Below are 141,420 nucleotides of genomic sequence, written 5' to 3' on the forward strand. Positions count from 1 at the left end.
GTCCTTTGGTTGGTTACATGGTAGATGTTGCGCTTTTAAGTAATAAGGACGCCTATTTTACCTTTATTTTTTCCACTTTTATCAGTTGTTATTTTACGTATACTGAACAATAAAATGTTTATTCTTACGTACGTTCAGAATCCTACATATGTCCGTTCAGAATCCTACATATGTACGTATTTCCATTTGGTCTTCATTATCTACGTACTCATCGCTATACAGCATATGCGATGCGGCAGTTATTTGCTCAGCGCTAATAAGGTTCAATTCCGATGCACATGCGGGATTCGTTGAAGGGACGAGATTGATTTCTGGCTGCAAATCGAGCCAATATCAGCGTGTTTATTTAACGCTTCCGTGCGTTTACCTATCCACCTTCACTGAGGGGGATTTCAGTTAAACAGTGGAATGAAAGCTCGGATAATAGATTATCAAATATCGAGGATTTAAAAAACCCGACTTAATTGTTCAATACATGATGATAGGTATACTATTAACCAGTCTATTTCATTAAGTATTGAGTTTATAATTCAAACAATCACTTATTTAAAGCAGGCCCATTTTATAGGCATTATTAAAACGTCAAGTCTGTAAGTTTGTTGTACTGGTTCAGAAGACAGATGCTACTAGGAAGAAGCAGACACGAAACTCTAGGTCTTTTTAACCTCCGACGCAAAAAAGGACGAGGTGTTATGAGTTTGACGTGTATTTGTGTGTGTGGCGCATCGTAGCGTCCGAACGGATGAACCGATTACAATTTAGTGTGTTGTTTTAATGGTGAATAAGAAGTGGGTGTTCTTAGCTATGATTAATACAAATTGGTCCAAGATGGCCGCCGTTACAAAATGGCGGTATATGCCGCCATTTTGTATCTCTGTCTGTCTATACCATTTGTATCTCACAACTCCCTCAATATGTGTACCTATCATATCAATACTATACACTATGACAATTTTCAAATCCAAAATGGCCGTCACCACAAAATGGTGAATAAGGTACTTTTTTTTTTCTATTCTCAAAAACTGGATGAGTCCGCGCTAGCTAAAGTCATATGCCGTAACTTAATAACTTTTCTCAATAAATGTGCTAGGTGAAAAATGGTACTGGGACTTGGTTCATTGTAATATTAGTTTAAATAAAAGTATATACTTTTATTGCTTGTATACATTAGGCTAGTATAATATCAACTAGGTCAGATAACCCCTTTAAAAGCAGTAATGACGACATTGAATTCAGACTATAAATGAAGCCAATATTGACGTGCCCGTTTAGCGCTTCTACGCCGATCCACCCTCGAGAGTCATTTCCATTTTATTCGAGACACGTCCGTTTATGTAAATACGGTCGACATCGGCTATTGCCTAGCGCCGAGCCAGCCCGGTGCCGGGTTCACACGCTACACCTGCGCAGCACTCTCTGTACGAGCTTTTACATAAAAACCGACACGGAAACATGAGAACTTCTTGTCACTCTAAAATAACACAGCATTTGAAGAATTAAGAATTTTATCTGTTAACTCTTTTTTAGTAATCATAACTAAACTGAATGCTTATGTTTTCATTTGTGACACGTCCGGTGCCCACTTAGTGCAAATTAAACGAGCCTATACCAACATAAAAGCCGAAACTTATGCACTCTTCTTGAAAAATAACTCTTCCTTTCTAAATACAACTAATTTGAAGATTACGTGTTGTATTGGTAAATTCAAAGTAAAAAGGCAGATTATGTAAATGCACATATCTACATTTTAGGTATGTAAATATTAAAGTTGTTACACGCGACAATTCCGCAGCACTCATTAAACATTACACAGAGATTATAACTTCGTTTCCTTTTTTATGTTATCATAACGAAACTAAATGGTATCATCATTTTTATTTGCGACGCGCCCGGTACTGTTGCTAAGGTCGGGATCGCAAAAATATATCTAAATATAAAAGAAAATTTGACTGCAATAATTTGAAAATTAGGAGCAAAAATAAACTTCTTATAAAGGTCAAAGTTAAATGTAAGCTTGTAGAAAGTCCTATATAGTAATATAGTGGTTAAGGACTACGTCAACGATAAAAATGCTTGGATGTAAATTATAGGTCATATTTTACATGTACCTAAAGTACTTACGCATCAAAAGTGCCTTTGACTTTGATCAGCTATTGCGTCCCGCCTAGCCCGTCGCCGCTACCCGCGGGATTCTCAATAAAATAATTTTACCTAAAAACCGACACGGACACATACATTTCCACTCTTTGGTCACGCTGGAAACCAATTCCTTAATTCATAAGCTGAGAGGAAGGAACAACACCACTAAAATGCATGGACTTACATAAACTTTTATTGACGACCTCCCTGGCGCAACGGTGATGAACGCTGTGAAATTAAGGAGGAGGTTCCGGGTTAAATTCCCAGCACGGGCAATTTTGGAATATATAATTTCAGATTTTTTTCTGGTCTGGTCTGGTGGGAGGATTAAGCGGTGTCTAGTCGACAAAGACGTGTCGTTAAGCGATTTAGAGTTCCGGTACAATTTCGCGTTAAAACCGATTATGGGGTATGACTACCATACTCCCGACACGGACACACTAACCTGTTAAGGTTAGCCTGCTAGACTCTTAGACTGCATCATAACTTACCACGAGGTTAGATTGCAGTCAAGGGCTAACTTGTAGTGGAATAAAAAAAACTAAGACCTCATCTCGCTCGGTCAGTAAAATCAATATATCTGATAATAGACAATTTGAAGCTATATCCCGTCCCACGTTTACAAATTCGTAGGTTATAGATAGCATGTAGTTACATAAACGAGCATTTGTATTGAACGTTTCGTAGTGTGCGTATAGTAAATAATGACTTTGTAGCCGAAAATGGCGTAATATTGTTAATTAATTGGTCCAATGCCAACAGAAGCTTTGAATTTGCTCAATAGAGGGTCTAACCAATGATAATCGTTATGTCGCAGTTTTGGGTTTAACTTTTGGCATGTATTTTGACGATCTAACCATTTTCGAAGTAAACGTATTATTCGCATTCCATTCGCGGTTCTGAGAGATTGATTAAATAAAATTTTCAAATCATACATATACCCGTAGTAGAAATGTGATTATTAAGTTTTGTGAAGCGTCGGTATATAGTGATTTTAATAAATTCAGGTTTGAGAAATTAACAGTTTTTCTATTCTGTTCAAAAATCAAGGAGATAAAAATTTCGAATCCCCACTAATTATATAAGTGCGGAAGTTTCTGTTGATTTGTCCTTTTTCAGGCAAAAATAGAGCGCGTGATATTTTTACAGTTTATGGGTCAGGCTACTTCTTATCCCAGAAAAACGTACGATGCCTGTGGAAAAGATCTAATCGTCCGATATTTAAGGTACCTCTTTATGCTGAACGGTTTTCAAATTTAAATTTTATTTATTTTTAAGGAACGGCGGTAAGTTTAGTGATCGGTGATAACCAAACTTACCGCCTTGGTGATGGCCAGTCGGTAGGACTTCGACTTCACTTTTGGGGGGCAGAGTTCGAATCGTTTTAAACAATTAAAATATCACTTGCTTCAGCGGTGAAGAAAAACATCGCGAGGAAACCTGAATGCCGTACAGTTTTCCATACTGTTCTCAAAGGCGTGTGGAGTCCACGAATCCGCAACTGGGACATCGTGGTGGATTACGGCCCGCTCATTGTTGGCGGAGACACGTGCGTAGTAGGTCGGCAATGTGTTGATATGATGATGATGATTTTGATACGCTTACTAAATATATAAGCGCTTTTGAAGATATAATATAATCTTATAAGGTAGGTACATTGTCTTTCACGAAACTATTCTTGGTTTACCTCTTATGCCAAAAATACTAATATTACACCTTAATACGAAAGTGGGTTTGATCATGCCGTGTCAACTGTCAAGTTTATAACATTAGCAGGGAAACAGTACAAGCCGCAACAGAATAAGAACACGCCGGAAAATCGCGGGCAGAGCTAGAAAAAACAACTAAAAATACATTTTCGCTCAAACTTCTGCAAAACTTAATAATAATGTAACGTTCAGCACTATCATAATCACATCAACTAGCTTTCCTAAATAAATTACTCTGCAGCCGTAAACGCTGTTAATTAATCGGTTCAAAGGCGGTGGCAGCTTTCAGAGTGCCCAATGGAGTACGAAACCATAGATAATGGATATCAAGCGGTGATAGCTAAAATAGGTAGGTTGGTATTATTATTGTACCTAAAGGGCGCAAAGTAATGCATTCGGAACGAAACTAAATTTTAATCCTATTAACTTATATGATAAATAATAGCACACATGGTTTTTGAATTGAAATGATAAACGATTATTTTGTTTAAGCAAATTAACCAAGATATTAGGTATTTATTGGAAAGATTTTTTTTTTAATTTATGTACAAGGTCATAATGAAGTAGGTACCTGTACCTACTAGGAACACATAAAATAACTAATACTGCATTTGGAGACTTGATTGTTTTGTACTGAGTTACAAATTCTGTTTTACTAAAGTCGACGTATACAAATAATAAATATCACATTCAGCGTCAATTTTATCCAATCTAATGTCAGCATGTTCCTGGAATTATGATTGAACATACGTACTCCAGGAAATAGCGGACGGAAGAAGTATTCTTTTGAAGTAATAAAAGCAAATTACTGAGAGTACGTCCGGAATAGCAAAGCGAAGTTCCCGTTTACCTCATCGGCGTCTCTAATGCGCTCTCGGCTTAATTAAATTACTGCCCGAGCAATCGAGAAGTGCACGGTTTCTCTCAAAGGATTGCGACGTGAAAATGCTGAAACATATAACTCTAATATTACATGATGCTAAAAGAGCGCAAATAATCGACGAATAAAATGTTTTTTTTTTCATTGATTTTTTTAATTCCACCACAAGTTAACCCTTGACTGCAATCTCACTTGGTGGTAAGATACGATACAGTGTTGGATAGGGATAACCTGCTGGGCGTGTGGGAGGTTTATTAAACTCAAACGTTTTAATGCGACATCGTGTTGAAACGCTAAATTATTTAGCGGCACATTTACTTATTATACTTCACAGCTAACAGAACAGTAAGAGCTAAAACGCTGTTGAAGCTATTATAATCTTGAATAAATTGTAGTAGGTAGGTACGCAAGCGCTATAGCTGTTGCAAAGCTCTGATAGAGTTTAATTCTTATTCTTACAATATTTAATTTTGTAGCAATAGATTCTGTACCCCTATATCTCCAGCTACTGTGGCTTCAGCGATATGCCAACTGAGCCACTGAACTCCTCCGATGCTTCAATTAAGATAAGCATTTTATCAGTCCCAAAGCGACTAAGTGCCACCTAGAAGGAAAAAATCCCATGTATCTACATATTTTAATGAAAGACTTTTATGACACTGCCGGTCCTAACACGCAACAAAATATTTAATATTTTGCCCAAATGTCGGTAAAAGCTTTTAAGTTTTTGATCTACACCTAATTCACGTACGTTCTTTTTGAAATGTAAATCATCATCGTATCAACACATTACCGGCATGCAAGTTTCCCCGCGATGATTCACAGTTTTAACAAGTCATAATATAATTACTTAAAACGCACATAACTCATAAAAGTTAGAGGTGCGTGCTGGGCTTACAACCCGGCCCATCGAAAGTGAAGGGAAGTCCTAATCACTGGGCTATCACCGCTTCTGCAATTTTAGTAAAAATAAACAGCTGGATAAACATCTACACCGCCATACAAGGTAAAACTGTAATAAGTAATACTGCAGAAACCACAAACCTCTATTTCACCTTGTATTGTGGGTTGTATCTACTTGCTCTGAAAGCATGGGAGTACAATATAACACGTACATTAGAGAAAGGCTTTGTGACATAATGTTGCAACTGTCTTACGAGTGTATTAGCAATCTTGCTGATGGAGCCGACACCTTTTGACACACAACGCTGTAGACCACCTTTGGCGTTCGTTTTACGTGATTGTGAGACTTCGGCTGGTATTATATACTTCCTTTACAATACGATTGATGAGTTTCTTTATGGCAGGGATGCTTCAAAGCATCTCATAGGATAGAAAAATGTTGCTATTCACTGAGATTCTTGGCGGTTTCTCGTTTGTATCTTCTTTTTGGCCGAGTGGTCACTAAAAACAAACAAACTTACACGTATCAAAAGTGCATAAATTTTGAATTTGAACAATGTAACTCAAAAAAAACATCTCAGAAAAAGTAGGTATATGATTACAAACCTGGATAAACCTTTATGTTTAGATTGGTATATTTTATATTTTTTATAGTGAGTAGTTGGTAGGTGTAGTACATTGTACACCCACCCCGTTTCAAAGCAAGGGAGAGTCTGTCGTGTGCCTGTAAATGCTTTGTGCCACGTTTCTACCACGTAACTAGCGTATCAGCAATCTTGTTGATGGAACCAGCTCGCCTGTCTGCTGGCATAAGTAGTTATGTTAGGACATTTTTAGGGTTTAGGTTAGGTTTTTTGGCAAAAGTGATATCTTTTATCTATGACTGTATACACTTTTATTGTACACAACTAAAAAAACGTAAAACATAAAAACAATTTAAACACAACGTAATCAATTAAGCGTCGTTATCGCTACATCAATATCATATCAACTCCTCCCGCAATGAGAAGGGTTTTTTGGCCGTACTCCACCAGCGTGGTGGAGCCTGGCTGGCGGGCCTGGTTTAGTTTGGTGTACTCAGGCATGTAGGTTTTTTCACGAAGTTTTCCTTTACCGTTGAAGTATTTGATATTTTTATTACTTAAAACGCACATTACTTTGAAAAGATAAAGGTGAGCAGAATTGCTAAGTACATAGCGATTTCTTATTCACCATGATAGACAAAAGTGATATCACATTCTATTTTTTTTAATTAATTTTCTTAAACGCATTGTTTTCATTCCGACACATATTTTGTTCTATAATCCTTTTTTTTTATTTAAAATTGATTATGTTTTGATTCTAATGGTATGATCCATAAATCCATATGAAGATAGATGGACGACGGAACTGTTTAATTGGAAAGCTGCAAGTCACTCACAACCCTAAAAATTTGTTTACCAACATAAAAATTAGGTAAAAGATCGATAGGTTTAAATCATAACAGTTGTAGTAAATAGGTATACAATATCTGATCACGATTTTGGAAGTGAAATAAAGGTATTTTTAGATTTGTAAAATGTTGAAAAGCAATAATCATCTCCATTAGGATATACATTTCAGACGCGATTCGTTAATTTCTAAAAATAGATAGCATAGCTTTTTGTGCTAAAAGTAGAATAATTTTCTTTTCGAAATGTTTCGAATACATTCATTACAAACAACTATTGTCAATTCTACATAAAGGTAAAAAAGAATTCAGATCTTGTTTCAAATGTTATTTTGTGTTTCTATAAAGAAATATGAATAAAACCTAATGGATTTCTTTGGCGAATGTTAAATTATGTATCTATTATAATAATTTTTTGCAATTATGTTTGATTTCAGTTTATTTGTCATAAATTTCCGAACTACCTAGCTAAAAAAGCTTGTAGCTACGAGTATTTAAGTAAAACTGATAGAGTGTGGTAGAATTTGAAATTTAAATTATTATTTTTTAGTAAAAAGCTTAGTAAGATACATTTTATTAAAAACCCCACCCTTAGAAGCGTGAAACTTTTGATCAATTATATCGAAAAATGCCTAAGAAACGGCTATGAGTACTTGTAGTATTAAGTACTTTATTATATTTTCGGTCGGTCGATTAATTCTTAAGACATATCTTTATAATCCTGTTCACAATTTCATTCTCCATCATTACCTTCGTTAATGCATAGTAAAAAAATCTTACCTATTTATAATCTGTTAAGGTAGAGTGAAAGTCACATGTATAGTCCATATTTTCTAACCAAAGTTATGACTTTAACTATAATATACTTGTCTTTGCTTTTTATGTAGAATACGTTTTTAATATAATATTAAAAACACACGATACATAGATAGGTAGGTACTTAAAAAAATATGTTTCATATTATTTTTTTAATTATTAGAACGCTCTTCATTTTCTCTTTTTAAAACACACTGCTCTAAAAACTAATGATATCATTATATCATAATAGATACCTACCTATACCTCGTATAACATTGAATTGTAATCTCAAGTTAATATCACATTAAAACTTCATAAAACGCTATCTTCTATGAGTGACGTTACGAAGCTTAAGTAGGTTGCTTTTAAATACCATACTTCATCACGTAGCAAGATAAGTCTTGGGCGACAAGCATTTTACCTAAGCCTTTCATACAACCCCGTGATAAATTCGCCTTATGGTAACGAGATGAAAGGGGAAGCTGCCGGGATTATATAGCTGAGTTTAATTCAAAGAATTTATGTAAACTGCAGATGTTTTTGTGAAAAAATGTTCATATTCAGTTTTGTGATTGCGAAAATTATGAAAGCTCCAGGGTGTCTTTATTATTACTATATTTTTACGACGTCTACTTAAACAGCTGCAAGTAATGGTTAAAGTTTATTTTCTGCGAAATAATACCAATGGGCATGTTTTGATTTATATAATACTTATGCATTTTTGTATCTGTAGGTAGGCACTCCAATGGCTTCGAAATTTTTTGGCGAAATTGCGTGAGTCTTCGTTTCATTCGATACGGAAATCTTTTGATTTTGAACTATTTTATTAAATAAACAGAGTACCTATTAGTTTTTTTGGAGAACTTTTAGTAGCATTCTCTCCCGATTAGCCCGTAACCATAACAGGCAATTGCTTGGTCGTCACGCCCGGGGGCATCACAAATATCAGCTAAATAATGTTTGGTGGCACATGACAGGAAAGGCTGCCTGTTTTCATTGTTAGTAACGTATCTTTTTCATCTTTGTACAAACTCTAAGACACTCTTAGACCGTTACTACCTTACTAGTGAGTAGGGAGCATTGCTTAGAACATCCAGTAGTCTTCATCCGGTACTAAGAAGCATGCATACGGTTTGTTAAAATGGCCAGAATATGTATGGAAGTTTTTAGGTGAGAGTATGTTTTGATGCGTATATGTACGCCACTAAAAATAAGCCAAACAAATACAGGAATTTTCCATAAGCAAAATTTAATACGAGCAACCTACGATTCCGTTATTTTTTATAAAAATATCGTTTTGTTGTATGTTGCTAGGAACCGTTTTTTAGCGTATGGGTGTCGTTAATGCTATCCAATCATTAGTATTTAACACTTACCATAAAAACGGCACATTACACCTGCCTTCGGCTTTTGAACAAGTGGATTCCATTCGAATTTATTTCGAACTCTTTTATAATAGAAGTATTTTATACATCGGCATGTGATCATAGTAAATGTTTTGAATTATCATGTTCTTATGCATAGGAACCTGTTATATTGTATTATGTACAGTGAGCTACAGATATCCGTATCTGCTAGCGGCCGGTAAAATAATAGTTAGACTAGGAATTATCTACTTGTATGAACACGAACATTTGGTAAAATAATAAGTAAGTATATAGAAATAGCCACAAGGTGAGAATAGTAGTGCAACAACTAAGTTTAACTATTCGAAAATAAGGGTGATAGGTTTGTGTTTCTAAAAACCACGTTGATAATGTGTCATCAAGTAATTTTTGTCGATTGACCTCTATTATACTTAGTATTCCCCCCAATTTCGATAACCTGTCTTCAATCGTCTTTTAATGAATCTTACGGTAGCAATACATACCTACCCATATCAAAATCAATCACCCAATCCGACCCGACCAGCAACGTGTTTCAGCCGTGCACGTGGCACAACACCTGATGCTGAACTCCGCCTAAACTGAACACAGACACGTGGCTTCGAGTGTAGTTGGATCGCATAGTTGAAGGATCACGTTGGGCTTGGTAAATACTGTGTTTCTCGGCAAACAAAATTTCAAAGTAATATGGAAAGAAATAAAAATTTCACGCCACGTGTATCTACTATGCACGTGGCACATCTATGCACTCGGCCTTAACCGAATACCAGACATGTTGCTTCGAGTGTATCTAGATATATAATTTACACCCAGTTGGAAATTACAAAATACCAAGAAAATGTATCTATTCAATTAAGCCAATTACAGAATTTATCTGTTCGCGTTCGTATTACCTATTTCGCAGTTATGGTGATGGCTACATTCTTTACGTTAAGCGCCCTGCAGGGCTAGCACAGGCAGGAGACAAAAATTATATCCCCCGATTATACCCCCTGACAAGGGATATAATTAACGCGTGCACTTGCTAAAGCCCGTGAACAGGCTAGCAGGGCGTGGCAGGGAATAGGAGAAGTTTACCCCCGTTTATAATTGCACATATATTATTTGGATATTATTTCTACTCGTGCGCCAGTGCTGTGAGAGTTGATAAAGCTGAGAACATTTTTTATTCTTTCCCCGGGGAGATAATTGTCTCCTGCCCATGCTAGCCGTGCTGGTCTACAAAGGAGCCCCTAAAATACTGAGCCGGGACTAGCTTACACATCAAATTAATAAATGTTATGATATGTGTGTCAGCACGCGTTGCGTCTCTTGTGTTTAATGACTGGTAATGATTTATTTAATAAGTTTCTAACACTACGCATACTTTTAGTGCTCTACGGGCTCATTTTTCCTATTCTTCAAGCAAAATGAAAAAAAAAAGCTTTTACACTTATTTTATTTCAATCTATACAGATTTTAAATGCTCCTTCTTTAATTATATCTGAATTTTATACAGTCTTTCAACCCCGTTTCCCCAGTTTTCACATTACAAACAGATACTTGCATACTACAAATCTCGTATACCTATATATGTATCCTTTCTGTTTCATATTTGTTTAGGTTAATGTTTTGTTTTGATACTTTCAATAAATTGCTAAAAAAATGTAGAGTTTTTATTCTTATGCATTTCGTTTCTGGGACCGCGTGTACTCGGACCTCGTAGATCGACTCCCCGCTGAGAATACGGCGCGTGCGCAGCAGGTCTTCGCGTTACTTACTGCAATTGGTCACGTTTACAATTTTTCGGAACAAATAAATACCTATTCAAAATAACATGACAGTAAATTATTCTTGTACAGTTGGGCTGGGAGTATAATTAAGTATTACAGGTATATGGTATGTAAATGGCCTGTGCTAAAATTAAATCTTAGCAAAAAAAATAAGCATAAGAAACGGGTACGTTCTATTTAATCTAATACTTTGCTACTACCGTACTATAACGTACCTAAGTTAGGTTAGGTTGACTCTAGAATGCAAACTTAAAAAAAAAAACCTACATAAAAATTGCAGCCCCAATCTTTATTTTTGTAGGGATAAATTTGGGAGCACTACTTTCGTCTAAATCCACTACAAACACCTGTCATCGAATTTCAAGAATAACTATTAAAACTATCAATGTCGCCAATACAAACATTTACGAAGTATATGTATCAGGTTTTCTTCTCTTGAATGACCAAATATGGGTTTAGTATATTAAAACTAAAACTTAATATTATTGGACGATTACAAACTAAAAGTGATAACATCATTTAGTACCATAAAACGTCCCCTACCTGGGTTTTAAACAGTAGAATTAAAATAAACAGAAAAGCTCTTAATTACATTGTTGAACGTAAAGTGAGCTCACTTCCAACAGTAAATAACGCAACAATGATATAATGTTAACTCTAGCGTAAAATTATCAGAGACTGCAATACATTAAAACACTGCTTATGTTGTATCCTTTGCTTGTATCATTCGTTGTCACAATTTCCAGCTATAGGTTTTATATACTGAATGGTCGTTGTTCGTTAAAAGATAAACGTTCAAAAAATTTATCAGGAGTAATATAGGATAAATAAAAAATACATCAAAAAATTATCCATTTAGGTGCCTATAAAATGTATTTATATTTTCGAGAAGAGAAAGAAAAAAAAGAGAAAGAAAGGTTGAAATATTTAATATTTATATTTATATATTTTATTGAATATTTAAAGGATTTTACGAATATTCATCCCTCAAAAAGTGAAAAGAGCTTGGAAAACTGAATGAAAGGTCTGTATTGAAAATTAAATTAGTAAGTGCAGTCGCTTTGTGCAGTTAGATTATCAGTTTTAAATACTGTTGTAACGCGAGCATAACTACTGTTTAAAAAAAATACCTAAAGACAGCAAAATGAGAACATTGGCACATTATAACGCATCGCACATCATGCCGTTGAGAGAGCAAATCTTACTCTGTTATACTGCTTTGATATAAAATGATATAAAAACTAAAAGTTATATCAGTCCGCATAACATTAGGTACTTAGAGATTTAGACCAATAACAGATTCCATAAAAATTCAATTGGGTATTTCATTTTCTTTCAGCTAGCTTCAACGTTTCTTGTCTGTAAATTTATGTACTTAGGAAAAATTCTGGCACAGTGAACTAGCAGGCTTCAGTTTGATTTGCATTTTTCTACCCACAAAGGTCCGGAGGTCGGTTACAAAACCTCTCTTTCCTAACTAATCTTATTTCCATCCCTCTGCAGTAAAATCTCGTGATGGTAAATCGATTTTATCGAGGTCCACTTTTAGAATAGAATGTCTTCGGATATTTTATATTTCTGTGTAAATGTTCCTTCCTCATAGTTTTGTGTAGACTTAGCAAGACTTTAATATTAATAGTAAGTGTATTTATTTAAGCTGTAACAGATCTTCGGCAATATACCCTCTACGCACGTTTCGCTCCGAAACCGAAATCGAAATCCTCAGGAGATGTTGACTTTACAATTAACAATTATTCATTGTAAAGTCAACATCTCCTGAGGATGTATTGCGTAGCGTAGAGGGTACATTGCCGAAGATCTGTTTGGTGTGGAGTATAAGGATTGAAGAAATTATAAATTACACCACACAAATTCTCCTGCTTTTCGCGGAGTATAGCAAATTAAGCTTCATTTTGATAATATTAGCATTCTAATTAAAGTCCCAGTGTTGGACATAGCTACCGATCTCGTACGGCTACCACTTCTAGAGATACACCTCAACTCAAACAATGGCTTGTATGTTTAAAAAAACAAAAATACAGATAAAATACCAATGTAAGCTAACAAATATTTATGTAAGAAGTATCTACTGTCAGCGTTATCAAATGCGTGCTCCACGGCTAGGTAGGGATACAAAAATAAAACAATATTTCATGCTTTATCGCGATTAGCCATTCTTTTGTACTTCTTTTAATACATTGTCATTGTTTCTCTACAAGACGTAAATGTCAAGAGGCTTGCCGCAATGTTATTCATTTCCATATTACCTATTTAATGTACCTATTCGCATTTGCCTGTGTGGTTTCACCTGTCTCATAAAACTTTTCTATGTCCCATATTATGTAACCCGTCGATTAAAACTAATAAAAAATACTTACATGTACTTATAAAAACTGAATAAAACCCGACAACCTATACTTCATGATTTATAAAGCCGAGTTGTAATGTGAATACCAACAGGGTTAATTGGCGTGCTTGAAGTAAGTAATTGTAGTCAGTAGTTGGTTGAAAATTTCACGATATCATTTTCCATATTTAATCAGGGAAAGGCCTACCGTCAATTACAGCTATGTAGCTATGAATCAAGTAAGTAAACCTTCCAAATCCTTACACCGCAACGAAACAAATGAGGGGTGCGAACACAAAGATCAAGGGGCGTTCTACTCCATTTGCATTTAGATGAGTGAGACAAGATATTGTTGAGCACGACAATTCGCAGGGAAGGCGCTCTTGTCGCCACACAATCGCCCTTCAACGTCCCGACTAATTGCGGACACTAACAATCTGCTAGAAATTTCCACCGCAATGAAAAGTCCTTGTAGCCTGGAAGACTGTTCAGACATTCCGACACTTGCTAGTTTGTTCACTCATTGCATAATAAGTACTTAACTACACATTAACCTAATGATAATAAACAGTTCTGAGGATTACCATAACCAGTAAACTTTCACAACTCTCGAGCGATGATCAAACAGAATAGATGTAGCACATCATATACAAACAGGTGTAGTAGTAAATCTTTGTCATCACACGCCAGATAAAGGCATACCGTTATAAAGGTACGTACAGGCGGCGAAGAAGCTCGGACAAGGGCCTACGCACGTATTAACTATGCAAAGGAAAGCGAATACATCAAGTACTGCACGCTCACATGGCATTCTAAGACGGATTTGTGGTGTGAATAAGACAGGAATGTGCGGGGGCGATTCATCTCGGCGGAATGGATGCACAACGATTAACTACGCCGATTCTAATTAACCCTAATCCATTCTAAGATATTGCAAGAGAGCTAAGCAAGCTTAATTAACTAGTTAGTTAACGATTATATTTGTAATTCTTATTAGTTCTATCGTTGATCTGACTTCTATTGACTTCAAGCCTTCATAAATATTAAGTAAGCATACACACAAAACATTTAGCTACACTTACGGTACTGTATAATGGCACTTTTGATGTCTTCACGCTTATGAAGTTCCTCATATATTTTCTGTTACATGTAAAAGAACAATTACTCACTTCACAAAATGAGTCGACTCGAGCCTGCTTGGGTCGAATCTCTCTCTCTCTATTCGCCTTTAAGTATATAAATAGAGTGCCTCTTGATATAAATGGGCTTTGTCTGTTGTTATTTCTCTTTTATCTCTATTACTTTTACCACTAACCAACGTATCATTCTAGCAGGAAACCTCTTTTAAGCTACATAAATCTAAAGCGGTAAAAATGATTTTATTTTTAGCTTACAATAAGCTAAAGAAAGACATCTAGGAAATATAACAAAGAAACTTCTAGGAAAAGTTATACTTCAATCTAATATAAAATATTGCAGCAAAGCCTCATACTTGTGAGTACGTAGGTTCTTCAAATTTCACGTCTTCGTCGTTCCAACGGTGATATATAAATCAACTGCGAGAAATGTATTGCGTAACGAGACTTCATAGGAGTGCTCTCAACTCAAGTGTGCGAGAGGTTAACGTATAAAGTGCGCTTCGAGAGCTGACGCTCGCGACATTTCTAACTATCTAAATACTTAGTACCTACGTCCCTATTTTGTTACTTTTATAATTATGTTAGTTTTGTTCTATAAACATCTGCTTAACGTTAAAATAATAAATTTGTGTTACAATTGAATTACACTAAACGTAATCAACGCAGAAGTGTTTGTTTGTTTGTTCATCACTCCCACAGGAACAGAGCAACGTATTGACGTGATATTTTAGCATACTTTATAGGACAGAAATTAGCTTTTTGTTCTTATTATATCTAACAATGCAATGGGAACGTCCAGTGGCCAGCACGTTGCAAATTAACTGGTAAACATCGTTTGTCATAGCGCGGAGCTGTCATAATATGAATTTACTTACTTTCCGCACTTGCATCAAAATGCAGGTACATATTATGAAATTATTATTTTAGCCACCCACAAACCCGTATTTGAGCAGCGTGGGTTGGTCTATACTCTAAACTGTCTCTACAATGAGAGGCCTGTACCCAGCAGTGGGATGCGGTTGACATGACGATATTCAAAGAACGGACGCTTTCCATAAGTCCCATCTTTCTATTCTGAAATGTTTCTATTTCAGAATAGAAAGATGGGACTTATGAAAAGCGTAATAGAAGTATGTGCAAATTAAATAAATATTCTACAACAATACACACTTCGCCATCTAGCCGCAAAGTAAGCGTAGCTTTTTTTATGAGTAGTGGGTACTAAGATGACTGATGAATAATTTTATGAACAATATACACAAATACGTATAATAAACAGATAAACACCCAGCCACTGAAAAAAATTCATGTTCATCACACAAACATTTTTCAGTTGTGGGTATCAAACCCACCGCCTTGGACTAGGAATGCAGAGTCGCTGCAAACTGCGCTAATTGGTAGTCGTCCATCCGCCGTCGGTAGATTTAGACATGATTTTGATTTCTCTGCCGTTTTTCAGATTTGCGTCATCTTTTCATTCGGTAGATCAAACTCTAAATAAATGTGACTCTTGTGCACGAATTGTTGCAGCTATTGTCAATGACAGACACTACGGCTTCGGTGACAGCTGCTATTGCAGGTGCTACTTGCGACCTGTCATCTCATACATGACCATCTTCTTGACAGGCAATTGGATATGTCAATGACAAGAGACCATTGTATACAATAACCTCCGCTGGGCCATATTATCAACAACATTTATTTAATCGTAACACATTCTCATGAACTATACAATACACATGAGACGTAAAAATTTAAAGTCCATGCAAAATGAATTTTATTGACATTCAATGCCTTGATTGGACGAAGGCGACCTCTCCGGAGCAGTGTGGTCTTATAAGCTGAAGGTCCCGGGATCGATCTACGACAGGGGCTATTTGGGGATTTATGTTTTCTGGTAGGACGTAACGTGCCGCCAAGCAATTATACATACTCCTTAAAGTTTAGCATCTTAGACTGCATAATTACTTACAATAAAAAGGGCCTTGAATATATGGACTGCAGCAATACAATCACGCTTGAAATACTAACATTGTTATAAGATATATACTCCGTGGCGTGCATAGAGGGTATGCACAGGGTATGCAGATGTTATAAAATGAAGAAAATCTCCAGTACGTGCTATAAAAAACTTAAGGATAACCATTGTAAGAGTTATAAAAAGCCTACCCTTAAGTATTTATAATGTGTTCATTTTATATCATCTACATACCCTGTGCATACCCTCTATATATACTATGTCATATCTTGTTTCAAAGTGTATCATATGGACCTTTGAAAAGTACTAGTAGATCGAAACTACAATGATTCCTAATAGATGGCGCAACAGTCGCTGTAAGACTAATAAAAATACATATCTAATTTCGGAATCGGCAGTCAAAGCGCTCAGGCTGTTTGCCATGGAATCGCAGGTTCAAATCCTGTCGGTTCCGTTTTTTATATGCATTTTAAATTTATAAAATAGATAGATTCGGTGTGGGTAGGTTGAATAGTAAACATCTAAAGTATTAGTGTCCTCTGTTTTTAAGCATTTTTAAGTATTTTTACAGTAATTAAACACTTATTTCACCTCTAAATGCTTTAATAATTACCTGCATCATTCGGCACAATTATTTCCCCTCACTTTTAACATCAAATAACAACAATAATGGATTTACATAGTCAACTAGCAAAAGGCATGGATGACATTGCAAAAATGGTTGAAGAGAGAATGAACCGTTTTGACAAAGCACTAGCACAACAATCTGGAGCAAAACCCACTGGTAATGTGAACAATTTCAATGATCTTGCTTCATTGGCCGCCGACTATGCTGATTTTAAGTCCATGGTATGCAACTCTCTATCAATGCTGCAACAGCAATTGAAGCTCCTTCTGCTGGGGTTTGACAACCATGAAGCGGACTCACGCAGAAAGATTCTTCTATTTCATGGCATCCCTGAAGACAACAGCGAGCAGTTGGATAACAAGATAATCTCTATACTCAGAGACCAATTAAAGTTAACCAGTGTGGATCACATGTGTGTTGATGTTTGTCATCGTTTAGGCATGAAGAAAGATAAGCCCAGGCCCATTCTTGTTCGATTTACTGGTTTAAAGAGCAGAAATGCTGTGTGGATCTCTAAGACGGCTCTTAAGGGTTCAGGTATAACGATTTCAGAGTTTCTAACTAAGCCGAGGCAAGAAGTATTCATCTCTGCCAGGAAACACTTCGGCTTGAGAAGTTGCTGGACTGCTGATGGCACCATCATTATAGCGTTGCCAGATAAAACTCGGGCGAAAATCGTTTCCATGTCGGAGCTGGACTTGCTGAGAGTTAAATATCCCTCTGTTCTGCAATCTTCACAGGAACAGAAGACCACAAGAGTGCGTCGTAATGTTAAAACATTGGCTAAGTGAAGTTTTTGCCTGTGATTGTTAGTGATATTTTAACTCAGCCGGGTTATCGCCACTAGGCATCGGCATCCACTTTTTTGTATTGACTATGATTTTGACGGTATTTTAATTATTAATAGTGTTAGTTTAATTGTTGTTGCCACTTTTATAAAAATAGTTTACTCTGACATTGTTCCACAATTGGTTGTCAGTGTCGCTGTCGCGAATCGTCTGTCATCTGTCAGTTATTTAATAATATTGTCAAGCAGTGTTCAGCATGTTTTCCAATGAGGATATAAACACTGATGATTCTTACATGTTGCGTTACGGATTGTTACTTGCTGTGTTAGTTGTAATTAAAAGTATTATTGTTTTCCTTGATGATCTCCTTCTAAATGTGCCAGTGAATGTGGGTAAGTTGTTTTTGATAAAGTTTGTTTTATTATTATTGTATTTATTTTTGATATTAACTGGTTTACCTATAATTATATTTTTTATTAGAGTATTTTGATAATAATATATATCTTTATATATTTATTTTTATTATTAATATTATTATTACTTTTCTTTTATTTAGCATCATACTATGTGTGATATACTGTCGGCCTATGATGACGAATATTTTTCATGCTCTTCCTCTGATGAGTTCCAAAGTGTCACGAGCAGTTTATCTTCTGATGATAGCTTCTCCCTTGATCGTAAACTAAACTCAATTTTTATTTCTGATTCACGCTGTCTTAATTTTGTTCATATAAATGCACAAAGCATTCCAGCTCATTACTCTGATTTTCTGGCATCTTTTAGCGGCGTCCTGGTTGATGGCATTCTCGTCTCGGAGTCCTGGTTGAAACCATCTCTTTCCTCTGAACTTTTTACTCTACCCGATTTTACACTGATACGCAACGATCGAACTGGCAAAGGAGGTGGCGGTGTTTGCATCTATCTCCGAAACAATCTACCTTTTAAAGTTATTAGTCGATCCCCATCTGCTTACTCTGGTAGTCTAGAGCATCTTTTTCTCGAAATCTGTGTTCATAACTCAAATCTTCTTCTAGGTGTGGTATATATCCCTTCTTCTACTATCAACTATTTCGTTTCGTTTGAACAGCTCCTAGAAAATCTTACTCCTTCGTACACTGACATTATCATAATGGGTGACTTTAATACGTGTCTCCTAAAGAATGATAGTAGGTCTCAAAAATTAAGATCGTTAGTGTCTTCTATCAACTTAGATATCCTTCCTCTCTCAGAAACTCACTTCCCACCTAACTTTGATCCCTCTCTTCTTGATCTGATAATTAGCTCCAACCCTCAGAAGGTTCTTGCACACGGACAGCTCACCGCACCTTTCTCCTATCATGATCTTCTGTTTCTTCGCTATAATTTGCGTTCTCCAAAACGAAAGCATAAGGTTATTTTGCAGCGTAATTTCAAGAAAATCAATATTGAACAGCTAAATAAAGATGCGTCGAATATTGATTGGACTAGTGTATACGAGGCTACAGATATCAATGTCAAAGTCAAACTTTTTGCTTCAATTCTTATCGGTTTATTTGACAGTCATGCTCCAGTTAGACCTGTTACTATTAAGCACTTACCAGCACCCTGGCTCACTGACACAATCAAGAAGTTGATGGCTAAGCGTAATAAAGCTAAGGCAAAATGCAAGAAAGATCCGACGGTTGATAACGTTGCTTCCTATAAAAGGTTGCGTAATCTATGCAACAGGATGTGTAGAGATGCAAAGCGCCGCTATATTCACTCTGCAATTGAAAACTCTTCTACTACTGAGAAATGGAGATTTCTTAAGTCCTTAGGTGTGGGTAAATTTCGAAACACGTCTAATATTCCATTTGACCTAAATGCACTAAATACTCATTTTTCTACTCCTCCTGTTACGCTTTCTGATTCAAAAAAAAATTTAACTCTACAGAAATTATCCAATTTCACCCCATCTTTGTGCGAATCTTTTAGTTTCCATGAAATCACAGAGAGCGTCGTTAAGAAGAGCATTCTTTCTATCTCTACTAAAGCTATTGGAAGCGATGGCCTGAGCCGTGACATGTTAGTTCTTGTGGTGGATCATATAGTGCCTATAATCTCCCACATTCTAAATTTCTCCCTGGCCTATGAGATCTTCCCTACTGACTGGAAAATGGCTCATGTCATTCCTTTACCAAAATCTCCTAATCCAAATTCTTTTTCACAGTTTCGGCCTATTTCAATTCTACCTATACTTTCAAAAGTCATTGAGAATGCTGTATTTATACAACTGTCTTCTTTCCTTTTCACTAATAATCTTTTAAGTCCCTTTCAATCAGGTTTCCGTCCTTCCCATAGTACAGTTACTGCACTACTTAAAGTCACTGACGACATTCGGTTTGCTATGGACAACAAACAGCTTACTGTTATTACGTTGTTGGATTTTAGTAATGCGTTTAACTCAGTGGACTTTGATATACTCCTTGGTATTCTTCGCTCTCTTAACATATCGCCTTCTGTGATTAACTGGTTTCACTCTTATCTTCATGGACGCCAGCAGAGAATTCGCACGGAAGAGGCATCTTCTGACTGGGCTGACCTCTCCGCTGGTGTTCCTCAAGGTGGCGTGCTTTCTCCTCTTCTTTTCACAGTCTTCATTAACGAAATTACAAAAATTCTTACTTCTCACTACCATCTTTACGCTGATGATTTGCAGCTTTATAGGCATGCAACTTTAACGGATCTGGACGCTGCAATTTTTGCTATTAACGAGGATCTGAATGCAATTAAAGACTGGGCCGAATCGTTCGGCCTACTAGTTAACCCTAATAAGTCACAGGCTATGATCATTGGTAGTAGACAGCTAAGGAGTCGTGTGACTTTTAATGATTTGCCTCCGATTTCTTATAACGGTATACCAATTGTGTATTCGTGCACTTCAAAAAATCTAGGACTTATAATGGACAGTAATTTAACTTGGTCAGCTCATATAAACCAGGTAAGTAAACGTATGCACTATGTCGTTCACTCATTGAGGAGGCTGCAGAATTTTCTTCCGCTTCATACCAAAATTATGTTGGCCCAATCTTTATTGCTACCAATACTTGATTACGCCGACGTCTGCTATTTGGATGCCACTGAAGAGCTACTTGACAAACTTGAAAGACTTCAGAATTTGTGCATTCGCTTTATCTTCGGATTGCGCAAATTCGATCACGTTTCTGATTTTCGTCGTCAATTAAAGTGGCTGCCAATTCGTTTTCGCCGGAATGTGCATATTTTAACTGTCCTTTACAACATCCTATATAATTCTTCTTCTCCTGGATATTTGTGTGAGCGTATAAAGCTATGTCTTCCGCCTACGAGACCCTTGCGGTCTTGCGTGTCAAAAAATCCTCTTGATGTCCCTTCATATAATACTATTTTCTTCCAGAAATCTTTCTCCGTCCACGCTACACACCTTTGGAACTTACTACCAGAACATATTAGACACTGCCGATCGGTGCACTCTTTTAAACACAATGTAAAGGAGCATTATCTATCGTTGTCATAGTATATTTATAGTATATTTATCACTGTTTACTTATTATAGATATATATTTATATTTATATTATATAAATATTTATTATATTATTTTTATGTATTTTGTATATATAGTATATTCGAATGTTATTGTATTAGTATGTAGAATTTTGTTATTATCTAGATATATTAAATATACTTAGTAGTTATGAAATATATTGTACCTTTATTTGACCTATACCACAATTAAATCATCTTACTCACATCCTGGGGTAGCTGGAAGAGATCTCTTATAGAGATAAGCTTTCCTTTGTACACTTCATGTATCTTATGTTCACAATCACAATTTATGGTACATAAATAATAAATAAATAAATAAATAAATATATTCTGTTTAAATATCCTTATCGATATCGAATGCATTGTAATCTTCAAATTAAAAATGTACAAGTGGTTCTATTTAAAGAGTAAGTAATATAAGCTCATGACCATATGAGTCACTACAACATTGTTCCAAGAGCAGTCCTATCGATAACCACATGGTTCAATCTCCCCATCTTAAGTGGGTGTGCACTGTACGCGGCTCTCTTTCATCTTTCATTTACAAGAGGGAGACAGGTAATGATTGTAATCAATTAACTTGTGACGATGTCCAGAGTTAATCTTAACTTTTTACCGCAAAACCTGTATTCAATCTGGTTGTATCTATTCTGAGAATGCAGTTTCGTATTTTTTATTGCCAGGCATTTCCAGGCCTTGTTTAGGTACTCTTGTTTACAAAGCTATTATTAAAAAGATGGGAATATACGTGCATTATCAACAGTAGATATTTAGCATATCATTTGTATTTATGTTAACAATGTGTATTTATCGTGGTATTAAAGATTATGTAAGCATAAAAATGATTTTTTAATAAGATAATCTTAACTTCTATTAACTTAAAATCGTAAAATGAATTACAGTTCATAGTTTATTTAATAACAGCCTATTACTTTTAGAGGAAAAAAATATGTATGTCCGTTATTATTTAGCTTATAATTAAGTATAACACAGTTATTTAAATTAGTTTAGTTATATCATTATATTCTATGGGTTTATTTTTATTTGTAAAGAAAATTATCAATTATGACGGATCTACTTTTTTTATTATTCCAATAGTAAGCTCTTGACCGCAATCTCACCTGCTGGTAAGTGATGATGCAGATTAAGATGGTAACGAGCTAAACTAGGTATGGCAGTTATATTAAACCCATACCCTAAACGGTCTCTACGCGACATCGTACCGGAACGCTAAATCGCTTAGCGGTACGTCTTCATTGGGCAGGGTGGTAACTAGCCACGGCGGAAGCGTCCCACCAGACTAGAACAGAGAAAATTCAGAATTATAAATTCTCAAATTTCTTCTCCCGGGAATAGAACCCTGGAGCTCCCATTTAAATCCACAGCGCTCACCGCTGCGCCACAGAGGTCGTCAAAACTATCTTAACCTACTTAATGAAGATATGAGAAAAATACCTACTATTTACGTTTTGATTAGTCCTTCGATAGGTGTGTGATCCAAATATCTATAATATACATATCCCTATCCCTACTAATATTATAAATGTGAATGTAAGTTTGTTTGTTACGCTTTCACGCAAAAACTACTGAACCGATCGTCATGAAACTTTGGAAACATATTCTTGGGAGTAATAGAAGTAATATAGGATAATTTTTATCCCGAAATTAACCTCAGTTCCTTTGGGAGAGGTAATGAAAAAGTTTGACCATTTTACACAAAGACTATTTAAAAAAGACGGCCGACTGGCGCAGTGGGCAGCGACCCTGCTTTCTGAGTCCAAGGCCGTGGGTTCGATTCCCACAACTGGAAAGTGTTTTTGTGATGAGCATTAAGTGTTTTTCAGTGTCTGGGTGTTTATATGTATTTTCTAAGTATTTATGTATATATAATTCATAAAAATATTCATCAGTCATCTTAGTACCCATAACACAAGCTACTTTGGGGCTAGGTGGCGATGTGTGTATTGTCGTAGTATATTTATAAAAAAAAAAAAAAAAATGTTAGAAATGTTAACCTTTAGCATATAGTATATCGAGACTAACAATGCGATTTCGATTCGTCCTATAACGATTACTATTTTTTGTAAGTGATAGGATGAGCTGAGACTGGTCAGGCAGTTCTTTTCAGATATTGTTTATGCGAATAGATTTTTTTTTTATATAAGAATACACAACTTATAAATTTTAGTACAACTACACCTAAATTTAATGTCCATGTGTCCTCAAAAACAAAAACAAACGCAGAAGAAGTCGCGGGCAACAGCTAGTATGTAATATATATAGTAATTTTAACTGCTAATATAATATAATTGCTTAAAATAAAAACGCTCATTACTCCAAAAAGTTAGAGGAGCGGCACCTGGGATCGAACTTGGTGTCTTCGAAAGTAAGGCAGCTAGAAGCTGCATTAGCAGGATGTTTTAATGTTATATACATATCTCAAACTTGTGAACTAGCAAAAAGTTGTGTGTTGTTGGATTTAGTTCATACTTCAACTATTTATATGATTACTTATTTATTTTGTCTTCCCATGTAAGCATTTCGGTCTGCGAAAACTTTTAATTGGTCTTACTTAACTTTCTTCTATATGTCATATAAGTTTAGCATGCTTAGTAAAATAAAGAAACATCGAATGCAAATGATATGACAACTTTTTACAGTCTACAATATTTTTGCTATGTACATTTTTTATTTGAATAGAGAAAGGATCATCAACGGCCAGTCATCATTATAAACAACTACAAAAAAGCTTTTATACGCAAAAAGCCCGTTCAACCTTTTAACCATAAAGGGGGAACTGATGTTTTATCGCTACATTGTATCACACTGTTATATATAAAAGCACTGTAAAATGGGTTGAAAAGGAAAACATTTAGGCCACCGATATCTATTATAATTTTTATATGCTTTAGAAACTGAAAGGACGGTTAATTTTTCCTAAATAAACTCTTTTTGTTTTATGTCTTACTTGCAAAACGGTACCTAGTTATATATTTTATGATTTATTAATAACCGACCTACTACTGTATACTTATATGCCTACTTTTGTTTTTATAATAAGTACATTTATTGGCATAAAAATAAGATTCAAATGCTGCTTTAAGCGATTGTCCAGTTAATTATAGAATAACGCTTTACATCTTTACCATATAAAACGTTACTAATACAGGTACCTTTACAGTGCAGAATAAAAAAACATTTTTCTTTAAAGTTTTTCGAACAAACGGTAGTCACTTCATACCATTTAGCAGTTGACAGTTATTATTTTACCTCTAATGATATAAGCGTTAACCATAAAATGGGAAAATGAAGAAAAAATTGTCACCTAGCAACATTCTGCGGGTGTAAAGTGAGACATGCGCGGGGCGTTTTAACTGTTTTTGGACACAATGCACTGCCTATGTACAATAATGGCTGAATTAAAGATTTAGTGAGTTCTTAATTCAATGGTTTTTCACTGACCATAAGATCATCTGCTTGGTCCACCAATTCCGTCAAAAATCTTTAACTAAGCACTTTTAAAACGTCAAATCTGTCTGTGTGTAGTGACTTTACCACCGGTTCGGAAGGCAGATTCTACCGAGAAGAAGCCGGCAAGAAACTCAGCAGTTGTTCATTTCCAACATAAACATTTTACATTTTAACAAAAGTCAGCAGAGCAAAGACGCAGCTAGCCCATACATTGCACATCACACTCGAAATAAAAATTGCACTTCGACCAGCGATGAAACATTGTTGTCACTTTTCCTACGTATAAATCTTAGTTGCGAAATATCGCTCGATGCCGAAATATTTCCAATTCAATGCACAGAAATATGCAGCGGTTGTGGCTACGTTTTCTGAAATTGAAAAAGGCAAACAATTTATTTAGTAGCCTCACCCTTGCCGTACAAGCGAGGACCATTATTTTTTACGTTCCATTCTCTTACCTCAATTTTCCCGTTTTATTGGCGTTTTATACAATTTGGGTGCGTCAGTTCAGTTCAATTTAACGCGCATTGTTTTATAATATTCGCCCAAAATCCCGAATAACATAACCGTTATAATATGGTTTGTTTGTATCATAATCATTATCAGCAGATTACCAGCCCACTACAGAGCACAGGTCACAGAGCACAGAGCACAGATTAAGGAGGTTTTAGGCCGTAAAGTATATTGCACCAAATTGTACGAATTGGTAGACTTTAAATGCTCTTAAGAGTTCCTATTATAAAGTAATTTAAGTCAAGCAGGTTTTCTTAAAACGTATTCCTTCACTCGTCGAGCAAGCTATATTTAAGTGCTTAAAACTTACATAACTCCGAAAAGTTACAAGTGGGAATCGAATTTGGTCCCCACCAAAAGGAAGCCGAAGCCTTACCCAGGCTATTAAGTATCTTAAAGACTAGCAACGTTTTAAGCAATTCGTCAGTAAAATTTGGCAATTCTACCCATTCCAAATTTTATTACGGAAAACTTTTTGCACGTTGCGTTGAGTACCGAAATGTAATTTACTGTCTTTCCCAGCTGCGAATTTCCTAAAGCTCCGAAAACAAGGGTGGTATTTTGTAGGGTTTGAGGCAGTTTATTTGTGTGCGTGAATGCTGAATAGGTATACGGACTGGTTTTACAAGTAAAATGTAAATAGTAAGTGTGTAATTTGTAGTCTTTAGGATGATCGTGATAACTATTAGTTGAGTCATATTCATTATTAAATTCAGTTGATGGTGGGAGGCTTAACCATGGCTAGTTACCATCTTACTGATAAAGATGTGCCGCCAAGCGATTTAGCGTTCCGGTACGTTGATGCTTAAATACCGATTAGGCCGTTACCATATTACATCATAAATAACAACCAAGTGAGATTGCATTCAAGGGCTAACTAAAAAAATAGTTGGATTAATATCCGTCTGGTGGGCTTATGTTTCCTTTCTCGTAGCAAAGAGGAATTAGGAGCTTCTTCCCTCCACGCTACCCAAGTGCGGAATAACTGACTTCACCGATTAATATTTTTGCATCATCATCATCATCAACTCATTACAGCCCACTGCAGAGCACGGGTCTGTCCTCTCAGAAGGAGATAGGTTTATGCCATAGTCCACCACGCTGGCCAAGTGCACATTGGACTTTATACGCCCTGGAGAACATTATGAATTTCAGGCATGCAGGTTTCCTCACGGCGTTTTCCTTCAACGTTAAAGGACGTGATATTTAATTGCTTAAATTAAATATCACGTCCTTTAACGTTGAAGTTTGTATTAACTCCGGACAGTGTGAGGTGCGTGCCAGGGTTGAATTCGGTCACCAAGCCGAAGCCTTCATCACATCAATCCATTTCCGCCCACTACAGGGCTCGGGTATCTTCCCACAATGAGAAGGGGTTAAGGCAGTAGCGCTAGCCCGGTGCGGATTGGTGGACTCCACACACCTTTTAGAACATTATGTAGAAATTTCAGACATATAGGTTTCCTCACGTTTTCCGTCACCGTTAAAGCAAGTGATATTTTAATTACTTTAAACGCACATAACTTAGAAAATTAACGGTTGCGTCGTGGGATCCGAACTCATCCCCCCGAAAGTGAAGTCGAGCTCGTACCTACTGGGCTATCATCACTTCATTATTATTTATAAGTTGATGACAACCAGGAGAGGCGAAGGCTTTACGTGCTGTCGGTAAAACGGAAGTGGGCCACTTAATTTCTTCAAGGGATGCCTTTATTTCGGTATAGTACTACTGACCGTTTCTTGACAGTAAACTCAATACCATATACCTACCTAAAAAAATTTGACCTAGAAATCGAAAACATTACTTCGTCATCCGTAGTCGAACATGCTTACTAGATCAACGATTATTCGGTTCTCGATAGGTAGTTTATTGACTCAATTATGACCAAGACTTCGAATTTTTACTTATGACTACTGACATTTAGTTTTGCATAGATTAAATAATCTAAAGAATCAGCTAGAAATGCAATACCCAGGTCTATTATGTATTTAAGCGGCTCCAGTCTAAATCGATACACTATTTCGATATGAGCTCAAGATAAAGTTCCATAGCACTACGCCTAACCATTCCTAGCTGTGAAATGTATTTTCGGCGAGTACGATTCTCGACTACGGTTTAATTTCCTCTGCACCGCTATCCTAAAAAGAGAATTTCAGCGAGTTGATATCGCTCGATAAATGGCGAACATAGGGGAAGGCGGGCGAAGTCCCAGTAATAACTGCCTCACGACTAATCCTAGATAGGCACGCGTTGTCTTTATCTGATACACTCGCCTTTATCGGGATAACCTTATGGAGGCCAAAGTATATTGATCTTTTTGCAGTGGTAAAAACGGTTTTGATTTATTAAAAAAGGCTATCATCTTAGGCTCCATCATCACTTACAACAAGGTGATATTGGAGTCAATGGCTAACTTGTCTAGCGGTCTTGGCTAGCGGTTTATGTCAGGCAACGATTACGAAACAAATAGATAACCATTACTGCGTATTTTTATGACAGCCGGTTGGCGCATTTGGGAGCGACCCCGCTTTCTGAGTCCAAGGCCGTGGGTTCGATTCCCACAACTGGAAAATGTTTGTAAATTGTTTGATGAACATGGATGTTTTTCAGTGTCTGGGTGTTTATCTGTATGTTATAAATATTTATTTTTATTATATTCATAAAAAAAAAAAATATCAGCTATCTTAGTACCCATAACACAAGCTACGCTTACTGTGGGGCTAGATAGCGATGTGTATTGTCGTAGTATATTATTATTATTATTATTATAATAATGGAGCAAACCATTCTGGTGACAGTGTTTTTGAAATCTATCTGAAATCTATCGCAGTTCGCATTATTCACGAAACAATTCTGTCACGAGCAAAATATTGGATATTCGATTTTCCGTACAAACTGTTCTGTTTGCGAACAAATGTGATAAACATTCACGCAACGTTTGCTCGTATCCGAAAGTTTGCGAAGCGAATGCTCCCGCCAAGTAGGTACCAGGTTCCTTAATTTTTTTTTTACCTTCCAACACTAAGTGTATTTTTCGATAAAATACGGTCAACTCCCCCTAAGTGGTGTCATTTTCCATTAAAGCGTTTCATTTAGTAGAAAGCTTTTATGAAAACTGAATATGAAACGGGAAGACTTCTATAGATTCCTATATGATTGCTGATAGTGTTTCAATATAGGGGAACAAAATGAATGCGGTAATGTGTCGGACTCCATTACCGGGCAAATATTTGTTCATTAATCGCGGACCTTTCAACTATTGCCGTGACGTCAGACTATACTTATTTGCCATTAGCTTTAACAAATGTAACCCCTTAGGTTTTTTTGTGACATCTAGTTTCCAACAATCTTTGAGCGGGAAATTTGTTTTGGGTAAAAAGGTATACATTTTATCAAACTAACCTACTGATTCATCCGCCGCTTATCAACGTCCCACAGGTGGGTACAGGCCTCCTCTCTCATAGGAGAGATGGTTTTAGGACGTAGACCCACCAAGCTGCTCCAATGCGGGTTGGTGCTCTTTAACGACTAATGTTACAAGTCAATGGTAATAACCGGGACGGACTACGACTTACTGTGCTCCGTGCTACGGACTCATGCGCTGAAAACTTAATGTATTTTAGGATGTTGAAAAATAAATCAATAAGTATAATTATAAACAAACGGTCAAGTGTGAGTAGGACATTTAGAGGGATTCGTGTCAAGTATTCATACATGTTCCACATAATATGGTATGTATAGTTGTTGTATTTTAAACTTTGCTTAGTACCTACTTACTAAGAATTAACAGTTAAATTTCGTGTACAAATTTTCATACCTTGTGCTCTACAAGCATAAGGGTTAATCATCGAGAAGTACCACTGATGATCTCATGTTGACATGACATGATATGAATAATAAATTGAGAAACTTGGTAGTTTTATTGAAGTATGCGGCTGTAGATTTAAATATTAACTTAATTGTTCGATGCTTGTTAAATAAAAGGCAACCTGACAAATGTAGGTCAAAATGAACCCTGAGGTGTGTGACCCACAAAAAAAATATATACGGAGATGAAATGAAACGAATCTTGAAGTATTTTCTCGACAACAGTGTAATATAAGGATCATATCTCTTGGAGGGATTGAAAGCTTTGCAAGTGTACTTTGTTGTAAGAGCGTCACGTGCTGGAGCTTTTTTATTATCTTACTCTGTCCCACGTAAGAGCGACGCGTGTTCAGGGAAGTCGTTTTCTTCTAAATGAAGCAGCTTGCTGGAAACTTCGCTATTAACTGCATACTTACATTTGTTTGTTTTTTATAAACATATACAAGTAGCAGTGATAGTCTAGTGCAGTGGCGTGCATTGGGTTTCTTACCAGTGTATGATACACCAGGAAAATTGCATAAAACGGCACAAATTCTCCTCCCATTCGATTTATATATCAATGTTAGGGTATGCAGTGCATTTGTGCTTGTATGGAGTGCACGCCACTGGTCTAGTGGTAAGGGCTTCGGTTTCACGTTCGGGGTGCCTAGTTCGAAACCCAGCACGCATTTCTAACTTTTTTCCAAGTAATCTGCGTTTTAAGCAATCAAAATATCACTTGCTTCAACGGTGAATGTTTTCCATCATCTTGAGGAAACCTGTATGCCTGGGAGTTCTGCATAATGTTCTCAAAGGCGTGTGGAGTCCACAAATCCGCACTGTGCCAGCGTGGTGGACTACGGCTTAACCCATTCTCATTGTGTGACCCGTGACCCGTAATGGCCGCCAATGGGTTGATGATGATGACTCTATCTCACATAAGAGCGACGCGTATTCAGGGAAGTCGAAGTCTCGTAAATAAAGTGCCTTGCAGTTTGTGTGGTTTAAAAAAAACATCTGCAGACTAATTTCTTCCCACTACAGTCACAGGTATCCTGTCATATATGACATGAGATTTTCGAGCGTATAATGATGTAGGGACCCTCCAATGCAGTTTTGCGGGCTTTAAAGTGAGTATAGTATCAAAAGTTAGTAATAATAGTTAGCAGGTAAACCTTATGCCTAAAAATGTTTGCCGCACCCCGATCTTAACTAAACTAAACTGAATAAACAGTTCTAAAAGTGCTATTCTATCTGACAGGGAAATTATTCAGTTAAGTTTATTTTTTTTTGTTCAATGACACTAGTTCCGATACATATAAACGTACTTAGCAAATCCCAGAAAATAGCGTTGAACCAATCCGCATGTTTAGAGCTTGGATGAACCTTACAAAAATACGAAACAAGTAATTTGCGGAAATACGGCTCTTATTATTTCCTCTCTTATTACGGCTCTTATTATGCCTACAACTATTTCCATTCAAGAAATAAATTAATTAATATCAGTTCAAAATGCTGTTGAGATAATTATATTTACTGTGTATACCAAGGAACGCTTCAGAGGCCGGGTCGCATTTTAAACAGACAGCAGCGTAATGAATTCCATGAAGGGCGCTTAACAGTCATGCACAGGGAATGTGACACGAATCCCCGCAATAACCGAGACGAATGACGGGAGCGTGTCTAACGCCTGTCTGACGATGCACTCGTCAAAGAGAATTTAAGCTGCTCTTCCAATTACACTTGTTAGCGCTATTTCTGATTCGATAGGACGTTAAAGTAGAATGTTTTCGATATATTATGTAACACTCTAGTTAAAAATTCACGTTTCAAAATAATTCTGCACCTATTTGTAAACAATAAATGAACATTCCAATTCGGGAAACGAATGCAGTTGGATCCGCGCCAGTATTTGACTGCCCTTTTATCTGTTGTCACCTAACAAAATAAAATGGTTGCGTCGTTCTGTTGCGTTTACTATTTATTACGTCGATTTTACAACTGTTGTTTTCGTTTACAGGTGTCGTGTTTGCTGTGGAAGTGCACTTCGAGAATAAGGACAGTGGTTTTTTCCTGAAACACACGGCTAGATGGAATGGCGCCGGTCCACCGCCCGAGCCGATGGGTACAGCTCTACCAGGAGCTTTGTTATCACTCGACCGTTTTACAGTTTTACAAGGTTCCGCGCCCGCTTCGGTTAGAGCAACCTACGGACCCTTTTCCACGAAACAAACAGTACCAGCACGATATGCTGTACCCGATCCTCTCGAGCCGCCTAGACGTAACGCCAGTTTAGTAGAATTACAAGATGCTACAGCTCATAGGCTTGACGTATCAGCTCATTTGGTATTCCGGGAATTGCCTAAAGATGCACCGGTACTGAGAGTTTTGTTTCATACGGGTGGTGAAGGAGGTGCGAGACGCGCGGCTGCGAGGCCACGTCGCGTCTGTATAACTTTACATGCCAGCATTGGTAATAAAATATTGACTGCAACGTGCGGACCTGAAGGCGAAGAGGGAGCCTGTTTAGCAGAACTTACAGTTCCTGCTGCATGGTGGCCTGCGGATGGAAAAGGGAAACGACCACCAAGGACTATGAAATTAGCTTATAGTGCAGCAGAAGCTAGCAGTGGTGAGACAGGAGAAGGGGTGTGCGGAAAAGTTTCCGTCCAACCAGCATGGCCGTTGGGCATTGTGACCCTAGCGGGACCACGAGCAGGATATAGAGAAGCGCGAGCTGGTGACACCGCTCTTCTACTCCCACGGGCACCATTATATCCTCATTTCAGATTACATCTGCCTTTCGTTGTGCGCCGTGATGCTAGTCATACGATTGGACATGTTGTCATAAGGTGAGCTATTTTTAACTTATTACTCAGAAATGCGTAGGGTACCTATCGAAACATATTGCGTTTTCATAATAAATAAATAATCGCCGTTGATAGATGGACATAAGTGTGCTAGACTGAGCCGACATTACAAATGGCTGTCACTACCGAAGGTACTTGACATGGAAATCTCGATGCCATCGACATCAACAATTTGTTTATCACTGTGAAATGTACGCGAACAATTCGAATGTTATATAAATAAAATTAACATTGTAGATTTTCCAACATAAGTAAGTATGTGTGTCCAAGCGAGGTTTGTTTTTTTTGTTGACACATACACTATACAGTAAAATTTTACATACGCTTTCATTAAAATTCTCATAAACGCCTATTTATGAGAATTTTCACAGAAACATACCGCACCACGAATAGGTAGACTCATGCATTAAATGTACTGAGAAAGACTAATAAATTTAATTTCGCCAAGCCATAGCGTGCAACTGTGAAAATCTGGTACTAATTAAGTGAACTGAAATTTAAAGAAAATTCAGCCATTTACGTAAACTAAAAGTATTTTTGTCCTTTTATCCACCCATGCATGCAGGTTTTTAAAAACTGCTATTAAAAACAAATAGAAGTATAACGAAATTAATAGATTTGTTTAAATGAATCCATAAGTTTTTATGTTCTTTAAGTACAGTAAACTTCTACTGTCTAGACAGTATTTTAACTGCATAAAAACTGCATATTTGCAGCCCAATGTTGCCCTCTTTATAAACCCTTAAAGTAGAAACTGGTCAAAACATAACTTAGATTCATATTTGCCTAAATAAAGCGTAACATTAAAAAAAATCTCCACTATAAAGAAAGGAAAAATGTAATTTCACATTATATTCTAAGTTTGAACAGCACCTGCTCTGAAACTTCAGCAAATATATCTGTTCCTACTTTTGAGTTACGAGGCGTAGGGTCGCTCGGGACTAGCAGTGCGCTCGAAACTAAAATTTATAACCACTTCAGTTTTACATAACGCTTACATTTCAAAGAGAACAGTTGAAGTTTTATTTCTGAAAGAGAGTTTAATATTTTAAGCGTTTTATGACGTGGGAAATACTACCTATAACGTAAATAATAATACATATAATAAATACTATACTATACTACTATACTATATTAAAGTAAATAATAATACATATACGCCTTTTTAAACATAAACGTTAAAGGTATAACTTAATAAATATTTTATGTTTATGTAATTAATAAGAAATGTAAAAGGTCGAAATGCGAATCTCCTTCTTGTTTAAAGTCGATTTAGGTTCGGTATGCTGTGTCTACCGAACCTTAGCATACCGAACCTCAGCAACTGATAGAAGAATTACTTGTTTGGGATCATTACAATAGTTTGAATAAGTAGGTTTCATCAAGATTATGATTGAAGCCACATAGTAGAGCAGTAGTGCACTCCACGTTTGCGAACGTAGACATCCTATTGTTAGTATCACTAACATTGCGGTAGTCAAAGCCAATCCGTATTCGAGATGTATAGAGGGTCAAACTGTTCTAAGTCCCAATTAAAATATAGCAGGTGCATAAATCATCATATGAACCGATGGACTTTCTAGGGAGTTTTAAACTCCAGTCTTGTGCCGCTTGCATCCAGCAGTAGTATAAAGACCTTATTAGGGGGTCTCGACCTAGGCAGATAGAAAAGCTGACTGTAGCGAGCTCTTCATCGCATGATGATTCTGTACCTTATTACGAGACCCATAGATAGCGACCACGTTACTGAACCCTATTAGGATAATGATCTAATATGTCTTAACAGGATGAAGGTGAAATCTGGGTTGAGATTGGTGAGCGTCACAGCGGCGAATTCTCATTGGGCAGTGACGGCAGAAGTTAAACCGAGGGCTGCCACCGTTACCGCGACGCGGCTCGAACAGCCTCTGAGGGATGATGACAACCTTGATACGTAAGTCTATTTGAAGTTTAAAGTAAATGCTACTTTTATCATGTGTGAAAACAAAAAGTATCTGGGCAGTTAAAGGAGGTTTTGCAAGGATTATGACTACATGACAGATTAATGACCTGAGTTTTTAGTTTTCATCGAGGTATCTTACATTATATGAATATTTTAAATTTAGTAAAAAAAACCGACTTTAGTTGTATTTTATCTTTTGAAAATAAATATACCGTTTTTGCTCTGATTTCATGTAGTAATCTCTTGCATCTCGATAGATTTTCTATCTTTCAGGTAGTGTAACGCACGTACATATAAATAAACTGCCTACTTAGGTAAGAGTAGGTACCTGCAATTTTTAAGAGCTCACACCTGCCTAGTTCCAACAGTTTAATTTTGTGCTTTCAGCAGATATTACATGGTCAGACAAAAAAAAAAAATATTTAGGTCAAAGTTTTTAGAATTTAAAGGGTGTGATATAAAAGAACCCAGAGTACGTAGGCCAAGGAAGAAACAAACAACTAGGCTTGGGTTCTCAAGGGTGACGTTTAACCCAAACTTAGGAGTCGATATCATGATGGACAGTAGAACTCCAAATACATTCGTGAGTGGTAATGAAAATATAAAGCTAGGTATACCTTATGTATCGTATATAATATTATAAGCAGTGGCGTGCATAGAGGGTATGCACAGGGTATGCAAAATGAAGAAAATCTCTAGTACGATTTATAAATTCTTAAGCGTAGGCTTTTTATAACTGTTACAATGCCTATCCTTTATTTTTTTTATTTTATTATTCCTTTAGTTTTTTTATAGATTATAAGGTACCGTCCTTGTAGATCACGAAGACCGTTTTATGTCTCGGTTGGATTAGTTTGGAACACCAACCAATTTCACTAGCTTTGTGTAAACCTTGAATCGTACATGTCAATTCAGCAGTTTAAGGTTACTACATGTACCCGCTTAGTACTCTGTTAATGCTTAGCACAAATGAATCATTGCCATTATGCTTGTTGAATGACCTTGTCCATACGCAGTAGGTAATATAATAAGTACGTGGTTAGTTGTGTGTACCAGGTTTTTGACCAGGGTACGCATGAAGCAGGAAGATGGCATAAAAAGGAAAGTCCTTCAACACAATGAAAATAAACAAATTGGGTAGGCAGAGCCAAATTGGGAAATTGGGCATGTATGAAATGCACTCCACTGTCTTTTGATATAACGTAGATCGTTTTAGCCTCGCTTGCTGGTATGATTTTATTATAACGACACGTGTATTTGCGTGCGTTAAAATAAGTAGTATACATCTGATAATTTAACAATAGATCCCGAGCTTATGTACACTTAAACGATGTTGCATATGCAGACACACCGACAAACAGAGCTAAACTGTATTATATCATGGGGTCTATCGATTTTAAAGAACTAAATAAAAGATATCTTATTTACAATACCAGACAGACTTTTCTGAAGTAAATTATTATTTAGTTATTTGGAATAGGATAGCAAATCTAACATAAACATTGAAAGCCAGGGAATACGTTACAGAGATTGTAATTTTACTTTGCTATCGTTGTTTATACTTTATCGCATCGCAAGGTTGACTCTATCGTGTGGATTGCAGCGCGGATATAACAGATTCCGTTCAATTTCAATTTTGTCAACCCTGACATGGGCGCTATTCGCGTTCACTATTATAAGTGGGTCGGCAGTCTCTGCAAAACGAAAAGTTTAACTAAACTGGGAAATACCCAGTTAAACTTCTAAATTGAGCGAGTACATTGGGAATCGAACACTTTGTACTCGTTTTAAAGTTTCACATTCCAGATCGATTCGTCTGCTGAAACTAGATAAAATGGGTTTTTGATTTTTTTATTAGCTATAGGTATATGTATCTACGAGTATAATGTTTGCATATAAATACTTGACAATTGATATTTAATTACTTAAACCTTGCACGCCTAGATTCGAAATCGGCCCCCCGAAACTGAAGCTGGTCGTATCCACAAGGCTATAACCGCTTTTGAATAAAAACATAAGTATCTCAAACTATATATCTAAAAATATAAGAAATTATTTAGGAAATAACTACGTAGGTACGTAAAGTCACCAACCCGTCAGCACGGCTAGCATGGGCAGGAGACAATTATGTCCCCGGGGAAAGGATATAAATTTGTCTTCGCCCACAGCTTTATCAACTCTCAGAGCACTGGCGCACTAGTGGAAATAATATTCAGATAATATATGTGTATTAATAAACGGGGGTAAACTTCTCCTATTCCACGTCCACGTAAGTGATTTAGCAGGTGGGGAGGTTAATTATATCCCTTATCGATATATATATATAATCGTGGGATATAATATTTATCTCCTGCCCGTGCTAGCCCTTGCAGCCCAGCATGGTGATAATGGGCAAACCTGTTGGCAGAGGCTTTTAGTCCAGCAGTGGATTATGATAGATATTGATAATGATTATTTATGTTAACGTAAATAATGATACAAGTTATAGGTAACTTACTAACTATTTTATGTTTATTTTATTAATACGAATTCTTAATTTTTTTCGGTTGAATATTTTCACAGTTCTGTTGGCTAAAAGCACGTTGCTCTTACAGAGCAGCAAATTGGCAAAGCGCCTGTGTCGCTAAATGAAACTTAACATTTTGAATTTCAAAGTTAAAGTTGGTAGAGTGGCTTTTGGCCCAGAATCAAAAATTGCTAACGGCACGAATGTGTTTAGTTATTAACAGTTGACTAACTAGATTAAGAATACTGATTAAAATAAATTCGTCATATATCTACCTTTTTTCCTACTATTCATACGAAAACTTAAATTTAAAAAAATGTGTGCGTGTACTTGTGTACACACGTAAAAAGTGAAACTTCTTAAAAACCTTATTTTTCGAAAAATGATCTACTGCAACTTTACAGAAACTGGTTAAATAAAGTTAAATTAGATAAAGTTTAACAAAAGGCTTTTATTATCATGGACATGAATACAAATAATACAATTATGTCATTTTACTTCATTACTACTAAGGTTATTACAGCTTTAATTTAATTGTAATATTATTATTATTATGGCTTATGGTAACTGAAATATGAAATATAAATATAAATAAATAAATATACTACGACAATACACACATCGCCATCTAGCCCTAAAGTATGCTTGTGTTATGCGTACTAAGATGACTGAAGAATATTTTTATGAATAGGTAATATAAATAAAATACTTATAATATACATATAAACACCCAGACACTGAAAAACACTTATGTTTATCACACAAACATTTTCCCGTTGTGGGAATCGAACCCACGGCCTTGGACTCAGAAAGCAGGGTCGCTGCCCACTGCGCCAGTCGGCCGTCAAATATTGTTTACATTCCATAAAAACTCCAGCAATTTTAGTGCCGAATCTTGTTGTTAATGTTTGAGGACTTTTTTTTAATAAAATATAAAATTCAAATAATCTTTCGAAAATTCAACTAGCTTCAAAGATTTTTCTGATGCAGATCGGTTTTTTATCATTATTGCAACCGAGTAAAGAGGCACGAAGAGGGAGGAGGAAGAAAAAAATTAATAATATTGTCCAACTTCTGATTTGGAGATATATAAAGTGCAACACTCAAAATATTCATCCTATTTTCCATTTGGCATTGAGCCATACATAAGTCAGGAGAAAGAACAGAAAAATCTATCGATGAAGTTACAATGTTAACAATATCATTAGTATTATGATATATGCTTACGTCTTCAGCCGTTTAAATTTTTCAATGCATTTGAAGTTCGAATAAACTCGAATCAACCGTGGTTGGGACAAGAAAAGGACGGCGCGTATCGAAAAATGTGACGCGTAACTGAAAAATGTTACACTAAATTTTTTTCCAACCCCGATAAAGAAGTTTCACTTCAAAAAATCAGTTAACATTTCAACTATCCCTGCTAATATTATAAATGTGAATGTAAGTATGTTTGTTACGCTTTCACGCAAAAACTACTTAAACGATCCTCATGAAACATTGTGCACATATTCTTGGAAGTGTTAGAAGTAATATAGGATACTTTTTATCCCGACATTAAGCTCGGTCCCTTTGGGAGAGGGGATGAGTGTTTGACGATTTTACACCATAACTCCGACAAGCTCGATCCCCGGCAATTTATATCTTCTGAAATTTCTCTGTCCACCTGTCTTCAGAGGATTCTCGAGGAATTCGGTCACATTGCCAGAAGAGATGGAGACAATCTAGAAAATATGTGGTCACTGGCAAAGTGGAAGGAAAGAGACCTCGAGGACGGAGCCCGATTCGTTGGTCGGATCAAATCCGCACCGCTCTCAACACCAAAGCGCATATTGCTTTACACGTTGCTAAAACCCGTGTCAAATAGCACAAAATCGTCCGAAACATTGTATGTGGAAGGGGTCACGAGTAACACGACGTAAAGAGAGATTTTTCTCTGGTCTCGTCGGTTGGGAGGCTTCTGCCGTGGCTAGTTACCACCCTACCGACAAAGATGTACCGCTAAGCGAATTAGCGTTCCCGTATAGGTCTATATAACTGCTCCCACATAACAGGTTATCCCGTTACTATCTCAGACTGCATAATCACTTACCATACAGGTGAGATTGCAGTCAAGGGCTATCTTGTCGTGGATGCTCAAAAAAAAAGCTCGGTAGACGGGTTGATAATCGCAGTAGATAAAAGTAGTACCTAGTACAGAGGACGATTCTGTCCGTTCTCTGTTATATTCCCTCAGTGGCCTCGTACGACACCTGCGTAAGGAGGTGTGATTGCAACTGTATTTTGTAACAGCCGTCACCACGCCGTAAAGCTTGCAGGTATAAAGAACTATATTAAAAAACGTAACTCTATTCTTGAGAGCATAATATATGCAAGAGTGGTAGGTTTGAGAGATACAAAAAAAAACAATATAAAACATAATGTTCAAAAGCTTGCGTCCTCCGCGCACACAAGAACCCTTTTCAATACTTTTATGGAAGACTAGCAGTCCCTCGCCTCTTCGTCCGCGTATAAGTCAACCTTAAAATATAGAAATATGCTGTGCCGGACTTTTGTTTAGAACTTTTAAAGAGGCATTACTTTGTCATACATGATTATATCGAAATTATAACCGTTTACGCAGCGCACGCAACGGAAGCTCTCAAAAGGAAAAAAACCCTCCGATTTTAAACATTCTTCATTGGTGCTATATTCGTATTGGTCTTAACGCTATATAGCGTATAGTCTTCCTTGATAAATGGGCTATCCAATACTAAAATAGTTTTCCAAATCAGACCAGTAGTTCGTGTGATCATCGCGTTCAGGTCAGCTTTATATACTATTTTTTTTACTTTTACGGTATTTTTATATGTTTATTTATAACTAATTTCATTAAGTAAATTGTATATTTCCGGAATTTACAAAAACTATCTTTTGTGGAAAATGACCTTAGACTTTATTACAAACTTGCATTCGTCGAAAAATGGGCTATTAAATAAATCACGATAAGCGCGTTTCAACAAATAGTTATAGCCAAATCGATCGATTGATTTATCAAAATGACCCCGATGTCTGTACTATAGGGGTAAATCTAATACTCGGGACAACTAATATAATAAACTGTTAAATACATTACCTTGCCTCATAACAAGAATATTACTTTTGTTTTTATGCTTTCCTTACATAAGTATAAAAGTTGCTCAATAACCATAAAAACTGGGTCAAGGATTTACTGAGGACGAACCTGTCCGGAATCGGGAAAGTATTGTCATCCCTACAAAGACTGAATTTGTGTACAACGTTAATGGATTTTCAGTACCGTACTGAAAATGTCATGGAGCATAAAATGTTGAATTTATATTCTTTATCGGATTGAAATGGAATTGAGTGAAACAGCAATGTGGCACCTACTACATTAGGTTTCGATATAAGTTTATTTGTATCTACCTACGTATTTTGTTTCTCGTGTATTTTATTTATAGCAATAATGTATGGACCAACCATACATTATTACTGTACAGATGTCCCACCTGAGCTAGGAATGCTATGAACACCCTGATGTGTACATCAACCCAAGCTGTGAATGTAAACTCCCTGTAAACTATATAGAATCTCGGGCACATAGTTACTCCCTTCATATTGTGAAGGGATATACAACACGATCAACCAGGTGCCAAAAGGCGGACCACCATATATAGTTAACTCATTTACTAAGGCGACAATTTTATTTACCTTACTTTATTTTATAAGAAATATATCCTTATTATACATTATACTGCAACACGTTTAGGCTAGCTACCTAGAAATTAAAAAAAAAAAAAAAATTTAAGAGTGTTTAGTGTCTCAATAACTCAGAGCCCAATGCTTCCAGGTAACAATCATTTAAAAAAAATGCTCTAATCTAAATCTAATCTTTGAGCCGTTAGAACCTTTTGCCCAAAAAAGGGAGGTACTGTTAAGGTAACCAAAACTTCTAAGTATCTTATCTTTTCATAATTTTTATTAGTGTTTTTACCTACACTTGGATGCTTTTTTATAAAAAAGCAATGTGTCATCTCTTGTTTCAAACGTGTCTCATTGTAATATGGACCTTTGAAAAAGTAGATCGAAACTGCAACGTTTCCTACTAGATGACGCTACAGTGTGAAAGGCATATACTAATTTCGGCATCGATGGTAGGAGAGCCGTAGCTTAATTGGTGAAAGCGGTCAGGCCGCGATTGCCCGAGAGTCGCAGGTTCAAATTCTGTGGGTTCCGAAATTTTTTATATGCATTTTAAATTTATAAAATTCTATCTTATCTTATATAAATTATTATTAGGTATTATAAAAATACAAAAATCTCATTGTTTTTTGGTCATATACAGAAACGTCGAAGAGAGTAGCGGAGCTGGAGGACCAGGCTGGGAAGAGATTCTTACCTGGTTAGTTGAAGTCGGAGCCGAGGGCGAGGGAGACGCGGAAGGGTCAGAAGGGGAATCAGGTCGAGGCACAGCCCGCATTAGCTGGTCAGCAAAGGTGTCTTCGTCACCCAGTGCCACATCTACTACTGAAGAAACACCCCACGAACACCGCGTTAACACGCGACTCGACATCGAAAAGGACGACATTCAAGCTGTACTTCCAATATCTAAGGTGCGTTTAACTATCATATAGCAAATCATTATTAACTTTAGAGCAACGTAGAATATTTAGTGCCTCAGGTAGCTTTGTATAGTCTATCGTAACTAAAATAGGAAATGTTCTTCCGATCAGAAAGCGTAAGTAGCAATAAGTCTAGTTCATCTAAGGAGCAAATCTTCAGATTCTCAAATGGTGAACACTTACGCCCGTTTTCAAACGGGGAAACGCTTAAATCGGATGCCTAATCATTTGGGTGTAAAGTAGAGAAAAAAAACGTTTCACTAACTCTTACGTGATGACTAACGACGTTAAGCGCCATCAAAAGTAACGACAAGGGAACTCGTAAACTTACACAGCTGAAAGAAATACAAATTCTTTTTTTACACCTTAAATCCATATGAAAAATTAAAAATAAGATGAAACACACAAAATACCAAATCTAAGAAAGCAAGAAAGAATCATAGACAATTTAGGTTAGTAATGTATTTTTATTTATTTATTTTTATTTAATTGTGAACAACAACATAACTTAACCGCTAATGAATGAAACGATGATCACTGTAAAAGTATGAAACTGCGTAACAGTGATAACGACCACCTCGAAAACTTAAAATTTACCACTGTTCACTGGATATTTATCAAGAAATCTAAAAACATTCAAAAATATTAATTAAAGTAAAATAAGATAAAAAAAGGTTAGGTTGTTAGATTATAAATAAATACTATTAATATTAACACCGAGACTGGGCCGCCCGCGCTCTAGTACACTACTACAGTCGCCGTCCTTTCCGTATTTTACACGAATTTATTACAAAAACTTAAACGCTGTAGTAAAAGTGATAGCCTGGTTCAGGACTAGGTTAGAATTTCAGTCCTCAGTGCCCAAGTTTTGTCTGCTCCACGCACTTCTCAACTTTCAAATTATGCGCGTTTAAAGCAATGGAATAAACGCGACATAACGTGTGGTGACGTCAGATAAGAATACACATAATTTGGGAACATTATAGAGAATATGGGGACAATATAAACACGCCCCTAATTATCTATGTAAAGCCTTTTGTGGTATATCTACTGATTTATCAAATGCTTATATGATGAGATCGACAAAGAAGTTTAGCTTCGTTATACCTTTTTCATTAAAATTTGCAATCCCACATTTTTTCTAACCGGATGGTTACTAACCATGGGATGTTGAAAGAAATGCTGGTGGTCCCGCCAAGCTTCAAAATGGAGCTCCATTCAAAGAATGGATACAAACAAATCATTGAAAAACCTGCAGGGCATTGGCACCAGCCAAAATTAACAATTGTTTTCCAAATATACATGGGAAGTGGTACAGGTTGATTTCGCTTGCCTAGTTTTTGGTCATATTAGGACATAAAAAATCTAAAATACTTGAAGTTATTCTCCGAGGAACCTCGCACGCTCTGCCACTCCTTCCTTCCCTTGATAGAACGTGTAACTTCCTTCCGTTCGGAAAAATTTACTATTCTTCGCTACTGTACAGATAAAAAACTGAAAATACCTACATGTAGCCGATAACAATTCTATGGTAACTCAGTTATGGTTAAGTGTGTCAAACTCTGAAATAGCTTCCCAAAGGAAATCAGGCAATCTAAATCGCTCAATATTTCCTAAACTCGTTTGGTAACTCAATTGATCGTTGTATGTAGTTTGAAATAACTGCCTCGTATTTTTTTTTATCCACTACCAGTTCCCCCTTGACTGCAATCTCACCTGATGGTAAGTGATGGTGCAGTCTAAGACGGTAGCGGGCTAAACACTACCCAAACAAAAATTTTGAAAGTTTTTACGAGTGTGTTTTGATTAGGCATCTTAGGCATTAGGAATCTTTGGTTCTACTAAACAAACGTTGTAGAGACTTTCAAACGCACCTAAGTAGATTACTTTACAAATAATAATCTTGGATTATATATGCTGCAGGAAAGACTGCAAATTTCGTCGGAGCCGTACTCTGTAGAAAATAATGCAGCTTTTTGCAGAACTTACTGGTAAAACAAAACCTTAAAAATGTCTTCTTAGTTTTCCTTATTTTGATTACCTACTCGTATTATATTATATCTAGTAATTAGGTACTTACAAATACTTATTTCCGAAAGTTATATCGTTGTTAATGGAGCGGACAGAGCTTCTATTATTGCAATAATGGCGTCGTTATTAGGGTTTGGAGAGGTAGGCTCCAGGAAATTACGTCGTAAACGACACGGAATTAATTAAAAAACAAGTCATACCTACTGATATTATGAATGCTGCAATTTGCTTGGATATGATAACGTAGAAAAAAGTTATGCGTCTTCTTAAACAACGTGTAAGTGAAAACCGAAATATTTATTCACATTGTACATGGTGAGGTACATTAATTACTGTCTCTGAGATTAATCTGTGAAACCAAAACGCTAATAGTTCTTGATTATAGCACTGTCATAGTTTTTACTGAAAGAAATCAGATACAGCCCGAACATCATATTCAAAATTAAAATCAATTGACTCCTGTGACTTCTTTGATCTTCAATAGAGTTGTCACAAGTAAACACTTAGAATGAATGAATGAATGAATACACTTTTATTGTACACCAAAGAAAAAAAAGAGATATAATACAAAGCAAGAGAGTACAATTTGGTGGTCTTATCGCTACATAGCGATTTCTACCAGGCAACTGAAGGCGTAAAAGGAAAAAACATAGAATGATATGAATTACTTTGTATGGAAAAATAAATATGCTTCTTTTCATTTAAAATTTTTACAGGTTGATTCGTCATGAAATATACCTACCTATTTATGCACCCTTGAATAGTATTTCGTAATTCGGTTACACGTTGTATAAAAACACTCGAAAATCATCTGTCTCAATACTTTATGCGAGCTATTCTTATATAATCATGTTTGCCTGATATTATGAAAATTGAGCTTAATTTGCTATACTCCGCGAACAGCAGGAGAATCTGTATGGTGTAATTTATAATTACTTCAATCCGTATACTCCACACCAAACAGATCCTCGGCAATGTACCCTCTACGCACGTTTCGCTCCAAAACCGGAGATGGATGGATAATATGGATTTCCACAGGCGCAAAGTAACGCCTGCTTCTATCCAATGTGTTTGTCAGACTTAAATGACTGAATTATTGTCCCGCAGTTGGACTCAAGCTCTTATTTGAAACGTCGGATTATAATGTAAAGTGAACCTAATCCGATTGATTGATTGATGCTCCTCAGCGGTTAGGCGTGAAATTCGTTTTAGGTACATGTTAACTATTAAGTGCCTACGGCTTTGCCTGCGATTGTTTCGGTTAGCAGAAAACTCTGGGGGACGATTTAGTATTCTCAAATTCAAATTCGTATATTCATGTAGGCCTAGCATAGGCACTTATGAAGCGTTCATACGTGTATTATGTTTATATAATTGTGAGGTATATATTGTGAGGTGATAAAAAGTATCGAGATAAAAAGTATGTAGTTCTAACGTTTGTCATTTTCGAAGATGCCTGCCTGTGCCAAATTTCATAAAGATAGGTGCAAAAGTTGAGCCATAAATAGGTTACCAAAAAATAAATAAACAAACACACTTTCTCATTTATAACGTTACTGTGGATTCAGTTTTTCGGAAACGTTTTTGATTATCATTAAGTGTTAGAATGAAATAAATTTGTGTTCCACTTTCCGATTTCATCTAGCTAGAAAAAAGAGCAGTACTCATTCCATGAGGATCTCCTCCTTGTTTGAAGTGTGTTACAAATGGCAATAACAATCAACGGAAATAGCTTTAAACAAAACCATTGACGTGGGGTGTTGGTTCTAAAATTCCTGTTACTGTCCAAATTTAGACTCAGTAACGAAGAACCATAAACCATCGGTAGCTATCGATACTGTAGCAAAAACATACAGACTGGATATGTGGTTCAAATAAAACAAAATGTGATTGAAATAATCCTAGAAAACTAACTTTGCAAAATTTTAAGTTTATCTTGAGATTCCTCTGAGTGTTATTTGACTAGCATAAATGAATCCAGAAGTCAAACAGTTATGCTTATCGGTTGTACACACATCATAAAGTAAACAAAATTGACTAAATGATTCAAACTTCACATTTTTTTGTAATTACCTACCTACTAAAAATTCATCAAACATTCTTTGTTAAGTTTTGTGGCGCCAATTTACATGATGATCCAATACAAAATGTATTTCCTTTTGGTTTAAAATTTCCCTATCAGTACCAGTTTGTTGCAGACTTGTAGCATCCATATATGATTAAGATAGATTTAAGTATAAAACAGAATCAGCGTTAAATCTCGACAACTTAGTCATAAATTGATATACAGACAAAACTAGGAGATATTTGGTTTTTTACATACTTGGTTTGGTTTTTGATTATTTAATACACGAACATCATAAGAAAAAATGTACCAATCTCCTGAGATTGACGGAAAATATGGTTAGGTGTGTAGCACTTGTGAAGGTAAACATAAATATGTGCCACAAAAAAACTAATATAAATTAAAAAAAAAATCGGCTCCTACTTTCAGTCTTTTCATTTGATATCCATATAGTAAATTAATACTCCATTTTGTGGTAGCTCGACATTTGTCATAGTATTCGACTGCTTGACTAGTCGAATACTATGACAAATGTCATAGTATTCGACTAGTCAAGCAAGCCTTACATTTTTTCATTAAACATAGCTAATAACGACTAATTCACCTTTTAAACAAAAAAAAAAACAAAATCAAAATCGGTTTATCTATTAGGGAATTACGATCGTACAGACAGGCACACAAACAGACGCGTCAAACTTAAAACATCTCGTCTTTTTTGCGTCGGGAGTTAAAAAAAGGAAGCAATGAAGCGGATATTTCAGTCAGTATTTTATCTGATATGAATCTCTGCGAGTTTATTAGTTTAGCAATCCGAATGAAGTTGGACGACTTCGAAATGAGTTTGAGAATTTCTACAAGCAGGACAAACTAACACAGAGACAAACTTATCCCTAGATAAAACTTCCTTCATTGGAATTCTATATGGGTGGTCCGTTAGTCTATAGTAAAATCCAATTCAGTTTTATATTATGAATCAATAAAATGCTTTATAAGCTGTTTATGTAACTGTTTCGCGTGACTTCGACCGCTTTTTTTTTTCGGTTTTTTTGAAAATCCGGCGAGGAGCGTTATCTCAGAATGAAAAGAATGCTTTGTCCGTTTCCAGTGTGCAAGCTAGCTTTATGCTAAATTGCGCTAAGGGCTTGGCGAAATTTTGAGACAAGTGAGAACTTAGTGCTGTTCCGGGATAAAAATATCCGATATCCATCTCTAGCATGCAATCTATATCCTACTCTATGGGCTTTTCATTACGATCGCTGTAGGGTTGAGCCGCACATTGGTTACAAATTAACTAACACGCTTTTAGACTCCTACATAACGTAATATAGACAAAAAATTAATAACAGGATTTAATCATGTGTTTAATGTATAACTGTGTAAAGAACTAGGAACGTATAGAAACCGTGTACACGACTAATATTTAAAAGCATCAAAAACCACTACACTTAGGTAGTGGCGGTGACACTTTGTCGAACCGGCAGTTCCATTTAGTTGACAGTAATTATTTTAGCTCTAATGTTCTAAAAGTTTACCATATAGTAGGAAAAATGAAAAAAGTTTGTAAGCTGGCCCCGCCCGCGATTGTCACTTTACACCCGCGGAATGTTCCGCCGGTGTAAAGTGAGACGTGTTCATTCAATGTTTTTGATAAAATGCACTGCATGCAATAATGGCTGAATGAGATTTCTGTATTTTCTTAATTCTGTATAACTGTGGTTATTCCTTCTTAGAATGACAGTAGGAGTAGTCTTCAATACCTCTTTATAATAATCTACCGTTGATGGATGAACGCTGTTCAGTTGTAAGGAATTGATAAAGATACGAGTAACTGTTCTTATTGAGTGGTTATAACGCGACGCCTTTGATAAAGCCGGTGCCCATTAATTACTGTGTGCTTTAGTTATTGTCTTTGAGAATTCTAATTCCATCGCCATATTCATTGAGCTCAATTTCCTGGTAATTGTGATCAATTGTGAATTATTTGCCAACTCTGTTTGATCCTGTTTAATGTAAATGTTTATATTGTTTTAATACCGCTTTTGTAATGGTACCTAAATATCCCTGAGAATCACCGTCTACAAACAGTTTAATATTGAAGAAAATGTCTACATCAAATTGAGTTGTAAGTAATTTACCTTAATAGAACTTTATTAATAAGGCTAATAAAGTAAATTAGATGAAAATTTCAACGACGCGACGCTCTTCTTTCTCGAAACTTGCTTAAACTATTACTGTCTATTAATGTACCTACATCTCTATTTCATTACATTCTGTTGTGCAGAACTGGGAGGTCCTCAATACGGCTGTGCTTACCGGGCGTCAAGTCTCTCAGGCGATGAAGGTGCTGATAGTATCGCAGGCAGGACAGGTCGCTGACGTCACCCTACAGAGCTCCTGCCACTCGGAGGACGAAAGTGTTCTCAAAGTAAGTTCTTTATATTTTCACACCACTTGTTGCCCGCGGCATCGTACGCGGTTTTTTGTTTTTCATGAATCCCGCAGGAACCATATATTTTACCGGCAAAAAAAGCGGTCTATGTGTTAATCCAGAGTATAATCTATCTTCATTTCTACATTCAGTCAAATTGGTTCAAACATCCATCCATTCATCCAGCCATCCATCCATCGCGCCATCCATCCAGTAGTATTTTATCATCTCAAACGAAAGACAACCTAAGCTGGGTGTAGGTCTTTTGTTGGGATTTGCACTACACGATTTTAGCGAAATATACTCGTAACTGTCCTCTAGGGACCAGCGCTTATATGTAACTTAATACTAATGTGTAATCCTTTAATCTAAGCTTATTCACCATATTTATATACATCATTCAAGATGAAAGAAGTCCCTTGAAATACGGAAAAGGATTTTGGGCACCGTTACTTTAGGGAAAGACCGAGTTGCCCGGGGGATTTGTTAGACAAAACCGTAGGTACCTATTACGGAACCAAAGCTTACGTTGTTATTACAAATTAAAGGCGAGTGCTTTGCATAAAATAAAGACCTTTTCGAGGCACTGTTTACATAATGACAGTAATTCCATCTCTATTACCTACTATAACAATTACAATAAACGTAAACAGCCAGCAACTGGCAAACTCAGGTTTTTAGCTTCATAGAATGTTAATGATTTTTCTAGTATCGGCTATTCTGTAAAAAAAAGGTCGTCTGCTACGCACTCCGGTCGTGACTTCCACCGTGTTCAGGTAGTCGTAGCCCATGGTGGAGGGATCGACATCGTTTTTGAGGTTTCAGGTTTCAGATGTTCTTCACAATATCGTTCTCATAAATCTCGGTCGAGAACTCGGTGAGCTATCGAGCGTTCAAGTACTCGACCTCAAATGGGTTGCTGTGTTCGGGTCTGAAGGGTAATTACTAACACCTACGCCTCAGATTGATGGGCACAGGGCGCACTTTGTGCATGCCCATTGAAGACCCTGCGAAGTGTTTCTCTGTTTATATTACGGGCGGGTACTCATTAACAAGTAAGCCATGTGCTTGGTTCGTCAATTATTAGTATAAAAAAAAAATGATATCCAACCTACATCTATGTAAAACTCGTATGATGGTTTCATATACAGATTATACAACGTTTAACGGAATTACGAAATACTGTTCAAGGGTGCATAAGTATATTTCATAAGGAATCACCCTGTAAAATTATTAAATTAAAAAAAAACATATTTATTTTTCCATACAAACTAATTCAAAACATTCTATGTATTTACTTATGACAACCCTATTGAAGATAGAGAACCGACACGTGCATAGTACCTACGCTACGGGACGCGAACCTAATAAAATGGCAGGAGTCACTTGATTTTACTTTTGAATGTGATGTTAGGTTTGTATTTGATTTATTTCAGTAAAAATTATGTTAATGGTTCACTCAAAGACTAAGCGCCTCAGTTTTACAGGTAAGTCTTAGAGGCAGTAAAGAATGTACCTCTAGAGCCTGTGTAGTATTATTTCGGTTTTCATTTACACGTTGTATACCTAACTAACAATTTGAATGCAGAACCAAGACGTAATATTTCATTCCCATAACTTCAGATAGATTTTGTAGTCTTGTATTTTTTATAATACAGTTATTTTATGTACAGGTATCGTCGTCGTGCAGTTCAGTTTACGTTGATGGATCGGAAATCCGTGGCTCTTCAAACGCGTCGGTGATAGTGAAGTACGGAACCTACACCGGCTTGGCGAGGTTTACGGTATGGATGCCGGAGTACCCCCTCGAAATCGACGTTGACGACAACCGCCTGTCGCAAATCAAAGGTACTTTTATCTGTATTGGTTGTTAAGGATCGATTGATGGTACAGTAGGTACACGCGATCAAAGTTCGCCGGAATAACAATTTACAAGTAGCTCAAAAAAGGCCGTAGGGGGTGGTTTTGGGGCTCAGAACCCGCCCCGAAATATCTTAAACATCACATTTTGTTTCTAGGTAATTGCTGAAATATTTTGGACTCGTTATTATCTTTCTTTCGTATGAAATAATAATAATTGGATTGCATGTTTTTCGGAAATCGAAATGTAATGTAATCCGTCGATATGCGTTTTCCGCGTAAGGTTCTTATTATCTCTGATCCGAAACTCAAGCCTCCGAGAAAAATCTTATAATTAGAAGGCAGGTATAAGACATTTTTTACTACACTATACTTTATTTTTGAACATGCGTGGTACATGCGCGATGTCTTTGGAAATCACTGGTATATAAGATTGTGGGAGCTGTAATGGAATACCATCGGGATGAAAATTAGAAGACCACGTCACGTTTAAGTCATTTCCACGGCCGGACCTACCTAGTTTTTTGTACTGGAAAATTAAATAAAGTCCGTAGCAACGACGGCAACCGGAGCTATAACTAAATACAATGTCGGTTACGGTGGTCTAGTGAAGCATACGTCAATCGTACGGATCTTTCTTCGCTTACTATAAACCTCATAAGAAGGCTCAGTAGCACTCAGTGAGCGATGGGTAGAGAGCTTTGCTTGGAGTTTCCCTACGTGATCTAATCAGAAATGAGAAGATCCGTGAAAAACTAGAGTTACCAATATAGCTCAGCGAGTCGCGAAGCTAAAGTGGCAATTGGCGAGGCACATAGCTCGAAGAACCCATGGACGGTGGGGTCTTAATAAGCTGGAATGGCGACATCAGGCGGGTCACTGTGAGCCGCTGGAACAAGCGGCCCGGGACCGTGGATTTTGGAAATCCCTACAAAATATGCCCAGGGTATGCCCAGTATATTTTATATGCCATTATGGGTATGCCCAGAGGACGTCAATCGGTTGAATTGATGATGATGATGATGATGTACGGATCTTGCGTTTTTTTGTAAAAATAATCATACCGACCCATTACCGGTCTCCTAAAAGGGGTTTAGGCCGTAGCCCACAACGCTGGCCCAGTGCGGATTGGTGATAAAATAATATACACGATAATATAATTCCCAATTATTTCCAATTATAAGCGTAAAGCTTGCTGTAGGAGTGAGTACAAGAATAGTCATACAGGTGGGGTTAAATCCTTCTTTAAGGCTGTCGGCAAAATTGTGCGATATTTTTATGATTGTTAGCATATTGTATACCTGCCTAAAAGTAGTAGATGAATCTAGGTCAAAATGATTTAAGTAGTAAAAATATAATATTATTTGATGAATATCCATACCATTTGCCTGGTTTCGGCCGCGGTAGTTACTACCCTAGCGACAAAGACGTGCTGCTAAGCGATTAAGCGTTCCGATACGATGCCGCGAACACAAAATATAGGGTACTGATTTTATCTGCTATAGGTATCTTTAACAAGTTAGGCCGTCCATTTACCATCTACCATCTTAGACTGCAACATCACTTACCATCAGGTGAGACTGCAGTTAAGGTTTAACTCGTAGTGGAATTAAAAAAAAAAAAAAACTATTAGCAACATGGCCGCGTAGTGACCCGTTCGTGACCCAGTCGCGTCGCATGTAGTGTTTTATGTGCAGTTCATAGTTTTTTTACGTACTTACTTTCCTAACGTTTTTAAAAATATTTTGTCCACTGTTCAATGGAACTTTTGTTCTCTCGCGGGACTAAAAGCAATTTTCCGGTATAAAAATACCTACCTTATACCTTTACTGTTTAATACTGGTAGAGGTCTATATACCTATATAACTATAACATTTGCTTATGTCTTCTTCTTTATACATAACTGTATACCTAGGTACCTACTTATTAAGAAGCTGAATTGTTTTTTTTTTGACGTGACAACGTCTTATAAATTGGTTTGCCGGGTGACACAAGAAACTGCGTTACGCTCCGCTCACGTTATGCGCTCACAATGAGAGCGAGTGAGAGGCACGCGTCCCTTCCACTCGGGCATGGTTAGCCCGCCTAAGAGCGAGAGAGACAGACATAAAAAGTGAAAGGCACGCGTCCCTTTGTAGTAAACGCTGTTTCATTGTACGCAAATGTATTGCAAGTTATTGTATGTATATTTGTATATAAATACGTATGTATGTGCAAAGGTAAAAATATTTTTTTTTTAATATGAAATTCAGTGCGAGATTCTTTGTATAAATTAATGTTTTAAATTTTTACTATTATTTCATCCTTCTTCCTACTATACGAATGAATATTCACATTAAAATTATTTTACCACTCAAAGTCGTTGTCACGTAAAACTTTCGCCCGTATACCGACTTTACAGGCAACCAATTTATTTTTTTCGTTTAAGAAATCTTCTTAGTTACCGAACCGATTAAAGACAAATGTTTTACTTTTAAAAAGCTGCACTATCCCCGGGTGTTTAAAAAGCTATAACTCCAGTTTTGGTGAAGCTAATCCATAACATTCGTGTGATGTGATAATTTGATTTGCCCCTTACAAATGGTACGACTTGTAAACGGCATCTGCCTCCTTCAATTTCAACTTGACACATAATACGAGTAATTCTCGCTAATGCTTTAAACAGGAAACCTTCTATTAACTTTGAAGACATTAACCCCTCTTAGTGAAAGGATCAGGTACCTAATCGCATGAGTTAGGCCGTTTAAATTCAAAACATCGTCACAATTAATAGCGAAGAATAAATGAGTACACTTTTACTGTAGGTACACCAAAGAAAAAAGTAGTTACAGAGATATACAGCAAAACGTAATTTAATGAGAATCTAAAACTAAAAAACTTTAATCTTAATTACCACGACGTACATTCTTTAACAACGTGTAACCGAATTACAAAATGCTGTTGAAGGGATGAAATATTAAATCAAAAGAAGCATATTAATTTTTTCATACAAACTAATTCAAAACATTGTTAGTGTTTACCATCCCTATTGAAGTTAAAAGACCGACACGTCCATAGCACCTACGCTTACTTAATAAAGTGACAGGAGTCACTTGATCTTGATTTTAGGGCTGTATCTGATTTCTTTCAGTAAAAACTATAAGCGTTTCGGTTTAATAGATAAGTCTCAGAGACCGTAAATAATGGGCCTCTAAATCCTGGGAAGTATTATTTCGGTTTTCATTAACACGTTGTATATCTATTATCTATATATCATAGTAATTTATTTATACTAGATTTGGATTACTATATATATAGTTTATTTCATTCATAAATATTTTACGTGGAAAAATTGCGAACGTAGGTACCCACTTTAAAATTGAATAATTTTATTTTTGTTTTTTTTTTATTCAATACAAGTTAGCTGTCTGCAATCTCACCTAAGACGGTAACGGGCTAACCTGTTAGGGATATGGCAGTTATATTAAACCCTTACCCCTAATCGGTTTCGCCAAATCGCTAAGTGGCACGTTTTCGTCGGTAGTGTTGTAACTAGCCATGGCCGAAGCCGTGGCTAGTTCCAGTTTCTAGTCCCACCAGACCAGACTAGAGAAAATTCAGAAATTAAAAATTCAAAAATTTAAAATTTGCCCTACCGGGGTTTGAACCCGCCCGCCCTAAAATCCTCAGCGTTCACCGATGTGCCAGGGGGGTCGTCAAAACCACGCGCAGCAGTGTAAGCGGCGTAAAAAATACGGCATAAAGGCGGAGGCTAACGATGATGTTAATATATTGTCCTTATATTCGAACAATTAACCTATTTAACTAACTAAATTTTCTCTAATCCATTGTAAACAGCGCCTAAAAAATATTTACAAAAAACGCTACAAATCAAAAACTCACGAACAAAACGGAAATAGGCATTCTTGTGCCTATTCGTCTTTTGTTGCGCAGACGAAGTTCTTATTTCACCTACTTCGCTGTATTGACCTATATCTATTATTTCACAAGGCTGGAAAGTATCAGACGAGGCGAACGGAAAAGACAGATTAAGAAGGTCTTTGTCGTCGCGAGGGTGGGGCGGTTCCAGGCCCGATGCCCCCAACTCCCTAACGGATCAGCGTTCGTGCAGACTGAGATATCAACAAAGCAACGTTGAGGTTTGTATAGAGATTACTTTCTTCACAGTAGAGATACGTATAAGTGCGGAAATTTTCAGGTTTACTGTTACACACAAAAGGAACGTATACAACGTGATATATGCTCAGTCATGGCATTACCGGTTATACAAAGGCTTGATTTTGTCCCATTCTTACTCCCTGTACCTTGAAGGGAATAGATATATCCTGACTAATATAATACTAACCTTTAAGCTGGCTGGTACCCTAGGCCAGGGCTTCCCAAGTTGCAGCGCTCTAGAAAGTACTCAGGTGGTGCTCCTTCCTATCAAGAAAAAAAAAACAATAATAATTCAATTCCACCGCCGTGTTTTTTTGATTTGCCCACTCTTTAAAAATTGTGTAGAGATCAGACTAAGCTCAACCATTACACTGATGGGATGTGTTAGTTCTATTTTTCTTAAATCTTTGTTCTATTTTTCTTAAGTCAAGGTTTTATTTTATTTGCCTAGCTTCCTCATCTATTTCAATAGGATAGGTTAAGGGGTGGGCGCCGTGACACATTTCTAAAATTGTTAAAAGTTGCAGAGTTGTAAATTGTGTCGCAGGCTTAAAAAGGTTGGGAACCCCTGGCCTAGGCTAATATCTTCCAGCCTAGAAATTGCGGCTATTCCTGGCGACAACTAGTGTTGATTGGGAACTGTAGATAGCAGCGATCACAATAGGTTGATTAAGGTCATCTTGACACTGGTACTTCAATCACTGCACATCGCTTCAAGATAAGATAAGCTGTGATAAAATATAGTCAGCAGTTTTATTTTGCAAGGCTCACGTATTAAAGATTTTTCTAAAAAGGTATATCAAAGTTTGTGCTGTACATAATATGGTCAGATTTTTACTGTACTGACTTATCCCTGTGGATATTTTCGTAACTAGTACGAAAAAATATGAGTGACTCTTGAATTCTCTGACAGCGTATTAGTAAAAAAAGCATAACCATATTATGGTGTAGAATATTGTCGCATTCGTAGTGTCTCTATAACTGTATAACATTTTCTTTGTTTTCCTTCCGGAAGCAGGCCATTAATTAATAAAGTGCTGTACTGACTACCGTCGTACTCTTGGACTAATGCCAATTAACAGAAACGGTTATTTCCATGATCCAACATATATCTTTATTCTTCATACGTTATAAGGTTCAAACAAACACATGATTTATGATAAACATCTCGGAAAATATGGCACAGTTCTTATACTTGTGAAATAATGTACGTACAAACGTAAGTGAATCCATATTGTTAAATCGGAATCGCAGAATACAATTCCAGGATGTTACGTACCCAAGCAGAGAAAAAAAAGACATACCTAGAGGTCTCATGCCTCAGTAAATAAACAGACCCATGACTGAAAATATCACCTGTACTTAAGTGATAATTCAGGCTAATGTAGAGCGCGCTTGTCTTGAAAATGATTATTGAATAGGCATTTTAACTTTCATTTTAAATTAAACCATACTTAAGATAGCGGAAAGGATGGAAGCCCAAGTAACACACCAGACTGTATAGCGCCTCTCTGTACCAATTAAAACATTATTCAATAGGAATAAGTAACACTCCACCAGAAGCCACGTGAAACGTGTTAAGTTAAATGAAAGTATTCTACTAGAATAAGTACCTACCCTTGGTGTCGATACAATGCGACAAATATAGGCTATTTGTGTGATAGAAAACCTTATTCCTTTTTTTTTGTCGGGGTGTGAGAAAGTTGAAAAACACCTGCAATACGGGTTTCTTTGGGGTAGCATTTTCATTGGTCGTTAAGGAAGCATTTGGAATGCGGGAGATTTCCAAAACTTATGCCAATAATATTAAATATCGAATGCTGAATTCCATGGGTCGTTCACTGGTTAACGACCCATGGACCCATGCGATCAGATTATTTATCGATCAGAGAAAATGCGGCCACAAGTTATTAGTTGTAATACTATATTTATTCTTATAACCAGGTTTACGCACGATTCCTGGCCAAGGACCACGACTCTGGACGCGTATCATACTTCGTTTCTCGGCGAACCTGGCTCAAGGTTACCGAGCTTGTGCTGTCCCTAATGCGGGTATCCGACCCGCGTATTGCGTCTTTACGCGATCGCGTGCTACAGGGCCGTAGCACCGGTCGAACGGAAGTCCAAGTTCTGTCGCCAATAACGGGTAAGTCTACCAATATTTAATGCACGGAAATCCATCCATGGATTGAAGATTAAGCTGAATTTTATATAATCTCTCTGATAATACCTTAGGTATACTTCTAGAATTTATTATATTTAAATTCATATTATATTTCATTTTTGATAAACCATCATTCTTAACATTCAATCACTGCGTTCGATAAGCCTTTTATTGAGGAAGTAAATTATTGAGTTATGTAGACTCAGGAGTTAAAGAAATAGACTTTTGGTAACTATTGAAATTAGCACTCTTCAACTAAAGTTAAGTAAGTACTATATTAAATTTGATATAAAGTTTACATTCGCCTCTTCACGATGTTTTGAGGTTTTTGGGTGACCCTATGTGGAGCAACGAGTTTGACTAAATACGAAGTAGATTGGGTATACCTTCCTTCTTACTTATGACTACTTTTGTAGTTAGGTTCATAGTTTTTTGTATATAAGCTTGCTAAAACAACAAAGGGTTATTTTTGTTTTATTAATTACACGGAAGACAAAAAACAAAAGACTGAGAATAACTAAAAATCGTGTTCTGTTATCTTTCATTTATATTATCGACTGCTCAACACTTCCTTCCAACATTGGAAAATACCAATTTTATGAGCGTACTCAAAGGTTCTGAAATTATTGTAAATTGTACCCACGAGTATTGGGAAAGTTTGTTATAACGAGTACGAATATAACAATATAGATACGAGTAGGTACTTGTAAATATGTGGAAGTTACCAAAACGCGCTTCGTTACGCAACTGCTACGTTTATAACACCAACTTTTCAACGTTACCTTTGTAATTTATTGTTATACCTAATTTCTAAAGCTGCTTCTGTATTGAGGCGTTAAGTTAAATTTTACGACATAGGTGCCAACTCATAACCGTCTCATTATTAACCTTGGCTCTTTTTTATTAGCGTTCACTTACCTTTAGTGATTCATTATCAATAAATAGGTACTTAAGTATTAAGAACAAAAACTTTATTTGTTTAGGATCGATAAATTAAAATCATGTTTTTTATCATTATCATAATATAAAAACAAACCAAAGTTCTGTCCCTAAAATAAGTGGGATTTACTAAAGATACTTACCAAGTTAAGATACCTGAGGACCTACTAGAAAAAACCCGTTAAAGGCGTGTGTGTCTTTTAGTAAGAAAATAAGGCTGGTTTGAAGTTGAAAATTCGAAATTTTACAGCAAGTAACCGAGTACTTCAAATTGATATTTTTAAAAATCTTCTTTCTTGCCCGCAAATTTGTCTGCATTTGTTTCGATTTTTAAAAATCCTCTTTGAGTTTATTATAAACACATACCTATCAATATTATTTGGATATTATTTACACTTGTGCGTCAATGCTTCATCCTTTCCCCATGGAGAAAAATGTGTGGGACAGCTAGCTAGACTAAATTTTGCATAAAAACATCTTGCATCCTCGTGATATTTTTATCTGATTTTTGATTATATATTCTAGAAAACAAATAGAATTTTTAAAAATCGAAACAAACGCGGACGAATTTGCGGGCATCAGTAAGTCTATCAATGCCAAGGCCCTTTTCCTAAATAAATTTAAGAAAAGGGTCCTTGGCACGGTTTTGCTTTGCATAATGATTTGGTTCTGTATATCTCGCCTAAATTTTTCTATTATAAATTTCCAGTTTGGAAGCCCAAAAAAATAAACGACCGAAACCAGACCACCCTACCTATACGTACACCTAAGTTTGATGATTATGTTTATACAGGTCGAGTAATAGGTCTCCGAGAGGTGCGCGTAGTAAATGATAAAGTATCTATTTCCCGGCTCTTCGTGCGAGTTATATCCGGATTGCAACTAAATATTTCCCCGGATACGGCAATCGAAAATGGATACGTATCTGAAACCACAGTGACTAGGCGTTTGACGGCACAATATCAAGTAAGTTCGCAAGACTTGTATGAACATATTCCTTTTTTCTTTGGGTATTTTTGTCTGTAGTATCCGCCATATTGGATTTTTAACGACATAGCCATAAACATTAATCTGTTTGCAGGCTTTTAGCTTAAAGCTTGCAAACAGATTAAAATATTAAACTTACCTATTGAGGTAAGTTTAGTAAATGAATCTGTACAATGTACAAAGCGAAAATAAGGTTTATTTAGTAGAAGGTAAGAGTAAAAGATAAAATATTATTAATAGTGACAGGTAAAAACCACTCATTTGCTGTAGTGAGCCAGGTTAAAAAAATATATATATTAATATATATTTTTTTAACCTTTTAACCTATAATAATTCTTTCTCTTATGAATGCTTTTACTTATACAAAAAGATGTGATATGAGAAAACGCGAACGTTTCTAATTGGCAGAAATATTAAAATAATGCTAACCCTAGCATGAAGATTACACTTTCTGTCTGAAGACAGCCATAAAGTAGCTTGGAATTATATGGAGCATTACATCGTTTGGAAAATTTAACCATGTCTGCCAATCTCCTCAGTCGTAATTTTCCGAGATCACTATTAGTGTCGTGCACTTAAGTTATGTGAGACATTCTACTCAAAGTATAGTATATAGTAGTTGTCATTTGTATTATTGAAAACTTTAACTTTTTAGTAGAGGCCTACAGTTATTTTATTAATATTTTATATTTACTGTTTTAATATTCCTACGTTGTTTTACAAATTATTAAAATCTACAACTTATGAGTGTACAATCGATTGGTAAAAGAAAACAAGTGTGACCTTTGAAACCCTGAAATATGTAAAAGCTTTAGTAAGATAGCAAAGGTCAATCAACAACCTTATGAGTTAGATCAAATGAGTAACTAACCAAACTTATTATTACTATTTCAGGAGGGATTACTTGATATTGATATAGAGTTTTCCGATACGACTCGCACGGCTTTGCGTGATGTCGCAGTGTCTGATTATTACTTGTTGGTGGAAAGTTTGGACACGGAAGTTGTGGCATTTGCGCCGATGTTAGCTTCGCGACATCCCAGAGTTATTGCTGTTGGTGAAGGTACCTACGTCTATTTTATTACCTAATAGTAAATTGAACGTATAATATACGATCGCGTTTTTCGGAATGCTTCTCAATAAACGCACGCAATTTTTGAAGGCTATATGTTCGATAACGGTACTTGCAAAAGAGTTTTCAGATTAATCGACAAATAAACCGTTTTCAGTTATTATGCAAATACATACCGTGTACACTTGCCGTGTTTTATTTATTGTGTTAAAAATATGTAGAATATTTTATAAGATGACTTTAAATGCTTACGAAGTCAAACAATATACCTAAATCATTTTTCTACTTTATTCAAGCGAAAGGATCTTACAAAATAATGACAACACTTTAATTTGATACAAATAAAAATACAGAATTAATTTCCCTTCTCTTTGTATCTCAGGCAGTGGCGAGCTTCTTCGAGTAACCCTTCTTACACCTGAACAATGTAGGTCTGGCCCGCTACGTAGGGTGGCACTACCTGGCAAAGGAGACGCTAAAACTCCTGCCAATATAAAAAACATACCGGGAGCCTTAGCTACTGCCGCTGCAAGTGTTGATGTAGACTTCAGTGGTAGTGACGCACCGCAGAGACCCGATACACCACAAAACGACGACATTATGGCCCGAGGTGGGGTTAGGACTGGCATGTCGGATTTAAGCGACGTTCTTAAAGGTAGGTTATTTGAAATAGATAGCGTTGTTCTAGACTTTCATTATGTTTCTAAATAATGGTACAACTACAATTTTCCCGAAGGCCAAAGTAATTTAAAATGCTAATCACGTTTTTTTCCTTAATTTAGCAGTGACAACATTTCTACATCTAAAACGGAATACTAAAGAAAGATAGATATTCGGTCTTGTTTTGTGTAACCTAACCTAAATTAAGTTCATTAATTTTTTAGGTTTCTCTCCCTTCAAAGATGAAAATAATCACGAGCCAACTGTACAAGCCCAACAATATGGATCAATATTCAGAAGCAACTCCGCGTTACATCCGAGACATCCCGCACAGAACAATATGTCAAAAGTTGAAATAGGTTTGTGTGAAATCTTCCTTTTAACGATTTATTGCTAACAAAAGTAAAACCGTTTGGCAAGGTAATTAGATAACTGCAATAACAGGTCATTCCTGTAAATAGCAATGTTTGAAGAAAAGCGAATTCCACAATGATAAATTTTCAGTTTACTTTTCTTTCTTTTTTCCTCCTCCGTTGCATAACTATAACAGGGCTTAAGAAGGTGGATTTAATACTTAACTATTTTAATGCAAATTCAATGATAGACATCAAGAACTCCGATAAAGACTTCCCCAGCAACGGAATCTATATTATTCATTGAAGCCTTTTTCAGTCTCCCCTTTACTATTCAAAATTCAAATTTAGTCTGGTTATTACGATTTGATTCGAAATAAACATCAGGGTTTATTATGTATCATGAACTTTTGCGAAGTAACACCTTTTTCCATACAATATCTCCATACATAATCTCGTGGTAAATGCCGACATTGTTAAGACAAGATCGCGTCAGAGTATACATCCTATATGGTATGGTATGGTGGCCAGTAAGGGTCAAAAATCCTATAGATAGTCTACTTAATATGGACGATATACACATTGCTATCTTTCCAAATACCATACATTGCGAGTGACAGGTCAATTCAGCAAATTAAGGCAAGCTTCGGCACGGTTAATTTATATTGTATTCTCTAATTTTCAGGCATGTTCGTTCTACTGGGAGCATTCTGCTTGGCTATAGTGGTAAGTACTAAGTTTATATTGATTTTGTATGAACAGGGCGCGTTTTTGTGATTGGCATCGTACGACAGCTACCCGAACCTTTACAGATGAAATATTTGATGTTAAAAATACATCTAGTTTACCAATCGGCCATACAGTATTCATTCAAGTCACAAGTTAGAGTGCAATTTTTACTGAAACGTCAGTTTTATAAACATAATTAATTGAAAACACTTTCTTTTTAAAACTTGATTTTAAGCTCGAAAGTCTTTCTACTTTAAAAGTAGAACGTGATCTTCAAGTCAACATGAATATTTTTTTGCCATTTTTTCGTAAGTACCTACTTAAAAGATATAGTTTTCATGTGATACTTTAACTTATTCCTTTCATCACAGGTATTCGTAGTATCGTGTGTAGTTTACGCTTATCGACTCAAACCAGCCAACGCTGAAACCAATAATGGTAACAATAGACCCATGCCAGCCGTGGTTGAGGGTGGGCGACTGCAAGTGGCTGGCCTCGTCGGAACAACCCTCGGCCTCGCTAAAGACAAACCGCCTAGAGAGTCCACCACTAATGCTCACGACTGGGTCTGGTTGGGTAAGTTTCCCAAGATTATCTACCTATACAAGAAAAAAATATTATTCGTTTGCGAAATTTCAGTACTAGCAGCTATTTTCTTAGCTTTAAGGTGATCAAATTCCTCATATTAATAGCATGATACCTCAGTAATACTTTGAAAGAAACAATGATTTTCAAGTAACAGAGCACTAATAACGTCAGAGTTATAATTTATGAATATTGCTATAATTAAACGGCTTAGAAGCATAATCTGTTTCTTTGTTCTAAAATTACTTACACCAATGCTTAAAAGCCCAATAGAATGTGGAAAAAAAAATGGAGTGTATTTTAGGTTTTTAGTTTTGAGCGATAATAATTGATTTCTGAGCTGTTTTTTAACGTCACTAATTGTCAGTGTGTTGCTTATGTACAAGTAAGCATCCGTATTTTGAGTAGATGATAATTCAAATTTAATATAATTTAATAGAAAAATAATCCATACTATATTCAAGTTTTCCTATAACTTTTCAGGTAGAGCAACTATCGAGAGAAATGGTACCCGTCATCCAGTCAATAGAAACTCAGCGCAACCTGCCGACAACGGTAACAACAATCAAGAGATGAGGATCACAGCAAACCCCCTCAACTACAACTACGTCGATCCGGACGACGCCATCAGGGACAACGGAAACGTCATGGTGACCAGCTTCGACAACCCCAATTCCATCGAGCTGCCATCGCAGAACGAGAAACGGGAACGTGTCATCGATACGACTACTTACTGCAAGAAACCCGCGAGGCAGCACAATCGTCAAAACTCCGGAGACGGTCATTGGCAGTAAGATTATCATTGTCATCATTAGTTGCATCTCTCACAACACCCATGAGAACATTGTGAATTGTGATACAGCTTAGGTATGGTATTGAGATTGATATTTTATTTTAATCTGTCCCTTCTGCTTTTTCAGGATGGATACAGGCAACGAAGACGACTACCGACCCCCCGTACCTCCCCATAGGAACACTTCAACGCCACAACCTCAAGTCCCTGTGCCACCTCGAAATTCCGCCAAAGTGAGAAACATTTCATCCATAACTTTTTTTGTCAGGGGATTAAGTTTATTCGTAACGTTGTTTTTCTTCACAGATTTTATCAGAGACCGTCATGCCTCCTACTAGACGAAGCCACTCCAGGAATCACCATAAGAAACACGATCGCGAACATGACGCCAAACGATCTCCGGAAAATGGTCGACGCCCAGACCGGTAATACTCGAATTCCACAAACTTTCGTTCATTATGAATCAATATTTTAAGTCATTGCTACTTAATTAATGGAGGAAAGAAGAAATTCGGTCAATTTTCAGGCAATATGGATATAGCCTACTATCACTACTTTATACCCTAGACCTATTGCGTCACGAGTTTCTAATCGGTACCATATTTATCCAAAGTTTCAACGCTTAGGCCAGTTCTTTTAAATGAAAATTTTCAAAGTCATTTATATTGAACACAAATCTTTAATCTAATTGCTATCCTTTTCCACAGGACACATTGAGAAAAGGACAGTACTATTTTTAGACCTCCCAACAATTTAGTTAAGACGAGATTTAGATGATGTAGATGAAGTTTCTAATTCTATTTATGTTTTCCTTTTCAGAATTATTGATTTGAACAAAGCCGAAGCACCGTACATGTCGGGCCGCGATATTATGGATCAGTATAAACGCGACTCATACCCCCTACAATTACGAGATGAATTTGATGATAACCCCGTTGAAAAGCTTACTAATAAGGACGACTGTGCCCGCCTATTCGAATTTGACAATGACGCTCCGCTTATTATGGAAAAAAAGGACTACAGAGAAATCATTGGCCTTAATAGAGGAACTGACGACTCCCGGCGTACTTTTGTAAAACCGGAAAGCCCTGACTACATGCACGATTCGGGAATTGGTAAAACATTTTTTATAACTTTTTATTAGGGTTAAAATTCTTAGAATTTACCACCGAGTGAGTTAACTATCTAATCCAAAATCGTCAGTTGGTAGATTGTATCTAAAAGTGATTTCCTTTTCTAACTTCCCTGTAGATAAGGATTATTATTATGATCATCATAACCTAAATCGACTGACGTCCACTGCTGGAGATAGGTCTTTTGTAGAGAGTACCAAAATCCAGGTTCCCAGGCTGCTTGTTTTTAGTGGCTCATAGTGACTCGTTCGATGACATCCGTCCCCCTCGTAGAAAAATATTCCTCTAAATTCAGTGTCCTCTTCTCTGTCGATCAGGATCATTATTATGGTCATTATAACCTAAATCAACTGACGTCCACAGCTGGAGATAGGTCTTTTGTAGTGAGTACAAAAATCCTGGTTACCCAGGCTGCTTGTTTCTAGAGGCGCATAGTGACGTTCGTTTGATGTCATCTTGTTAAATTTGATGTAGGTTAAGGCCAAGAAGAGCAGCTTTTAAAAAATGCAAATGAAATATTTGAAAAATGTACGTTTATAAATATGTAATAAGTACCAGATATATTTTAATGTTTTCTATATGGATTATATCTTACAACAGGATTACCAGAAGTACAAATGAGACATAAGAACAAGAACAAGGAATCGAACAACGCCAAAGGTGATTTCGTCGAGCTGACTACCCAAACTAAAGGTAATACAATACACATCTTACAAAGGATTATTATCATAACTAGTATTACAAATGGGTCTGTTCGGCTGAAACACTGCACAGATCTCACTAAACTTTAGCAAATAGGTATTACGTTTGCATCCTAGAGACGGGCATAGAATACTTTTCCCGAAAAAGAAAGAAAACGTCGTTACACACACATACACGATTTTACTAATAATGATGTATTTAATACTGATAGCCCGCATTTCAGGGCAGCCCTCCCCTGCCATCCATGGAGTGCTATCCGTAGATTTACATAAAATTCCACATAGGCTACTTTTTATTGTACATTCTCTGCAGTTTTTTTTTCCACTACAAGTTAGCCCCCGAATAACTCATACAATGCCTATCCTTAAGTTTTTTATAACTCGTATTGGAGATTTTCTTCATTTTATATTATCTGCATACCCTGTGCATACCCTCTATGCATGTCATACTAATTCCTAATCGGTTTCTACGCGACATTGCACCGGAACACTAAATCGCTCAGGGGCACATCTTTGTCGGTAAGGTGGCACCAGGCAAAAACTGTATTTCCCTTAGTCGCCATCTTACGACACCCGCGGGAACTTGTGGGTGTAGACAACGATATTCTTATCTGCCGTCACCACACAGCGCAAACTACGGACGGTAAACGGCCGGCAGCGTTATCCGCGCAACTACTACAATCTACTGCGAATAGTAACCCGTATGTGCTCGAGGCGATTATGGGCAAACCCGTTGCGAGAGGTATTTTAGTCCAGCAGTGGACTCTTATAGGCTGTTTGTGTATATGTAATAGTTTGTTTGAATATATAAATATTGTTAAATCATGACAATACACACATCGCCATCATGTTGATCACAACAAACATGTCCAGTTGTGGAAATCGTACCCACGGCCTTGGACTCAGAAAGCAGTCGTCAAGTTAGAATGCTATATCGCGGTGTTTTGTTTGCGAAGGAGGGAGTTCCCCGGAGGTGAAGCGCGCAACGATAGTCGGCAACCCCATGTATTCGCGCGCGCCCGACGGCGAGCTACGCGCCGACGCGCCCGTCGAGCCACTCGGTCTTGACGACCTGCACATGGATTACGACCAAATCATGCACTATTTCCACAACCTCAAGGTATAAATCGCCACACACCGTCCCACCATGCTTCTAGTGTAGACGTTGCTGTGTCGCTTGCATCGATACTCGAGCACCGGCCACGGCGCGACCTTCTATCATATCCCTTTTCGTATTTTGATGTTCGATGTACTTCTCTTATGAACGATAGAGCCTGAATTTTGATGCATTTAATACGAAACTTAGCCTAGTGTTTTATATGAATGCGTTTTATACAATTATACAATATAACGTAACAGTATTATAGCTCTATAGGTAGGTACCTATATGACTTCCCTGTCGTGTTTCGGTTTTGCCTTAAAGCAGCAATTGTAATCGTAGGCCTCTTTACACAGATCACTTTTTCCGATTTAACCATTCATTGATTCCTCATCAAGTAGAAAGTTAGCAAGCTATATCTTCTCACTAGCATATAGATTAAATAGAATCTCACAACATTACATTATAGAAATTGCTGCAAAAATCTGACTGATGTCTATTTTCAAATTTTTCGCAGGAATCAAACGCCTGAGTAGAGCAGATCATTGCAAAGATCCGGCAGATATTGTCTACGTTTAAATATCAGCATATCACCAAAGCTCCTCCAATCGACGTATTCAATGCACCCACTGATACAACCGGGGCAGCCGGGCTCGGGGATAGTACTATTGACACTCACAACAACAACAAACGCTCCAATTACGATTCGCACACATACGAAAACGTATACAACTGTAACGAAGTCGCACCGACGCAAGTGCTATGCGACTCGATTGCCAACAAAAACACTTTTATGAAAAGGCAGTTGACATTCTTGTTGGAGCATTTAAGCGAACCGTACGAATAGAGTTGTTAAGAGTCAATGTATTATCCTAAAACAATATGTGTCCAAATGTGGATCCTTGCAGTGATCGAAAACGAAATATAAACGATGTAACTTTTATACCTATTTTAGCCTTAAACGTATTTAATCTAGTCATCAACAAATTGCACACAATTAATTAACAAGTTGTTAACAGAGTGCATGTAGTTTATTAATACTCACGAATATGTCAATGAATATAATACTGTAGATAATAAATTATACGCGTTGGTTTTATCTGTAAATTTATAATGTAAACTTCTATTCAGTCTTATTAAATCATCATCAGAGCGATATTATATCTACCTACCTATATACCAGTCATTTTGTCTTCGCCACGTTATATTGTCCCAATACCAAATTATATTAATTAATTACTTCGCATTTGTCCTAGATCTGTAAATATTTTCCACTAGAGACAGTAAAAACGCTACCTCACTTATATATTATGTCTTAGCTTAGCCAATATCTATATCGCAAGCAAAATGTACAATTTGAGCTAGTACCTAATAATAATATTGTTAATAATTTATAATTTTACCGCGATTGATTACGTTCTTAATGTCCAGTTTATGTTTTGTCCTTTTAAACTCAACAATTGTTTATAGATATTAAGACTGCAACATGCCAGTGTTTAGGGTTACTACTAATTTATTTAATAGTTTAGTAATTACCTACATAGCATAAGACAGAACTAGTCAAATATTTTAACTATGGGCTAATCATTTGCTCAAGAATATATTACAGTTATAGCAATTATAATATGCCAGATTGTTAATATATCACTTTTTTTACGTTCCTTATTTTATACCACCGTATTATAAACTGGTGTTATGACTTTAGTTTAGATGTTATGTAACTGTTTAGCACTCGGCCTACAACAAACGTAAAGTGTTCAAAAAATACAGAATGATGCCTGACGGCCTTGTTAATATTTGTAGCCATATTGCTCATATGGTCTGAAGGAAAGGCTAATTAATGTAATATTGTGATAAACGACTGCTAACATTGATTTGACGCAGTCGACTTTATAAATAAAAAAGTCATATCATATGAAATCTAGCGCTTGTATATTAATATATGTAGACACTATTATTAATTTATTGAAAAATGTACATTGCAGTTACTTGTAAGTTAGTTTTTTAGGCTTTGTAAATATTGTTATGACGTTATATAATTTATAGTCACTTGTGTGGAGATCGGGAGGCGGAAATAGTTAATAAATGTGGTAGAGTCGCTTAACATACAGTCAAAGGAGTAGATGCACTCAATTATGGCAAAATATTACGTGTCTGTTACAAATGTACACTAAATAGTAAATGTTTTGATCCTGTAATTGTGTATTAATGTGACCCTGAATATATTACTTATTATAAAATAGAAAAGGAATGGTTATCGGCAAAATTAAATAGTGAAAATAATTTATTTAGAGAATAGGTAAATTGGGCAGTGAATATGTTCCATCTTTCCAGGATATTGAGTGTTTACTGTTCGGCTTTACCTAAGAAATTTTATCGTAAAACTTGATACTCCATAAAATTGCAGTTTTATAGGGTGTTGTTTGGCTTTTGTCGTTAGGTTAGAGACGAGTCATATGACACGGAAGTACTTTATGCTGTAGTATTTGTTAACTGTAACACTTGTTTTTGTTGAGTTATGCCGTATATTAATATTATAAAAGAGGAGTTTATGAATAAAAATTAATGCTACAAAATTTATACATGTATGCAAACTGAGGCTTGTCACGGAAATCCTTTCATATGATGTCAAATATAATAAAACAATATTAAAATATAATTGAAGTTATTATTTCGTAATATAAACTGTACATGGAGGGTAGAGAACAGTCTTATATGAGGGGCAAGTCGGAAACCTGTAAGCAGCAAATTACGATTCAAAAACCCACCAAATTAGCGCTAGAGTTACTAGAGAATGATATGAATTGCTATTTAAAACAATGCGAAGTGTGCGGAGTTGAAAAATTTAATATTTGAACAAATTAAACATCGACGTTTGCCTATGTTATAGTTATTTTGAAAAGCACTCCATTACAAAGCGTAAGATTGTCTTTCCTTGTATTATTTACTATCCCCCTAACAACTTTTGGCACCTTTCAAATTAACTCACTCGCTACCCGCCCGCTAATTTTACGCTTTTTGATGGACATTTTCTCATACACAAAGATTGTTCTCCTTACCACCCTCCACCCTCCACCCTCCATATTATTTGGTGCGGCTATTATCATCTTAAAAATATTTGGATCGCACTCACTGGAGCTTATTATGGAGTGCCAAACCGAAAAGTCACTGACGAGTGACGTTAATGGTGGAAGCGGTCATCCCATAGATGATAAGGGCCTACATTTGTTATTTTATTAATCATCATAAATATATTATTAATCATCATCATCATCTTTATCATATCAACCCATTACCGGCCCACTACAGGGCACGGGTAGAAGGGATTAAGGCCGGAGTCCACAAATCCGCACTAGGCCAGCGTGGGAGAACTCTCAGGAACTTTTTTGAATTTGGAATGCAGGTTTCCTCATGATGTTTTCCTTCCCCGTTGAAGCAAGTGATATTTTTACTGAGAATAGTTAGAGGTGCGTGCCGGGACTCGAACTCGGCCCCCTGGACTATCAGCGCTTCTTTATTCGATGACAAGTATTGGTAAATTTACATTGAAACAGTGTTCGAGTGTTGATGAGCTTTGCCTCTGCAGGGCTAGCACGGGCGGGAGATAAAAATTATAGCCCCCGATTATATCCCCTGACAAGGGATATAATTAACGTCCCCACCAGCTAAATCACTGGAACACGGAATAGAAAAAGTTTACCCCCGTTTATTAACACGCATATGTTATTTGGATATTATTTTCACTTGTGCGCCAGTGCTCTGAGAGTTGATAAAGCTGAGGGAGAAGATAAATTTATATCCTTTCCCCGGGGAGATAATTGTCTCCTGCCCATGCTGGCGTGCCTACCACATAACTAGGTGATAGTGACATTGCAGTCTAAGATGGAAGTACCCGGAAGGGGTACGTGTATTGCAGTTTATTTAATCGATACGGGTTTCACAGCTATGGCCGCATGTTGTACCGTTAGCAGTAACTAGCGCCAGCCAAAGACCTACCAGAACGGGCCTAATTTGTATAGATATAGTTGTACAACTACCCCTTTTTATACTGATGACAGCTTAAAGGAACCTGAGACGGAGATAGGCTAAAGATGCGAAAAATGTTGTATCTTAAAAGCCACTGCACTAATATTGGATAGAAGCAGGCGTTACTATGTGGAATTCCATGATATACAACGCAAATTAAGCTAAACACCGCGATAAACAGGAGAATCTGTACAGTGTAATTTATAATTTCTTAAATCTTTATACTCCACACAAAACAGATCTTCGGCACTGTTATACAGTATACTATCTACGCAAGTTTCGCTCCGACACCGAAGTATCCTCAGGAGATGTTTACTTTACTATGAATTGCTACTGCACTAAGGCTAAAATCTGAACTTTTACTTTGCTTATGACTTAAGCAGTTTTCACCAGACAAAGTAACATACCCACTTTTTGTTTTGATTAAGGGGAGAGTGTCCTAGTAATAATATCTACCCAAACTTTCTAAAGGTTTGGATTATTTAAGATTACTACCAAAACCCCCTCGAGGTTTGGCGGTCACACTCAAGCCCAACACGTAAAGGAGAGCTGCAGGATCTCCGAAGAATCTCTCCAGTGTGACATCATAAAGGCTCATCCAGGGGGAAACAGTCCCTCTATCTATTGCGCCTAACTGCATCCTATTTTTTATCTCGGTGAATATAAAATTCTTTGTATTGGCTATTACCGGCCAACCAACATGACTTTTCTGGCACTGTATCTTGGTAGTCAACTAAGGTAAATATTCTAGTTTCTAACGTAGATTCATATTCACTGAAATACAAAATAAGTCTGCAGCACGGCTAACATGGACAGGAGACAATTATCTCCCTATAAGGATCAAAATCTATCTTCTCCAACAGCCTCATCAACTCTCAAAACACTGGCGCACAAGTGGAAATAATATCACAATAATATGTAATAATAAAAGGGGATAAACTCCTCCTATTCCATGTTCCCATACTTTAGCAGGTGGATACGTTAATTATAAACCCTGTTAGGGCATATAATCGGGGGATATAACTTTTGTCCCCTGCCTGTGCTCTAGCCCTTCAGTTAGGCATAATACTATTGTATGTGAGGTATTTTAATATTATTGTATGTGTGGTATAGGTAAGGTAAAATAATAAAAAAGGTAAAAGTTCGAAAATAAAAATTAAGGTTATTTACATTATTTTCGTTTTTAATTTTTAACCTACCGCATGCGTGTTAGTTGGCAAACTAGACTTGAAAGGACGAAAAACAAAACTTTTTTAAATTAAAGCTTCTGCGCCACATATTGCTCTTAAATACTTTAGAAGATTATGTTTGTTTGCTTTTGTACAGAAGAGTTTAATAAGTTATTTCTTCAAACATGTATATTGCGTGGCGTCATTGAAAACATCGGCTGGCAAGTAAGTACCAATAACAAAATGTTAAAATTTTATGAAAGTGAATTTATCTTGAATTATTTCACAGATGAATGACAAGACTAGCCTTTAGGTTTAGTTTAAATATACAAGACATTTATAATATTTTATCTAATTTATTACTTATACTATTTCACAATAATATAGTAATTACCTATCTAAACATATTTGCCGTGCCATCTATGGTCATATCGTGAAAGGTATCTGTGACATCCAGCCATGTTGTTCTGCATTATATACTTCAAAGTATATTTGTTTTGGTTGTTTTCCTCCACCCATTTCTCGTCCGCTATCTTTTTATCCATAATTTCCTGTGAAACTGGCTCAGCTTTAAATGGCAATCTTTCTGCTATAATTCTTAGCATATCATGAACCTGCAAGGAAAGGTGTTATCTTTAAATTACATTCATCATACATAATGTAAAGGTAAGAAATTACTTGCAGCAATAAAGCTGTCCTTGCATACTCATTTATTTTCTGTATAGTATTAAGTTATTGCAGACAAACTTAATACATCTTGTTTTGACTTTGTTTTATCCAGTTAAAGAGCAACAACTATATCAAGGTCAACTTGATATAGTTGTTGCTATCAACTTGGTCTTTTTCATGGAGATAACTTAAGATATGTTCTAGTGTTCATGTGGCTCTAAGATGGGCTGTGCTTGCCTATAAGATATCTATTCACTCTTGTTTTCAAGATAACCAGGTTGTAAAAATCAAGACCACATACCGCAGACATGTGTTCCAAACCCTAGCCAAAGTATTTAAAAAGTAGATACTTAATGTACATATAAAGAAGCGCTGTGAGGAAGTTATTTGGAATCAACACTGTACTTAGTACTTAATAAAGGTGATGATACCTCACGAAAATTAGAAAGAAACTTGTAAGCAACATACAGTAAAAACCGTTTATGGCGACATCGTTTAGAACAACATACCGGTTAAATTGACCAAAATCAAAGGTCCTGGCTGAATATGATATGACCGCCTTATCGGAAAACATTGGTATTTACGACATTGTTTACTGCGACATACCGCATTAAGCGACCACATTTGGTTAATGTTTTCGGAAAATTATATCTATAGAACGACCGGTTCAGCTGTATTGTAAACAATTCGAATAGGTAACAGTATCCACATCTGGCACAGTATAATGGTCAATGGCTATTATCGTAAAAGTAAACAAAGTTAAGGGTCTTTTATAATTCTTAGAAACAAAGCACGTGCATGCCCTAGCCTCAAGGCCCGCTTCGTCATACCTCTTAAGTCTGTTTGCTACTTATCTTTACACAAGACGCACTAAAACATATTGATGAGTTAACTGTGAAAATTGTAACATGTCGCAAAAAAGAAAACAAATCAATATCAAAGAAAAATCGCGTATTACATACATGTATTGTCTTTCCTATTAACATCTGTTACCGGTTGTTACAACTATAGGTTTTTACGACTAAATATGAGTAGTCCCTTCGATGTCATTATAACAGATTTTGACTGTATTATTTTTTAAGGTGTTTTGTAAGGAAGCCAAGTACTAAACCTATATTATATATATATTGATGACATCACCTGTAATGTGTGGCTAACACTATGGACTTATCTCATCACAATTGACAACAGTCAATCACATCAGAGCAAGTATAAACTTCACTATGTAGACTCATAAATTAAATGGTAAGCGACAATAAGCATATCGATAAATAAAATAACACACCTCAGCATATTCACACTTTCCAGCAATTTCAAGTATAATTCTTCCAGATTTGATAGGTGTGACATAATGGTCAATTGCCCCTTTTCCTCCACCCATACGCTGACCCTGGCCTTTTTTAGTTACAGGCTGCCAGGGGGGATCCACTCTCCATATACCAAACATCCTTTTCATGTCTAACCTCCTTGCCACTTGGAGACGTGCCATTTCAAAATGTTCATGACGCAATCTACCACCACTTATAGCCTGTAATTAATTTAAACTAATAAATAATAATATAAATATACTATTTTAAATTACAAGTTTTTCTTGAGTTATTAGGAATCGTTTCGCTAATGGGTTTAACAACTTTCAGCCCCCAAACAAGCAATCTTCCAGCAGTGGACGTGAATCGGTTTAACTGATTATGATGATGACTATTATAAACAATATGATATGACATATGTTACACCAACTAATAACTTAGGCCGAAATAAAATATTTTTGTTAATATATAATAGTTATCAACTAATACACAGTGCATAAGGTAATTTTTTCAGCTAAGCAACAATTAGTATTGTAAGTTGGGTGACTAAGGCCCAATGTTTCAACCTTAAAAGGGCTTCTGCATTAACTGGGAGTAGATATATAGAATAAGGTCAGGATCATAGGTCATTAGAGGAACTTTGTGGGTCTAAGCTCTATATAGCTTACTCCTATGAAAGATGAAGACAGTTTACAGACAAACAGTTTCTTAGATTAACTTACCACTATACCATATTGCTTCAGCTGTAAGGTATTATGCAGTTGTTCTGGACCTCTCATGTAACGCAGACGCTTTTGCATCTTTGGTGGTTTCAAATTAGGAGGATAGAGAGGAACCTTGTCATATATTCTTAGTCTTGGACGTTCAGGAATTTCAATATCTATAAATAACATACATTAAAAGTATTGTTGCATTACTCCATAATAATGAATTTTTGATCTGGATATTTTAATATACATATATATTACACATTTTCACGCTTTTTTTTCACATAATTATTTTCGAAAGTATGTTTATAAATGTAAGTATGTATAGGTGTGCATTGTGTAACATATATGGAGAAAAAGAAAAAGGACTTACCGTCATAGTTTTTGGGTGGAGGAAAATATTTAATACCAGAATTCATTGAAAACTGGAATGTTTTAGGGCACAGTATTCCTAAAGAAAAGAGAAAATAAATTATACTTCGAACGATTTAATAATAGTTACACAGAAGGTATCAGTACAAACCTATGGAAAGTCTAAATGTCCTCGGAAACATATTGCAATAATATGTAAAATGCAAAATAAAGAATTATTTAAATCCTTTCAAACAAATTAAAATGTATCCCAAAAAAAAAGTAGGGTTATGTTATGAAATTATCAAAGTTAAACTGACATTACGTAGTACCACAGATACATTACTGTCGTTTGATAATCAGTGGTTCTGTGGTAAAAACCGATATTGACTATTATGATATTTATAGTATATTTTATTTTATTTATTAGGTTTACTTACAAACACTTACACTAATACAACCGTTTTTAAAATTTTAACTATTCTATTTAAGTGTAATGTTTTCTTAAAAGTAAACACAGCATATGAAAATATACAATAACACCATAACATGAAAACAAAAGGTATCGTGAATGAATAGGTAAAATAAAATATAGGTATCATACTCAGTATAATACTTATCATTAATTACTTATTGTATAATAGAGGTCAGCGAAAGAAATAAAAATATGTTGATTGTATCCTCAATGGTTATTAAGTTTCAGACTGATTATAATTTATACTTCAGAATATTAATAATCCAGTCCATTGATTTGCTTTGTTACTATAGATATTAGGTCAGTTATTAAGGTCAATTAATTTGGTTATTTACGCATATGTTTAGTAAAAAGGAATAAGAAAGATTTTGCACGCCCACGTTATCTACTAAAGCTGTGATTAGAATTTAGAATCGATTACGGAAGATTGCAACTCAGTAGTGGCGGGAACTAGAAGCGGGAAAAATAGTTTTCTAAAGTACATTGTCATGACAACCAAAACGATAAACAAAAAGTACTAAACAATATTTTGGTTGCACAAAAAATGCAATACCGTGTAATGTTGCGTTTTCAAAAGTGCTTAATTATTAACTTATATCTCTATATCGTTTGGATTTTTACTATTGGATTTTTCCTATACAATAAGGTAAAAATGAAATGTAAATAGGTACTCTTGTTTATCTCTACATGGTCATTTAAATATAGTAATAAAATCTTTTTTTTTAAATTGAAATTATGATATTACGAATACCTACTTACCTAGTTTATAAGTAGTATTTAATGTGAAGGTACGACATGCACTTCACAAATGCCTGATAAAAAGGAATGATTAAGTCCAGAGAAAGACGCGCTTGCGTAGGAATCACCCACCTCACCTTTAGGAACTACTCACCTTTTTCCTGAATAAGAGAAAAACCGATTAAAAAATTGTACTTCTCCTGTAAGCTTAGCAGTTTTATCCGAATTAGCGATTTTAAACCTTGGTCAGGCAGGTAGGTATTTTATAAAATACAGTGGGAAAGTACCTAAAAGCTTAATTGAATATGGAGTTTTTGTGATAGGTACCTACAATATCGCGCTAAATTTTGTTAGGTACCTAATAATTAAGTAGTTTTCTACCTTAAATAGTGTCAGTAACTTTAGGGCCTGAGCTCTTTTTATAAATAAAATCTGTACCTACCTACTGATATTAAACTAAGAATTTGGTATTTCTTTTTCTAGATTGGGAAGCTTGGCCACCTGTCAAAATATTTATCAATTACCGTGTTTACCCTGCTGACCGTTATAGAATCAGTTAGACTCTATCTAGGACATTATGGAAATTTATCCTGCAGAGTAAGTTTGTTTCAGATTTATTAGCTTACCCTTGATTTTATTTAAGCACCACGGGTAGGAATTGGATTTGTTTTTTTTAATTATTTTGTACAAGTATTCTAGTCTACTAATATAGTCCTATCTTATTTTTTTACTAATTTGGCACAGACGTTAGGGCAGTATAGTTAGTTTCTCTTCAAGTTAGGTATTTTAGATAAGGTAGAGTGCGGTTTAGCATCTACAGAATCTCGCGGTCCACTGCGGTTCAATCTTGAATTTTCTGTACCTATCAGATCCCATAATGTGGTATTTACGGACCTTTGACCTTATTAATTACTTGAGTAAGTCAGCAGGACCTAAGGGTCTAAAATTTAGACCCTAAATACCCTAAATAGTCTTAATAAAACATTTGCCTGCTCGCAATGGAGGAGTCGTTTTCGCGTATCAAACTCTGTACCGTCAAAGGAAAAAACTGGACCTAATATGATTTTTGTTTTATAAACGTTCTGTCCGTAGCTCGGACCTATGTCCGTTCTGTCATAGGTCCGAGCTATGTCATTGTAGGCAAATTTGAGCTTTAATGCACTCCGACTTTCTATAATCTACTCGTATATACTCGAAAACGACTCCTCGATTGCGAGCGAGCAAATCTTCTTCCCAGCTGTGTGCTTTATACGTGCAGCGATTCCTTGCGACTCGCTTAATGTTGTCTGACCATCTGAGTGGGGGGTGCACCACTGCATTTGAAATTGTATTTACTTACTGGAAAACCGTTGGATTTCTGTTACAGGTCCCCGAGTTGGCTGGATTCTTGATGTTAACGACATTAATGCAAATGCCTCTTGTTACCTTCTTTCTTTTTAATCCGTATTTGGAAAACACGCCCACGGAAATCATCCTACATGCAGGATTATGGATAATTACCATATTTGAAATTGTATTCTGCTTTATGGCTTTAAAACAAGCATCTTCTGTTGCAAAATCTATTTATTTATCACATTCAAGAAATTCTAGCACCAAATAATAAATCTAATAAATTCTATTGATAAAAATAATGACACTAGAATTAATTATTTAAAGTCTATTTGATGTCCCTGATATTTACTCTACCCATCTCCGCAGTGGCGTGAAAATTTACTACTATTAACAAGACGCACCGTTCGAGAAATTAAGAGCAGCAATGCTCAGCAAATCCGTGTTTAGCACAGTGAACGTAGCGTAGTGGAACACTACGCACTGCCCAGCAGGCTGCAGTGGCAGCAGAAGAAGTTTCCTACGATATGTAACTGTAACTTGTGTTGACACGTACGCACACGGTGTGTAAATTGCCCTTAACAATCTCCTGTGAGAGATCGCAAGTACACGTGAATTTGTCATACGGCCAGGCAGAGCTCGACAATTTGGGACCTAACAAAAAAGTCGTTGTAGGTAATGATGCATTTCGTGTAGCCAAGACTTCAATGCTATAGAAAATTTGAGCCAAATCCCTCTATATTTTTTATAGGTAATATACAACGTGAAACAGAATGACAAAATAATATTGAAGGCTTCATAAGTGTATTTCATAAGGAAACCCACCCTGTAAAAATATCAAATAATCAAAATTTTTCCACACAAACAAATTAAGACATGTTAAGTGTTTACTTTTGACAACCCTATTAAAGATAAAAGACAGACACGAGCATAGTACAGCTACGCGACGCGTACCTAATAAGTGTCAGGAGTCATATGATTTTTTTGCATGTAATCCTAGGGCTGTAGGTACCTGATTTCTTTCAGTAAAAACTGTGGCAGTACTCAAAAACGATTAGGTTTTCGGTTTAATAGATAAGTCTCAGACATTACATAATGTACCTCTAAAGCCTGCGAAGAATTATTTGGGTTTTCATTTACACATTGTAAATACAAAAAATCGCCATTTGCGAGTAGCACTCAAGATTCCCCTCCCATCGAAGAAAACTTCTGTGGTGCTAAGCTCAACTAACGTTTTAAATACACTTTCGTGAATTTTATTTCCTTTTAACCCGTTTTGTTTATTTGTGTTACATAAGAAACACCTTACCATTCGTGTGCAGTAGTGTGTCAAAAGTCTACAAGTAAAATTTATGTGACATAGAGAAGGTCAAAATGATCAGGGTTCTGTTATTGTGCATTGACTACAGACACATAACCAATAGAAACAATATTTTTGAAGATAATTTATTTATGTTAAAGCTTCCTCACATTGGTATAACTTACACTGATAATACAATGGTTCGTTTTCTCACAACTTATATTATTATTTTCTTTCTTGCCATTAAGTATTATTTTACTTAGTCAATTTCGAATTTTCTTAAAAAATATGATCATTGTGATTTTTAGTGATTACAAAAATATTAGATTTTAAATATTATAATAAATAATACTTTTTCAATTGGAACATAATTTACAAGCACTTTGGTATTCCTTTTAACTACTTATAATATCACAAAATGATTTGAATTAAATTTTACAATAAGATCGGATATTAGGAAAAGAAATTATATTGAGATTAAATAGGCTTATTGAAGAGAGCACCACTGAATCTATTGCCAATTCTCTTAAACTATATTATATTTAGTAATACATTTTATGTATATTTTTAATACACACAAATTATAAACTTAGTGTGGGTGAAATGGTGTTGCTTATATTAACAATACTACTATGACCACAGATTATGGTTTCTTTGCATTAGCTATTTCTATTCGGTCCATGTACCTAAGTCGTAGCAATTTAAAATTATTTTTACAAGTTGTCTGTACTTTGTTAATTAAACAGATATAATGTGTAATTTACTTAACATTTGTGCTCAGTTGGCTTAAATCCATCACTGCCACTGACTACGTTACAGTGTTGCTAGTCGCTCCATTGTGGCGCCAAACATTTATTTTTATAACTATTAATTAATAAAGTAGTTTATGAAAATCACATAAGGAAATAAAAATTAGAGTGTGTGTTACAATAAGGTGTGAGTTTGTTATGTGAATTTTGTTTTGCTTTGATTAATCTACACAGCATTTATTCTACTTCCACAACGCAATTCACAAAAACAAATTAAATAAAAATAAATAATGGCGTACAAATCACCAGTCTGTCACATATTTTAGCTATTTTGCTTTATGGCTCTAATTTCTACATCCTGCGATAATAGCTTTAGGGCATCTTCTGTGCACGCATAGGTGTGAGTGTATCCTTTCGAACGTTTGTTAGTAGTTCATAGTTCAAAATATTTACTGTGATATTATTCTTGAGATTGGTTGCAGGATGCAAATTTGCACTGCAAATATTCAGTTCATCGTGAATATAAAAGTGACAGCATAAAAAAATGGCCTTTATTTTGATTTTGAAAACAAACCTTCACTAGTTTTATAAGATGTACTTGAATAAAATATGCATCTATAAAGAACTCTGAATGCAAAATTATAAATTAAAAACATGAGTGGTAAAAAAAATTGTGCCAGTTATGTCAATATAGCTTAGTAAAAGTTACGTGAATAAACTTGAAAAACAAAATCACAGTTGAAATATTGAAACTAATTGAACATACAACACAAGAAAGATATTCTATTAACATAGCCGAATTACATGGAATCTTGTAACATATTATGCTCCTTAAAAAAATCATCGATTTTTCTCCTTACTGAATATAATGTTGTATTAAAACTTACTAGCCTTGCTTCAAAAGCTTCGTTATTTTCAACTTCAAATGATTCCATTATCTGGGGAAGTGTTGGTGACATTTTACAAATGAGCTGGAATGAAATCAAATATATATCAAAGTTATCATCAATGTCTAATAGGCTTCTTCTGCCACAAGAGGGCAAGCTTAAACGATTATTTTCATGTGTTATCATGATAACCGGGACTGGTGGCTTTACATTATTTCTGTAAACTTTAGTTTTACAGTGCTAACTTCTTAACTCTGGTACCCATTGATAATTTCCTAACATAAAAACTATACAAAATTCTAACCCAGCCCGGGAATCGAACCCAAGATCTCACCACTCGTAGTCCAACGAAACGAAACACTCTTACCAACAGACCGACAAGCCGGTTTAGTTGGATTTTTTTTAGGTCAATTACTACTCAACACTATCATAATAGGATATTATACAACGAGTTTGTTAGATTTGATTTTACAGTCGAGGCGGTATTAGGCGCGTGAGTTGGAAGCGAGCGCAAAAGAAAGCCGAGACTAATAATCAATGTACCATAGATGTTTTATACGACGATTTTCAACACACTTGCGACGCAAAAAATAGGCTTATTTTAAACATGTTTTAAAAATTACTAGTTATGAATTGTGAATAATTTGATAAAATTAAACATTCATTTATCATAATAATTGAGAAGTTAAAAATATTCGTTCCTTAATATAATAAAGAAATTCCTACTATTTTTAACCACATAAAACCTTTTTGTTGGTTAAAAATCTCTTAAATTGAATCTGAATTACCCCACTAAATTAAAAAATGGCCCATCTTCATGTAACTCGCAGTGAGTTATGAACTAAACTTTATCAGGGTCATCATAAATAAAGTCCAAGTATGATTTTAAATAAACACGCATGTGTAATATTTTAGATTATGAGCCTTATTAATATGTAATAAGGTCCATGTTACAAGAAAGTGTGATTAAAAGAATATTGAAATGGACCTACCTTATCACCATGATCGTTATGATTGAACAGATTAACATATTTAAACAAAACAGATAAATGTACAACTTACAGCAAATAGTTGTTGAGTGACCCAACTATGATATTTTTTAACTGAACCCTCATAGGCAATAGTAAATACTTTTTTCATATCTTCATCATAATTTTTTCCTTGTAGACATATGACAATTTCATGAAATACTAATTCAAAAAAAAGCAAAGCCCTGAAATATGAAAGTTTCTGTTTAACATTTGGGATAAAACTAATTATCTACTCTAAAATTATAAAATGAGGTTGTTAAAAGCTGATTTACTAGTTCCTTGGATAATAAATATAAGACAAATTTAGCTTAAAACCTTCCCCATTGCTTAAATGTGGCTTGGTATGATTTTACAATTATTTGTGCAGATTCTCTTGTACACTTTCTAAACTAAACTAATGGATAAGTAAGGTTATGAAATTGTCCACCAATCCATCATTGGCCTGGTGGACTACATTAACCCCTTCTCACTGTAGGAGGAGACCCGTATCTTGTAGTGTGTCGGTTATGTGTTGATTTGAGGATGATGATGAAGGTTATAGAAATATAAAAATAACATAGGAATGACAGTAAAAAATAAAAGATTAACTCAACTATAGTGGGCAATTATTGAATCTATTGGAGAAATCAAAAGGTTGATAATTACTTGCAAATGCCATAACTACTGAACTGTTGTATTGACTGCAATTCTTTAATAATACACCAGCCCATTTGAAATGCAAGTCTCTCATTTTAGAAAAATTATACTCGCCTATTCAGCCATAAAACACCTTCTGCAGCTGTATGTTTCCCATTGGAATGTTCCTCTAACATTAAGTCCAGTAAGCAGGAGTCCTTGTCATAGTTGTAGTGCAATTTAATTTTCTAAAATAAATTAAAATTAAATATTTTAAAAATTAATGTAAAGTATTTTCTTAAATTTTTTATTTGTACGTTTCTAATAACGGCATAGCTGAGAGAATGGATCTGTTTTATTGTACTCTGACTGAACTCACAAAGGTTGCTCTGTGGTGCATTTGTTACATTGATAAAGTTTAGCATGTAGGTAGGTTAGTAAAATATAGTTATAATGTGTGTTGATAGGTGCATCAGTGTCTACACTAGTGAGTAAGGAAAATTCCTGTAATACTAGTCGTATGTTGAAAAATAAATAAATAAAATAAAATAAAACAATACATTTTAAAAATGGCCCTTATAACATTGCATATGTGTGGGAAATGGGCCAATTATATAGTTTCTGAGATTAAATAAATATTATTGAATAAAAGATGTTACTAATGTATGGCCGCATTAGAGCAGCACAGAAATCTCTTGCTGTATGAGTAAAGGTCTAACAATATCCATCACGCCATGATGATGATTTGAGATTGATACAACAACCACATCTTGGCCTAGGTTTATATATAAGTGCTTCATAGGCGTCGGTGATAGGCCTACTTAATGAATTTTTTTTTGATTTATTATATTATTGGACTGTTGCGTGTCTTGTTGTCTATATCTAATAGATAACTACATTGATTAATTAATATTATTACTGTTTTGCTAGCATCAGTGACCATGTACAGTATTTTTATAATAACATGCACTTACTTACATCAATGTTCCCTTGCATATCATATTTTACTGGTGCAAATACTTTGCCAAGACGACCTGAAAATAAAAATAAAAGTTAGTGGCTGCAACCAGTTAGAGCAAAAAAATAAAGTAAAGTAAATAAAGTAGTAAATAAAATAAAATGCATTTTATTATTATTATTCAAGAAAGTACGTAAAAACATCTAACTTTAATTTATACATACCAACTAATTTAATTAAGTCAGACGATGCTTCCAAAAAACAACAAATATTTATTTTTCCATCTGTAACTGAAGGAAAAGATTTTATATCTTCAAAAGTAAAGCGGTTTTGATTTTCCTCATAAGCACTTGCCATTTTACGTAGCTACATAGGGTACTAAATTAAACTGCTCACATTTGAAGCAGTAAAAAAGTAAGTTTACGAGATAAGCACATAGCCGATATCGACGTTTATCGCCAGAGATTACATTCTTATCGACTTCCAATTTCACGTAGAATAGTATCCTGAAAAATATTGTAAAAATAAAAACATTATTATAGCAATTTGCAAACAATTTGTCATTGTTATTATAATCATGATGTCAAAATGACATTTAGCCAAAGACAATTTCCTCAGTTATATGACTCGATGGGTTAAGGTTAGATTCTTGGTTTAAAATATGGTGTGTATCCTCATTCCTAACATGTTGATAGTCAAAGAGTTGTGACCATTTTTTATATTATTATAACAGATACCAGACAGGTAGTACAATACTTTACTTAAAAAAAAAATTTAGGATCTTCGTTCCAAACAAAGGTAGGCCATATTTTATATGCATTTCTTATTATTATTATATAAATGATGTAGTTACCTTTAACTGAACCTATTGAAAAATGGGTATAGCGGTTTTAATACTTGGATACATAATTTTTGGCGTTTCGATTAACAGAAGGAACAGTGAGATGAGAGTGTATAACGTTTGTTTAAAAAAAGTTATTATAAAAAGCTGGTTAGTTGGACGAGATGCCATTGTCTCGTCTTAAAACTAGTTGTAAAGTCATCTTTGACTGAAGTTAGTATCTAACAGGAATTCTCGGTTCTTATTTTTTTAAAGTATTACCTTAATAATAAGAGTACGGGTGATTCCTCTGATAGCACATACATCTAGGGCCAAAACTTGGAAACTGCTCGAATTGAAAATTAGAACATACAGCAACCACACGATGGAGTCAGTCTAGAAGGCGATTCACAAATACACCAAACAATTAATAATAGTCTTCTTTTATAATTACACATATTTGATACTATCCTTACAGTTTTTTTTGTACCTTTTTTAGGACATAATGTCAAAAATAATCTGATAATTTAAGTAGGTAAATAGATGTAGGAACGCCTGGTGTAACACTGAATGTTCGCTACTTTTTTGTTTTTAAATCACTTTATTGGTCTTAATATGAAAATGTTTGCTTTAAAACATTTCCAAGATCATCTTCAACTACTATCGTTAATACTTTGGTTTTAGGCGAAAACGTAAACGGTACTAAAAATCGTTTTTCTGGTAAAACATTTGTAAATTCATATGAATCCAAAACCATACCATTAGATTCATCTCGTACTTCGACTATTCTTATTCCTGCTGTGGATATTATCATCATTTTGTTTTTATCAAATTTTAAATATCTTGTTATTGCTTGCCTTTCCCTACCATACTCATTATTAAACCATCTATGGTATGATAAAAGAACAGCACAATTTCTCGTCCAGTAAATTGAATCGTTGCCATTATTTTTGTTTAAGTTTCTCTTGGAATCCGAAAGTCTATTTGTTATAGTTGAGTAAACACTAGAAGGCCTTGTTATCGGAGTAACATTTGCACTTCGTCTTACAATATCAGACTTTGTCATTGAAGCAAAATTCCCTAATGTAGTTTTACTTCGGGGTCCTAACACTCTTAACGGTTCTGCGACATTCATGGTGACGCTTATATTACGCTGAAGAGACACCGTAGAATGTTGCACGGGTTTGCCATTATAGTTGTTCATGTTATCTTTAACCAAAGTTGATCTTTTATCACCAACTAGAAATACGCGTTCAATATTATCGAAACCCCTTCCCATTATTCCATCTTTTGTATGACCAAGATCAAATGTATGACCGAGTTCATGAAAAACAGAGCCAAGTGTTGTAGCAAAACATCCTCCTAATGTACCTCTGTATCCACTGTCATCCATAAAACGCCGCGAATTCACTGGAGAACTGTCTAGTAATTTCGGAATAATTTCTTTTACAGATGCTGGCCAAGTATACAAACAAGCAGTCCCAAACAATGCTAAACCTCCACCTCCTAATGCTGCGTATCCTTCAGTGAATGAAACTGCTTCTTCATGTGTCATGGGTTTATCCACATCAGTTCCTTTAAACCTTGTACAAGAAATAAATCCTAAATATTTTCTTTCGTTGCTTCCTAACTCTGAGAGCATAATTTCTCTTCCAAAATATGTCCATAACTCCCCTTGTCTCATTTTTCTTGCTTTATTTACGTTGAGATTGCTTTTAAATACAATGCATTCGGGTTTCTTTTGATTAACTTCATGTTCAAGCTGAAAAGTTTTTCTTCCAAATCCACTTTCAAATAGTTTTTCAGCTGTGACGCTTTGAATTAGCTTAGCGCCTATTGATATACGAGAACAAGCACTTTCAATAGAGTTATCGGCATCTGGAGGACACTGAAAACATCCATCATGTCCTTGACATATAATATACAGAGGAGTTACCCTGAAATTGGTTCTTCTAGGTTCATAATGTAAAATGATTGTCTTTCGTTGTTGGTCTAAGTAATGTAAATCAATAACATTTTCTCCTCGCTTGAGCTCGATTATTGTTTTGAATTCTCTGTTGTAGACGTCCCATTGAGATTCATTTTCATTTCCGTTGTGGTAAGTTATACATCTTATTTTTTCATTATTATTACATGCACCAGATGTTATTAATCCTCTTATAAGAACCAAGGAGTAATTCAATGTCTCCCCATTTTGAAAGTTCGTAATAAATATACTGGAATTTTGTTCATTTTGATTCTCTTCATTCGTTCGGTTATCCATTACCTGAAATTTTCATTTACTGTGTTAAATATCAGTTTAGCTCGAACTATGTCGGTTGACCTTGTTGTTATTTGGTATCAGAGTAGGCTTCACAATGTTATGATATTCCTCTCATCATTTAATTAGGTTAGTAAGCATATATACTTTGTGTAATCCAAGGTCGTTACAGGGAGTGCAAGGCTGTTACGCTTATCGGCAGTTAACGTTTTCTAGTCATTTTATACTGTAGTTCAATGTATGCATTTAGAGGCGTCATAAATGAATAGTTTCGCACTGACTCACCATGATGCGGTTACCGTGGAGCGCGCAGAACCGGCGCGGCGCGAGGACTGTGGGTGCGGGTGGCGCGGCGAGGCGGGCGGTTACTCACGCCGAGCAGCGTCGTTTCTCCTCACTTCCCTCTAGGCTGAATGATCGGCTGGGTGCAGTGCGCATGCCCGCCGATGCAGACCGACGCGCTTCGTAACGATTGCGCCGTCCGCCGGAGGTATAGACTCGCTGTCTCCGGCGCCAAGAGGGAAATTTGAACGGTGATGCAGCAAATACAAACGTGACTGCGACATCGTCATCCGTTTAATAGCTATTTCTTTGTTTGTTTTGCGACCGGTCTTTCTGCTATGATGCTATTACTATCGATCGAACAAGAAATGGAAGTAGCATTAACTTTTAAACTTATTTGTAGTAGGTCGCAATATGTTTCTTACTTTTTACCCGGAAATGTTATCATAACATAAATAGTATGAATATATATACTAAGATAATATATTTGTACCCAACAGTACCTTATTAAAAATGTACTCAATATATTTTGTAAACCGACTATATTAAAAAAGGTTCTTGTTTTTAAACAAACAGCTGCATTTATTATGATGTTTCCCGCGTTATTACGGGCCTATATATTATAATATAATATATTAATAAGTAGGTATACAGTCCGTAAGGACTTGGGCTAGTGGTTGTGATCTGCGTTTAAAACAATTAATATATCACTTGCTTCAACGGTGAAGGAAATATCGTGACAAAGCCCGCATTCCTAAGAATAATGCATAATATTTTCAAAGGGGTGTGGAGACCACCAATCCGCACAGGGCCAGCGTGGTGGACTACGGCCTAATCCCTTCACATTGTGGGAGGATACCCGTGCCCCATTGTGGGCCTGTAATGGGTGGTTATCTGTTAGGTAGCCAAGATTTTTTAAAAATATAACTGCGTGATTAAATTTGCTAACAATAAAATTGAAGTGTATTTTTTTCAGCTCTGTAATGTTAACAGATCGTTTTATTTATGAAATATTTATTATTTATTGCATTGCAAGCCAACTAAATAATTTCGAGCAAAGTTTGTCCGTAGGAGATTGCTCTTAGCAAAAGGCGGTATTTGCGTTAACCTGGGCCCTGATTTTAGAGTCTTAACTACCTGCTGTGGCTTCGTTTGCGTATGTTTCAAAGGGGTGTGGAGACCACCAATCCGCACAGGGCCAGCGTGGTGGACTACGGCCTAATCCCTTCACATTGTGGGAGGATACCCGTGCCCCATTGTGGGCCTGTAATGGGTGGTTATCTGTTAGGTAGCCAAGATTTTTTAAAAATATAACTGCGTGATTAAATTTGCTAACAATAAAATTGAAGTGTATTTTTTTCAGCTCTGTAATGTTAACAGATCGTTTTATTTATGAAATATTTATTATTTATTGCATTGCAAGCCAACTAAATAATTTCGAGCAAAGTTTGTCCGTAGGAGATTGCTCTTAGCAAAAGGCGGTATTTGCGTTAACCTGGGCCCTGATTTTAGAGTCTTAACTACCTGCTGTGGCTTCGTTTGCGTATGTTTCGGTTTTAAATAATCTAGCGGGAACTGATTACTTATTACCGATTATTTATTCCCGGGCTTGAAAGTATCCGTCTGCTTCTATGATATCTTTAAGCATAATCAAGCTATTTTTAAGTAAAATAAAGTCTACACTACAAGTTAGCTCTTGCCTACAATCTCACCTAGTGGGTGAAAAAAGTAGCCTATGGTAAACTAGGCGCCCACGGAATTTGTTAAAAACCGTAATAAACGCGGTAAAGCTCGCGGGCAACAGCTAGTGTAATAAAGGCGAAGCAAATCACATCTACTTGTGAACAAAATTAAACTGATTATTTATTGACGTAGGTAGATAAATAAAATCATAGGTGTACATATTCTTTCGCTTCATGTTAACTCGCGCCGTAGCGGTCACTAACAGCGAACGAAAACTGGAAGTGCAGAGCGCAGCGGGCGGTTTAACTGTGGGCGGCCCGGGTTTGATCCCCATTTCGGGGAACGTTGGAATTTATAATTTCCGATTTTTTTTTTGGTACAGTGTGGTGAGAGGCTTCGGTCGTGACTACCACCACCCTACCGTGACTTCAAGCGATTCAGCATTCTGACACGATAAAGCGAACAGATTCGGAGTGCTTGAATATGCCATACAAATCGGCCCGCTATCATTTTAGACTGCTTCATCACTAGAGATGTGAGATAGCTAGACTGTCAGGGGCTAACTTGTAGTGGTAAAAACGTAATTTATTTTTTGTTCGCTGTTCCGATACCTTCCACCTTCCATTTCCCTCCCACGACAAATCACATAGCTGCGAAAAGTCAGTAATGCGTGCCGCGGATTGAACTCGGTCCCCCTAAAGCAAATCCGAAGCCTTACCCACTGGGCTATCCCCGCTGTCCGTGAATTTGCAAAAAAATTACATAAAGAAATGATGATGACTTTTTTTGACTTTACTGACTTAAATTCCCCAAGGGTTGTCTGGAAGATATTGCTTTAAATATATAACCACCTTTGCATACCAATCCATATATAATATTATAAATGTGAAAGTGTGTTTGTTCGTACTTCTTTAACTTGATTTTTGGTGTAGGGTTAATTGAAAGGACGGAGAGTAAGACCGGCTATGTTTTATCCTGAAAAAATATCGAAATTCTAAGGGTCGTTCGCATGATTCGTATTTTTACACCAAATATCTCGTCCTTTGAAACGGCTTATTCACCGCGGGTAGCTCCGCGGGGCGCAGCTAGTATTTATATAAATTTATTAAGTTGTCATTTGTGTTGTTAAGTAAGACAACCAATTTTATATTTTTTTTATTGAATTCTTACATTACCTTTTGTATTTTCTTAGTTCAATATTTAATAAATGAATTAAATCTGTGCTGAATTAAAAATAAATATATATATATATATATTGCTTACATTGTGTCATCCTTGTGATTAATTTAAATAAAAAAAATTCTAAATTGCTATACTAAGTATTTATAGTAATTTAAGTTAAGATATTAATACACTAAATGATAGACTGTGCCTACCGTAGTTCCGTACGTACCTGCATTCTTGTGAAGAAATGTATTTATTATTATATTTTTTTTTGTGTGCAATAAAGTCTATCTATCTGTGATGAGTCGGGCAAAGGAGATTTACGGGGCTGTCCGCAGGAGCCGGTCGTTGTCCCAATGAACGCACTTTCGCTTTTATGGGCGAACGAACCCGGTCCATTACTACCTCGATCACGGTTACACCATCACGCAGCTGCTTGGTTTTGGCTGCGTTTGTCGCTACGGTATGCATACAAATCACTGTTTTATTTAGGGCTGTGGTGTTTAGATTTCTCCGCGCTATATGTAGCGAGCTTAGTGTACTGAGGTACTTTTATCGTAACCATTTGTGAATATACTTACAATAACTAGTGCTCTCCTAGTGGTCCGATTTATATAAAAATTATAAATTAAAAAAAAAAAAAAAGCCATTTATTCTACTAACAATAAAAAATACATATTACATTCATTCACATAATTAAAGTACATAACATACTTAAATTTATACTTATTTTAACAAATTACATATTTTATTTCATTACATTTATTTAATAGCTAGTCTTAAATTCTTATTTGTTGTTACTTGTGGTAGAAGTCTTCTCTCTGGCGTAGGCCTCCCCCAGCTCTCTCCATTCCCTTCTTTCCTTAGCGTTTCTCATCCACAAAAGTCCACTTACTCGAGTAAAAATGTCCGCCCAGGGTTTCCTTGGTTATATAAAAACGCTTTATAATTTTTTTTTATTGGTAGGACCCATGTGTCTTTGGTTGCTGTTTGTGTAGGTTATTGCTACACAAACAGTAACCAAAGACGATATGGCCACTAAATTGTACCATGTTTCTCTATGTGTAACTACTTTTTGGTGTACAATAAAAGAGTATTTATTCATTCATTCATGCTCGTAATGATGAGATAACTCAGTATGATTTGATTGCTACGGAACAAAAAAAAACAGTAAAATAATAAAGCACAAAATAAAGAAAAATTAGAAAATGGTAATGAAATATATCTACCTATTTACCTTGTTTTTATATCTATACATATTAGGCAAAAGATAATATTGTCTCGTACTTTATTATTGAGCTTGATTATGGAGTGTGGTTCTTTGGTTGGGTTAAAATTGTTTAGCATTGGGTTTTTCTGTTAGGATCGTAGTAGGTACCTAATAGCTTGAGGAAAGGAAATTCGCGTAGGCCCCGCCATGCATTGAAGAGCATGTTAAACCGTCGGTCTCTTAATAACTCTGTCATAAACACTAGCAAGCGATAGCTATAGTTAAAGACCGCAGACCCGCATAGGAATAGCATCAAAGCTTGTTCAATGGTTGCAGATTTTTTATCCACTACAAGTTAGCCATTGACTGACATCGCATTTAAGTACTGATGCAGTCGTAAGATGGTATCGGGCTGACATGTTAGTGTTATGGCAGTTATATTAAACACATATTCCTAATCGGTTTCTACGCGACATCGTACCGGAACGCTAAATCGCTTTGCGGCTCTAATTCGTCGGTAGGGTGGTGACGAGCCACGGCTTAAGCGTCGCTTTAGACCAGACCCGAGAAAGTACAGAAATTAAAAATTCTCAAATTGGCCTTCTGGTGATCTAACCAGGGTACCTCCACTTAAAAATCACCGCACAGCGCTCACCACTGTTCCAGGAAGGTTATCAAAATTTAAAATAATTCTCTAAAATACTTACTTTTATATTAGATATCTTATATTAATCGTATACATTACTTAAAAAATACACTGAAAGAGTAACGAAAAAAAAAACAATGAGCTAGACTTTGTAATAAGACTGAGTGTACAATTTACAATTTACAACAGTGAAACCATATAGCAGCGTGATACCCTATTTTTAGGGTTCCGTACCCGATGGATGCCAACGGGACTCTATTACTAAGCGTCCGCTGCGTGGAGAGCAAAATGTGATTTCTATTGCGCAATAACTAACTATCTAACACTACAAAAAAAAGAATTCGCTCTAAAATTCGTACGTCTGGTATACAGGTCGCAAGTGTCTTTTATGCATGTTTATTACGTCTCGAATACAGGAAGCAAGTGACTTATGTGCAAGTTTAGTACGTCTCGTATACTTGTCGCAAGGGTATTTTAAGCAAGTTTAGTACGTCGCGTGTACGTCTTGTATACAGGTCGCAAGTATCTTTTATGCAAGATTAGTACGTCTCGTGTATGGGCAGCTAGTGTCGTTTATGCAAGTTCAGTATGTCTCGTATACAGATCGCAAGTGTCTTTTATCCATAATAAGGTTTAATATATCTGCTATAACCCTAACAGGTTAGCCACATCTACATCATCGGTTAACTTTCCACGTCTGCATCATCAATTATCTACGAGAGGTTGAGATGTGTATCAGGAGTATTAGGATAAATGTAAAGTTTGTTATTTTTAACGAAATTTAAAAATGATTTAATATTTTTATGTGATTAAAATAGAAAACCAAATGTATAATGACCTCTATCTCATTCTGTCCTATACATATAATTCAGTTTCAATGGTAACTTTCTTCAAAGGTAGTTCTATCAAATTCTCTCCAATTCATTAATGGGTTTAGTTAGTTTAAATTAGTTTCAATCTTTATCGTGACGCATTTTCGTTTTATCGAGTTGCAAATCACAACGATTGTTGCTTCATAGGGCACCTTTAAGTATACGGAACCCTCGTTCTTATTAAACTTGCACTTAGCCGGTTTTATTCCAAATCCATGAGGGTGCTAAACGTGAGTCGTGGAGTGTTGTACGTAGCGATTTATATACATCGTTACTTACTTACTACTCCCCCCCCCCCCCCCCCGATATAAATAATAGTCAAGTCTTGCAAGTCTTGCTCTGTTTATGATCCGACAATTATTACTATAAAAATCCCAGTTCATCGCCCTCATGCATTCGAACATAGAGCTCCCCTCTTCAAGAGGATGCCTTAGCTCGTCCCTCCCTCCTCACGATCCAGATGATAAAGTCACTACACACAACGCCACTATACAACCTCAAATTAAGATGCAGAATATTTCAAAATGAGGTATAAACAACATAATTATACTATTATTAAATATAATATAATGTTTGTCTCAGGAAAAAAAGAGATATTTTTTTCTTTCCGAAATGGTTATCCGTAGAAATGTCAAAGTTATTCGTAACGAAAATTTGCAGAAAGGTTTTCTTGGATATTTATTAAAATTTTCTAAAATAAAAATACCTTTTTACTTAATCTATCTTATTGATTATTATATTTAATTGCATATAAAAATGGAAATGTTAAAGTGCACAGAGCGGCCACGTAGCATTGCTAATTTTATCACGTAGATAAAAGTACTTCAAAGCCCCTCATGTAATTTAACAAGTTTTACCGACTCAGATATTTTTTTTAGTTACGTATATCTGGCAGATTATCTGGCAGTTTAGACGATACTTTGGGACCCAGATTTAGAATTATAGATTTTAGGGAGATGTATGGTACGAAATTGCTTGAGAGGGAGTTCTTCGAATTTGGACTTTGCGTAACAAATATGTATGTTTGTAAATACCTACCGTGAAAATTTTATGAAATTAATGTTTCGTGCGTTCATCTACAGGTTGCAATACCAGTGCCTAAATACGTCAATTATCTTTTTAGTAGGTTGGTGCTTAGAAGTTTATAAAAAGTCTCCAGTTCATCACGATAATCGGCCGATCATGTGGCAGAAATTTTTATTACAAATTATAAAACTCGTTATAGCGAAACGCACGTGACGTAAACTTTGTCAAAGTTTATTTTACGCAAGGATCAAATAATAAAATCGTAGGCCTCCTAACCACAAATTACGTAAAGCAAATTTTGCGTGCACTTTTAAAATATTTAATACTATTAGATACCCGCGAGATCGCTCGAGATAAATTTCTGTTTTTCCTTTTATCGCTGTTAGAACAGTCCGAATCTTCTTTCGTTCTAACCTAAAAAGTTCCTTCATAATTGATTAGGTCAATCCCTCCACGAAAGTTTCGAGAAAAAATTGAAATCGAATTATTCTTTTATTTATTCCTCTACAAGAAAGCCCTTAGCGACGATTGTATTCTATTATATCATACTAGTTTTTTTTTAAAAGAGATACGAAAGTTTTTAATAATTGTTTTATAATTATAACCTAAAATAAACTATTTAAAACTAAATAAAATCTAAAACGTCCTCGAAATGATGATTGTTATATTACCATGTGATAAGGATGATACATTCCAAGATGAAAATATCCCTAATGGAAATATTATAAACTATATAAATACTATATACTAAATAAATATTCCTACTTAAAATAGACCTTTAACCACATGTTAACTGTATGTTTGGCTATGCTTGGGATCGTTCAAGTTATTTCGAAATCCCAGACAGACACTTTGATTTAATTTATTTGTATAGATTTCTTAATTCACTGTGAATTTTAAAAATCGGTGATTTTAATTTATGAGAACTGTTGAGACATTATGAAATAGTCATCACAGGTCGTTAACGTTTATGTAAATTCAGATGTGAGTGCGTAGGTGATGTGTAACTGCCGAACTTTTTTAATATCAGCTTTTATTTATCTTCCCCTTGAGTAAACTAAAACTCGAGACTAAGATTTCTTACTGTATTGTGGGAGTACTTTCTACACCAGAAATCCACTCCGTGAGGAGGTAAAATAATTTTAGAAGATTATATGAATGTTGACATTAACTGCAGTTAGATTAATTAATTAGGTGTATTTAAAATCAAATACCCCATTGATTACCCCAAAAACCCCATAAATATCTCGAAGATGTACTTTGGTACTTTGGTAGGTTGCCTGGTAGAGATCGCTTTGAGGCGATAAGGCCGCCCATTGTACCTTTTTTTAAATTAAAATGCGTTTTTTTTTGTTCTAATGCTTTGTATTTGGTGTACAATAATGTGTTTTTTGATTTGATTTGAAGATGTTAAATAGGAAAGGAAGTTTATGAGGGACCGAAATCCTTAATCTTCTAGAAGTCTGTAAAGCTAATAGTTCGCGTATTCAGTTTTATTGATCGATGCAGTTCGTTTAGAATACGACTTGCAGTCGAACGGAAATTCCCATAATTAATGTATTATTTAAACCGACTCTACCTACCTACGTGCAGGAAATCGATCTTGGCAGTTTGTATTTACCTATCAGGTATTGGTATCAACGAACAGATAAGAAAATACTTTATGTTACATAGTAGCTAATATTTAGGTATTATACACACTATACGTAGCTTGCTTTTAAAATAAACTTTTGATGTATTAAGATTTATGTTTGACTAGTACAGTTCGCAGCTTTGATGCCTTTGCTTTTAGCGTGTAGTGTTTACCTACTTCCCAATAAATTTTACTAGTGCGAAAGTTTGTGTTACTCAAAGGACGAACCACCAATTTCACGCAGGGTTTTTGATTTAAAACTTATCTTGTGCCCAACAGATAAACACTTACGTTGTACGACTTTACGTTGGGTATAAAATGACCTGACCTGGTGACCCTGGTGTATATTAATCTATTTCGGAATAAAAAAAGATTTAGATCACTGTCTTATAGCAAATACGCTTTCATTATAATATTTATTTTTATAATCTGTTTTCTGTGAAGTAAGTTTAGAAAATACCTACGTCCAGCAGCATTGAATTAAGAATATACAGAATGCTTATTCAGCCATTGTTGTATGCAGTGCACTGTGTCCAAAAACAGTGAAAACACCCCGCGCACGTCTCACTTTACACCCGTGGAGAAAGCCAGGAAGCTCACAAACTTTTTCCCATTTTCCCATTTTATGGTGAACTTTTAGAACATTAGAGGTATAATTATTATTGTCAACTGCTAAATGGTGTGAAGTGACTACCGTTTGTTCGAGAAACCATTCTAAAGTAGATTGGTTTTAGAAATATTAGTAGTGTACATCGTTTCTGTATTTTTTAATACTGTGTCTAGCAGTGGACTGGTAAGATGAAAGTAATAATTCAGCTCTTTTACAACTTTCTTTGTTGTCTAAATAAGTGTTTTTATACACACTGCCTTATATACGAAGCCTTTTGGCTTTTTTTTTGTTGCAAAGAAAACGACGGCGTCACTCTCAAGCATAGACCAGCGAATAAACACTTAGGAGTCGCGATTTGGTCACTCCTGGATTTTCGCTAAACTACCCAGTATACTAGAATGAAATAAGTTTCGTACTCTTTGAGATAATAATTTCTTAATGGCTGACTTATGCCTCAATAAAATATATAATCTTCTTCGAAATATTAGGAAAGATACCTCCAACTTTTTTTAAATATCAAGGACATTTCCCTATGTTAATGTAACCTGCGCGTTATTAATTTTGTGACGTCAAACCAAATACCTCTTTCACACTTTAGATCAGCAAGACGTCATACACTCAATACTGTGTATTGCAATTTTAATGTCAAACCGAACAAATTAAGAACAATGTTTACAATTTCGTTACCTAAATCAAACAAAGCTTTCCCAAATAATAACGATTCATCAACTAAAAGTTGAAAACAAGGATTTGACGAAACAAGCAAGACAGTCATTATAAACAATATAAACAGGTGTATGTTACTGATATGTAAGTTGTTGCAAGTTGTTGTTTTTACATGTTAGTGTATGCAAAAATCGCCTTCGTTTAGGGTGTCTTCAGCAGCGAACCTTTTTAACTTGGCGCCTTTTTATAGGGCTTGGGTGTAGTAGTCACTTGCGCATCCAGTATTTCGAAACGCTGGGCTTTGTTAATAATAATGAAGATCTGCGTTGTTTCATCACAGTGCGCTCGTTGAATAATAACGTCCGGTTGAATGAACCATTGCATCGTGTCCTTGTTTTCTGTGATTTTCCATGGCGAAGTGCTGCGGCACGTGAGGCTACGCGGGCAGTTCATAGCACTTCACATATATGGCATATGATAATGCAAAGTAGTTGGTATTGTAAGTAGTTAATATAAGATCGCCCGCCTGAGTACTTAACAACTACCAATTCAGGTATATGATCGCTTTATGAAACAACTAGATGTGCGCTGCGGCGTCGCCCGCGTAAATTTCGGGACGCAGCGTACGGCTACATAGTCTACACCTGTAGTCATACATGAGATTTTAGACAAACATTTTTTTTATCTTTCGTAAAAAATATATATATTTTGGTTTTATAAAAAGTATCCTATGTTACTTCTGATAACTTCAAGAATACGTGTACAAAGTTTCATGATGATCGGTTAAGTAGTTTCGCGCGAAAGCGTAACAAACACACTACATTCACAATTATAATATAAGGAATATAAAGTCAGGCTCAAAGAAAATATCCTTGCATGCAATTTTTATAAAGCAGGCAATGATTAACTTAGCTAAAGTCAACGACTTATAATGAACATTTACATTAACTGATCATACTTACTTATTCATAATCGTTATCGGCCCAGTAACGGCCCACTTCAGGGTACGCGTGTCCTCTCCAAGAGAGCGTTATGACTGTAGTCCACCACGCTGGGCAAGGCTGGTTGGTATGATGAAGATGTTTTTTCAAGATGTTTCCTTTCAACGTTTAAACAAGTGACATTTTATTTGCTGAAATAAAATTAAAAACGCACATAACTCCGAAAAATTAGAGGCGCGTGCCGGGTATCTAACTCGGTAGTCCTGAAAGGGAAGCCGAAGCCTTAACCACTAGACTATCACCGCTATTACGTCACGCATTTACTTACTGGGTGCCGATTATTGTTCTTTGTAAATCCAACTTCTGAGGATGAAACCGACACTTAAATATTGCGCTTAAAGATCTGTGTGATGTTTTGCTTAAAAAAAATGACAATTAGACCACACGGCTTGTCTGGTTAGTGGAGATTTCAGCAAATGAAGCTTTAAGGTTGATACAATTTGTATAAGGTCTTTGACATATCCTATTAAATAAGTGCAGTTAGACTTAGGTAGGTACACTGTTTCCATTAGGGCTATCCGATTTTAAACTCATACGTCTTTGAATTTTACAGTTTGGAATGCTTATATCTACTTAACCATATGTATTTAGTACGTCATGTTTAAAAAATGGATTTATGCATTTCTGGGAGTATACAAAACGGAATGTCAGGTTGTTCACCATTCCCCAGGCTGATCCTCTAAAGCAAGACACCCAAATATGTGGAAGATAAAAAGAAATGGGTTGGTGATATAAAGTGAATGGCCAAAGCATAATTCACCGTCATCATTATCATATCAACCCATTACCGGCCCACTACAGGGCACGGCTCTCTTCCCACAATTAGCCGTAGTCTACAGCCAAGCATAATTATTTATCTCGAATCGATGGTACACGATTTGGATTATTTTCACTACATGATCGACAAACTTAAACCGATAATTGCTGATGATCCATCCAGCAATTATCGGTTGCTGGATGACGTTGATGGTGGATCATCATCATCATCGTCAGGCTATTAGGCCACACAGGCCTGCTCTCTGGCAGGAAGATGGCAGAGCCCACCACACTTTTTCAAATTACAGGTTAGTAATAATAAATGATATATATACCTACAATCTTCTTACTGTAAAAAATATTCGTAACGATACATGAAAGCTGTCTTGCTGATTTTAAAAAGCAAGCTAAGCTATAAATCGATATTCAATTCTACCTAATTTTTTTTATGACATATTATAATCACGTTTTACCGAATTGGTAAAAAAGTGGCTCCGTGAAACCGTGTTCATCGTTCTAAAAGCAAGAGACACAGTTTATTTTTTAGAGACACAATTTTAAGTACTACCAAATTTTGGGAAATAGAATAAAATCCAGTCTATGTTACTTAACCTTATTTTAAAAGGAATGATTTTAATTCGCGCAGAATAGCAAAGCTTACCAAAGTTGATTAAGTGAATTTATTAATACAATTCACTGTATAAATATAATTAAAATGAATGCTGGAATAATGTTGTTTAAAATTGCATTTCAGCGAATGTCTAGTAGGTACTGGAATATCACACAAATGGGTTTAATAAACTCTGCCAATTAAAGTTATTTTGCATGGGCTTATCTTATTTAACGACTATCTATGACGTTAATGCACTAGTTAACTAATCAAATCTAAACAAAGTTAGACATAACTATCATGTTTATAAATACTTAAGCTGATTTTAGTGCGTTTGGTTTGTATTCGAGCACATTTATAGTAATATCTTAATTATTACTAAAATAACAGTTATAGATGAAATAAAAGGAACACATATCTCACTGGTGATCATCAAGACAATCTTAACCTGGATAAGGCGGGATAAGAGGTTTTTGTCGTCAAATTTGGTATGTCCTCTAATCTTATTTTGAGATTTTATACTTACAGAAATTTCCTGGTTTAGGAATTTTGGTTAGGAATTATGATAGACAGTTTCACTTGTCCTTACCAAGTTATACACCATATTTAAAAGGGAAATAATTCGTCTTACTCAACAGGCGTATTAATTAACAGTTTTGTTTAAATTTTTTTTTACACTACAAGTTACCTGCATGAATGATCTCACCTGGTGGTAAGTGATGATGCAGTATAAGACCTTACCGGCCTTAACTTTTTGGGGGTTGGCAGGTATTTTAAAGCAATGCCGCAATCGGTAGTCACGTAGCATCGCATCAAAACGCTAAATCGCTATGGGTCGTAAATAGCTATAAAGAATGTACAAAATCGCACCAGGAATTCGAAATCGAGATCTCCCTCTGATATCACCCACAGCGACTACGATAATGAACTAGAGAGGTTACTAAAATATATACATATAAATAAACTAGCGGACCCGGCAGACATCGTCCTGCCCGGTGAGGTAGCGTCCCCTACCCGGCCTAATTGTGCTTTCAAACCACCCAGAAGCCCATTGCAATATACACACAACATTTCATCAAAATCGGTTTAGCTGTTTAAGAGGAGTAAGCCTTAAAATATACAGATAAACACGCAAAAACTAAAAAAAAAAAATGTTCATAACACAAACATTTACGAGTTGTGGGAATCCCCCGTACTTGGATTCAGAAAGCTTGGTCGCTGACCAAGCGCCAATCGGCCTTCAGACTCGGTATTTGTCTTCCAAATTTAAAAGTAGAATTAACTAAAATAAGTAGGTCATTCTCTACAGGCTGTTTTAGTGTGGGAGTGGACTGATGTAGACTACATCAGTCCATTCCCATACTAAATGCCGTTGGGAAGGCGGGTTGGCGATCGCAGTAGATGTTAGTAGTAGCATAGAGGAGGCTGCTTCCACAGAATTAAGAACATACAGAACCCTCATTCGGCCATTATTTAATGCAGTGCATTATGTCCAAAAACAGTGTAAACGCCCTCGTACGTCTCGCTTCAAACCCGCGGAATGTTGCTAGCACACAAACTTTTTCCCATTTTCCCATTTTATAGTAAGCGAGTAGAACATTAGAGGTAAAATAATTACTGTCAACTGCTTAATGGTATTAAGTGACCAAACGCCTATTCGGGAAACACTACTAAAGTGGAGTGGTTTTTGATGCTTCACTATTAGTCCTGTTCACGGTTTTTGTATGTTCTTAATTCTGTGGCTGCTTCCTATTCTCTGTCTTATTCCATCACTCGACTCGTAAGACATCCCCAGGAAGGGGAGGGGAGTGGTTCAACTGTATTCTGATCATATAATTATGTATCAGCAAAGTATTCAGCGGTTTTAAAATCTTCTACGGTACTGAAAACTGAAATCCTATGTTACCTTTTGTCAAAGTTACAATATGAAATTTATGTTACGTAAAGGTGAAGACGTCATTGGTTATGATAAATATTCACGCATTTGCTGTATTTTCCTTATGTCCTAATATTTTTATTATTTCTGGGAAACTGCGTTACACAAACAAGATATTTAATTAATTCGTGTGGTTAGATTAAGTGGCTCTTAAGTATAGCTGTTAGAAAGTGAATTTGTAGTAATTTATCGAAGATTAACCAAAGCTACAACGCCATATTAATAAAAATAAGCAGTTTCTTAAGTTGAGGGTGTCTCAACTTGAGAAACTGCTTATTTTTATTCCACCCTTCTTGCTCGCGAAGCCTGCGGAATGTTGGTTCGGCTTCATTTGGTCGCTGGTACGAAGTTTAAGTAAGAATTACCTACCCGTAGTAAGAAAATTACTCTTTTTATTTTTTTTTTCATTACACATATGATCTTACAGTATCCGAAATATGGAAAATCTTTCCTTCCACAAAATTTTCGTGAGGCTACTTTTAAAGAAAAAACTGTACAAAGTTCAAATAAAATTACGCAATGAAAACCGCAAAAGCTAAGTCAAAGTAAGTAACTGCAAAGTCGAGACGAAAGTATATTATTTTAGATAATAATAAAACCATAATACGGACACGTACTAAAAGCGATTTTCAGTCAGATGGCGACTATCTTTTTCATACGAGTATTCTTTAATAACAAACAGGATGTCTTGCTACAAATTATACCATATTTATTTACTGCCAGGCGTCCCGCGACTGATCACAGGATTCAGTAGTCAACAAAGATCCTATGCAATTTCGCTATGTCTGTCCGTCTTTCTGATCGTAACGACAAACTTATAAAATGCACTTGGAGTCGAAGAATTTTCTAGTGAAAATTATTTAGATGAACTTTTTTGATGTAAAACGGCTAATAAACATACGTTTATGAACCATGTAAAATGGTGGAAAAATGAGGGTCCTTGTCTAAATCCGCATATTTGGATAAGCAGCTACATTGCGCGTGGCACGCTACGCACTTGACTGGTTTTTAGGGTTCCAGACCCAAAAGGTAAAACCGGGACCCTATAACTAAGACTCCGCTGTCCGTCCGTCTGTCACCAGTCTGTACCTCATGAGTCGTGATAGACAGTTGAAATTTTCACAGATGATGTTTCCGCTATAACAAAAAAACATAATAAATATTTAAGGGGGCATACATCAGACATGATTTTGTTCGCCGTTTTATAACTCGATGTGCACTGCGGCTTCGACCGCGTAAATAACCGTACTCAGCGTGCTGCTACATAGTCTACACCTACCTCAATAAATTGGATACCAAACGTAAAGTTTTATCAATCGTGCTGGAACTGCCAAACATACAAACCTATGATATTACAGACAGTATTTCAACATTATATATCTAAACAAACGACTGAGGTGTGGGCGAATAATGAATCTGTTCTTGGTCTTGGAGCTTTAATCACCTACTATTTGAAACCTGCAATCAAGTAATAAATACATTAATAAACAGTGCCAATCGCGACTGCCCGTCCTTAGGACCTACTCTCATTTTGACTGCATTAATAATGTGTGGCTTAACATCAGCACTACATACTAGTCGATAGCAATGGGTAAACAAGGTTTACCCAAGTCAGCTAATGGATGGGAGTCCGTCTTTGGAAGTTTGAACCCTCCTCCACTAACAAAGAATAGTAATCGTTAAAGGAAGAATCGAAATCGCATTTTTAGTTGATTCGTGAGCTAATGGTTAACCGATAAAATTTCTAACATTTTTTAAATTTAGACCTAGAACTGAAGTTCTCATAAAAGTGGCAACACTTTATTCAGTATCGTTAAGCTTTATGCGAGGATTTGTCTGCTGTTCGCTTCTGTCCTCTATCCCTAATCATATTCATCAAATCTACACAATATTTCGGCAAAACTAAACTGATATTATAACCTATCCAGTACAAAAATAATTATTTCAATCGGTTGACATTTGATGGAGTTATAGTGTTAAATCGTCTAATACTTACGCCCCCTCTCCCGAAGGAATTGAACTCGTTTTCGGGATAACCAGTATTCTATGTCCTACCTCGTAGTATGAATCAAATGTGCAAAAACGTGCAAAGTTTTATTTGAATTCATTCAGTAGTTTCAGTGTGTAAATATTTTCAATGTACAGAATTCGACGCGTCACAGTTTTATAATAAGTTAGTATATAGATGTTGTTAAAGGTTTTTTCATTGAATTTACTTTACTAATTGTTGTCCGCGAATTCGTTTGAATTTCTTTTAGTTATTTAATAGTCCCACAGGACCCGTATGTTTTCCTAGCGTAAAAAGTATAGTACTACAAGATACAAAATATCCCTATGCAAATACGTTTTTAATTTGGGATCGTTATTTGGGTAAAAAATAGATCTCATCCATATGGATAGAATCCATCTCCAGGATACCAGCTACTTATGTGCCAAATATCATCAAAAACGAAGCAGTGGTTTAGCCATACGTAGGTTACAAACAAACAAACAACCTTTTGCATTTATAATATTAGTGTTGATTATAATGTCTTTATTTTATTCTTCTTCAGCTCGTAATCATCAAAATTAGGAGGTCAGTCAAGAAACCAAAGAAGTCTTTGGCGAAATGTGTTTTATGACAAACGTGTGAAAAAAAATAATGATCTCTATCTACTTATAATAATTCGACACAGCCTCGAGCCTTCGCATTGCTATGCTCTTTCTGGAGCAGTGGAACACTATTCTGTTATGTTTTTAATACGGTTACTTTTTTCTGATACCGCTTTTAAGCTTAGGGCCCTTCGTTGTTTTATATAAATTTTTAAAATTAAAAAGTTAATAAATTTAGCTTGGTGTTTCACTTTATGTTTTAATCTCGTAGTTATTTTGTTACTTTAACAAAAAGTAATTAATTCGGTGTTTATAATATAATGAAGTTATTTTGTTGCTCGATTCCGTGGCTTTTCGAATTATTATTACGCCGTTTTTGTTTTTTCTTATTTTAAAGTTTTTTTGATGCATTGTACGTATTATGTTCATACGTTGGTAGGTGTCAAAAAGTGGATGCAGAAACTGCTCTTGCACTCATTTTATTAGTCAGATTTGTCTCACAGTCTACGTTTTTGCGGCGGATATTTTACGTTGGTAGTGTGTCAAAAATGGGACGCAGAAACTGTTCTTGCTCTCATTTTATCAGTCAGTTTTACCTTTCTAAGTATAAGTTTCTGCGACGGATATTTTTTTTATTAAAAATAAGACAAAAATAAGACAACTGGATGGATTCAACAGATCGGTATATTAACTCTCGTATAGCCAATTTTGTATAGATAATCGGCTTTTTTTGCATAGGTACGTCAAATATTGTTTCTCGTGCCGTTCTTTTGTATTTTCATCGTAGATACATGGATTTAAGTTTACCTATTATTTTAGTATAGGTAAGTATTGATGCAATGGAGACAGGATACAGTATATTTTATGAAGTTTGATCTTGACGTTCTAATTACGGGCACATGAGGCTTGACACGCTATCTATGTCCATCAACATGAGGCGTAGGTGTTAAACCTCAAAAGCCTGTAATTAGATTGGCAACCACGACTTTCAGACCGAAACACACCGCTTTGCGACAGAAATAAGCATGGCGGTAGTATTTCCCCGGACGACGAGGTATGCCACAAAAAGCTCTACTACTACTACTACATTTAGGCAGCCGGTTGGCGCAGTGAGCAGCGAACCTGCTTTCTGCGTCCAAGGCCGTGAGTTCGATTCCCACAACTGGAAAATGTTTGTGTGATGAACTTAAATGTTTTTCAGTGTCTGGGTGTTTATATGTATAGTATAAGTTAATATATTTATGTATCCTATTCATAAAAATATTCATCAGTCATATTAGTACCCATACACAAGCTACGCTTACATTGGGGCTAGATGGCGATGTGTGTATTGTCGTAGTATTTTTATTATTTAATTATTTACTTTAATGAAACTCTACTACTCAATATTGAATAGTTTATAATTAAAATAGTTAAGAACCTTTTACTGAAACGTAGTATTCAGCTATGCCGGCACTCGCCCATAGCAACAATAGTCACTTGTCGACTACCTGACCTAATCGCATCGACTATTCAACATCCGTGCAAGAAACTGACCACACATACTGAATATGAATTAATGCACGCAGTTTAATGTGTCACTTTTTGTCAGAAGTAAGCATTTTCGAGTTCGGTCGTTGACCCTAGAATTGCGTAGGCTAGCTACTTTCTCTCGATGTTGGGACGAGGGGGGCGCGGCAAGTGAGGCGAGACGGGGGTCCTGCCAAAATAAGTACGTGAAAGGCTGCGTAGCCGTTCCTTGGGTCAGGTACATAAGCTATTTAGTGACCATATGTACTACGGACATGAGTAAGTAGGGACAAACGCTTCGTAAGTTCGATAGGGGATTAAAATTACATTGCTTTATGTAAAATTATAGAACGCTCTCCTAGGATTATGAGCCGTGTTTTTTTAATCTAGTCGATGTTACTGTTTCGGAACTTCGGCGCCGATGCTGAAATTATTAAATATAAATAAATATAAATATACGACGACAATACACACATCGCTATCTAGCCCCACAGTAAGCGTAGCTTGTGTTATGGGTACTGTGATAGCTGATGAATATTTTTTTTATGAATATACTACACATAAATACTTATAATATACAGATAAACACCCAGACACTGAATAACACTCATGTTCATCACACAAACACTCTCCAGTTGTGGGAATCGAACCCACGGCCTTGGACTCAGAAAGCAGGGTCACTGCCCACTGCGCCACTCGGTACTGAGTACCGACTGCATATGTCGTGGCGAGGTCAGTGAACTCGTGCTGTACTGCTAATAGCAAATCAGCCGATACTTTTAGTGTCGGATTCAGGGGCTACCGTTCACGTGCACAGTGGAAGAGTTGTATAAGCAGTGTGACGCTTTCTACGCCTTGTTATCAGAATAAGCAAAGAAGTGAGCGGAGAAATTGTCATCGTATAACGGTGCAATCCGTTAAAAAAGGAAACAATAAAACAAGAACAGCCCAATACTGTGAAATAACCATTACCTACTTTTTCTCTTTAATTTAGCAAATTATAGGTAGGTACAGGGCCAGTTATATCATGTAACTCCTTTTGATGGCAACTTTCAATTCGGTAATAATATTGGTATGTATGGAGACAAAATTATCATCATAATTTGGCCTATTAATATATATACTCGTATATGCTGCTATAGCACTGGCCTCCTCTCCACAAGGGAAAGAATAAGAGCATACACCCACCTCGCTGCCCCAAAGCAGGTTTGCGGGCTTGAACGCCAATTATCATATGTTAGTGATAATAACCGGTAACTACTGATGGCTTTGCGTCTTCACTGAAGCAAAGGATTGCACTACGCTAACTTACAAAATTGCCGATTGGCACGTATTTATTTTTAACAGAAATACTCAGTACCCACCAATTAATCCGCTAGACCCGAAAATCGAACCCAGATCCTTAAGATATGCAGTTGAATACACCAACCACTACATACAGATCTACGAAGATTTTGTGTAATACAAAAAAATCTCATATCCACAGAAACCAACCTGATTAAACTACACGATATTATATAGATTAATTTCTTTTCAGATACATACCTTTAAAGTTTATGCCTGTGGGATATGAATGTTGGCGCTTAAAAAGAGATCGAGGCCCATATAGTAATTTATATCACAACTGTATACTATTCATGGTAAGTCTACGGGTATCACTATATGCGCAACTTTTAATGGCACCTCTTTGCATTGAACTCTTCCAGGGCGTGAAACCACACCCCTCTAGAAAAACCTCAAGCTTCTGGCCTTTACAAGTGGCCGTTTTATCAGCTTATACTAGCGCTTAGGTTTATGATAAACCTGCAGAAAAATCAAAAAGCTATTAGTGTGGGTTAATATTGCGTGAGTTCAGTAAACATGTAACATGAACCAATTAAATTGTTTTCTTTTGCAGTTAATAATCCTTGCACTAAAGCTTGTCAACAAAAATTATTAAAACACAAAGTACCGTACTTATATATGAACAACACTAATATCACATGATCTAACTCATATTTCAACGCTTTATTTACAGTTCTGTCAGTAGTGTGAATGGCCATAAATCTACGTACAATAGAGCTAGTTACTGTTTAAGTAAATTGATAAATATTCTGAAGGTTTTGGAAAATGATTAATTTTATACGGAGGGGTGTAAATTTGACTGTAATTACATTACGTAGGTTCTATATCATGAATAATTTTAAAACGTTTAATTTTATTTAAATTGTTGATTTAACTAGATCAGAAACATTTATTTACGATCTTGTACTCTTTGCAATTCAATTTTGAAACCATTCGAACTTCTGTCTTTACAGATAATATATATACAGTCAATTTACTATTACTTGTAGGGTAGTATGGTGATCAATCTAATCCAAAATCTTTAGATTACAGTTTGACTTAAGTATTACTACCCTTTTACTATTATTCCCTGTAAATATTTATAGTACCACTTTATTCAATCTGGTTTTAGGTATTAAATTGTATATTATTAACTTCGGGTGTTAAGCTAGCAATAACAGGAAACAATGGTAAACAATAATTGTGTTCAAGTGACAAGAACCGATCTTAAACAAGTTCCTTAAAGATATAAATTGACTGTCGTATTATGCCATGTGCATGCGATATCTTATTTCAATAAATAAAATTGATAGAATTTAAATAAGTAATTTTTTATTTGGAGTTTCTTTTTTAATACTTATACTTACCTTTAAATATCCAACAACTATTGATATCTATTTAAATACTATCACAGCGAATATTTTAAAGACGTAAAAGAAAATTTCATAAAAACATGAAATAATAATAATAAAACATTATTAATAATAATCGTTTATTTCCGGCAACAATAAAATCCATTCAAATACAAGCCAAGTTATGACAATATTTCTACCTAGGAGTAGGTATAATACCTAATGTAAAAATATAAGTATCAATAAATTAACATTAAATTAAATTTAAAAGCCCCCAAAATGGGCTCGTTATTAAATAGGCACTTTCTGCTGTATCTGTCGCTATGTACGGTAAGCGAGTAGGTACTTCAAAATGGTATTAGTATTCCTAAGTCCATCCATGAATTCAGTTCAATTCAGTTGCACGTGTGTTATATTCTCTTTGTTCTAATGAATCATTTAAGGATGATTTGTATCCTGTGTGTGGTGCGGTGGCAATATACGCGGAGTATGTTTCTCACGTCAGACCCACTCGTTGCGCCGCGTGAGTTACGAAAAGCCCACACCACAACTGGTGCCACAGGAATACCAATCGGGCTCAATTGGGCGGCTTACAAAGGTCGAAGGCAAAATTATTTATAAAAATTACGAAACGTCCATATAAAAAAGAGTTGGCACATTGGACGTGCTTACGGCACTACGTTCTCTCTTTTGAAGGTTACGCGGCATTTGTGCGTGTGTGTACGTTAATACCAAACTGTCATAATTTGGAGATTTAGTTTAACAAGACACGGTTTTCAATTTTGTCGTACACAATACTCTAAACTTAACTAAATTGATAGATCTTTCAATAGTGCCCTTCTCCAATGGAATGGAATTTTTTGAACAGGGCAACACTACTTTGAGACCTGTCAATTTCGTTTCGGTTAGAAATTTGTGTATGACCAAATTGTCACCAATGTAACTGTATCTAGAAGTTGTTCTGGTAAAATGTCATGCTATGTAAGCGAGAGCTTAAAATAAACATTTGCCGTGAAAATTGAAATTGAATAAAAATGGATTTAGTATTTTTTTTTTCGTGTTTACACTGCACTGAAGTTCTGAGATGAAGTACCGTCTACGCGACGTAGTAGCTGGTCTACGCAGATTAGGGTAGGGCGCAAACACAAGTGCGCAAGCCACGGCCGTCGTGCAACGTAGTCGGTACGCTGTTCCGTCGATTCAATGCAGGCGTGCGGTTGCCAGGGGTCGGGTGTTATATTTCTAGAGCATTGAACCTCTGCAACCTTGTGCGTTGAGTCCGGCCGCTCTCCGTGCGCTGACGCAACCGCTTCAGCCCCTTCTCCACTCCAACCAATGGTATAATTACTCCTTTAGGGCACATCCATTCTTAAACGGCCACAATGAACGATTTTGATGCGTCTAATCGATTCATGAAAGGTTGAATTTAATAAGCTCGTTAGGTTAATGCAACTTATGTTTATACTAATTATAGATTACTTGATAACAACGTAATACACGATTTTATTCTGTCCCGAAAACGTTTGTTCAGCATAGGAAACCGACCAAGTATGAGCTGGAAATAAAAAAACCTCAGATGTTTTATAAATCCAATTGATTTCTACAACACTAATCCTATAATGTTGTTAATGTTTAAACATTGTAGCGTAGGTAAATATGAAATTTCAGTGGTTACAACGATTTTAAGTATGTCATATCAGCGGTTAAAGGAAACGGTATACCTACCTATTTTTAGATATCATGTATATCGATGAGGCTAAACAACATAATGGCGAGTCGTCAAAGAATTTCCGAAGTGTTAACAAGCTGTGGTCGTCCGCAAATAGTCCGCGCGAAGTGCGAAACGGTCGCGAAATTGGCGCCTGCCCGAGAGCGTTGCGAGGTGACGCTTACGTAAACAGCTGACATAACCGAGTCGACGACCGCTCTTGCGCAACCATCGTCAAACCCGCAACCCCACATACCGCACCTTGTCATCATCTTCCCCACCATCTATCAAAATTACCTAATTCAACCAAAAATGCACCGAAAGGACACCAGCGGCGAACAGCTTTACTTACGACACCGGCAATCATTAGAGCAACAACCTCTGTTAAGGACAACCGTAGATCGAAATGTTAAGCTTGCATTCATTACGATTCACATTTCGTATGTAAAGTAACCAGCGGATATCTCCCGTTGCCGACTTTGGTAACCTTTGTTTCATCAGTCGATTTCGTATACTGACGACAATATTGCAATCGAATCCATCAAAGGATCGAGCGGTTACCGATTCGGTTAAATCGTAATCTAATACGCGGTGTATTGTTATTGCGAATTCTGGGTGGGCAGGAATCGCGAACTCGTGCCGATGGGGTCGGGCGCAAATGTGTGTATGCAAGTGACGTATGGGTATGGAACGGTTATCCTTAGTGAACGAAAGTGAAAACTAAATGTGGGCTTGGTCATCGACCCCGGTCGGGTCGTCGACCGCACTGAACTGCAAAGGCCGTTTGTGAGCGCGGAGGCCGTGTGCGCGACATTTAGCTCCGTACTGCTGGACGAATCCGCCTCGCCTGCCCATTCAAGCTGCGCCAGCGCTCGTGCCGGTATTGCACACGATTATTTAAATTCGAAATTCTTTTATTTTAAATTAGGTATAAGCACTTTTGAAAGTCTGTTCGTAGTGACTACCACCGATTCGGTAGATAGATTCCGACTTGAAGCTGGCATGACACTCAGCATTGGCTCTATTTAAAAATCATATTTTTCTAACTAACAATCATTGTTCCTTCTCATAGGAGATAAAAGCGGAGCGGTGCGGCATGCTTCTGAGCAACCTTGCCATTAAAAACTTATTCAATTGTATAGCAACCTTTATGTAATAAGTGAGTTTTTAAACTGATAGGTACATTGGTAGGTCCAAAATTGGCTAGTAAATCACGTTATAAAATCATATAACAGCTCAACCCAAATCTTTTACTTGTACATTTTTATCAAATTTATTATTTAAAAGGAAATGTAACAAATGCCTGTTCTTAATGATTGGATCAAATTTTAAAGGTGATGCTAAAAAATTACATCTTGAAATTCCGTTTAGCTTTATATTTACAAACAGCTTTATAACAGATGTAAACGTTATATACTTTTGCTTATTTGGCATTTTTTCATTAAGTTACACTAATTAAAAATTTATAAGAGCTTTCCAATAATTGACTAAAAATTATAGTAGCGAGCATGCGGTTTTAAAAGGGTAATGATTTTGGTACAGTTGAAGAAAGCAAATGTTTATTATTTGTTTATTAATTTATTGGTTGATCTATTATATTAATGAGAGAATAGGCACGTCACATAAATTTGTGAGATAAAAAAAATTAAACCGTTAATACGACAGTTAAAGTTAGCCGAAGAGAAAAGAGAAATGATAATGCTTTCTCGTTGAGACTTACAACTTTCCTACGCAGAAAATCTGTGTTAATCCGCTGTGAAACTAAAAGAGACTGTCCATTATTGGCACGGCTTTTGGACAACATGACAATATGAAGTTAATTGTAAAAGTTTAATTAAAATTACCATTAGGATACAAACATTAGTTTAACATTAAAGATAAAATGATAAGCATGAAAAATCCAACTTTTTATATCCATTAACAATTGCTTTGCATTTCCAATGTATTGTTGAAAGGGCAATTAATAACGTGTTCTATGTACTCTACTAAATCGTCAATACGGTATATTATAGTCCCAGGAAACGAGGTTTATTATGTTTTTCCAAATGTTATTTCTTTATTAAGACATACTTACTGTCTTTAGTGGTCGTATCCAAAAAAACTTTTCAAAATCTGCTCAAAGTCAAAATTTTAATATTACCAGCATAAGCTTGGCTTATTGAACTTTTTGTTAAAAATCGCGTGTTTCACAGTTCGTAAAATACTGATGGACATTCATTCCCTATTAAAATTTATTATTTATGATTGAAAGTTTGTATGAAAGTCCTTGCATTTTGTCGATATTTTTGAAGCTTTCCAGGAATAAAATTGTTACAAAGGGGACAAAAGTTGTAAGAAATGTATTAAATTTTTGATACCCAGCTAAAAACTTAAGCTTTGCCTGTAGGAGGTTAGAATTTATAATCTCACGGGATATCAGTAATACCGTTCGCTAGTTGTAATAGAATAAAATCTATTTCTTTGTGTTAACAAATAGGTACGTAGCCACTATGGTTCCCAGTGGCTTCCACTCGAGACAGACCAGCCGTTGATCAAAAAGTATCATCTAGCAAACAACTAGAAACTAAATTAGATTGCAGTGACAGCATTTATGATTTTCTATTAAAATACTATAGGTATAAAAGCTGCTCCACACATCCATCCATTAAATTGGTTGCGTTGTGTGTCAAGTGGAAGCAATCGGCAACTGTGCGAGCAGATGACTTTTTAAAAAGTTATTTACGTAATTTTATCAGCCTACGTATTTCAATACCAGTATTATTTTTTTCACTCACTATGGGCCTTTTAATGAAAGCTCAGAGGCATTCAGTAGGCGATCGAGAGAGCTATTCTTTTTTACCTTTATGTACAATTAGCCCTTCATTGTAGGCGTAACTTTTTTTCTATTAATTGGCGGACCAAGCAGATGGCCCACCTGGTGGTAAGTGGAAAACAATCGCTTAAAAACGGAGCAACATTTTGCAGGGCATGCCAGGAACACTCCCTATAACCTGACACCCTGTGTCCATAATCTGAGGCGTAATTGTTAAGCCTCATCACACCGACAATCATGCCATCTTCAGGCCACAGCATTGCAACGTAAATGTAGCAGTATGTTTTTCCCACAGCTGGTTTTATTATTCTAATGAACACCTAAGGTAATCGTGGCAGATAGGCACCGAGGTCAAACCTTTGCGGTTTTTCAGTGCTTTTATACTAACCATTTGAATGTGATTGTTTTATTTGATAAATTAAAAAAAAACGATACTGCGTTGCAGCAGAAGTAAGCATAGCGAGTATTTCCCCGGACGAGCTTTGTTACAAAAGCTCGACTCTGTCAGGGTATAGGGTATACGGTATGGCAGTAATATTAAAGCCACACCTCTAATCTGTTTCAACGCTCCATCGTACCAACACGCTAAATTACTTGGCAGCTCGTCTTTATCGGTAGGCAAACTGGCAAAGTCCGAAGTCCCACCAGATGACTCCAGAGAAAATTATTAATTCACAAATTGCTCCTGCCTGAGTCAAACCCGGAAACTCCCATATATAAAATCATATCGCCATTCGCTGGAAAAACCTATGGACGCTGGGGTCCCAATGGTGCTGGACAATGGAATTACACAGAACAGTTGGACGTAAATTGGTTGATACGACGATGATGATTATTTTGCTCCTTCTATTTATTTAAATAACCCCTCACTTTACTCTTAAATCATTTGTAGAAGTGATTTAATAAAAATATGATAATGTTATATAACTGATTGCATCAAACAAGAATGAGAAACTTTGCGTGCTGCATGTTTGTAGAGTTAAGGTATCTTAATTATCCATCTAAGTCGAGCAATAAAGCTATGTATGTTGCTAGTCAAAGATCTACGAAGGCGTTCTAAAGATGAGGCCGTAACTGCTGCAAAATATTTTGAAAGTTCCTAGTAGCAGTTATTAAGCTGATATAAGTACATATAATATACTAGCTGTTGCCCGCGACTTCGTCTGCGTTTGATTTTGTTTTTAAAGCATTCAGTATCGCTAAGCCTTAAATTAGTATAGTAGTATTATATATATATAACATGTGACTGTCAATTAATTATAGAAAAATAGTTTGCAATAAAATAAAATTGCGACTATAATTAAAAATCTAAACTATCCTATCTCTTAAGTTGGAACAGACTGCTCACGGTGTGCCAATTTAATTTAAAATCGGTTAAGAAGTTTAGGAGTCCATCGCGGACAAACATCGTGACAAGAGATTTATATATATTAAGATAATATTTTTTCACTGCAAGTTAGCTCTTGTCTGCAATCTAACTTGGTGGTATGTGAATAAGCAGCGCATGTTGGTGGATAATAAATTAAGAAGTTTTTGGGGAAGATTCCGTAAATAATTACTTTTTTAAGATTTAGATTCGCAACCCTGATTTTCTGGATTTTAGGGTATCGGTATTATTTCATCATCATATTTACCCATTACCAGCCCACTGCAGAGCAAGGTACACCTCCCGCAATGAGAAGGTTTTGGGCCACCACGCTTAGCATTGGTGGATTAGTAACTCCACACGCCATTGAGAATATTATGGAGAAATTTCAGGCATGCAGGTTTCCTCACGAAGTTTTCTTAAACGCACATAACCTAGAAAGGTTAGAGTTATTATTATATTTATTATTCATTATTATGGTATTATTTATGGCTATATTTTTATCGGTATAATAAGCACTACTGGAAAGAGGCTTCTCTCTCATAGAAATCCGACCGAAAATTTAGCGTTTTTTCTGAGGCACGGGCATTGACACTGCCAATTTCCTAACGTCGAACTGGTACTGAGAAATCTAATATAAGAATAACCCAATACGTAATAAGTTTTGACCTGATCTGGGATTCGAACCCAAGACGTTATGATCCACAGTTAAATATGCTAACCACTACACCAACGAGGCAGTTAAATGCTTCAATTATCACTTGTGTGATGGTAAAAGAACTAAATATATTGTACAGAGATGTGAATAGTGGACTCAGATGATTGAAATTGTGGTAGGGTTAGCTACAACTAGGCCGCGCCAAACGGGTTTTGACTTTTTGTTCGTGATGATGCGGAACAGAAGAGAGAAATTTGGCGAGATAAAGCAGCACTCGTTAAGGGGGACACGGTCACGAAGAGTCATCGCCTCCGAACTCGCTAAATGTGGAGCGAGCGAAGTGTTGCTTGGGCCACTACAGTGCTACCTGTCCACCATACATCCAAACGCCCCGGGCTCACAGAGCTCGTTTTAAAAAAACGACCTAGCAACAACGATGGGCCTAATCGTACAGTATACTGCTATATAGAACCTTAATAAGTACCGTATATGTATAAAACCAAATACTTAGTAATTATAAGATAAAGCTAGAAACGTATAGCGTAAAAAGTACTGCACCGTACTGCTTATGGAGTGCAGTTATACGGATGCTTTTAGCCCATTTTTTTTTTTTTAAACTGAGACACATGTAATAATTATACGCAAATGTGTGTGTATTTTCTTTCTCTCTATAATACTTATGGTTTAGCTCTCTACCATAATTGGTTGCAAAATGTGAATGAAGATAAGCCGAGTCCGTAACGAACGACTTTCTTCTCGCGACGTGATTTAAAGGACAAAGGCTTTGTACGCGAAGAAATGGTCAAAATAGCCGATTATATTTTCGAAAGCACATCAAGTCCTTACGTAAGAGTTCAACGTGACACTTTGTGTGAATGCGCCCGGTAGTTCAGCGCGCCACTTTCCTTCAGCCAAATATTTGGTTAGCTTGTATGTTTATGTGACATACCCTTGTGACCAGTTGTGTGGACAGGGCTGTTGTCCAGGGCAGGCATAAAGCATGAAGCATGCTCTATAACCCCTTTTATGTTTCCTGTAATCATCTGTTTTGTAATCCCCGACGGGGTGTTATAAGTTGGACGTGTCTGTCTGTTCGTGGCATAGTGGCTCTCGATTGAATGAACCAATATTGAGTTTTTTTTTTTTCAACTCTTTAATATGGGTATCCAATGATGGGACTTGACTATTAGAATATATTTTAATATTTTCATTAATTGTTGCCCACCGGACGACGTTGTACGAAACGCAACACTTGACAGCGACAGTTCTTTAAACTTATCGCAAATTTGGTATAGAGTTCACCACCAATTAGCAACTGTCAGCTATGGCCGATTGACGCAATGGGCAGAGACCCGGTTCTGTGCCAAAGGCTGTGGGTTCGATTCCCACAACTGAGAAATACGACGAGTAAATCAAACAAACGTTTGATAAACATGAATCTTTTTCAGTGTCTGTGTGTTTATCTGTATATTATAAGTATTAATGTGTAGTATTTGTAAAAATGTTCATCATTCAACTTAGTACCCATAACACAAGCTACGCTTACTGCAGGGCTGGATTGCGATGTGTGTATGTCATAGAATATGTATTTATTTATATATTAGTTAATGAATAGAGATGGTGGTAGACTGTATGTACAAATTGTTTTTATTTAACTAAATACATAGTTGCTTTAAAAAAAACATTTTTAAATTAAAACTAGCGGTTTTTAGGTAGATATTAAAGATTCTTATAACCTGTAAAACAATTTTTAAAAAGAACAATCTGCTGAGTTACTTGCCGAATTCTATGTAGAATCTGCCTTTCGAACTTGTGGTAGAGTCACTACAGACTAACTTGACTTGACTTGACTTTACAGACTAAAATTTATTTATGTTTAATTGAAGCAATCAAAAACTACAAAAACCACGAAGTATTTTTTTAGTCTGCAACGTTCTGAAACTGAACCGGTTATATGACACAACCGGATTCAATTTCAGAAGAGAATTCTCTCAAGCCGGGTCCAGCAAACTGCAATCTCACCCACCGATTCAGACCCGAGAAAATTCATACATTATAAATTAAGGAATTGCTCCTGCCAGGGTAGAATTCGGCATCTCCCACTTATAAATGCACATCGATTATCGCAGTTCTCTCCGGCTTTAAACGTTTAAACACGTTTCTACAAGCCTGCAATTAGTTCTCTAGCTAAGAAGTTCTATAATAATTAAACTCAATACTACTAACCAAATGAATATATTATTATTAGGATTTTTTTTCAAAAATATGATGGGAAACAAAGAAGTTGTAACATTTCTTGGTTTTAAACCAAAATAATAATGAACTAAAATGTCTCAATCCAAACGGATGTTATATTCCAAGTCCTCAGGACAAGTACAGTGGTTTGTAGGCCAACATCTTAGATCTCACATTGTTGCCTATTATAAACCCGCAAGTATGTGGTTCTTGTGAAACGTTTGCTTTGTTATTTCTAAGGAAAGGTGCCTGATATCTTACTTTGAGTGATTTATTGCTCTGAGATAAAACAAAGATGGGTGGAATGCTATACTCGTGGATCTTATCGTGGTAGCTTAAATCAAACACAGTTGCACAGTTCTTGTGTATTCGATTGACGATTTGGTTACTTATTTATTAACTTTTTTTGACATTCGATTCGATTCGATTATTCTGTATTCGATTAGATTGCTTAGGATTTATTTATTAAATAGGTAGACAGCCTAAGCTGTTGTCAAACTTGCCATTACCTACGCATTAAAAGAAGGCTCCAGCCATTTAGCGTTTACAGTAATTTTATTTACCCAAATAAACTATTTTAATTTAATTTAATTTTTATTTTATTAAAATTACAAAAAAAAAAATTATGCCCACTACTAAGTAGTCAAAAACCAATTTTACATATCAGGATTCTTCAACCAAAAGTAATTTAATATGAATTATTTATTTATTTTATGCAATAAAGACTATCATTATTTCCATTCAAATCATCGCTAATGTACACGCCACTTTATATGCACGTATATTACAATACTTTTATAAGCTATTATATATTTCAGGCATTTTATAGAATTTTGTAGTTATTCAGGTAAACAATCTTATTTATTTATTGATTAGCTTTTCCAGTGAAACAAAAGGTACTTTTACTCATGAGAAAAATGTATTATTTTTATGAAATGTTGAAGTTTTCACAAGTTCAAAGAAGGTAGCATCAACCACAAAATGCTCTGAGACTGCCAAGCTAAAATAAAAACTATTGTACCGTAATAGTTTTCCTAAAAGCATGAGTATTGCACGCATGAGATTATTTAATTTCCGAATACCTTGTCTTCCACGCAAATGGAGGTTTACGTCGGGCATTTAACTTACAATATACCAAAAATTATTACTTACTTATATTTATGGGTTTTATTCCTTTTTTATTTATATTTTTAAATGTTTAGCTGACGCTTTAAACATTGTTAGAAGGTTGTTCCATCCTGCCTGTAACATAAAAACCACTGTTGGTTTTAATGATGCAAAACATCAACCATCAGGTCATGGTAGCGAGAATATTTATCGCAAACCTATCGTCGATTAAAAATGAAAAATAATAATAAGGAAGCAACAATGTATCTACAGACCTAATTGTACGAGTACACACTCAAAGTTGATTGAGATACAAAACGTTAAACAGAAGTCAATAGAAAGAGTCAATTCGGTGGGTCGTCGGCGAAATTTGCCGCAAACCGGTCAAGCACTAACGTCTCTTCAATTATTTAATAAGAGTAGGTCTAGTTTTGTCTTTGTTCGAAAACAAGCTTAATAATTTTGGTATCAAAATAAAAGTTTTATTTCGCAGAGATGACGGGAACAGAAGTTAGTGCAAAAGCTCCATAGGTGTTGTATGTCTCTTTAAGCTCTCACGTATTTAATCTTATTGAGTTTGTGATAAAGTTTATGTCAGCAAGTACACTTACAATATTAAATTAACTTAAATAAATGTTACTTAACAAAAATAATAATGAATGCTTTTATTTCAATTAAATTTTTGTCATATGGTAATTCATCCATATGACAAAAGTTTAACCAACAAGACATTAGAAATAATAAATAATAATATAATGAATTCAATTTTATTAGATTAAAATCTAGTTTAAGTTTCGTTTTATCTCTGAATCGATTTTTTTTATTAATTTTTTTACTTTTATTTTTTTATTACACAAACTATTAAAATTAGTGTTTTTCGCATCCTGACACTCACAACGTCGCAAAGGCATCGTAATTATTGAGTTTTAATGTTTGAAACAACGAAGCTACTTACTTATTATGTGAAGATAGAGTAAGCTAGATTTATGACTGAATTCGGCTGTTACTTGTTTTTTTTTAAATTTTAACATAAAATTCATTAGTTACTATTTAAATATATTCACAATACAGACTACACCATAATTTAAAACACAACTACTTTGTAGAAGTATTTGCAACGCTTGCAAAATGTAAGTACCTAATAAGTTCAAAGTACAAATAGATACTCGTAGGTACTACGTCTTGTCACTGTATAGGCATTATTTGTAAATGCTACATACCAAAACACTTATTGTGATGAACCGGCAGAGGATGTTTGTATTAATACTGCCAGCATCGTATCGAGTGTCGTTCGCAGAAGAACCTCGCAATGGCAGCAGCCGTACCATTGGCGAGTTCATCGACCTCAAGCTACGCTTTACATTTGGCGAACAATGATTTGGAGTGGCGAGGTGAATGGCCGCGCTCGGAGGGGCTGAGCGTGGGCAGTTATTGACCCATATTGGAGGTGAAATGTAGATCAGTGGGCGAGAGCGGCGAAATTTGCCGCGAAGCTGACTCTGCGCACGGAACCGCCATCGCGCACGTATGCGCCCGCGCAGGCGCTCGCGGTGGAACTTGTACTGCGCTTTTGTAGGCATTCACCGTACAGAGATCGCAGTTCGAAGCTATAAATAAATGAACCATTGCTTTATTAAATACCTTAGAATATGAATGTCTAAAATGATTTGACAGTAAAATAACAAGAGGGGCTACAGAAAACTAGTGTTTATTACGGCTTTTTGATAAGTGTTCTTATGATATAGTATGTTTGTTACCTATATTCGGTACAACAGCTGATGTTTGACCACCGATCTTGATGTTTTTTGGCAAAGAGACAGCTTGACAAAATCAAAGTGTTAATATTTTGCATAGTTTAAAGACGGAAATGAAAAACTTATTATCCCGCGAAAATTACAGGTTCTAGCTGAATTTTTAAAAAACCGAGAGAAATGCGAGTGAAGTCGCGGGCATCAGCTATTAAAGCATAGGAAAGTGTAATAAATCGTTCCAATTACCAGTAATTTTAGGTGATGTTGATAACGTGAGACAGATATGGGACAGTGATTAAAAAGACAAATAGGTATTTTCTTGAATTTCTTGTGGACTGCTACTGAGACAAGTGCGTGTTAGTTAGACTCATAGTTTTCATTTTAAATAGAATAATCACCTTCCAACAGAAACTAACGGAAAAATACTTTTGATCAACTCAAAAGAATTTAAACATCTACACATTTAAATAAATTTAAAAAGAGTTTCAGATTTTAATTCCAAATTCAACGTCCTAAATTATGCGATACGCCAAAACCTAATTACCAAAAGGCAGAAAAAAATTCACCATAAACAAAAAAATAACATGTATTTTAACGTAATATTTGTTTAACGTACCTTATATTTACGGTACGATAGTAATTTGAAAAGCAAAAAATGAAAAGTATACATTTAAAAATCTCTTCGCAAAGATTCCAATTAAAAACTGCTAAAGTACTCGACTCGACCTAATTTGGCACGTGTGCGGAAGGCAACGTGGGAAATAATGGATTTTTTTTTATTTCCCTTCGAAGCAGTTAAATCCCTCTTTGGCGAGTTCCAGACAAATAAAAAGTGCCAAATTTCCGAAGGCTTCGTTTAATGGTTGGCAATGGCGACTAACGGGCCCTTTGTTGTCTGCTGGAACTTTGTCGGGTTTATTGTGCCTAATAGATACCAAGCGAATGTGAATAATACCTACCTTGGTCAAAAGATATACCTAATACCTATTGCATATTAAGGTATGCACATAATATAGTATAATGCGTTGGTAATTAAATTAATGATATAATTACCTCGCAACGAAGCTGATTATTAGTAAGTACATCACTGTAGTTTTTGATTGTTCTTTTGTGGACAAATTCCGATATATTATAATTTGGTTTTTTTTTATCATCTCCATTTTTATCATGGTCCAATCCCGAGTCGGGCCGAAACATGATAGGTATTGTGTATTTTCTGTTGAAGAATATTCAGTACCAGTCAAAAAATGAGGAAATTGAACAGGTACGAGTAAGTGGTGTGCACAGCATTAACTACAAAATGGCTGATTAGTATGATAATAATAAATAAATAAAAATTATATCTCTGCTGTTTAGAACTGCAATTTATAACTATAAAAATATTGAAACCAAATATAAATGGAACAAAAGTACTACAACAAAAGGAAAAATAAAAAAACTATGATCCATTCGAAACCCAGACCGTACTGTTTCAATTTAGCTGTGATTTTAACTATAAAGTCGGATGATAGAACTCAAAACAAAAATAAGCTTCTAATCACAGAATACAGCAGTTCTGTATTGTAAGCTTTTATTCATATTTTATTTTCCTTGTTTACCCAATATTTAATGTTCAAAGACTTTTTTTGCTTTATTAAAGCTTAATAAAGAAAAAAACATCTATTAGCTGCTGTGCCCTCCTCTTCCCGCTAAGACTAAGGGATTGTAACGAGGAATGGCAGCAGCGTTCTCCGTGCTACTAGACGGGTTAGTAGTGATACTACCTATCACCACTAACCCGTCTGGCCATCGTCAGTATTATACAAATAAATATAAATATATTACGCCAATATACACTTCGCCATCTAGCCCAAAGTAAGCGTAGCTTGTTTATGGGTACTAAGATGACTTATGCACATTTTTAGGTATAATATGCATTATACATAAATACTTATAATATACAGATAAACACCCAGACACTAAAAAGCACACATGTTCATCACACAAGCATTTTCCGTTGTGGAAATCAAACCCACGGCCTTGGACTCAGAAAGCAGGGTCGCTGCCCACTGCGCTAGTCAGCCGGAAATTATTAGAGGCAAATCCTTCTGTTCGGAGAGGCCCTTAGCCCAGTAGTGGAGTGTTATAGGGTTTACGCTATTATAGCGTTATAGCTTCGACCGCGTATGTCGTATTATGTAGCCGTACCATAAAACTAAAGTTATATTTTTAGAAATTTCATTAATTTAAAAGTGTTTTTTAGATCAGTCCTATATTAGCATGTTATGATTGGTTAAGTGGTTGAGTCAAACAAAGGTAACATGTACTGTAAAACCAATTTTATTAAGAATCCAGTTTGAGCATTTAATTTTCCCGGTATAATAAGTTAAGGTAGTTCAGGCTGTCCCTGTGCTATTTAAATTTTATTAAGATCGGTGCAGTGGTTTTGTACACACTTTCGCATGTACCTGTATATCTATATAAGTATGGATAGAATATAATATAATACAATTTTTAGTGCCTCACGGGATCAGTAGCGAGTTCGCGCGTGACATTTTTATTTATTTTCTCTTATCCGCACTCGGCAACTGTGAACTTTCACCTGTTTACCTCAATTCAGGAAGACAAAACTTTAAGGACCATTATATTCGCTTAAAATTCATATAAGTCCAAGTCAAAGTCAAATATTTCTTTATTCAAATAGGCACATAGATGGCACTTTTGATGCGTTATTATAAACAAAATGTGTACATAGCAGTGAGTAGTGATGGCTATAACTACAACCGTAAACTTAAAACTAAAGCTACGAGGGTTCCAATCGCGCCCTGGTCTAAGAAGAAGCCCACAACAAACCACCATCTCACATTGTCATTAGAAAATATTTAAGAAGCAACCTGGTTAGAGCAATTGTTGTATAATAAATAGTTATCGACAGTGACAAATTTGTTTATGATTTAACTGTGTCTTACCGTATTTGTTATTTGCGTTAAGTTACGTTACGGACTCTAGATATCAAGTAAAACTTAAATGTTAATTGAATCTTATTGTTGTTTACTACGCTATTTTCCGTATGTAAGCGTCTTCTTTTGTTGTACGTGGAGAATTGTCCCAGCTGGAATTGTTATTCCAGCCATCAAAGTTCATTCCAGAAGCCTCGCAGGCCGCCTAGTTTGCTGAGTATAGCCGTGAGTTATACTGGGTATCAAAAGTAGTTAATAATAATTAAAATAATAATAATAGTTATGTGTTGATCTGCTACGCCTTTGCTGGAATAGCAGCACGAGTTTAACTGTCCATGCATGGAAGCAGAAGAAACAGAGAGATGTCTGTTTAACTGGCTGTGCCCTGTTATTCAACCCTACACCTTTCTGAGTTTACTTTCAGGCGGAGTAGTTTGTTAGTCTATGGTTTAGGATATATAATACTTCATTAGTCTGTCTGCCGTCGCTTACGTTATTATATATCTGAAAAAGAAGGAGAGCATCTGTTCGTCTCTTTTGGCCAGCGATAGTTACCAATTTTGTTTTTTAAAACCTCTGTGACTAAATTAAACTAGACGCACGAATATCGAACATTTGTACGGATTTTCTCGATTTTTAAGGAATATGAAAAGAAACAAAGTCTCAGATCACGTCCACGATACGATATCTTGTAGGAAAAGGCAGTCACGGCCTTTTGCACTGGACAAAAGACGAAGGGCAGAATATATATATATAGGTATTAGCAGAACGATGACCCGTGCAGAAATGAAGTTGTCTAAATCATGGCTGTGGGAGAAAAAGCTGTGATAGCAAGAGGAATTAAGTGAATGGATAACACACTGAAAAAGGTAATAGAAAGGCTGGAGAAATGTTATCAGATTAATCCAACCTAAGAATCCTTGGCCCAACCCGGAAACCGAATCATGGACCTCGTTAATGGTGATCCGTAGTTGAACATGCTAACGATCTAAAAAAGTTATTTATTTAACGATTATTAAATACCAATTTTCAAACACCATGCTGGTTGAGAATTGACGGAAAAATTAATATAATAACTTACAGTTATTTACTACTTACATAAAAATAACTTACAGTTGTTGGCGCGATTCAGAAATCGAACCCCGCACCGTGATAAAACAAGCTAACTTATACATCGATCCCGTAATTACCTTTGCATTACAAATTTATACTCCCCGCCTCGAGAGTTAGCTTTGGGTACGTAGCATTTATAGATCTAAACTTAAATTTTAAATGCGATGTTTGGATGGATGTTTTTTACTAAATCACGCCAAAATAGCTTAGCGGTTCTAGAATAAATTTTGCACAGAGATAAGTATTCTGGAATTGCACATAGGGATCCCGAAGTAATGAAGGGTTCTCGTAGGACAGATTTGTTTTTGTTTGTCACAAAAGATCAAGCATTGTTGTAGTTCAGGAAGCAGAGAATAACATAGACATCAAATTTCTACCCGGATGAAGTTGCGAACAATAAATAGTATATTATACGTACGATACGCATAACAATAGACAGTCGGTCGTGTCCATGGAATTCATTCACAGCTAAACCTCGTTAGAGCGTTCTGATTAGAAGTACTAGAAGTACTATCTAATATACATATTTACAAAATATTACTAGATTTCTATTGTTTAAATCTTAGTATTTACGTGATCATCGCCACGTTTAATGGTATTTCTCACGGTGTGCCAGAACACTAAAGAGGCGCGGTATTGATTGCCGTTTCTCAGAACGGCTATAAAACGACCGAGCGTTCTAATTATAGTGCGTACGCAGGCAAGCCTTATGTCACGACGTACAAGGTTACTAAGCAAGGAAATTTATACTAGACTACTTTCCGAAAGCGGCTGGAAGAAAGTACTTTTACTCGGAGACGTACATCGCGGCACAGTTTCCACGGGCGTAGAGTTGATCGCCCACCGGCGCCTTAGCTTTCCAACCACGGGTGTGATCACTAACAAACCTGCAACATAGAAATACGAGACAATTAACACAATCACAAACAGAGTTGTTGTGATATTTGCTATAATTCAAAGCAGCTCACTGAGCTGACCGTAGTTGTAAAAGGTTGCATAAGCAACGTTTTCTCGTACTGTAAACAAACCATGAAACCGACAAAAAATGTATGTTTAAGAATAAAAAGAGTTTGACTTTTGTGAAATAATTAAATGCATAAACAAACAAAAGAATTTTATATAAAGTAAGATAAAAATATGAAAATTACGAAGTTGAATTAATAGTTGTGCCAATTGAAACTGAACTAAAATAAGAAGGTCTTCAAGTAATTTGGTCAAAAATGGGCAAAAAAAAAAGATATATAAAAAAAGAAGATAGTACCTACACCTTAAGATTAGACTAAATAAGGAAACTAATTTTACTTTAATAATTTACGTACAACGTCACTATTGTTAAGCGTAAAGATCGGTTACTTTGTTTGTCTATACAAATAAAGAAATAATTTATAAATCAACCAATTGCTGGCTCACTACAGTATTCAGAACACGGATTTCCTCTCAGAAGGAATACAGTACAACAGTTTTCCAGACCATCTTCGCGGGAGATATAATATTGCACGATGGTTTGCTTCACGGTTAAAGTGAGTAACGATTTAACTGCATTAACTAAAATTGTACACAACTCTGAAATTTTACAAGTGCTTGCCGAGGATCGAAGCCCTCCAAAGGGAGGTCGAAGACCTAAACGACTTTCCCTGTCAAATTTAGTTTTTTGGTTTCAAAACAAAAAACTAAATTTGATGCTTAAGATGGTGACACCGACTTTTATTTCTAACGTTTCTTAGCTGTCTTGCTACTTTTTGTATATGGTGGATGGATGTCTCAAATTTGCTCCATTAAAATTGGTATTGTACTTTTAACAAGTTTCAATTAATTCTTAAATTACTGATTTAGGAATTAAATGAGTTTATTATTATTTAATATTTAATTTCTGTATCTTACCACAAGGTGAGATGGCAGTCAACGGCTAACTTCTAGTGGAATAAAAATAAAGAAGTTCTACAATTTGGTAGTGCTGCTGAATTTGTCTAATCCTAAAAACACATTTTTTTTATCGATAACGTCTCGAGTTTTTGATAGTTATCTTTATAATACACAATATTATAATGAAACAACATAGGAAGTCTTGACTGTAAAATTTATGGATGGATTTGCGAATTTTCAGAACCCGAAATAATCAGATAAGTCAAAAATGATCGCGAATATATATAAAGGCTTGCTATGTTATATTAAATCAGTTACAGAGACAATTTGTAAAGAAAAGGTGAGTGAAAATACGTTTTTTTTTAATAATATTTTTATGAGGGAGCAGGAGGCTATTGGAATACCCCAAGCTTTACTTGCTTGCTAGTCCCGGTGGGAGTGAAACGAGTTTCAGTGGAACGTTAATTTGAAAACCAACAAAGATTTACCAACTAGTATATAAACTAATCATTTATCGTTTTAAATCTATCCTATGATTAGTATAAAGACAAAGGGTTTTCAATTGAAAACATTTCATTCTTACTCTACTATCTACTCTTCTTCATACTTCCTTGTTCATATTGTACTTAAATTTATGCTCGCGAACTAATTTCTCAAATAGACTTTTTATCCTCCTAATAAAATTAAAGCATTTATTTTGTATGACTGTACTGTATGTATTAAACCACAAAAAATAATTCTTTTCAGCATAATGAAAACGTTCATCGCTCTCGCCGCCATTTGGGCTTTGACGGTCGCTGGCCCCTTGCCTTTGGTGCAGGTTATTGTTAACGTTAACACACCAGATTTCGTTGACACCGATGTCGCTGATGAAGGAATCGTTGAAGAGCCAATCGTTCCCGGACCCCTGCCTGAACCTGTAGAACTTCCAGAGCCTGTATTACCGGAAATCATACCTGCACCCATTGAGTTACCCGAGGCTGTACTACCTGAAATCATGCCTGCACCCATTGAGTTGCCCGAGGCTGTACTACCTGAAATCATGCCTGCACCCATTGAGTTGCCTGAGGCTGTACTACCTGAAATCATGCCTTCACCCATTGAGTTGCCCGAGCCTGTACTACCTGAAATCATGCCTGCACCAATAGAGCTGCCAGAACCTGTATTACCTGAGATCATCCCCAGTCCGGTTGAGCTGCCCGAAGCTGTTCTACCTGAAATTATTCCCGAGCCAGTAGTCGTGCCTGGAATTATTTTACACTAGGAGGTTTCCAAATAATAAAACAAAATTATCAGTTCCAACACTGATATGTACTCCGACAAATTTAAAAATTATTTGCTCGATTGTGTCATAAAAGTTCAAGGTACAATTATATTAAATAATTATGAAATAATAAGAAATATAGATAAATAAATAAAAGAAAAAGTTTATTAATAATCAGATAACGTTGTAATCTAGTATATCTAACCTAACCAACGAGTTTTACATTATTACTGCAATAAACCCAATCATATAAAGATTATTTATTTTCTTGTCTTATACTGAACTTATTGTTATTTAGATTATAAGTAGCAATGACCCATTCAATTATATAATAATAATAAGCTACTTGTAATAGCATCCGTTTTTATATGTCTATCTAATCTTAATATCAAAGCTAGTATATATAATTTTTTTAAATAATTTATAACGAACGAAGCTAAATCATTTTTTTTCGAGATTTTCTAAAACCTTTTAAACCCTCAGATCCGTGACTGTTTGATACTACCAAGCGGTATTTTGTTGGAGTCCATTATCTTCTATAAATCTTTACATTTTTAATGCATGTATCTTTAGAATATATGCATTAAAAATTAATCACCGAGCATGTCTCGTTAAAACTCGAAAATAGCGTTTTTCAGTTAGTACAAAGTCCACTAGGTCATCTACTACAATAAACATTTTGCTTCATTGTCTACAATGTGCAAAACTCAGACAAATCTGTGTAGTGTTAATTATTTCACTCAACATCATACAGATCTGACAAAATACGAACTCGCATTTTATATACATGATAACGTACATACATTTATAGCCGTGACTAAATTAATATGTCAAAAAATCATCATCACTTTTATTACCCATTACCGAACCAGTACTGGGCTCGACAAAGGATTTTTTTTTTTAAATAATAATAATGTATTTAGTTCATATATAAAATTGCATATTTAGGACGACTGTACTGACGTCAAGGCATGCAGTTTCCTCACCGTTAAAGCAAGTGACATTAACCTAAGGCATTAAGCTTAAAACGCACATAGCTCGAGAAAATTTGAGGTATGAGTCGGAGATCAAATTCAATCAATAGCCTATAACAGTGTATAAAAGGCCTCTCCCAATAGCTAATAAAATGATCTCGAATAAAATGCTGAAGCTATGACTATATACAGACTATGCATATTGTGAAACGGATTTAAACTCTTAATAAAGGTTTCAAGTTATGGATTACCAAAAGGCGCATAAATACTCAATACGTGCCATGTACTTGCAGAAAGAATCTGGTTGCTATGCGGTTGTAAACGGGGAAATGTTTTAAAAAAAAAAATGACTCATGCAATGCGCGCCTTTACGATGACGTAGCTTCGCAAGGGTTGAATACGACGACGTCGCTTTTTATAGTTTGCAGTTTTTGCTCGATGACGCGGCACCTTTAGCATTAGTTCAAAAAAAGCTAGATATTCCGCTTTATTTATCACTAGATGTTTCTCGAAACTTCAGTACGTTGACTTATTTTTGTTTTCTCGCGAATAAATTATTTTCCCTTATTTAAAAGTGATTATACTATTGCGGAGACTTCATGTAAGTGATTTAAGTAATTGAAAATATCACCTGCTTCAACTCTGAATGAGAGCATGCCGACCGTCTTGCGGAGAGTTTCCCTTAATGTTCTCAAAGGTGTGTAAAGTCCACCGATCTGCAACAGGCCAGCATGGTGGACTGCGGTCTCAGACCCTTCATTTCGTGGGAGGAGACCCGTGCTCTGTATTGGGCCGGTGGTTTGATACTCGTATGATAAAGTGTAGCGGTTTAGGTATTTTTACTTTCATCTCTCAGATAGCTAAACTTTACGGCCTACGCCCCGGAAAACCGCCAAATAAGGCTGTAAGTGTTAAAGATGTTACTTTATACGAATACCCCTAATCGGTTTTTGGCCAGTATGGTAACGGAACGCTAAATCGATTGGCGGCATTTTCGAGTAGGGTGATAGGCCACTGTAGTAGCCACCCACTAGAGCAGACCATAGATTACAGAGATACTATTAATTCCGTAACTGCCCCTGCTAGCTATCAAACATGGGATCTCCAACTCATAAAACCACAGCACTCACCACTATAAAGTACTGTAGAAAGTAAGACAGGTGAGACAGTAAGCTATATTTTTTATTGTAATCATTGGCGGACCAAGCAGATGGCACCTGATGGTAAGAGGGTAACAGTCGCCTACAAACAGATGCAAGTTACAACGTATCGCCTTGTGTGCATCAACCTAAGGTATAGGTGTTAAGCCTCATTTACCTATAAATTCACCGACAACCATGACCTTCGGACCGGAACGCAACATTGTAACAATGTTGCTTTGACAGAAATAAGCATGATGGTAGTACTTCCCTGTTCGAGCTCTGTCCCAAAAAGCGCTACTACTAATAAGCATTTTTCACATCCTTCCAGGTTGTGCAGCAATAAGCTCACTATCGGACGTGAACAATTTGTTTTTTCACGAATCAGAACGATACTTTAGTTAGAGGAAAACGATACAATATTTGTATCGTTGCTGCATCAATGTTCTGGATAATACATCCATTCATTCCAAGATCCTGTATGACGTCACGCGAGATTCGTTTCACTATCTAAGGATGCACAACAGGTTCGCAGAACGCTCTCACGTTTCGTTGAAATATATCTCAAGCACCTGTTCTTATTTGTCCCTGGCATTGATATAAAAAAACCGAAGATAAACATTGGTGCCAATGCTCTACATAAATCTTAAAACATTTATTGACCACTTATTGAATTTAACACTTAAAATAGTGCTACCTTTTTTCCGGGAAACATCATTAAAAGTGAATCACTGATTTTAAGCCCGTCAATTGATTTTGCCGATACCACGTGGTCAGACATTCTTGTACTTTAATGCATATGAAATGATGTACAACAAAAAGTAAATAGAAATAGGTAACGTCATAAATTTAACCACTAAAATATACTTAATACCTATTTACACAAGCAGGTTGTTTTGAGATTGGTGATTGATTAACTTTATTACCCAAAAATGTTGGACCTCACGTTCTGCCGCACTATTTCCAAAACTAGGAGCAAGTCTTCGTAGAGTACTATAAAACAAGACAAAGCTCCGTTTTGGAGAGTACCATTTAGTAAAAATAATAAAAAACATACTCAGTTGATTTATTAAAGCTAAAAAAAAATAGCACCCAAAACTACGAAGCAAACATTAGCTATTCGCGTACTTAAGACACGGTACTTCTGCTGAAAAGGTTGTCATCTCGGCATGATTCTGCAGTATTTGACTACTGCAGCCCTGTTAGATAGCCTTGGTTGGCGTCACGGTCCGACTGAGATAATTAAATGTGTATAACTATAAGGTTGAAGGTTTGTCCGTTGATTTTCCTGTTGCATATCTTACGTATTTAATATCTATGATACCTTCCCATTTAATTGTGAACGCTGCGAATGCGGCTATCAATTATCATGACAGTTTATTTTTGTCTTCGGTCGGTTTTGTTTGTGAGTAACTCGTTGTGGCTGCTCCGGCTAAGCCTTCGCATAGTAGTTAATTTTTGAATTACATGCATTTATTATAAATTGTAGGGCTCGCAATACTCGTGGGTACAATAATATTTATACAATACCGCGCATAAAGGAGGCGTAGGTAATTAATGTTCTTAGAATTTATGGTGAGTATGTTTGTGGGACTTTTTTAGTAAAAAATCTAATGCCGCGGATCAGACCGGTCACATATAACTTTTCAGAAGGGTCTGATTGACAGAATTGAGCTGTCTTCCTTTTTTACTAAGAAACATTTTTAAATTATTCTTAACTAGCTGTTTCGTCGACTAGCTAGCGACTTCGTCAGCGTTTGATTTAGTTTTTTGATGTGGCATTAAATTTAGTTGTAGTTCTAAAAAAATTTAAAGTATTCAGTATTGCTAAGCATTAAATGAGGGGTTTGCTGCTGTCCGCTGAGAAGTTCTGTCCTCTATCTCCAAATACAGTTTGGGCAAAATTAAACACATATCATAACCTCCATAGTACTAAAATAATTATTTAAATAGGTTATAATTTGTCCGAGTTATGGCGTAAAATCAACACTTCAACTCCCTCCCCCAAAGAAACCGAGCTTAATGTCGGAATAAAAAGTATTCTATATTACTTCTTACACTTCCAAAAATATGTGTGCAAAGTTTCATGAGGATCGGTTAAGTAATTTTTGCGTGAAAGCGTAACAAACAAACTTACATTCACATTTATAATATTAGTAGGGATTGCTGGGATTACTTTCTCCTCGCTTTCAGGTGGACCGAACTCTATGCTCACTTTAACTTATCCGCCGCTTGAAGGAAGTTTTAAAGGCAAGGCTTTATCTGTTTATTTGTAAATGTTTATGTGTGTCGGAGTATATTTTGTAGAATAGCCGAAAGTTTCTCTGTGAAACTGATCAAAAGTTGTATGCGGACGAAGTAGCGGATAATTAATAGTTAATTATAATATTAGTGATACTGAAATGATTAATGACGCATATATAAATTTATGCACATAAAAGAAAAGGTACAATAAATACAAATAAAAATAAAATCACATACCAAAGTGATATGTTGTTGTTGAGTTACTCTTAAAGCAACAGTGTAATAAAAACATACCTACTACTCATTATAATACAATGTTTTCTTGTAAAGCGAACGATTTATGTGTCGTAGAGTTTATACATTTATGTATGTTCCGATTATGTCTGGTATGGAATTCTATTATTATGTTTAATTTACACTATAAATCTCAGAACATTATTTTATATAATTGAAAACAAATAAGATTAATATTAAGATGACTTAATGTCTAAACCAAATCTTAATGTCTAAATTTTGCATGTTAATGTATTAACAGAATATGTTGGAACTTTATATCCTAAACACCAATAATTAACCCATATTTAGCAAAATAAATATTTCATTTCATTTCATTTCATTTCATTTCATTTCATTTCATTTCATTTAAGAAATAAATTATAAGGTTAAATACAATGTACATTCAACGAAATCAGCTGATAAATTGGGATCTTTTTTTATTAATTACTTATATACAGAAATGAATGGACACGTGGACATTTATTCTCCATACTCTTATTACATAATTATTTTTATTCGTGTTTAAAATGAAGAGAACTTTAAGCAAGTGCTCTTACGCTGTTTCCCTTATAATATATTTATTTCAAATTCAAATATAGTAAATAGCTACATTTGAATTTAGAATCTATCATTGTTATATAGTCAATGATAGATTCCAAATTCAAATGTATATCAGTGTTAAAACGGAGAGCTGTGTTTAAGAGAACCGAAATGTTTGTGAACTGGGCTCTTAACAAGTATAATTAAATATGATGTTATTTAATTTTACTAAACTATGTAGACTAATACCAAATAATAAATAACTATGAATATTTGGCACAGAAAAAGATCTGGCTGTTCTAGTAGTATACGAAATAAATAGGCGATCAAAGTGATGAAGCAAAGAATCTGAAGAAATCCTGTCCGTAAGCAACAGGTTTTATCCAAGAAAATGAATATAGAACCCAGAAATATTTTGCGGATATTAAAACATGACTAAGGACTTGTAATTTATAAGAAAAGTATATAGGGTCGCAGATATTTACCGACTAGATATATTTTGACACAATACGACTAGATAATATTTGAATAACTCAAGTTCATGTTCAAAGTTCTAGATACGCTTCTCAACTAGTTTCACTGGTACAATGTGGCCATAATTCGGTTTCAATGATGGGTTGGAGGGGTATTAAAACCAGAAATACACTATGTACGAGTTACAATTGATGCTAAATGTACATATTGTATTCAAGCCTTCTTTTCAACAGTGTTGAACTAACTATGATTATACTAACGAAGAAATGAAGAGCTACATAAATGCAAAATTCGCTTCCGAAAAAAGGCGCGCATAGTTCTATCCTAAATTTATTGCATGGATTGCGAAAGCTACGACTAAGAATAAAAATGACGTGCTCACAACACAGGTACGTGTAACCTAAGACAGCAAGAAAATAATAAAAAAAGGAACAATCTGTTTTATTAATCACAATTATAAATAAATAATTATTTTTGAAATTAAATTGATGAAATATGATTAAGCCTATCTCCTTATAAAGTAAGTGCCAAAAAAGTGTTTTTAAAAATTTTGACGTTTTGCACAGGACTAGTTAGAGTTTGGGCAAAATCTTTCTCATCTCAATAGTAATCATTTAAAAATGAAATGCAAATCGGACAGCACTAACAATGTGCTCATAACATTAAAAAATGTATTACTGATTGAAACTAAATAAATTGAAGTTAAAACTTAAAACAAAATATTCAGATTTGATACTTTACAGAAGTTATAATTACAGCACAAATACAACGTTTTGGGAATCATAAACTAGTTGCACTATGTCATTTGAAAAAAGCTTATTTCATTCATTTTCAGAGTAATCATAATTCATTTACAGTTCAATTAAACAGCACAAGGATGTCGTAAGTCTTATTCAGTGAGTGTACCGCTTTTTTTAAGCTGTGTATACATTGTGATCGGGACGATAATAAATTCAAAGGTCGTGCTAGCACTCGAAGAGTGCTCGTTCTGACCTTGCTCCAGATCACCCGACCTTGTTCTCCCGAAGCTAACGAGTTACGCTTATCTCGTAGATATGTATTAGTTTCAATAGCTGGCCCACTGCGCTTAATTAAGCGGCATTCCCGATCGTTACCACGGATTCATCCCATAAACCTTTTAACACAATGATTAACCAGTCAAATCTTTACAAGTATAATCAACGCTAGTATATTCTTAGCGTAGGTTCATATGCAAAGTATATAATATGTAGCGGCAATTATAACTAAATTATCCCGCGAAGTCTTATACCTACATCACGAATGCAAACTTTTTTGTTCCGTCTTGAATTTTTTTTATAAAAATCGTCGCAGCATACATGATACCAGTACTAGGATATCATGGATAGGCTGGATGGATAGTAATGATCTCGGTCATTTCAGAAAATAATCAAAAATAAGTATTTCAATTTTTTTAAGTCATTTAAATCGCTTTATTAAAAATATCTCTTTCTAACAAATATTATATTAAAATTAATTTCTTAATCTGACTTAAATTTATATTGGTAAAAGTATTTACAAAAAAAAACTTAAGAAACGCAAAAATAACGTGTCCAAAAAGAAGAATAGCAAATAAACCTGAAAGCATTGCAGGTATAACAGGAAGAGAAAAGAGAACGATAAGAAAACAATAGAAAATAATGAAACTATAATAGTATAGTTTAGTTTTTATTATGTCCACTGATCAATTTTAAATGAATCTTAACTAGGTATTTTGCGAGGGCGAAAGTAATATTTACAGAAGGTATTACAGAGTTTTGCATTAACTAACTATGGTAAACCGATATTATATCGGACCAAACATCAGCCAATTGATTTATGACGGGTTGGTAAAAATATGGTATCAATTAATGGCTGGCGCCGCCTTTAAAGAGCAATATTAAGTACTACTTCTGTCTCCGAAGACTCATAAGAAGTTCGTATTTCTTTCAAATATAACGTTAAGACTGCCTTCCCACTGCTTGAATGAAAAATTTTAAAATTTTATAATTCCTTTACCCATTAAGTCCATTATACATGAAAGGCAGAAAAACGATGTAATCAAAATTAAGCTTTATTGAAACTCACCCTCATAATGTCTTATGTCTTCTGAACCTCAAAGGTATAACACTTTTGCTCTTTTTTTAATAATTGTTCGGAGTTAAAAAAATACAAATATCAATACTTAACTACGTCGGTTGCTTCGTAACTATCTATATGTATGTAGGCATGTATTGAATATCACGTTTTTCGTTTAAGTAACATTGCATAGAAACACTTAACTCCAACTAACAATACAACTAAACTCATTAAATACATCTAAAATATATACTCATGTTATACCTACAGCGTTTATTTACAAAAAATTTGGTTGCATGTTAAAGTAAGCAGTCAAGGTCGTAGTACAGTGGAAGACACAAATGAAACTGCATAATTTGTACGTAAAACTGAGTATTTTTATTTGATATCTCGATGAAAATGACAAAAATCTCCTTCGCATTTATATATTCATTCTAATCGGAAAGTAGATAATTATCATACCATAACTCAAGAATTTAACCAATAATAAGTAGGTAAGAAGAAAAGTAATCATCCAGAAATTATTATGAGGCAAAGGAAGAAATGGAAATATTTTCAATATTTCTTCCTTTGCCTCAAAAAAAATAGTGGAGAAACGAAACAACAACATATCATTCACACCACGCTTTAATACAATACCTGTAACCTACAGTAAAGTATTGCTAAAGTAAAGTACGTCGTACGTACGACGGCTGATTGGCGCAGTTTGCAGCGATCCTGCTTTCTGAGTCCAAGGCCGTGGGTTCGATTCCCACAACTGGATAATGTTTGTGTGATGAGCATGAATATTTTTCTGTGTAAGTGTCTGGGTGTTTATACGTATATTATAAGTATTTATGTACATTATTCATAAAAATATTCATCTCAGTACCCATAACACAAGCTACGCTTACTTTGGGGCTAGATGGTGATGTGTCGTAGGGTATAAAAATTTATAAGGCTTTGCAATGTACTAAAATCCATTAATTCCACTGGTTGTAATATGATTTGAAACAGGATATGAAAGATGGCGTTGCAAAAGATTATTACTATTGATAAAGTTTCAAAAGAGCTGTTTAGATAGCATAAGCTTCATTTGTAAGAAATATGAAAACAACGATAAGAGTGAAGTGCAGCGTAGTAACGGCTGATCAGAATACAGTTGTCACCACCCCTCCCCTTATTACGGGTGTCGTAAGTGGCAACTAAGGGAATATTGTGGAGAACTGTAGGGTACTCTGTGTTACTACTACCATTTGCTACGTTCACCAACCCGTCTGCCCAACGTGGTGATTATGGGAAACACCTCCCGTTTGAGAGAGGTTCGCGCGTCTGATTATGGGATATTGATCGAAGAACAAAGTGGGCTTTGTGGTGGCATAAAATAATCTATGCTTGATAAACTGAATTGTGTACAAAATAAGATATTAATCTTATTTTGTGCTGCTTAACATTTATGTTACTTTTGCATGCGAATAGCCAACATTATCTGCAATATAATATAATGACGAGATCTAAATTACCGCTGCACTTTATAAGGAATGGATGAGTCATCCAACTTTGGGTATGCCTAATTGGTACAAAAACTTGATCATTATTAAAAATTTGTGAAGGAAATAAATGAGGGTATTGCGGACGTACCACCGTAAAAAATTGTTTAATAATAAAAAATTAGGGCAAAATGTGCCACAGGTCAATGTTGACATGTCAAAGTATCTCATTTATAAAACGACTTTATTAAAAATGTGATTAAATCAAAAAAAGAAACAATTTTATAAAATATTATGCTTATCGTATTGTTCTGAAAATACTCTTTCATTTGGTGAATGCATATAAGTACATACCCATATCATTAGGTTGCATAAGATATCATGTCACTATCATATATTGTCATCCAATCAAAACTTTAACAATACTGTTAAATTGGTTTGGGGTCACTGGTTCAAAATTCTCATACGCTGGCCCCAATTTACTGTGTATAAGTCTCTAAGCTAAACTTTATTCAAAATAATTATTTCCTTTTCCAGAGGAAACAGCGAGAGAAGAACAGCTTTACTTTTAGACTAGTATATTTAGTTGCAACAGTAGATTTGTGTACAACAGAATCAACCGCCACCACTAACAAAAAGGTCGAGTTCAATAAAAGCATGTAAAAGCGACACTAATGGTTGCACATAGAAAGGTATTTGTTCATGCAGCGTGGACTGCCCCATGCGTTGTGTACACTTTTCTTAGCTTTCTGCTCGTAGTGTACTCCCCACCCCCGCTTGGGGCGTGAAAGCACCGCGATCGTGCGCAGGCGCAGCTAAGTGTGTCACGCAGGTCGACGAACGCCGGCCTAGACCCACATACAACAATTGGGGCACAATCAGCGACAGTACAGCGAGCGCGTTGACCCCGCGCGGTGAAATGCCCATCTTTCTCCTTTACACTCTTTCTCTCAACGTCGTCACTTAGCAACGGCTTTCCCAATGTCTTACTCGTTCCCTGCGCTCTGAACCCCTAGTGTTACTTATCAAGTTAACTCGTTGTAATTGTAGTAACGTGTATAGAGTGGGAAAATTATGAAATAACAGATTTTAAGGCTACTATTAAGACTATAATTAAATATTTAACGGGCCACAATCAATATTTGTGCTATGAATAAATTACAATATGAATTGATAAAAGTATTATGTAATTTAAATTTATCCGGAGTCGCGGGCAAATAATTAACCATAATATGATGTACCTATGTATAATTTAGTATTTATTTTTGTAAAGTTGACATTTTCCTAACCTGTGAGAAATTTAAACTGTAAAACTAAATTTCTTTATCGCCTAATAACGCTTAATTATGTTTTATAGTGAGCAGTTAATATGGCCCGTAAAGTATTAACTTAATTTAAGTTAATACTTTACGGGCCATAATAAGTTAGGAAATCAGAAAACATGTTTTTTTAAAATTCTGTATTGCTCCTGCCAGGAATAGAACACGGGACCTCTTCTTATTCACAGGGCTCAACGTGGCGCCAGGGAAAACATCTGACCTTGGATAGTTTAATAAATTATCCACTTAATTTTTGTTTTATTGATATTCAATGAATAAACGAGTAAAAGATGATTAAACCTGGATGCCGCAGTTTAATGAAACTAGAAAGTCCGATTGGGAGAATCGCCCTTTCTGAGACGAGATCTTATAATTTCATTTACTTAATTATTTATAAAATAAGATACTCTACAATGTTTTTTTATTCAGCGAGCCACTATTCGGTGCACACAGCGTTACTACAAAATGGCTGATTAGGTTTAGTATAACAAGTTATACTAATTCCCGAGCCCGGAGTTTAATTTCGGCCAATGCTGCTAGTAGTAGCATACCATCTAATTAAATTAAGTCATGTTTTATTAATTTCTAATGGAGAATTTAGCTTCAAAACCTACGCACGTTAATGTTTTAAAACACTACGATTTAATTTCATGTGCGCAGATGTCGTGCTGGATCGTCAATATTTATAATTTCTCTCGGGGATACAACAGCAGCTCGCATGTTACCATCCTAACTATTTAACGGAACTGACACATATGAAACTGTCGTTAAAATATCAAATATACGAGAGTAAGTTTTTTGTTCGTCGGTAATAGGCACTCATTGGTATTTAACGCAAGGAAACGGGTGGGCAGTCGTGATAAATCTTCTCGAACGAATTCTGCGTGCATCCGCGACTTTGCCACGGCTCGTGAGCAAAACGCGTTACGCGTGTCGCTTGTAAGTACGATTTATTTAACATAATGCTGTTTCCTTTTCACTTTCAGGTAATCTTGGTATGAAAACCTACTAGCAGAAAACGTAGAGTTTCGACGGCCGATTGGCGCAGTAGGCAGCGACCCTGTTTTCTGAGTCCAAGTATGTGGGTTCGATTCCCACAAGTGGACAATATTAGTGTGATGAACATGAATGTTTCTCTGTGTCTGGGTGTTTATATATATATATTATAAGTATTTATGTATATTATGCATAAAAACTATTCATCAGTTATCTTAGTACCCATACCACAAGCTATGCTTACTTTGGGACTAGATGGCGATGTGTGTATTGTCGTAGTATATTTATAAAAAAAAAAGTTATACATATATGTAGTAAGTAGTACATAATGATTGCGAATGATTAAAAATTACACATGTAAATAATGTGAAATGGTTGATTTGGCTTCAGTTATAGGTCTAACAAAATATAGTAATAAACCAATACCATTATGATTTACCTTTTTTCTGCTTTGATAAGACGGATTAAGACTATGATAACGAGTATCGAACACTGGTAATCTATCACTGTAAAGTAAGTTGACTAACAGAAGTTGATGTGCCCTATTAAAAAGCCATAAATCACTTTTGTATGGAAAGAAGAACACCTATTTATTTATATTACTATGTTATGATTGGACTAAAAAGCATTAACGAAAATAAGAAGGAATAATAGGTCGAAGTAGAATCAATGTACGAAATTATCAAGATATACAAGTAGCACTCAAATGATTCCTGCATCACATAAATAATATTTAACGAATATAAAGCATATATTGATACGTCAATATGTACCATATGACTCTGATCGTCGCTTTAAAATAGAAATATTCTCACGCAGTTTATCGACATCACGAGACAAATTTCTCTTTTATTCACACATTCGATATGCACAAAAACTTTTGAAACGCGCCGAGATACTAAACAAGAGCGAACGGAAAAGAAAGTAAAAATGAGCGCAATGATATAAATGAGAACTAAGTATACATGTGCATCGAGAAACGTGTGCAAGCAATCTCGTGATTCGCCTCTTCTAGGGAGAAAAAGTAACGGCGATCGAACTGGAAACCTCGGATTTGGAGCGAGTATTGTCTCAGACGCCGCTGCAGATACGTTTTCGCTACTCGATGCACTCGTATTGCACATTTTTTCCCCTACTTCTTCACTTTCTTCCTATGTACACTTTCTAGGCTTTATGGTGAAATGTCTACGCTTTCTAACGTAACACCAGTGCAAGTTTTTCTTGCCGGCTGTTATTTGCAATGAAAACGAGATGACACTGTTATCAATCATTTCACTCCAACTTCCTATTGGCAATTGGCATTCGACTTATTTTATTAAGTCTCACAATAGAACAGCTATTCTTAATGGATTACGTCGCTTTCGACACGGATAGATAAAGGAGACTTTATAATATCGCCGACATACAAAATGAACCGCCTCTCTCCGTCTGTTATTTCGCTTTGTAACCTTCTTATTTAGGTCGCCATCTATGAAGTCTTGCTCTGGAAATCTGCATAAACGGATGTCTGTGCTATTAGACATTGTAGGTTTCTCTATCGGTGAAACTTTCGGCTCGAGAAGTGTGTCGCTGCAGGCCGAGCGATTCGTGGTCGTGCACCCACGGAAATGGGTTCGCGACAATAAACTATAAAATATGTCTAAGTGGGTCATCGCCGAGAGTCGCGGGCGCGGGATAGTTGTTCGCCGATCGTTAGTTGAACGCTATGCAAATCGGTAGGAACTTTCTTCCGCCGCGGTGACTGTGCGGTCGTTGTATCGATTTCACCAAGGGAGATCATATTATCATTTACCAAAACCTCGCTTACATTTTTATTACATATTTTAATGCGTACAAATATTATAGCATTATTATGTAATATAAATATTTAAATTTAAGTTAAGTTGAATCTATGGTAATTTTGCATGCTATTCACTTAGTTCTTGACAAACGAAAGATTTGTTTTTATGCACAAGTTATGTTCAAAAAACTATCCGACATGAACGTCTACCTCTGGGCAAAGGTATTTTGTAGGGATTTTAAACTTTGGTCCTCAACGCTCATATACTCACTCACTTGTGTCTAAGGATTTCCTGCAACTATTCTGACTTATCTGTGAACCCATAGGAGGTCTACCACCGCTGCTATTACCCGTGCATTATGGCACTCCTAACATAAAGTGTCGGTCCTCCAAGCTACGTGCCCCGCCCATTGTCATTTGAGCACTTTATCGACTCCACACGTTTGCAAGTAGGTATAAATCTTGCTAGGCTTTTTGGCAATGCGAGGCGTACGAAATACGGTATAACGATTGCAAAATCCAGTGTCGTATTATTTGCATTAACATTTGGAAGCAATAAAATGTCGTGTGTATGTCCGAGATTGTGTAGCCAAGTTTCGGAGGTGGTCGAACCGAGACCACGACCCGCGCAATACGGCGCGGCGCGGGCGCACGGTTGCTGCTAACCTACTTGGCGTGCGTTGCTCTCTTTGTTTGTAAACATGGCGTTGCCGCCGCCTTCTACAATTTCGACTTTACCAAACTAACATTTAAAGGGAATGGGCCTAATAGATTGGATTCAATTCCTATCGATAAATGCGAAAGTGTTTGTTAGTTTTTTTTGTTTGTCTCCCTTTCATGCAGCAACAGAGATGGATTGACGTGTTTTTTTGCATAGACATAATCGATAGGCCGGAGAGGGATTTAGCGTACTTCATATCCAAAAAACCCCTATATTTTCTATGGGAGGCCTATGATAAAAAGAGTTACCTATGAATCTTAAAGGTGTCTTTCTTTAAAAACTGGTATTAAGATAAGTATTGATTTTTGGTTGGATTAAGATTATTAGGTCCTTGCTCTAGGATTCTTTCATCAAAAAATCTGCCTTAGTTAAGAGATCTTTGTATGTGGCAAAGCTGGCTGATACAAAAACTATAGGTCCATCTCAGAAAAGAACTGTTCGATATATATTATTTATTATTATTTTTAATACATCAAGGTTGCAATACAATTAATGAATTTCATAATGACTAGGTAGCTTGGAAACAGGCCGCTTCATCTCACACAAGATTGTAAAAGTATTGTAAAATTAAGTTGGAAAAGAGCAACTGCCAAGTTTCTTTCTTGCTACTTCTCGGTATAATCCGCTTTCCGAAGCGTTGGTAGAGTCACTACAAATAGACAGACTTGACATTTGAAACACCTTATAAGCCGGTTTTAAAAATATAATAAACAAATTGTATCTTATTCCGTCAGGATTTTGGTTTTTCTCGTTCGCTCTATCTTAACCGACACGTAAAGCCGAATATTATTCTAAGGCGATAAGTTAATTACGGATAGTTGCTCAAGGTTTAGTGAAAAAAGTTAAAATACCACCATAAATGGCGACAATCTACCATAATAAAAGTAATAGACAACTAGATATAGACCTATTCGTGTACTTTTTAGTTAATTTTGACGAGAGAGAAAGTCCGTAGAGGTTAGTGGGCCAAACATACCGGTGCAAATCATTGTGGCAGTCAAAACGACGTTGATAAATAGGTATTCATTAGAATTCTAGCATATGTATATCACTTAATGGTGATTTTTGATATCTTTAGTTAAGTTAGTTAGTTACCAAATTAAATATTTGCAATCAATGTGAGAATAAATTACAGAGAGACAATTAAGAATTACAGAGAGAGACATTTAAATTTGTACGACTTATTTAAGAATTTTCCTATAACTCATAAGTTTGAACACTTTGTTAGCGTGATATAAAATGCCCGCTTATATTTATTTGCAATACAATTTTTTTTCTTAATTTATCTATTTTTAAATATTAAGAAATTGGAATTGGGTGTGGGTTGTCTGGAGGCATTCTTAGGTTATTGATTGAGTATTTGATGTTGTCAACAAAGTCTCAGTGACAAAGGGACTCGTTGGATATTTATAGGATTACAGTTCATACCGTAACCCCTCCGTCGCGTTGACCTTTGTCATGCTCTGACTCCTGAACAATTTTTTGATAGACTTGGATTACATGTGTCATTGTGTATATTAAAGTACCATTTAAGCGGGTGATTTAACAAGGTGTTAGTTGTTAATAATATAATATTTCGATTCAATCCGGTTTTCTAGCTTAGTATAAATAATGACACAAAATTCATGATATTTAGCTTGCAATGTAACAGAGGTTTAGGAGGCTTAGAGCGTTTAACAACTATAATAAGTTTAACGATGTTAGAAGCACAAGCTATAATAAAAGTGTCAAATTCAAATTAAAACAAATGAATATCTTAAGATTATGGCGTTGATACTTAATCGTTGCAAATTTACTATTTAAACTACGCGTTCATCAAATAAACGTGAGCTGATTTCTTTTTAGGGTTAGAAAATCCTTATATGATTATTTCGTTATCTGTCTGTCCGTTTTATACAAGTTAGCCCTTGTCTGCTATCTCACCTGGGGTAAGAGATGACAGCGTGCTAACCTGTTCGGGGTGTCGCAGATATATTACACCCATACCCCTATTCGGTTTCGAAGCGGTATCGCATAGTAACGCTACAACCAAAGTACGGAACGGAATCCAAGGTACAAGGATCGGAATCCTCAGTGCGCCATTCTTACTTACACCTGGTTTGTTTATTATTATTTGCAATTATATTCTATCATTTATTGATTTACATTTTTTTTTTAATTCTTAACAAATCTTACAAAAATTAAAAAAACACTATTAAAAATTTATAAGTAAAAAAAACACCCTCCGCTTGCGGGGCTTTTGAATGATATGTTTTATTTATTTAGTTTACTTACGAACACTTGCACATATATAATCAGCTTCCTATTTGGCCCCCAGCGGGAATCTATCCCAGGTACCAGGATCTGAAATAATAGGGCAAACATGTTGTTTAATGTTAATAACATGAAGTTCAAACTAAAACTCAAATTCAATTTAAATTAATTTAGCACAATCCTTAATGTTCCATTTCTAACAATTAAGTTTGGGCAGAGCCATTTTTTAAAATAAATCCATGAATTTCTAAGACTTTTTTCTTATAGTATGTAGTATAGTATATAGTATAATAGGGAAACCGATTTTTTTGGGGATGCTCTTACCCACTCAACTAAATATTATTACCATCATATGAGAGAGTCATAAAACTTATAGATACCCACCACTCTGCTCTACAAAGTGGAATGGCGGATTTTCTTCTCGTGCTGCAATTGCTTAGGTCCGTATTAACAAACCGATATGGATATTAGAACAGGCTCTCAAGTGTCAATCTATGTACTTAACAACCAGTTCTTAGGGCGATGCCGGTTTTCTGATTCGGGTCTCAATTGACGATTATTAATTATCCATTGATAGTGATCATAACCGAGAGCAACGGCTTGACGAACGGTAAAGGTCAAATCCGAATCTCCAAAGTCGAACATCCATCTTGTTAGCGACTTTTAACTAACGTGGCTTAACTAAAGAAATTGATCGAATTGCGCCATCGTACATCGTACATCTTACATCATAAAATATTTTTTTTTGGCTCTGTAATTATTATTTACAGAGCCAAAAAAAATTAGCCAAATTAATTTGAAACTCGATGTATATTTTTTCTCGATCTTTTCCCTTCACAATTAAGTTATTGTGTGTTATACAAAATTATTATCGATAATATTAATTTTTATTAGGTGCTTTTAGATTTTAAACAAGGCTAGATCATAAGTCTGTGCCTATAGCCCTTGATTGCAATCACGACCAGAATGGGCAGGAGCCATTTTTCACCCTCTGGTCAGGTGGGAGGGCCACCTGACCAGACTAGAAAAAACATCAGAAACAATAAAAACTCCAAATCCAAATTGCCCGCACTGGGGTTGGGACCCAGCACCTCCCACTTAAGATGTACGAGTTTGC

At 35.7% G+C, this 141,420-nt stretch overlaps 5 protein-coding genes and 1 long non-coding RNA gene across 6 annotated transcripts; 3 read left to right on the forward strand and 3 right to left on the reverse strand.

Moving 5' to 3' along the window:
• The first annotated feature begins 31,331 nt into the window (after positions 1 to 31,331).
• Positions 31,332 to 65,048, forward strand: LOC120624630 (transmembrane protein 132E). Its single transcript, XM_039891282.1, has 19 exons — positions 31,332 to 32,122; positions 33,927 to 34,073; positions 40,931 to 41,198; positions 47,585 to 47,728; positions 49,405 to 49,579; positions 53,582 to 53,730; positions 55,694 to 55,895; positions 57,646 to 57,818; positions 58,734 to 58,902; positions 59,294 to 59,566; positions 59,796 to 59,930; positions 60,610 to 60,650; positions 61,025 to 61,229; positions 61,722 to 62,028; positions 62,159 to 62,264; positions 62,338 to 62,456; positions 62,851 to 63,146; positions 63,765 to 63,857; positions 64,822 to 65,048. The coding sequence occupies exons 1-19, from the start codon at positions 31,392 to 31,394 to the stop codon at positions 64,989 to 64,991; spliced, it is 3,903 nt and encodes a 1,300-aa protein (XP_039747216.1). The 5' UTR covers positions 31,332 to 31,391; the 3' UTR covers positions 64,992 to 65,048.
• A 5,451-nt stretch (positions 65,049 to 70,499) lies between these two features.
• On the reverse strand, positions 70,500 to 73,508 carry LOC120624724 (39S ribosomal protein L16, mitochondrial). The gene is made up of 5 exons (XM_039891409.1): positions 73,366 to 73,508; positions 73,216 to 73,293; positions 72,858 to 73,015; positions 72,114 to 72,356; positions 70,500 to 70,773 (listed from the first exon to the last, which is right to left on the reverse strand). The coding sequence occupies exons 1-5, from the start codon at positions 73,394 to 73,396 to the stop codon at positions 70,558 to 70,560; spliced, it is 726 nt and encodes a 241-aa protein (XP_039747343.1). The 5' UTR covers positions 73,397 to 73,508; the 3' UTR covers positions 70,500 to 70,557.
• Positions 73,509 to 74,733: 1,225 nt separating this feature from the next.
• LOC120624725 lies at positions 74,734 to 75,789 on the forward strand. Its single transcript, XR_005658776.1, has 3 exons — positions 74,734 to 74,797; positions 74,890 to 75,003; positions 75,773 to 75,789. It is a non-coding gene; the product is annotated as an uncharacterized LOC120624725 (long non-coding RNA).
• A 1,563-nt stretch (positions 75,790 to 77,352) lies between these two features.
• On the reverse strand, positions 77,353 to 82,444 carry LOC120624427 (glycolipid transfer protein). The gene is made up of 7 exons (XM_039890960.1): positions 82,378 to 82,444; positions 81,672 to 81,781; positions 81,500 to 81,565; positions 81,296 to 81,351; positions 80,453 to 80,565; positions 79,734 to 79,884; positions 77,353 to 78,755 (listed from the first exon to the last, which is right to left on the reverse strand). Exons 1-7 carry the CDS (start codon positions 82,419 to 82,421, stop codon positions 78,585 to 78,587), a joined length of 711 nt encoding a protein of 236 aa, XP_039746894.1. The 5' UTR covers positions 82,422 to 82,444; the 3' UTR covers positions 77,353 to 78,584.
• A 246-nt stretch (positions 82,445 to 82,690) lies between these two features.
• Positions 82,691 to 84,851, reverse strand: LOC120624425 (putative zinc metalloproteinase C607.06c). The gene is made up of 2 exons (XM_039890959.1): positions 84,641 to 84,851; positions 82,691 to 84,361 (listed from the first exon to the last, which is right to left on the reverse strand). Exons 1-2 carry the CDS (start codon positions 84,641 to 84,643, stop codon positions 82,706 to 82,708), a joined length of 1,659 nt encoding a protein of 552 aa, XP_039746893.1. The 5' UTR covers positions 84,644 to 84,851; the 3' UTR covers positions 82,691 to 82,705.
• A 38,678-nt stretch (positions 84,852 to 123,529) lies between these two features.
• LOC120624297 (magnetosome-associated protein MamJ-like) lies at positions 123,530 to 124,042 on the forward strand. The gene has a single exon (XM_039890758.1). The coding sequence runs from the start codon at positions 123,530 to 123,532 to the stop codon at positions 124,040 to 124,042; it is 513 nt and encodes a 170-aa protein (XP_039746692.1).
• The last annotated feature ends 17,378 nt before the right edge of the window (positions 124,043 to 141,420 follow it).

This window comes from Pararge aegeria, chromosome 6 (genome assembly GCF_905163445.1).
Source record: "Pararge aegeria chromosome 6, ilParAegt1.1, whole genome shotgun sequence".
NCBI lineage: Eukaryota > Metazoa > Arthropoda > Insecta > Lepidoptera > Nymphalidae > Pararge > Pararge aegeria.

What these genes read in the sequence shown, in the direction of transcription:
- LOC120624427 (XM_039890960.1), bottom strand. Translation starts at nt 82,421, where the DNA reads ATGTATGTGCTATCAGAGGAATCACCCGTACTCTTATTATTAAG. An exon ending in ACTTTTTTACTGCTTCAAAT is followed by an intron (nt 81,566 to 81,671) that starts GTGAGCAGTTTA and finishes CTTTTCCTTCAG; the next exon opens with TTACAGATGGAAAAATAAAT. An exon ending in GGTGTTTTATGGCTGAATAG is followed by an intron (nt 79,885 to 80,452) that starts GCGAGTATAATT and finishes TTCATATTTCAG; the next exon opens with GGCTTTGCTTTTTTTTGAAT.
- LOC120624297 (XM_039890758.1), top strand. Translation starts at nt 123,530, where the DNA reads ATGAAAACGTTCATCGCTCTCGCCGCCATTTGGGCTTTGACGGTCGCT.
- LOC120624724 (XM_039891409.1), bottom strand. Translation starts at nt 73,396, where the DNA reads ATGTTTCCGAGGACATTTAGACTTTCCATAG. An exon ending in GACATTTAGACTTTCCATAG is followed by an intron (nt 73,294 to 73,365) that starts GTTTGTACTGAT and finishes TCTTTTCTTTAG; the next exon opens with GAATACTGTGCCCTAAAACA. An exon ending in TGAAGCAATATGGTATAGTG is followed by an intron (nt 72,357 to 72,857) that starts GTAAGTTAATCT and finishes AATTAATTACAG; the next exon opens with GCTATAAGTGGTGGTAGATT.
- LOC120624630 (XM_039891282.1), top strand. Translation starts at nt 31,392, where the DNA reads ATGGGTACAGCTCTACCAGGAGCTTTGTTATCACTCGACCGTTTTACA. An exon ending in AGGACGAAAGTGTTCTCAAA is followed by an intron (nt 47,729 to 49,404) that starts GTAAGTTCTTTA and finishes TTTTATGTACAG; the next exon opens with GTATCGTCGTCGTGCAGTTC. An exon ending in CACCTCGAAATTCCGCCAAA is followed by an intron (nt 62,265 to 62,337) that starts GTGAGAAACATT and finishes TTTTCTTCACAG; the next exon opens with ATTTTATCAGAGACCGTCAT.